Here is a 121247-nt window from a genome sequence, read left to right as displayed (position 1 = left end):
TCCTCCCAAGTGCACTGAAGAAGCTAGAGGAGCTTAAAGAAGTCCCGGGCAGCATTTTGTGTGTGAAAACACCAGGCTCTCTAGTTCCCAGAGAACACGAATGAGCATCAACAGTTCTAGGACACAGTTTCAGAAACGGCTCAAGTGCAATCACCAGCACAATGCATCGCACACAGTAGAAACGTGATGGAAACGCAGAACACAACCATCAGGGGTGGTGAACAAAGCAGACAAATTCTACAGCAAAGATGCAAAACAATTCTAAAACACAAACACATTTAATTCAGAGTTTTTCATACTTCCCTAGATTTTTAACTTAGGATGGGGAGGGGCGGCAGGATGCCCATGTGAGAAACCAAGAAAAGAATAAATAGGAGGGGCTAGGGAAAGCAAATGGGTGTGATCCCAATTTACAAGAAATATTTACATTCAGAATTCAAAAGAACGCCGTCGCTCTATACATATTTATATACAAATATGAGCACAGCACACCATGAAAGGGTGGGTTCTAGGTTTTACCAACACTTAGAAAAGCCTGACCCAAGTAGCATGAGCTGCAGAGGTGGGGGAACTTGTCACTGGAAAAGTACTGCATGTGCATTAGCCAACTGGTTTTGAGGAAGGGGTTTTCTAGCACACAGCGTGCTCCAGGCTGGAGCAGGGAATGCTGTCCCAGGGGCATGGCAATGTTGCGTGCCAGGAAGACCAGATGATGGGCAAGTACCCACCATGACAGCAGAGCTATCTCCGGCCCCAGTGACTCCATCTCATTCTAACTCTAACAGCCCCCTGTGTGAGTTTGTACCCTGTCTGGCCCCTTTCTAAGGAGAGCACCGAGCAATGCTGGCCTCTTAACTTTGCCAAGAAAGGACTCCCACTCTCATCAGTCATTGCTGACTTGCTTCCTTGAACCCCCTGGCTAACATGGGAAGCCCTCCTTTTCACTGCTGTCCATGGTGCTCTGGTCTGCCTCACGTTGTTGATAGCTTTGCATGGAATGAGTGGCTCGGGATGCAGCCAACCTCCACAGACGTAGCTGACGAAAGTGAAAACAAAACATTCACTGCTACAACTTAAATAGGTCTCCTAAGTGCCAACTAACTCAGTAATAAATACACACACACACACACACAACCATAGTGCTTTGGATGCAGATTCTTGCTAATTTATATGTACACCTTAAAAAGATACTGAAAAGTATATCTGCAATTTAGTAACAAAAAGAAAATTATTTAATACATCTCCTTCTTCATCGAAGAATTGTCTAAAGAATATTCTCTTGATGCTCTCGTAAGTTAGTAACAAGGACAGCTAATCTGGGTGACCCAGTAAACTGCAGGGAGAGCCTGTGGCGCGGAGGTTGCCAAAGGAAAGGGGCAGGACGTTCAGGGGCGGCATGGCAGCCCTGGGCGGGAGGGCAGCATAATGGACATGTAAACTCTCCCACACTGACACCGTTTGCAGGCCATGCTGCCTGCTCAGAGCCATATTGCTAAGGCGTGAGAAAAGGCATTGCAGAGACCAAACAGACATGATGGGTTGAACAAGGCTCAGAGCCCATAAAGGTCCCAGGGTACGCGTTCCCTGTTGTGAACACTTGATTTGTGCTAGGATGGGCTCTTGAGTGCTTCTGCTTCCCTGGTGAACCTAGCACTGAAGACTTTTGCAGGGCAGTGTGGACAGGTATCAGGTGTTGGCCTTGGAGACAGGGATATGGCATCTTGGTGCTTTGCTCCACTTGGGCTATCAGATGGCCAGATGCCCAGACTTTGAAAGACCAGAACAAACTTGCACATCAAGATGGCTATTTCAAGAACAAAGATAACTCCATGAATCTTGCTGACGCTGTTAGGAAAGCACCATACCCAGTAAGACAGCCAAAACAGACATCCTGTGTCTGCGCAAGAGCCTTCACGCAGCCTGTTGCCTCAACTCACACTACTGGACCACCAGTTTCGAAGCGGAACTGGGGCCACTGTGAGCAGGGCGCCCACAAGTGCCTGCCGGGATTGGCAGCCCTTCCACACAGGCATGTGGTCACTGCCTGAGATGTACAAGGACTACACTGAGGCTAAAAGTGGCAGCACTGGGCAAAAACATGCCCAGGACCAGGAATTAGTCTCTATTTGCTCTTTTAGGCACTAAGAATCAATAAATCCAAAGAAAACTTAATAGTAAACATAACCAACTGAAACCTAAGAGATTGAAAGCCTCCACCTTTTCAACAGGTTCTAGCTAGCATCCTCAGCACACAGCTCGCCCAATCACTCCTGTCATGCTTCCTATGGGTCGGTTCCTTGCTCACACTTTAGAAGGACGGGCTAAGCAGCTAGAAGGCTGCCTCCATGAGACTGCTTGTGAAAGTCCCCATGAGGGCCTAAACAAGAGTCCACTTCGTTCGTATAACAACTTCTTTATTTAACATCTACAAGATCTGAATATCTTGCAGCTTTGGACCAGGTCTATACAATCTCAATTTAATAGTGCAACCTGTGCAAGCAGAGAGAAAGAGACACAGAGAGATGGGGGAGAGGGAGAGGGAAGGGGGGAGAGGCAGAGGCAGAGAGGGAGGGAGAGAAGAAAAGAGGAAACAAAAAGACCAGTTGTCCCCTCAAATGTTTTTATAAACATCTATTATAGGTGAAACAAAACTTACCCATGTTATAGATAATGTCTATTCACATTTGTACATTACCATTTTTAACAGTTTGAGATAAACTCTACAATGTCTTACACACATTAAACAATATTCAAGTTACTGAGTAACAATAATAATTAACAACAAAAAACCGTACAGCAGAAGCCTCAAGTGTTTCCTCATTGTCTAGTTTACATCTCAAGTACTATTTCCCGTTTCAGTGACAGTCAGATAATGAAGTAAAAAAAGGACTGTTTGCAAGATGGAAGCCAATTGTACTTCTTTCTAAACTATCTTTAAGTTAAAGAAAATGTAATGTTAAGAAAAAAAGGCTTACAGCCATCTTTTCAGCACACATTAGGAATACTATTAACACATTAAAATTAAGTTTAAGAGTATTATCGCACAATTTAAAAAGGGCTTGTACGTATTACTTTGACAAGAAACCGGGAGCCGGGGAGTGGGTTTGAAGCAATACCCAGGTATAAACACGACAAAATGCAATAACCAGTGCTGTACAGTTACGAGATTTTTCTCTCCCATATTGACTTCTGTGTTAATCTTGTTTATGCATGCTCTCAAAGACATGCACTGTCCAAACAAAAACTACAAAAGAACCTGAAGGCATGATATGCAACCTCTCATCTCATGCTTTAATAAACCTATTGTTAAGGTTGAAAAAGAAACCAATCTATATTTCGCTATTTAGACTGGAAACACATGCGTGGGGAACACCCGGCCCGCAGGCGTGGGTGTGCTGCGTGACCCTGAGCACTGAAGAACACAAAGTAAAGCCAGTTGGGGAAGTTCCAAGCATTTTTAAACCATTAACAAATTCAGACAGACAGACACATGCACTTAATTCATACACACGCGTGCGCACATTTGTGTGCGCGGGGACACACACACACACCACACACACACACACACACACACACACCACACACGGACACAGACACATGCACCCATCTCCCTTTGCTCACCGCAACCAAGAGCAGAAGGGTGGCCCAAGGGAAACAAAGGAAAGATGTATATACCACTGCGGCGCTGACTTATGGGTTTTCTATTCCAGGTTTGCCCTTCCTCCCCCAAAATTAACTAGAGAGCACAACTGAAAAAAATATATAATTCTTTGGAAGCTGTCCCTGATTTTTTGCATCTCCAAAGCCGTGTTCTCTAGGCGTTGCTCAGGTTGGCGATGCTTTGCGGGTGGTGCTGCTGCCAGAGCTGCTTTTGCTGCACGGCAAGCTGCTGGGACTGGTCTGAAGTCGACAGGAGATTTACAAGAGGAGACACACAATTTGCCGGAATGATCAAACCTGCAATTAGCAATAGAATCTATAAAGCGGAAAGTGGTAAAAAAACAAAACAAAACACACTGTATTTTACAACTTCAAAGCAGATTCCAAAGAGGCATAAAGGTGAGTGAAGGAATAAGCACTCCTTGCAAGGTTGCTATGATCCACTAAGATGCAACAGAAACCCCAGTGTAAGGCCAGGATCGCGGCTGAGTGGTAGAGTGCTTGCCTAGCATGCATGAACTCCTGGGTTTGATTCCTCAGTAAAACTCACAGAAAAAGCTGGAAAAGGGGGCCAAGAATTTAGCCTAGTGGAAGAGTACTTGCCCAGCATGCACAAAGACCCATTTTGTGTGTGTGTGTATGTGTGTTTTGTTTTTTGGTTGATCTTGGGGCTTGAACTCTGGGCCTAGGTACTGTCCCTGAGCTCTTCAGCTCAAGACTACCATCCTACCCCTTGGGCCACAGCACCACTTCTGGTTTTCCAGTGGTTAACTGGGGATAAGAGTCTCACTAGCTTTAGTGCCTGGACTGGCTTTGAACCAGGATACTCAGATCTCAGCCTCCCCAGTAGCTAGGATTACAGCCACTGAGTCCAGCCAAAGACCAGGGTTCAATTCCTCAGTACCACATACATAGACAAAAGCTGAAAGTGGTGATGTGACTCAAGTGGTAGAGCTGTAGCCTTGAGAAAGCCCAAGGACAGCGCTCAGCCACAGGACTGGCAAAAAAAAAAGTTCATGCAAACTCTGGCCATAAAGTGCCCATGTAGACAGACACTGGGCACTAACTGGCCAGCTGCTAGACACCTGTGGCTGAGCACTGCCATGGCTCCCTGCAGGAGTTGGACTTGTGTCCTGAAACGTCTGGGCCTGCCTGGCTCAGTGCGGAGCCATGAGTAGAAGACTGAGCTAGCTTCACAGCAGGGAGCCCCACCCACTGGCCATAGCAGCAGCAGAGGTGAGGAAGGCCATTTATGCTCACAGGGTAAAAGGGCAGTTTCATACTCACTGCTGGAAGAGAACAAGGTGTTAGGAGAAAACAGGACAGGCTCACATTTTCTCACAACTTCAACAGAAACAAAACCTTTGACTCACCTACAATTCTTTGCCCATCTTCTGTTCTTAGCCGAACTATCTGCATTTTCACATTTGTGCCACTGACAGAAGCAAGAACACCCTCCACTTTAGTCCAGACGCTCAGCACTGAGCCACACAAAACATAGTATGTGCGGCAACGAAGACCTATTTCACATACTAATCCCAAGCTTGCTTTTTTGCAATTGCCGCGCCTAGGAAAGACAGGGGAAAAATGCATGTGCTTACACATTCACATACAAGCTTTGAAAGGTCGAGCAGAGTTTCAAGAGAAAGGGTCTGACACCATTTTCCTTTACTGACTTCTTGAGCTTTCCCTTTCCAATTTAAGGGCTACTACTCATTTCTAAAATTTCCATGCAGCTTGCCCAGCTGTATAAATGAGGACTATTTACTACTGGTAGCATCGGACATCCTCCCCCCCCTATTTCTTTTAATTAATTAATTAATTAATTAATTAATTTGCCAGTCCTGGGCTTGAGCACTGTCCTGGGACTTTCTCAAGGCTAGAGCTCTACCACTTGAGCCTCAGCATCACTTCTGGCTTTTTTCTGTGTATGTGGTACCGAGGAATCAAACCCGGGTTTTCACGCATGCTAGGCAAGCACTTTAACCACTAGGCCAAACTCCCGGACCTTAATTTTTTTTTTTGCCAGTTTTGGGCTTGAGCTCAGGGCCTGAGCACTGTCCTTGGACTTTCTCAAGGTTAGAGCTCTACCACTTGAGCCTCAGCACCACTTCCGGCTTTTTTCTATGTATGTGGTACCAAGGAATCGAACCCGGGCCTTCGTGCATGCTAGGCACTTTAACCACTAGGCCAAACTCCCGGCCCCTTCTTTAATTTTTTTGGGGGGGAAGGGTGTGGAGGGAAAGTGTAGGTCGTGAGACTTGGAACTCTGGACCTGGGTAATGTGCCTGAGCTCTTCAGCTCAAGGCTATAGCCCTACTCCTTGAGTCACAGTGCCACTTCCGGTTTTCTGGTGGTTAATTTTAGTGCATAGGCTGGCTTTGAACCATGATCTTCAGATTACATCTATCTTGTTTTTTTTCTTTTTGCCAGTTATGGAGCTTGAACTTAGGGCCTGAGGACTGTCCTTGGGCATTTTCCTCAAGGCTAGCAATCTGCCACTTGAGCCATAGCACCACTACTGGCTTTTCTATGTATGTGGTACTGAGGAATAAAACCCGGGTCCTTCGTGCATGCTAGGCAAATAATCTATCACTAGGTCAAACTCCTGGCCAACATCTATTTCTTTAACCACCAATAATACCTTGTTGTAAAACAGATTGGTGTCAAGTCCCTAGTAACTAAAAGGTACAGACCATGTATAAATATAAGAAAAATGGGCTGGAGGCACAGCTGAAGCAGCAAGGCCTTGCCCAAGAAAACTCAAGGTCCTGAATTCAAATCTCAATAACAGAGAATGGAGGTGGGAAAAAAGGGGACAGACTGGGTCTATCAATAGCGCCTGGTCTACACATCACAAATACTTAGTAAGGGGCTGGAAGTTTGGCCTAGTGGTAGAGTGCTTGCCTAGCATGCACGAAGACCCAGGTTTTATTCCTCGTTACCATATGCATAGAAAAAAGCTAGAAGTGGTGCTGAGGCTCAAGCCCAGGACTGGCAAAACAAAACAAAACAAAATAAACTACCTCTAATAATACTTAACTTGTTCATTTACACATGGACATATTAGTATGAAGGTATGTTTAAATCCCAACTACATTTTAGAACATGAAAGTACCAACCAGTAAGCGTGCGTACACGTATCTGCTGACGAGTTATACTGATCCAGCCAGTGCACCAGGGCGTCATCTGAGACGACCTGTAAAAATCAAACCCAAATCCCACTGAAACAGAAGCATCTTCACAGAAAACTGGCTGCTGAACTTGCTCTCCAATTAGAGGCAGCCAACTTAATATCATCTCTACCCTCACTAACAGCTAAATTTGGATATGATTCAAAATGCTCTCATGTTTTTCTTCTTATAAAATAATTTTTAAAGGGCAAGCTGAGTAACACTTGTTTTCAAATAAGAGTGTACGGTAATACCCAAAAGTAAGAATTAATAGGAATGTTTGTGGAGAAGTTACTTTGAATTCTCTAGAATCAGGGCAAAGATAAACATTACATTGCTCTCAAAATATTCAAAAGTTGTTGGGAAGGAATTTGCCTCGGCACTGTAAATGGGGGTTGTCACCACATACACTTTCAGATCATACTCTTGATAGTCTATTTATAGTCGGCAACATTAAGACTAGGCAATAACACTCATTATTGTCATGGAAAATTAACCAAATTCAAACTGGAAAAATAATTTTATGTCTGGAAATAGCTCTTAACATTGTTTCACTATTTTATTAAAACAAAAACAACAAAAAAAACTATTGACAGTTTTATGCACAATTATAGAAATTACCTTCTTATACTTTTTTCTTAGATCAGCATAGATTTCTAATTTGAGTTGCTTCCCTGTATTTGGCCGATAAACTAAGAAGAGTTTCTTTTTAGGGTTCACTTCTTTAACTAAGATGGCAGTCTTCTTGTTGTTCCTTATCTTTTAAATACAAAAAGGAGACAATGTGAAGATGTGAGATTTGGTAGCACGGGGTTCAAAACATGCACAGTATTGACCCACCACCAGATGAGTGGTCTATGGGGCGGGGCTCCATCTGCACAACCTCCATCGGAGATAAGAGTCTCATAGGGACTTTTTCTTTTCTTTTTTTGGGAGGGTCATGGTGTTTGAACTCTGAGCCTAGGTGCTGTACAAAATGACCAACACAGCTGGTCGTCACATGTATCTCCAGTTCACCACTCAAAAATTAGAAAGGCTGCTGTGGGCCAAATGATAATAGAGCAAGAGCACAGAGGCAGCTCAGGGACAGCACCCACACTGCTAAGTTCAAGCCCCACAACTGACCAAAAAAAGATCAACACAGAAAATCCCTGACTTTGGCCATGAGTTTGGCCTAGTTGTAGAGTGCTTGCCTAGCATGCACTAAGACCTGGTTTCCTTGGTACTACATACATAGAAAAAAAAGTCTGAAATGGTGCTGTGGCTCAAGTGGTAGAGCTCTAGCCTTGAGAGAGCCCAAGAAAAGTGCTCACACCCTGAGGTCAAGTCCCAGGACAGGCAAAAAAAGAAACAAACAAACTAAAAAAACCCTAAAATTTGTAAATAGTGAACACAAGGGATCTGCACAGGAAAATTTCTTGTCTGAGCCCATGTGTTTTCGTAGTACACGTACACACGTACGTACACACACACACACACACACACACACACACACACACACGTGTGCATGTCTCCAACTGAGGGTCTCACTCAGGGTATAGAGGAGCTGTCCCTAAGCCTTTTATGCTCAAGACTTTACCACATGAACCACAGCTCAACTTTCAGCTTTTTTCATGGATAACTAAAGAAAAGGGAGGGCCGGCCAGTCTTTCCTGCCTGAGCTGGCTTCAATCTGCAATCTGCAGATCTCAGCCTGCTGAGTAGCAAGGATTACAAGGTATGAACCACTGGCACGCAGCTATTAACAAGTCTAAGCTTGCATCTATAACACTTTCTCAAAAGGTACTAGGTAAAAATACACATAAGCGTAATTTTAGCAAATTCTTACACTAAAGTAAAGCTAAATCCACCAGAAGCACGGCACAGAGCCCAGTGACAATTACAATGTGAGCGATGAAGACATTTTATGACATGCTGGTGCACAACTACAATCAGAAAGTTGAGGCAGAGAGGAAAACAGTTTATAGTCAAGGAAGAGAGAGAGGCAGAGGGGAGAGGTGTTATATATCTAAGCAGTCATACTTGCAATGACAAGTAAAAGCCGTCATCTGGTCCTGTCAGATCGGCCCAAATCTTGGTTGCTTCCTCCCAGGACATCCCCCGCTCCACACTAATCTGTAAGGAAACCATAAAGCTTCCATTAAACTCACCTCGGTAAGTGCCCACCCCCAAACACTCAGTGAATGAACACATTTCCAGACTTACTGTGTATAATTCCACATGGCCAGAGGTGGAGTACCCCGGAGTTAGAAATTTCTTCACATCACTTTTCCTCACCTTTTCATCCCCAGAACCAAGATCTATAAAGAGAGAGAGAGAAAACAAAAATAAAATGTAAGACAACACTTGAGACATGAACACACATGACATCTCAAAAAGTCCCCACTAACCTAGTATTCCCATATCGTATCTTCCATTTTTCTTGGCATTTTGAACAACCGCAGTGAGTGTGTCTGCAAAGTACTGGAACAAGGCGTTCTGCTGATGTACCTCCATGCCGAGAATTCTATTTAAGAATTTTCCTATGTTGTTATAATCTGCAATGACAATATGATGCAAACAACTTCTTACATACAGAGTCATCAAAACATCCTTGCAGCTGGGTGGTTGTGGCTCACCCTGTAATCCTAGCTATTCAGGAGGCTGAGACCTAAAGATGGAGGTTCAGAGCCAACCAATTCGCCACAAAAACTGGAAGTGGTGCTATGGCTCAAAGCGGCTGAGTACTAGCTTTAAGCAAAAAGAACTCAGAGATAGTGCCCAGGCCGACTTCAAACCCCACGATGGACATAAAATTATTCACGTAGGCCTACTCTGTGGCCAGCCACACTAACGTGCCTATTTCTACTGCCAGCTACCTCTAGCCAGGAGCACAAGCTCCAGAGATGCTTTATATTTTTTGGGGGGAGGCAAGGTGGGGAGGGTACCATATTGGAACTTGAACTCTGGACCTTCCACGTCTTAGGCAAGTATATTATCACTTGAATTATGCTCACACCCTTTGCTTTAATTTTCCAAACTGATCCTGATGTTCTGGTTAAGGCCAGCCCAGACTGTAATTTTCTACTTCTCACATTGCTGGGATACAGGTAAATTATCACCATACCAAGCAGTCAGTTGAGATGGAAGTCTTTCTTAACCTTTTACCTGGACTGGCCTCAGACGTCAATACTGTTGCTCTGCCTCCAAGTAGTGGACATTACCAGGGATGATCAAGTATATCTAGCTTAACTTTGGTTTTATGCCTATCTCTCTGAATAGCCTGGGTTGGCCTTGAATCCTGAATCTTCCTTGCTCCCATTCCCAACTGCAAGGATTACTTGTGCAAACAAAAATTCCATGTCTAGCCAGTGGTGGCTCACCTAGGTAAGCCTAGCTAGCTACTCAGGAGGCTGAGATCTGAGTATCAAGGTTCAAAGCTAGCCTGGGCAGAAAAGGACCTAAGACTCTCATCTCCAACTAACTTCTAAAAAATGGGAAGTGGGGCTTGGCTCAAGGGTAGGGAGGGAGCCTTGAGCTGAAGAGCTCAGGAACAGCGCCCAGGCCACAGTTTAAGCCCCATGACCCACCAAAAAAGAAAAAAAAATTCATTTCTAGCACAAATAGGTGCCTTTTTTTTTGGGGGGGGGGGGGGGATACCAATCCTGAGACTTGAACTCAAGATATGGGCACTGTCCCAAACTTTTTGCTCACAGCATTCTATCACTTGAGACACAGTTACACTTCTTGCTTTTGTGGTAGTTAACTGCAGATAAAAGGCTCATGGACAGCCAGAGTTCAAGTCCCATGGCCCACACACACAAAAAAAGAATGTTACTTCTCCACATTAACTCCTAAGGTTGTAAATGCTAGCTATGAAAGTAGGTGAATCTCAATCAGGGCTGCCCACTGTAATGCCAGGCAGAGCTGGGTAGTAACATCTGGGCTCCATTACTGGACTGGGAGCTTGAACTCTGGACCTGGGCACTGTCCCTGAGTTTTTCACCTCAAGGTTACGACCCTACCCTTGAGACAAGTCCCACTTTCTGTTTTCTAGAGGTTAACTAGAGATAAGAATCTCAGATGCTTTTGTGCCTGGGCTGGCTTTCAACCTGGATCCTTAGACCTCAGCATCCTGAGGAGCTAGGATTACAGGTGTGAGCCACCTCGCCCAGCTTTCTGGCTTTTTTTTCTATGTATGTGGTACCAAGGAATTGAACCCAGGTATTAATACATGCTAGGTATGCATTCTATCACTAGGTCAGACTCCTGGCCCATAGATCTTTATTTTTTAAAAGCATGGCAGCTAATCCTATTCACAGTCAGATTTACTCTATATTGTAGGATTAAAACTTCTAACTTGAAGCTTCCCTTGTTCACAAAAGCACACTTAACAGCATGAACTTTATTAGCATGTAACAATTAGATGCACTCAAGACATTTATCGTATTACCTTTATCAAGAGTAAGGATTCCTGAGCGATCTTCGACATTGATTAATCCCACTCCTATCAGGCCTTGTCGAACATCTGCAAGAAAGTAATTGCATGTGCAACTTTGTGGAAGGACTCAGCATGGCTCATGTGGTAGAGCACTTGCCTAGCATGCTTCTGAAGCTCTAGGGTCAATCTCCAGGACAGCAAGAAAGAAACAAAATGAAAGAAGTAATACAAATGACTTGGGGGTAAGCTGTTATGTGATTAATCAAACTGAATCAGGTTCTAGCATTAAAATGCAACCTTTATTTGGTTCTACTGTGCCAAGTATGTCAATGAAATGGTGCCCATAATGTACAACCATCTTTGGACACGCTCAATCCTACAATATTTCAGTCTTATTCTAGATTCTGTAACTTCTCTTCTTGGCTTTATTTTTTCCTATAATGGATTGAAACCAGAAGCCCTTTTACAGCTAAGCTATACTCCTAGTTTTTCATTAAAATATGTTAATTTCCAACTGCAATCTTGGACATCCTACATGAAATCCTGTCTGTGCAAACATCACCTATAGATTCTGAAAAACTGCAAGAACTGCAAGATACAATGAATTCCAGGAAATGAAACAAGAGCTAGCTTTCTTTCTTTCTTTCTTTCCTTTTTATTCGTTTGTATGTTTTTGAGAGTGTAAGGGAGGGGGGGAGGACAAAAATATGGTGGGACTAAGAGTAAACACAGAAATGGCACTCACTGGACAAGACGTAGAAAATAAAATATGTAACTTATGAGTGAGGACAGAAGGAAACACTGGGTGAAGAAAGGGGTGATATTGTCCAAAAAGAAATGTATTTCTTGGGCCGGGAGTTTGGCCTAGTGGTTAAAGTGCTTGCCTAGCTGCACGAAGACCCGGGTTCGATTCCTCGGTATCACATATATAGAAAAAAAGCCAGAAGTGGTGCTGAGGCTCAAGTGGTAGAGCTCTAGCCTTGAGAAAGTCCAAGGACAGTGCTCAGGCCCTGAGCTCAAGCCCAGGACTGGCAAGAAAAAAAAAAAAAAAAAAAAAAAAAAGAAATGTATTTCTTACCTTTTGTAACTCTAATCCCTCTGCAGCACATCAATATTATTTAAACAAAGAAACAAAGAATGCCAGGCCCTGGAGGCTCATGTCTGTAATGCTAGCTAGCTACCTAGGAGGCTGAGATCTGAGGATCCAGGTTCAAAAGTCAGCAAGAAGCTTTTTTTTTGTAGGTATTATGTTCATTTTTTTTCTGTTTTTGTTGGTCATGGGGCTTGAACTCTGGGCCTGGGCCTGGGCGCTGGCCCTGAACTCTTCAGCTCAAGGCTCCTGCCCTACCCTTGGAGCCACACCACCACTTGAAACTTTACGTCTGTCCTGGAGCATGAACTTTGGGCCGAGGCACAGTCCCTGAGCTCTTAAGTTCAAGGCTACCACCTAGCCCTGGAGCCTCAGAATCACTTATCTCCAATGGTTAACTGGAGATAATAGTCTCCAGGACTTTAGTGCCCTGACTGGCTTTGAACCACGATCCTCAGATGTCAGTCTCCTGAGTAGCAATAGCTAAAATTACAGGTAAGAACACCTTGCCTGGCACATGAGACTCCAATTAACCACCAGAAAATCAGAAGTGGTGCTTTGGCTCAAAGTGGTAGAGCACTATCCTGGAGCGAAAAGGGCTCTGGGACTGTATGGAGGCCCTGAGTTCAAGCCCTATTGCTAATGAGAAAAAGAAAGGAAAAAAAAAAATAGTAAAATACTGGGACTGGAAGTCAGGTCCAGTAGTAGAGCGTTGCTTGACAACAAGCAAGAGGCCCAGAAGTTCAAATTCTAGCACCTAAAAACAATTAATGTGAAATATTAGCTGACAATATAAGACATAAAGCTTCCGGCCAGATGCAAGTAATGCAAAAGGTAAAAATAATAGCTAAATAGGCAATGTGCCTGAATCATATTACCAACAGAAGAGTTGGTAGAGCTTAAAGAAATATGGAGGGGCCAGGAGTTTGGCCTAGTGGTTAAAGTGCTTGCCTAGCATGCATGAAGACCCGGGTTCGATTCCTCGGTACCACATACATAGAAAAAAGCTGGAAGTGGTGCTGAGGCTCAAGCGGTAGAGCTCTAGCCTTGAGAAAGTCCAAGGACAGTGCTCAGGCCCTGAGCTCAAGCCCAGGACTGGCAAAAAAAAAAAAAAAAAAAAAAAGAAAAGAAATATGGCTCCAGGATATAGCTCGGCTATGAATTGTACACACACACACAGTGCCTCAATCCTAGCACTGCAAAAATACAGAAAACTTCTAATTACCAATGAGTGAATGTGTGAACTGTCAGTACATTATACTTAATGTTAAATTATGCTAGACTGTGATGTAAGTTATACTTAGTTTCTGCAGAATAGAAGGAACTAGAGCCTCATATTCACTAGGAGCCAATCAACAGCTCTATCGATTGAGCTATGCCCTCAGCTATTACAGACTATGTGGCAACAAAAGCCCATTACTGGAGTTGGGCCCCAGTGGCTCAAACCTGTAATCCAACAGAATCACAGTTCAAAGGCAGTCCAATTAACTAACAAAAAGCCACAAGCGGAACTGGAGCTCAAACAGAGCATTAGCCTTGAGGAAAAGAATCTCAGGGACAATGATGTCCAGGCCCTGAGTTCAACCCCAGCATGAGCGAAAAATAATGAATGTAAAATTTTAGTTTCTGTAGCCAGGCACAGTGGCTCATGCCTGTAATGCGAAATACCCAGAAGGCTGAGTTCTGAGGATCATGTTTCAAAGCCAGCCCAGGCACTAAAGAACATGAGACTTGTACCTTTAATTAACCACCAGAAAAGTAGCATTGTGGCTCAAGGCGGCGGAGCAGTAGCCTTGAGATGAAGAGCTCAAGGACAGTGCCCATGCCCAGAGTCCAAGCCCCGTGAATGACAAAAAATAGTTTCTGAATTATTAACTCTGAAGTACATTCCTTAAAGTTGCAAAATTTGATGACATTTATACAGGAAAAAGAAATTAATCACTGTTTAAGTTACCTTTAAAGAACTCTCCAGGGTAGTCTGGAGGTGGTGACACCATCGGAGAATCCAAGTTGACAATGGATTTCATGACAATTTCTAAAGCATTTCTTCCATACTATTAAAAAAAAAAAATCAGAACACAATTGTAACATTCGGAGATACTTCAATTACATTACTGAGGTATGGTTCAAGTGGTAGAGTTCCAAAACAAAAACCATTTACACTCAAAATGTATGAGAAGCATTCTCAATAATCATGTATGTATGTATGTGTGCATGCGTGTGTGTGTGTGTGTGTGTGTGTGTGTTTCTTTTTGGTCAGTCTTGGGACTTGAACTCTGGGCCTGGGTGCTGTCCCTGAGCTCTTCAGCTCAGGGCTACCACCCTACCCCTTGAGCCTCAGCCTCACTTCCCATTTTTTTAGTGGTTAATTGGAGATAAGAGTCTCTCTCAGTCTTTAGTGCCCAGGCTGACTGGCACTGAACCGTGATCCTCAGATCGCAGCCTCCTGAGTAGCAGCTAGGTATACAGGCATGAGCCACCACACACACCTTCTATTTTTTTACACTTCCTACCTCATGCCTTTGTACAATGACATTCAATAAATTAGCAACATTACTTTTGAGAATAGAAACCTGATTCATTTCCATATATTTGTTATTTTTTTCTTTTTCGCCAGTCCGAGGCTTGAACTCAGGGCATGAGCACTGTTCCTAATTTTGTTTTGCTCAAAGTCAGCACTCTACCACTTGAGCCACAGTGCCAATTCCAGCCTTTTCTGTTTATGTGGTACTGAGGAATCAAACCTAATGCATGCTAGGCAAGCAGTCTACCACTAGGCCACACTCTTGGCACCTATATTTTTCTTTTTTGTCATTCCTAGGCCTTGAACTCTTGTGTCTGGGTGATGGCCCTGAGCTCTTCATTCAAGGTTAGCACTCAACCACTTTGAGCCATGGCACCACTTCCACTATGTTTCTTTTTCCAAGCACAAAAAACTGACCATAGGGCCGAGAGTTTGGCCTAGTGGTAGAGTGCTTGCTTAGTATGCATGAGACCTGGGGTTTGATCCATCTGTATCATATACATAGAAGTGGTGCTGTGGCTCAAATGGCAGAGCACTAAACTTGACAAAATCCCAGGCTCAGGCCATGAATTCAAACCTGATTACATTATGGCATGTTCAACAGACATGTAACTTATAAGGAAACCTGTATTACATACGCAAAGCTTAATCACATTAATTTGATTTGTTGTCACTGAATACATATCTCCACGAGATTAAAACACTTAAAGTCAAAATGTACCTTATTATCAAAGTTGAATCTGCTCAGGTCTCTAGATTCTGTAGCTCTTCTATCACCATGTGTAAGCGCCCCCTTGGCAAAACACAAAATTTCTGATTAAGGGTCTAGTCTTTTTTTGACGGGTCATGGAGCTTGAATGTTTTCCCTGAGTTCTTCAGCTCAAGGCTACTGCCGACCTTTCAGCCAAGCCCCCGCTTCCTATTTTTCTAGAGGTTAATTGGAGATAAGTCTCAGGTACTTTTGCACCCGGGCCAACTTTGATCCTCAGATCTCAGCCTCCTGAGTAGCTAAGAATACTGGCATGAGCTACCACTGCACCTAGTGGGTATAGTCCTTTAATCAGCAATCAGGGAACCAATACCCACCTTATATAACCCCAGAACTTACCAAACTCTCAAGTCTTTTAGCAACAATAGATGCAAATCTTTGTTCTCCTGCCAACTCAGAAATCAGAAAGACATATTCGGGTGCAGTAACTTGATTTGATCTATGAGTTCTTCCTGTAAAGAAAATTTTTTAGACCTCACTAATTGCTTTCATTAGGTAAAGACAGTATTTTGAGATCTCACAGGACTGACACCACCTGTTCTAGAAACAACATTCTTTTAAAAAAGAGAGAAGGGTCCGGGAGTTTGACCTAGTGGTAAGAGTGCCTAGCATACACGAGGATCTATCTGGGTTCGATTCCTCGGTACCACATATACATAGAAAAAGCCAGAAATGGTGCTGTGGCTCAAGTGGTAGTAGAGTTCTAGCCTTGAGAATGACCAAGGACAGTGCTCAGGCCCTGAGTTCAAGGCCCAGGACTGGCAAAAATAATAATAATAATAATAAATTTAAAAAAGTAAAAGAGGGAAAACTGGGGATGGGAAGGAATGTGGCTTAGTTGTAGAGTGTTGCCTAGCATGCACAAGGTCCAAAGTTTGATTTCTCAGTACCACATAAACAGAAAAGCAGGAATTGGCACTGTGGCTCAAGTGGTAGAATGCTATCTTGAGCAAAAGAAGGTAAGGGACAGTGCCCAGGCCCTGAGTTCAAGCCTAGAACTGACAAATGGGAGGGTGGGGGGCAGAAGAGAAAATTGGCATGTAATATTTTTCATAGTGCCACAGAAGAACAAAATGAACACCAGTGATGTCTGGTAGCACAGCCACACCCCTCAGAGAGGAATGCAAGAACCTGTGCGGATGGGGCCGGGAGTTTGGCCTAGTGGTTAAAGTGCTTGCCTAGCATGCATGAAGACCCGGGTTCGATTCCCCGGTACCACATACATAGAAAAAAGCCAGAAGTGGTGCTGAGGCTCAAGTGGTAGAGCTCTAGACTTGAGAAAGTCCAAGGACAGTGCTCAGGCCCTGAGCTCAAGCCCAGGACTGGCAAAAAAAAAAAAAAAGAACCTGTGCGGAGCTATGCAATGACAGGGCAAACCTGTTGCCACTACCCCAGTTGGGCTTCATTCGTAACAGCTGGCTGGATTCTCTGAGTAACAGAGAATGCACCTGAACATGACTATCCAAGGTTGAAAGTAGCCACTACTGACACATCCCAAATATAATCAGGATTCTCTCAAGAAGTCTGCTGATAGGCAAAATGCCAGGAGGACCACACAAATCCCATCAGACATTCCTTGCCCCGCCCCGCCCCCCTCCCACCAGTTGTGAGGCTTGAACTCTAGGCCTGGGCACTGTCCCTGAGCTCAACTCAGGGCTACTGCCCTACCCTTAGAGCCGCAGCCCCACTTCTGGTTTGCTAGTGGGTAACTGGAGGTAAGTTTCATGGTTTTTAGTGCCAGGGCTGGCTTTGAATCATGATCCTCAGATCTCAGCCTCCTGAGTAGGTGGGATTATAGGTATGAGCCACTATGCCTGGCCATCTTCCACAGTTTTAAAACAGGTAACAAATAGAACTCATAATGAACTATGTACTATAAAACATTTAAAAAAAAAAAAAACCTCAAATGCAAAATCTAAGATTTTAAGGAAGGTCTCGATTGTTGAACATTGATATGTTCCCTTCCCAGCAGCTCTCAGCAAGCCATCAAATTAAGTCCAGTTTAGGAACATACCAAATTGCTGGATCGCTCTGTCAGCACTCCACGGTAACTCCAAAGTCATATGAACTCTTCGCCTTTGATTCTTTGCTCTCCTATCTGCTTGCAATGAAATTCCTGAGCTGGCAGCTTCTGAGATGATAGCAATATTCTATTTCAGATTTAAGAAGAAAAGAAAAATCATGAATGTACAAGGATAAGCAGGACAATGCCATAAAGAACCTACTTCAGTAGACTTGGTATCCTAATAGCTACTTTCTCGCCCCTTCAGTACAAAGACCATAAACGTCAGTTAGGTACACAGTTCTCCAAAATCAACATAGCTGTCTCATCTCTCTTACTATTGTGTGTGTGCATACAGACTTAAAATATCAAAACTATCTGGACACTCTTAAATTTTATTCCAGATGATTAGATGTCATAACATTGTGTTTTTGTTTTTTGTCAGTCCTGGGCTTGAGCTCAGGGCCTGAGCACTGTCCTTGGACTTTCTCAAGGCTAGAGTTCTACCACTTGAGCCTCAGCACCACTTCCGGCTTTTTTCTATGTATGTGGTACCGAGGAATTGAACCCAGGTCTTCGTGCATGATAGGCAAGCACTGTACCACTAGGCCAAACTCCTCGCCCCAACATTGTGTTTTTATATTGATAAAAAGTTCAAAATTTCTTCAAATGATGCAGAACTACATTCAGGTCTATGCATCATAATGAACTCAAATTATGGTAATATTATAAATTATTCACTGCATTTACTAAAAAATTCACATTTCTTAACAGGAACGTATTATAAGTGTTCTTTTCTGCAGTGCCAGCGATTGAACCCATGACATTAGAAGGAATTCTTTAAAATATATTTCAGAAAACATACCTTATCTCCATCCATAAATCGCTGTTTTTCTGTGATATTTAATATTTCAACAGGCACATCAAGTTCAGATCGTGATTCATAAGAAATGCTTCCATCATCGTTGCTCACTACTCGCCCCTTGCGTCCAGTCATCTGAAACCCGAACAGCAGGACTCAGTTCAAGTACTATACTAAAGTGAAGGAAACCTGGGTGATGAATGTAGCACTAGCTGCACAGCTAGGCATGGTGGCTCCCACATGTAATTCTAGCTACTCAGGAGGCTGAGATCTGAGGACTACAGTTCAAAGCCAGCCTAGGCAAGAAAATGGAAAGTGGGCCTATAGCTCAAGGGGTAGGGCGGCAGCACTGAGCAGAAGAGCTCAGGGACAGCACCAAGACTCAGAGTTCAAGGCCCATGATCCTCAGAAAATCTGAGAAATCTGTGTAGTGGGTAGTGTTTGCCTAGCATGCACGGAAGACTCAGTACCACGTGACATAGAAAAAGCCAGAAATGGTGCTGTGGCTCAAGTGACAGGGCACTAGCCTTAAGAAAAAAAACCCAAGGACAGTGGACAGTGCTCAGGCCCTGAGTTCAAGCCCCAGGACTAGCAAAAAAAAAAAAGAAAAAAAAAAAAAGAAGAAGAAAAAAAGAAAAAAAAAGAAAAGCTCAGGTACAATACCCAGGACCTGAGTTCAAGTCCCTATGACTGACAAAAAGAAAAAAAAAAAAAAGCTGACAAACAGCCATGATCAAAACTAGCACACGACAGGTACAGTCTCCAAAGAGAGGGGCTCACAACATATTCACAAAATATGCTTGAGATGGTAACTCAAAAGTTTCAGAAGGGCCAGGAGTGTGGCCTAGTGGTAGAGTGCTTGCCTAGCATGCACAAAGAGCCAGGTTCGATTCCTCAGTACCACATACATAAAAAAAAGCTGGAAGGGGGGCTGTAGCTCAAGTGATAGAGCTCTAGCCTTGAGAAAGTCCAAGGACAGTGCGCTCAGACCCTGAGGTTCAAGCCCCACAATCGTTTTAAGGATAGTAACTAAAGCACAAATGAGGGCATTAAGAACTACCACAGAAAACTCAACAATTATGTTAGGATACTCAGAACACCATTTATTCTCTAAGTTTAATTAGAGTTTCAAAGTGTCAAAAATATTACCAAGAATAGATAGACCCCAATAGTCAACTTTGTACCTCAGCAACATTCTCAGGGCCACCCAGTTCATCAATAAGTTCATCCAGGGTATTAGGAGGGAGGTCTTCAGCTAGTTTTTCTAGTTTATCAAGCAGGTCTTTCTTCATTTGTTGGGCCCTTTCCACAGCATCCTGACTTGTTATAAGGCTATTGGTACTGTTGGTGTGACTGTTAGCTAAATAAGAATACATGTTAGAAATCAGTACAGATATGAATATCTTGTATCATTCATTTAATGGTACACTTCAAAGATAAAACTTTTTTTACATAGATACCTGGTGCACTGTTAGGAGCAGGTGAGATAACTGGTGTAGATGAAAAACTAGGTCGTTTGGATCCAAGACCTGATGCTAATAAGGCACTTTGAATAGAATCTGGATCTATACTTTTCTTCTTTTTTTTATCTTTGCTTTTTTTGTGGTCTTTTCTGATTAACCAGGGATCTGAAAATGAAGAAGATGTATACCTGTCAATTGTTAAAACACAATGGTCTCAAAATTAACCCTTTATTTTGTTAACTATTTGAAGGGAATCACCAAATTTAGTGGAGAAGTGTGTGTGTGTGTGTATGTGTCCGTCCCTTACCATTTTAACTCTAGGCTGGCACTCTGATATCTGAACAATAATTCCATTTCTGAATTTTTCTGATGGTTAATTGGAGACAAGAATCTTACAGATAGGCTGTGAGTGTGACCCTAGAGGTAGAGTGCTCATGTAGCATGCACGAAGCCATGGGTTCCATTTCTCGGTACCACATACACAAAAAAAGCTAGAAGTGGTGTTGTGGGCTCAAGTAGTAGAGCACTAGGCTTGGAAAAGCTCAAGAACAGTGCCTAAACCCTGAATTCAAGCCCTGGTGTGGCAAAGAAGAAGGAGAAGGAGGAGGAGGAGGAAGAGGAGGAAGAGGAGGAGGGGAGCCTTATATACTTTTCCTGCCAAGGCTGGCTTTGAACTGAGATCCTCAGATTTCAGCCCCACTAAGAAGCTTAAGATTATAGGTGTTAGCCACCATTCCAAGTATGGGAGAAAAATAATTATCCAAAGGGGTTTGAAGCAGGTCAGGAGAGGAATGTTGTGATACTCATGTTCAATTAACCACTGAAACCAAAGTGGAGTTAGGGCTCAAGTAAAAGAGTACATTAGTCTTGAGCACGAAAGCTTAAGGATAGCATCGAAGACCAGAGTTCATGCACCAGGAATGGAAAAATGTAAAAAAAGAACACACACAAGTCTCAAATCTCCCTGAAAGATTAGAATCTGAATGACCATTTATAATACACATGTAAGACGAAAGTTGTTTTTTTTCTTTTGTTTTGCTTTTTTGTTGGTTGTGGATCTTGAACTCTGGGACTGGGAGCTGTCTCTGAGCTCTTTTGCTTAAGACTACCACCCTACCCCTTGAACCATAGAGCCACTTTGATTTTCTGGTGGTGAGTTGGAGATAGGAGACTTTAGTGCCCTGGTTGGCTTTGAACTGAGATCCATAGATCTCAGCCTTCTGAGTAGCGAAGATTACAGGTGTGAACCACCATGCCCAACAAGACAAGTTTTAATACTGGTGCCCCAAGCCAAGGAGCTGGGGGAGCATCACTTTGTATGTGTACAAAATGAAATCCAGAACTCACCATCTTCATCATCTTCACTAGATTCATCTCTAAATGGGTTGAAATCATCATCATCCCCAGAGCTCATGTTTTTAGAGCTCTCATAGTCACTTTCGTCATTGTCAGAGGCGTCGGACTCACTTCCACTGTCATCAGAACTGCTACCAGCAAGGCCACCCATTTTTCGTGCTTTTTTGGCTTCTCGAGTTATTTCTTCACCTATCCTCCCAGACAGGAACAAGAGTCCACCAGGAAACAGGAAGGAAAAGAGAGAGGGAAGGGAAGGAAAAGTAGACATACGTATTTCATGGATTATTTCACATGGGGAATGCAGAAGAAAGTATTTATGTAATAATGAATACAATTCACAAGTAAGGCAATAATCTTTGGACTTTCCTAAGAACTCAGTAAGCACAATTTACTCATAAGAAAAAACTTAAGATATATACTAAGCACATTGCCATCTAGTACACAAGTCTTACAACAAATCAGGACAACAAATTTAAAACAACCTTTGGCCCTATAATTTATGAGATTTTTTTTTTTTTGGGGGGGGGGGGGGGGGGGCTGTGGGGCTTGAACTCTGGGAGCTTTTCCTAAACTCTTCCTCTCAAATGCTAATAATTTACCACTTTGAGCCACAGTGCTACTGCCAATTTTCTGGTGGTTAATTGGTGATAAGAGTCGTGTGTGTGTGTGAGACAGAGACAGAGACAGAGATGGGGCTTGAACTCAGCCTGGACGCTGTCCCTGAGCTCTTTAGCTCAAGGCTACCACCCTACTCTTGAGACAAGCCCTATTTACTGTTTTCTAGAGGTTAACTGGAGATAAGTCTCAGGTCCTTTTGTGCCTGGGCTGGCTTTGAATCTTGATTCTGGTAGCTCGGTCCCCTGATTAGCTAGAATTACAGGTGTGAAATTCGAGAGCTTAGCAGTTCCTTATCTATTAAAAGGTAAACAGACCAAATTTTAGCTCTCACACATTATTGCGTCATTCTTAAGATGTATGAACCTGGAAATGTTCTTGACCTCTTATTCTTTGTATGTTCTACCTTCCTGTGTATAAAACTGAAAAAATAATAACCAATTTCCTAAGGATGTGTAGTTGGTAAAATGATTCAATGTGTAGCTACTACGCGCTTATCCGTAGTGGCCAGTATCAGTGAACTGTGTCAGCACTAATCTAAAACAAGGCCTGGCGTGGTGGCTCAGAGATAGCACTCAGGCCCAGGGGTAGGGTGGTAGCCTTGAGCTGAAGAGCTCAGGGACAGCACCCAAGTGAGTTCAAGCCCCATGAGCCACCAAAAAAAAAAAAAAAAAAGTACAACTCACCTTTCCTCTTCTTTGTTTTATTTTCTTTACAAGGACTATCTCTTGGTGAACTATTGTTGCTTGGAGCTGACAGATCAATTCCTAGCAAACTATATAGTTTTTTCCTGTCTGGAGCAGGGAAATGTTTTTCAATGAGTGACTGAAGCACTCCTCTGTAGGAAGAAAACAGTAACAGTTACTGGTTCACTTGGCAAAACAAAAAAATGATATATAAGAATCTTACTGGGGGGGGGGGGGCGCTGGGAGTTTGGCCTAGTGGTAGAGTGCTTGCCTAGCATCCATGAAGTCCTGGGTTCAATTCCTCAGTACCATATATACAAAAAAAGCAAGAAGTGGTACTATGGCTCAAAAGTTAAGAGTCACTATCCTTAAGAAAGCTCAAGGACAGTCCAAGCCCCAGAACTGACAAGGGAGGAGGAAAAAAAAAAATGCTGGGCACTGGTGGCCTATTATCCTAGCTACTCAGGAGGCTAAGATCTGAAGATCTCAGTGCCTGGGCTGGCTTTGAACCTAGATCTTCAGATCTCAGATCTCTTGCGTAGCTAGGATTACAGGCGTGAGCCAACGTGCCCGGCTTTATTTCACTGTTGAGAAGAGGCCCTTGCAACATGTTTTTGAAGTGGCGCTGTGAGTGAACCTACAGCACTGTATCTACTAGGCAAGCACTTGGTCACTGAACTACACCCAACCCTCTTTGCAAAGTCACCCTAGCTGGCCATGTACTATCCTGCCTCTAACTTGGGCCATTTGCCAATAAGTCCACCACGTTTTGCTCTCTTCCAAAGCAGTTTCTAATTATATAGTTCTTCTGAAGAGTATTTGAAAATATCCCTGAAGTCAAAAGTAGTACGGTGGGATAAAGGCCATGCTGGTAATTTCTCTACTAGAATTCCAATCTTAAACCAGTTGCATTTATACAGTTAGTTATACTGGAACAAACTGGATTACCATTTCTCTAGAAAACGGAACATAAAATATTCCTTCCTGATACACTATCATACAAGAAAGCCGCAAAAACTCAGACAAAAGCTTATCTGCTCAAAGCTGACACTCTACCACTTGATCCACAGCTCTACGTCCAGCTTTTGGTGGTGAAGTGGAGAAAGGCTGTCACGGACTTTCCAGGCTAGGCTGGCTATGAGAGGTAATCCAAAAATCTCAGCCTGTTGAGAAGTTAGCATTATAGGCATGAAACACCAGCATCTGGCCAGAAAAACTAATAAAACAAAACTAAAACCTTACTTGGCAGTTGAAACAAAATCATTGAGTTCTCCTCCACCCTCTTCCAAGGCTTCTAAAGTTCTGGCTTCTCCTGTAGACTGCAGACCAATTACAACACACTGGAGAAGAGAAAACAGGTTGATGGTAAATAAAAATTTAAAAGGAAAGAAAACACATTTCAATTTTTTTTAACCAATTTCAAAGAATGACTAGTTCGTTTAAAATCTTATGTATGCTTCATTTCCTCCATTTATACTATGCAACAACTTAAGACAGGCACAGTTTATAATAAGACACATAATAACTAATGTCCCTACCCTCATAAAGTATTTTTCAGTACATAGATGTGTGTTAAAAGCAGTTTCAGGTCATACAAATACACAGGCCACCAGTGTTGATGGACATAGATTGCCACATTATAATGATGCTGCTTATTATCCTCTAAATGCAGATTCACAACAATTGTTGCTTTCAGAATTTTGAAAACAATGTATTCAAAGTCTTACTACATCATTATGTTTACAATTTGCCCTTCAAAAGGCCAGATTATATAAGAAACACTGCTTCCACAAAAAGCTAAATTCTCTCTCTTTCTCCCTCTTCCTTTCCCTCCCTCTCCCTCTCTGTTGTTGGTTCTGGGGCTTCAACTCTGCCTGGGCCTAGGCACTGTCCTTAGCATTCTACCACTTGAGCCACCATGCCACTTCTGCTACTTCCAGTTTTCTGGTGGTTAATTGAAGATAAAGCATCTCTTGGACTTTTTATGCCTGAGCTGGCTTTGAATCGTGATACTCAGCCTGCCAAGTAGCTAGGATTATAGGTGTGAGCCATTAGCACCTGGCTAAAGAGCTAAATTTTCTTAATGTGTTCTTCCAACTTACTTTTCCATTCTTGATTTCTTCCCGGGCGAGTTGCACAACCCTTTTAACTTTGGATGCTATGCATAAGTACTTGAAAAACCTCTGGTGAGCAGACCAGAACTGTCCCCACATGGATTTCTTCATCCGCTGCTCGGCATCCATCAGATCTGCAGCTTGCTGAAATCGCTCTCTTGCAATGACCCACTGAAGACACAATATCCACATTTTAGGCATTTCATCTCTGTATGTGGTTATTTAGAACTGATCCACTTAATCTATAGTAACTTAGTAATTTTCCATATTCTTACTATCTGATGCAATCAATTTTAGGAAAAAATATATGAATGAAACAAAGGCTAATAGGCTACTGAACAAGAATCACTAACTAGGCAGAGTTGGAGGGTTTGCATACTAAGCCTATTATATTAAACAGCCTATCACATGGTAACTTGGGGTTTCACAGCAAAAATGTATCCTGATGGCTGACAGACATTACAATGGACTAACAGAAACACATTTAGAACATTAAAAACACTAGGAATTTCGAAACATTTCTCACCAGCTTGACTGCTTTGTTATACATTTTAACATAGCTCTGTGAAAGAAGAACTTCCTCAATTTTGAAGGTCACTCCAGTAAAGCTCAGCTGTCGAGCAATGTACATTCCTCTAAGTTTCATGTCCATAGCAACTATTTCCATGGCACCAACACCTCTGAATAAAATTAAAACACACAGTAACTATCAATAAATAAAGTGGGACTTTAACACAAAATGACAGTTTGTAGGATCCTACCTCTTAGACTGCTACAAAGAACAGAGTGCACCATACTCTGCATTACCTGCGCTCCACTGCTTGAATGAAATCACTGAATTCTCTAAACGGAGTTCCTTCACCCCATATTCCAAGACGGTTCATATAGGCCATGTTGCGAGGTTCAGAAGCACCTGAAAAATCCCCCAATATATTATGGCTGTAAAAACAGAACAATCCCCTAATATATTATGGCTATAAAAATAATAAATATGTATCTTTTCATTTAGATAACTAACTCACCAGTGGCACTAGCGTAGACAACTCTGGCCTTTGGCAATTTGTTCTGAAGCTCTAGAACTGCCAACCCTGTCTTGGTTGGTTTTGAAGAACCAACAGGACATAAATTTTTTGCTTTATGACACTCATCAAACACTATCTGTAAGCAAAGAGTTAAGGAGCAAATCTCATCAATGGTATATGCAAACTTAATTGTTTTGTTTTGTTTTGCCAGTCCTCGGGCTTGAACTCTGGGCCTGGGCACTGTCCTTGGGCTTTCTCAAGGCTAATGTTCTACCACTTACGCCATAGCACCACTTCTAGCTTTTTCTATGTGTTACCATGGAATCAAACTCAGGGCTTCCTGCAAGCACTCTTACTAAACTCCTGGCCATAAATGCTAACTTTTTTCTTTTTCTTTTTTTGTGGGTTATGAAGCTTGAACCCAGCCTGGGCGCTGTCTCTGAGCTCTTCAGCTCCAGGTTACTGTCGTACCCTTGAGCCAAGAGCCCCACTTCCCCTTTTCTACAGGTTAACTGGAGATAAGAATCTCAGGTCCTTTTGGGCCCTGGCTGGCTTTGAACCTTGATCCCTCCAGTGTAGCTAGGTTTATAGGTGTGGGCCACAGCACCCGGCCCTCAAGTTATTTCTTATTCTTTAGATCACATACATATTCCTCCTCTCCTCTGTTCTATCTTCCTCCACACTTAGTATCTGAAACACCCACTGAATTTGGTACCTCACTCAAATATTTAGCCTTTAAATAAAATAGAGAAAGAATCCTGCCAAGGGTGGCACTCCACCACTAGCCTCAACTTCACTTTGGGCTTCTTGCTAGAGCTAAGTCTCAAAGACTGTCCTATCCAGGCTGGCTTTGAACTTTGATTCTCAGATCTCAGCTTCCTTAGAAACTGGAATTAGAGACACGAGGTCCTGACACTGACTACTGGATTCTTCAGAACTAATCAATCTGTCTACCTCAAATTATTTTGGTAAATTCTATATACAGTACAAATTTAACCAATACCTGAATGCCAACATGCGGAAAATAATAATCAGGTCTCCTCATAACTGCTAGCATTTTTTTTGTTGTTGTTGGTTGTGGGGCTGGAACTCAAAGCCTAGGTGTTGTCCCTGAGGTCTTTTGCTCAAAGCTAGCATTCTACCACTTTGAGCCACAGCACCACTTCTGCTTTTCTGATGGTTAATCATTAATTGGATAAGAGTCTCATAGAGGGCTGAGAGTTTGGCCTAGTGGTAGAGTGCTTGCCTACCATGCACGAAGACCCAGGTTTGATTCCTCCGTACCACATACATAGAAAAGCTGGAAGTGGCTCAAGTGGTACAGCACTAGCCTTGAGGAAAGCCCAAGGACAGTGCTCAAGCCCTGAGTTCAGGAACCAGGATTGGCGCAAAAAAAAAAAAAAAAAAAAAAAAAAAAAAGTCTCATGGACTTTCCTGCCCAAGTTGACTTTGAACTATGATCCCCAGATCTCAGCCTCCTGAGTAACTAGGATTACAGGCTTGAGCCAACAGCATCCAGCTTGCTAACTTTTTCTAACCCAGGTATTTGACACCATCTATAAACAGAATAAGTTGGGGCCGGGAGCTTGGCCTAGTGGTAGAGTGCTGGCCTTGCATGCACGAATACCCAGGTTCCATTCCTTGGTACCACATATATAGAAAAAAGCCGGAAGTGGTGCTGAGGCTCATGTGGTAGAGTGCTAGCCTTGAGAAAGTCCAAGGACAGTGCTCAGGCCCTGAGCCCAAGCCCAGAACTTGCAAAAAAAAAAAAAAAAAAACAAACCAGAATAAATTATCAGGCCCCTAGAACTCTAATCATTAAAGTGTTCACCCCCAAACAATTAATTTGAACTACAGAATTAAAGTTAAAAAAAAAAAAAGTAACATGGGGTTCAACTCAATGCCAGGAAACTGGCCTGGACAGGTGAAAGACTTAAGGCAACAGAACATATTCTTTTATTAAAGGATACAACTCCATCGAAGTCATCACCACACCAATGTAGAAGTTGTTTCAATCTAGTTTTGTATTTACCACCAGACTGGCTTTCACCAATAAGGGAAGAATAGGTAGCAAAAATAACACCCTTTTTCACACTCCCATTATGTTTGGAAGAAATTTTTCCATATTTAAACTGAAAAAAGAAAAGAGAAGAATCTAGTTAGTATATCTTTCTCAGAAACATTTACCACATCCAAATTTCTGCAGCATGACTTTCTAACTGGGTAGGCTCATGGTAGGTTAGAATAGTGACAATGACTCCCAAGAAGACTGACCATATTTTCAGATATATGTACACACACAGAACCTTGCAGCACAAAGATCCAGCTTTCAAAGTCTCAACAGAAGTTTGTGGGCAAAAAAGTTAAAAATCACCAGGGCATTGATAGTTCATGCCTGTATCCTAGCTATATAGTAAGGCTGAGATCTAAGGATAGTGGTTCAAAGTCAGCCCAACCAGGAAAGTGAATTCTAAATGCAAGCTCGATGCTTTTGACCATAAATTCTTCTTTTTTGTCGGTTGTGGAGTTTGAACTCTGGGCCTGGGATTTGTCCTTGAGCTATTCTGGTCAAGGCTAGCACTCTACCACTTCGAAACAGTGCCACTTCTGGTTGTTCTGGCAGTAAATTGGAGATAGAATTCACAGATTTTCCTGCGTGGGCTGGTTCTGAACCATGATCCTCAGATCTCAGCCTCCTGAGTAGCTAGAATTACAGACGTGAGCTAATGATGCCCACTCATAAAATCCTGTCCTCATTTAAATCACAGAACTTTCTACTAATCCATTAACTAAATACCACCTACATGAAAAAGCCCAATTAGTGCTCTAACACTGAATTTCTGTAGACTGACATAGAAAGCAGATTTACATTCACTTTTTTTTTTTTTTTTTCCCAGTCCTGGGCTTGAGCTCAGGGCCTAATCACTGTCCTTGAACTTTTTCAAAGCTAGAGCTCTACCACTTGAGCCTCAGCACCACTTCCGGCTTTTTTCTATGTATGTGGTACCAAGGAATCAAACCCGGGTCTTTGTGCATGCTAGGCAAGCACTCTACCTCTAGGCCAAACTCCCGGCCCCACATTCACTTATTTTTGAGGGCTAACAGGGAGACATTTAATAGGTGCATAGTATGCCAATAAAGGTTTGCTAAATCAACAAAAAACTACTACTCATAAATTGTTTTAGCCACTTAACTCTCATTTTCTTCCCCTATATAAAACTGTTTTCACGAGACCATCGTAAAGAGTTAAATTTATTAGATAAACAAACACTGGGAACAGTTTCCAAATCACAGTAATTCTACACTGAACAGTATTCAAGTGATCTATAGTGATAGGTCCAATTCTAGAAGGAAAAAAAAAAAAAAAGACAAGGATTGAGAAAGAATTCCATTCTAAGAGGGACACTGCCTATTTGTACTGCCTGGCATGGTATGTGGTACATGTAGTCCACACAGCAAGGAGTAACAAGACCTTGTACTTCCTGTGGAATAACTCACTTAATTCTCACCACAACTACACAGTAGAGACCCTGACTCCATCATGAATACATCAATTTACTCAATGGCCAACTCAACCCAATGCAGCTCATACCTTATTCAATGAATGGACCAAAATGTTTTTTGCTCCAATATCCCTCAAATCTCTCTCAGCATCATACTTTAAGTCATTCGAAACACTAAACCTGTCATAAAAAAAAATATTTTTTTTAATTACATCAATCTACAAAATTCAAGAATAAAGCCAGGTCTGACACTTCAAAAACTATACTCAAGCTGGGTGCAGTTGGCTCACACTGTAATCTTAGCTACTAAGGAGGCTAAGATCTGAGGCTCATGGTTCAAAGCCAGCCTGGGCACTAAAGTCCATGAGACTTTGATCTCCAATTAACAAGTAGAAAACCAGAAATGACATGATGGGTAGGGACAGCACCCAAGCCCAGAGTTCAAGCCCCATGACTCCCCGCCCCCAACCAAAAAAACAAAACAAAAACTCTACACTTAACATTGTACCTCACTAATGAAATTGCAATCTCATTGTAAAACTTCTTAATAACAAAAACAAAACTATGCTTAAATCCATCTCCACATGCTGAGGTAGATATCAAGGAAGGCTTGCACAGGCACTTACCATAGGGCTCTTTTCCTACTCAACAAATAATTTTCATAGATGATTCCCGCTATCGTCCTGCCTTTCCCTACACCAGCACCATCACCTATTAAGAAGCCAGCACGATCTCCATTTGGCAGGAATGTTTCATGTTGCTGAAAAAGGAAAACTGGTTATTAATCCTTCACTTAGATCAATTAATCTTGCATATGCAGTTTTAAGAATCCAACTAATGACCAGGGAATACACTCAGGCCCAGCAGTAGGGAGGTAGCCTTGAGCTGAAGAGCTTAGTGCTGAGGCCCAGGGTGGAAGCCCTGTGACTGTATGGGGGGAGAGGCAGGGCGGGGGGAAATCACAAAATGTTTCATGCAAAGAAGCTATACTTTTGTGTGTGTGTATGGGTGGGGGGGGTCATGGGGCTTGAACTCTGGGCCTGGGCACTGTCCCTGAGCTCTTCGGTTCAAGGCTACCGTCCTACCCTTTGAGCATCGTCCCACATCCCATTTTCTAGTGGTTAACTGGAGATAAGAGTCTCATGGACTTTAGTGTCTGGGCTGGCTTTGAACCATGATCCTCAGATCTCGGCCTCCTGGGAGACGCATGAGCCACCTCAGAAACTTCACTTTGAAACACCTATATTACGTGGACTAAAATGAAGAATCATTAAATGAAATTATGAATTACCTGGGCTGCATATGTAACTGCCTCAAGCTGTAATGCAGATAGCCAGCCATTGTCAATGGTTTCTTCAGAAATAGACGTTTTGTACCACACATCAGGAGGAGTGACACTGGATAAAGAGCTAGTTTCCACTACAGCATCAGGGTGACGCAGGCCAATTTTCACTAAATGAAAAAATTTGAAATGTCCGTTTTAATTATTCTATGAACATTTCCAGTCTTCTAAGATACAGCACATTCACAATGACAGAGAAAACATATTGGAGCTTCCATACAAGTTACTGCTTGTCTAGTTTGATGTAATCTTATATGTAAAACTGAACGTCTGTTGCTGTGCTTTGTAGATCATATATAAAAGCTCTTTGCCAAAACCAGGAAAAAAAAATGTTACTGCTGGAATTTAAAGTGAGCCAGGTGTGGGGGTTCACATGCAGTCCTAACACTAGGGAAAGCAAGGTAGGATTGTGAGAATGAGGCCAGCCTGGGTTATGCTTCTGTCCCTGAGCTTCTTTTGTTCAGAGTAGCACTCTACTAATTCAGCTATGGCTCTACTACTGATTTTGCTGGATAACTGGATATATGAGTCTCTGGAATTTGTCTACCAAGGCTGGCTTCAGACTGTGTTCCTTTTATTGTTTTGTATTTTTTTTTTTTTTTTTTTTTGGTTCGTCCCAATACTTGAACTCTGGAACTGGGTTTTATCTCTGAGCTCTTCAGCTCAAGGATAGCGCTCTACCACTTAACCCACAGTGCCACTTTTGCCTTTCTGGTGGTTGATTGGAGCTAAAACTCTCACAACTTCTGTGCCCATGCTGGCTTTGAATGACAATCCTTAGATCTCAGTCTCCTGAGCAGCTAGGATTACAAGGGTAATAAGCAAGCCCCTCTTATAAAGGGTCAATTGTAAATTGTAAAGAAAACCTTTTTTTTTTTTTTTTTTTCGGGTGGGTCATGGGGCATTAACTCACCTGGACGCTGTCCCTAAGCTTTTCAGCTCAAGGCTACCACCCTACCCCTGGGCCTGGGCGCTGTCCCTGAACTCTTCAGCTCAAGACTACCCTTGAGCCAAGCCCCACTTCCCAATTTTAGAGGTTAATTAGAGATAACAGTCTCAGGTTCTTTTGTGCCTGGGCTGGCTTTGAACTGCAATCCTCAGATCTCAGCCTCCTGAGTAGCTAGGATTACAGGCGTGAGCCACAGCACCTGGCAAGAAAAACTTTTATAAAGTATTCCTATGGCAGTATGTCTAAAATCATCCAAAAAAGCCAAGGGTTATGGCTTTGCGCCAATAAAACTCTAGAATTATTAATTATAATAAATCCAGGGATCTGGATTCCATTTGTTGACATTCAATTTAAAGAAGTTGTGGAGAAAGCTGGGTGCGGTGGCTCATGCCTGTAATGCTAGTTACTTCAGAGGTTGAGATCTCAGGATCTCAGTTCAAAGCCAGCCAGGGCACTTAAGTCTGTGAAGCTCTTCTTATCTCCAATCAACTACCAGCAAACCAGAAGTGGTGCTATAGCTCAAGGGGTAGGACAGTACCCTTGAGCTGAAGAGCTCAGGGACAACACCAAGGCCCAGAGTTCAAGCCCCATTCCAAAAACAAATGAATGATTTGAATGAATGGTTATGGACAGCCTTTCCTATCCAGGCCAGCTTTGAACCTAAATCCTCAGATATTAGCCTCCTGAGGAGGTAGGATTACAGGTATGAGCCACCAATGTTGAGCCCATGAGACTTATCTCCAATTAGCCACCAGAAAACTAGAAGTGGTGCCTCAAAGCACAAGCCTTGAACAAAAAAGAACTCAGGGACAGTACACCAGCCTTGAGTTTATGCCTCATGATCAGGGTGGAGGTGAGGGCGGGGAACTAGAACCATATACAATTTTGGGGTCTGTTGACAAGAGATTTTTTTTCTGCTCGTCCTGGAGCATGAACTCAAGGTGTGGGCACAGTCCTTGAGCTTTCTCAAGGATAGCATGATACCACTTGAGCCACAGCACCTCTTCAAGCCTTTTCTGTGTATGAGGAATCATGCTTCATGCATGCTAGAAAGGCATTCTTCCACTAGGCCACACCCCTAGCCCCCAAGCAGAGATATTTAGTGTAATTTAAATGACATTATTAGTGCATTTTTATGGAAACCAATAAATTACAAATGTACAAAAGGCGGAACTGGTGTTAATTCATTCAAGTTAAGTTATTTAAATCCCAATTTCTTGTATTTTTTTTGTCTGTATGTGTTTTTGTGTGCCTTTTTTTTTTTTGGCCGTGCCTTTTTTTTTTTGGCCAGTCCTGGGGCTTGAACTCAGGGCTTGGATTTTCTCAAGGCTAGCATTCTACCATTTGAGCCACAGCACTACTTCTGGCCTTTTTTCTGTGTGTGGTACCAAGGAATTGAACCCAGAGCTCTGTGCGTGCTAGGTAAGCACTATACCGATAGGTCACAGTCCTGGGCCCAAATTCCAATGTTTTTATGATTTTAAACAAACAGAGCAAACTCTAAGGTTAAGATATGTTATCTGTGCCATTTATTTGGGGGGAGGGGAGGAGGCCTGGGGCTTGAGCTCAGGGCCTGTGCACTGTCCCTGGGCTTTTGTTCAAGGCTACAATCTACCATTGGAGTCATAGTTCCACTTCTGGCTTTCAACTTATGTGGTACTGAGGAATCGAACCCAGGGCTTCATGCATGCTAGGAAAGTACTCTATTAATAAGGCACATTCCAAGCACTTTGCTTTTTATAATCATTAGTTATAAGACCAAAATGAATGTGAAATAATAAAATCTAAGCTTTACTCTTAAAGTCTTAAAAGGACTTCAGTCTAAAACAATATTCTAAAAAGCAAAAGCATACATACATTTTATTGGCATGTACTCTGCATAGGTTTCTGCATGTCCCATTTCTTCTTCATCTTCCTCCTCTGGCTCATCTTCTTCTTTAACAGCAGGAACCTTCTGTAATATAGACAGTGAAATGAACCTCAAGTTCAAGGACAAGGCCTGGTCAGCAGAGATATACTGACCATCTTCAACCTCAGGAACACAAGACACCCGTTTTATATTCCCCCAATGTAGAACCTTGCTTCTCCACTGGTGAGTTCAGAGAATAGCAACTGATCTGTGCCTTTCTGATGTCCACATTCATCTCCACCTCAGTATTCTTCCAAAAGCAGACAGAGCAAGGAGCCTGGGGACAACAGGTGAGGAGCCCAAGCCCAGCCTGGAAAAACCTGTCTCACATTCGTTTGTATTTCATTTTTGTCCTTGCTGGTAGTGGGACTTGAACTTAGAGCCTGGGTGCTGTCCCTGAGCTTTATCACTAGACTAGCGCTCCTTAGTCTTTTCATTCTCCAAATCAAGGCTCAAGGAAGAGCTATTAATGATAGTAGGAAATACAGGAGAACGCACATAATTTCCCTTAAAAATCAAATGGGAACCATAGTTACACATTTCTTTTATTCAACTTTACAGAACTTCACAGTGGTGGCACATGGGGAGGATAAGACGCTAGAGATCCTAAATAGAGGAGTGGAATATAGCTTTGGTATAGCACTTGCCTAACAAGTGCAATGTCCTGAGTTCAATCCCCAGTATGAGAGAGAGACAGAGAGGCTGAACTCCTTTTTTTTTTCTACCAGTAGATCATCAAGGAATTCAACTCCTCAGTACCACAAAAGCAGAGAAAGCCAGCAGTGGCACTATGGCTCCAGTGGTAGAGTGCTAGCCTTAAGCAAAAGAAGCTCAGAAATATTGCCCAGGTCTTGAGTTCAAGCCCCAAGACTGGAAAAAGATTAAAAAATTAAAAAAACAAAAGGAAAGGACAAAGAAAACAGAAAAGACAGAAAGAAACAGTGCACCAAAGAGAAAATGAGGAGGGATTTCTTTTCAACAGTTCCTTGAGACAAAACTAACCGGCACATTGAGGGGAAACAAAACAAAACAAAACAAAACACAAGGACAGTGCTCAGGCACTGGTTAAAAAAAAAAAAAAAAAAAGAACTTACTAGCACAGAGAGGTTGAAAAAATGTAGAATAAGGCAACAACCATTCATTTACTCAACACTGACCCATAGGGTCTTGCAAAGAATCTATAGAACTCTACAGATTTCCTCAGAATTATGCCACTGTGCAAAAGAAAGAACATGGCCATGGCCTCCTCAGAGAGGATGCAAACTGCAGGGCATGGTGGCTCACCCTTGTAATCCAAGGCTGAGATTTGAGGATCCTTGTTCAAAGACGGCCTGGGAACCAAAGCCTGTGAGACTCTTATCTCCAATTAATCACTAGAAAATGGAAGTGGGGCTGTGGCTTAGGGAGTAGGGTGGTAATCTTCAGCTGAAGCTGAGGCCCAGAGTTCAAGGCCCATGATGCAAAGAAAGAAGGAAACAAAGAAAAGGAATGGAGGGAGGGAGGGAGGGAGGGAGAAACTATACAACTTGTAGGAGACTGGAGAGAATGAGGAAAGGGATACAGTCCAAAAAGAAATAAACTTTTTATTTTTTGCCAGTCCTGGTGTATGAACTCAGGCCTGAGCACTGCCCTTGGGCTTTCCTCAAGGCTCGAGTTCTACCACTTGAGCCACAGCACCACTTCCAGCTTGTTTTTTTTCTATGTATGTGGTACTGAGGAATGGAACCCAGGTCGAAAGGCATGCTAGACAAGCACTCTACCACTAGGCCAAACTCCAGCCCCAAGAAATCTATTCTTTACCTGACATACTGTAACCCCTCTGTATATCACCTCTATAACAATTAAACATTTAAAAAAAAATCAAATTCCAGATGCTGCCAAGACATCCACTAAATAAAGTGGATGTTCCAGTACTTATTCTCCAGGTCTATGTTCAAAAATCTCAGGCCTGCCTAACAATCCTTTGGAATTGCTTATATGAGTCTTTTCTCATGCTCCTTTTCTTCATCCTCTTCATTCCGTTCAAATTCACTCTTACAACTATATTAATTTACTTTAGTCCCTTCATACCTCGCTGTTCTGTTAGTACGGAACCACCACCCACCTAGATTCCAACTCATCCATCCTGAATCATGGACGGGCTTTCCTATCCCTACTTCCTTCTACTGGCTCCTCACAGGGACTGTAGCAAGCCAAGTCCAGTAAGGTCAACTCAGAACCTTCCCTCCACAAAATCCAAGTACTGCACCTTCTTCCTGATGCACACCATCATCTAGGCACGATCACCACCTCCTCACTGTGGACCACAGACTCAACCCGAAAACCACAGCCACACTTCCATAAGGTCATCTGCAGGGCCATTCTTTGCAGAAGACTCACCTTTGTCCTAACTCACCTTACTCAACCTGTGTTGTATCACACCACTTCTTCTTAATATACCTTACAATGTTACTTAATACAGGTAGTTATCACATCTGATGTACATTCAAAGAAGACTCATATACTACAATTCTTATTTACAAAACACTATGCTTATTGTGATTCAAGAGAGTTGTTAAATAAATGTATAGAATTGACATAAGCCACATAAAGTTCCAAAACTTTAAAATAACTTTTAAAAAACTAATTACACAATTGAAAAGTATTCTATGGGCCAGGAGTTTGGCCTAATGGTAGAGTGCTTACCTAGCACTCAGTACCACATACATAGAAAAAGTTGCAAAAGGTGATGTGGCTCAAGTAATAGAGCTCTAACTTTGAATAAGGCCAAGGACAGTGCTCAGGCCCTGAGTTCAAGCCCTAGGACTAGCCAAAAAAAAAGTATTCTATAATCTAAGAGCTTACAGCAGGTACCCTACAGGTTCCATATCAACGTTTTTCAGTAAATTTTACATTGTCTCCTTTTCCTGCTAAGATAAGATTTGAAACAAGAACGTATAAGTACTGCATATAACACTACACCACTTCCCATCAAACACGCATGGTTCTTGGTCACTACGTTCAGTGCACTTGTGTAATATTTAAGCTTCATGACACATACCAGCCCCTGTACACAGTCTTATGAAGGTTTCTCAAATCTATTTTGTTCTACTTTAACATTGCTCTATACTAAACAAATCCTTGCTGAAAGTTTGTTTCCTTCAAATGGTTCCACGTAAAGGTTTCATTTAACTTACTGACTTAGGTATAAATATTCCTTCAGTCACCTATCCTTTTATCACCCACCTCAAGTTTCCTAGAAAGGTCTTCAAGTATGCATAGGGTATGTTCGCCCACCATTTCTCTTTTCATCATCTGCCTCATTCATTTTATTTACGACCCTCTATAACATCAAAAAAAGTTTCCTAAAGGTTGCTCTAAAGCACTTTTAGTCAAATTTTATATATTCCATGAACATAAAAATACCGATATACCTGCTGAAAACTCACCATGGTTGGAGAAAAGCTCCTCATTTTCATATCATTTATCCATATTCTTGCTACTTCTTTATTAGAAGAGTCTTTCTTTACTGCACCATTGCTTACATCAGCTAAAGAGAAAAATCAATTAATATCTTATAACAAAAATCTTGGTTTTTCCTGCAGTTTAAAAGTACACTAAATTTGCCCATTTCATAAGCCTAAAGATTTATTTTCAATGCTAAATTAAGTATAAGCATGAAAACATTCAAAGTTGCCTATAATCCTAGTTACTCAGAAAGCTGAGATCTAGGGATCACTGTTTGAAGCAAAATGTCTGAGACAGGTACAGTGGCTCAGTCCTGTAACCCTAGCTACTCAGGAGGCTGAGATCTGAGGATCGCTGTTTAAAGCCAACACGGGCACTAAAGGACCTAAGACTTTTTATCTCCAATTAACCACTAAAAAAAAGCAGAAGTGGCACTGTGCCAAGGGGTAGGGGAATATCCTTGATATAAAGAGATCAGGGACAGTGTCCAGGCCCAGAGTTCAAGCCCCACAACTGATCAAAAAAAAAAGTATGTGAGATTCAGAAGTCAATCACTTTGATATAACATACCATAGGGAAAAAAGTTGGGGCCAGGAGTTTGGCCTAGTGGTTGAGTGCTTGCCTAGCATGCACGAAGACCCAGGTTCGATTCCTTGGTACCACATACATAGAAAAAAGCCAGAAGTGGTGCTGAGGCTCAAGTGGTAGAGCTCTAGCCTTGAGAAAGTCCAAGGTCAGTGCTCAGGCCCTGAGCTCAAGCCCAGGACTGGGGAAAAAAAAAAAAAAAAAAGTTGCTATCATGAAAAATACTTACTAGCTGCTGTTGCAACTGGTGGAGCAATATTAGCAGGTGGTTTCAATTTCATAAGTTCATTAAGACTATTATTTTTTAGTAGATCCTTCAGCTGAACCTGCTCTTTTGAAGATGCAGAGGTCATGGCATTTCGGACTACCGGTGCTGACATTGAAGGGCGTGTGTTTGCAGAAGTCTGGATAAACTTTGTTAAAGTGATGGTTTGTCTATTGGTTGTTACAGGTGGTGTTTTAGTCATTACAATTGTAGATCCTAAGGCTGGAAGCTGATTTATCTGATTCAGCACAAATGTCGTAGTAGATGGAGGCTGCTGCTGGAAAACACAATGAAACATTTTACACACTGAAAAATGCTTTCTTCTCTCATATATACCCAATAAATACAGTAGACCATTTAATAATCTAAAATTAAGTCAATGGTTCATGCTTACAAACCTATGTTCTGAGGAGGCTGAGATCTGAAGACTGCATTTTGAAACCAGCTGAGGAAGAAGACAAATCCAAAAGACACATTTTTTGGGGGAGAGGGGTGGGTGGGTCTTGGGGTTTGAACTTGGCCTGGGTGCCGTCCCTGAGATCTTCAGCTTAAGACTACTTACTGCCCTACCCTTGAGCCAAGCCCCACTTCTCATTTTCTGGAGGTTAATGGAAAATAAAGAGTCTCAGGTTCTTTTGTAACAGGCTGGCTTTGAACAGTGATCCTTAGAATTCAGCCTCCAGAGTAGTTAGGATTACAGCTGTGAGCCACCATACCCACCATAGTTTTTATTTTTTTTTGCCAGGGCTTGAGCTCAGGGTCTGAACATTGTTCCTGGGCTTTTTCTTCAAGACTAGAAGCCTACCACTTGTACCACAGCGTCACTTTTGCCTTTTCTGTGTACGTGGTACTGACACAGCGTCACTTTCACCTTTTCTGTGTATGTGGTACTGAGGAATTGAACCAGGTACTTGTCTCTGTACTTGCTAGGAAAGCACTCTACCTCTAGGCCAAATACCTAGTCCATTAAAATTATTTTGACTTTACTCTTGCTCATTGGCATTTCATTTCCTATTAGTTACAAATTACCAAATTAAAACTTACGACTTGTAAGAAAACGTATAGTAAGCAGGGTGACATTTTATATAATCAAGCATAAAGAAAAGCTAACTATGATTCAGTTATTGAAATAATAAAACTAATTACAGAAAGAACTACCCCAACCTGGCACAGTGGCTCACGCCTGTCATCCTAGCTCCTCAAGGGGCTGAGATCTGAGGATCAAGGCTCAAAGCCAGCCTGGGCACAAAAGGACCTGAGGCTCTTATCTCCAATTAACCTCTAGAAAACTGGAAGTGGGGCTTGGCTCAAGGGTAAAGTGGTAGCCTTGAGCTGAAGAGCTCAGGGACAATGCCCAGGCCTAGAGTCTAAGTCCTACACCAACCCCCCCCACCAAAAAAAAAAAACTACTCTAAGTACATAACCATTAGTAAGTAATTAATCCAATTAGAGGCCTGAGCTCCTCGAAGTCCAATTTTCTGTTTTATATATTGCAAGATTCCTATTCAAGGCCAGGAGTATGGCCTAGTGTTAAGAGTGCATTCATGCACGAAGATCAGGATTCAATTCCTTGGTACTACATACATAGAAAAAAGCCAGAAGTGGTACTGTGGCTCAAGTGATAGAGCTCTAACCTTGAGAAAACTCAAGGACAGTGCTCAGGCCATGAGCTCAAATCCAGGAATGGCAAAAAAAAAAAAAGAAAGAAAGAAAAAAAGAAAGATTCCTGGCTCAATTTGTTGTTTGCCACCAGACAGGTTACACTAAAGTTCAGAACTTAGATTTAAAAAAAAACAAAAAAACATACAAGAGGGTCCAGGAGTTTGGCCTAGTGGTAGAGTGCTTGCCTAGCATGCACAAAGACCTTGGTTTGATTCCTTGCTATCACATACATAGAGAAAGCCTAAATGGTGCTGTGGCTCAAGTGGTAGAGCTCTATCCTTGAGAAAGCCCAAGGATAGCATTCAGGCCCTGAGTTCAAGCACCATTACTGGCAAAAAATTTTTAAAAAGCAAAGGAAAGGGGCCGGGAGTTTGGCCTAGTGGTTAAAGTGCTTGCCTAGCATGCAAGAAGACCCGGGTTCGATTCCTTGGTACCACGTACATAGAAAAAAGCTGAAAGTGGTGCTGAGGCTCAAGTGGTAGAGCTCTAGCCTTGAGAAAGTCCAAGGTCAGTGCTCAGACCCTGAGCTCAAGCCCAGGGCTGGCCAAAAAAAAAAAAAAAAAAGGAAAGGAAAGGAAAAAAAGAAAAATACAACTCTCAGTGATAATATGGGTGCTACTGAGTCAAAAACAAAGCCGTAAGTTAGGTGCGGTAGCTCACACCTGTAATCCTAGCTACTAAGGAGGCTGAATTCTGAGTATCAAGGTTCAAAGCCAGCCTGGGCTCCAATTAACCTCTAGAAAACAGGGAAGTGGGGCTTGGCTCAAGGGAATGGTAGTACCTTGAGCTGAAGAGCTCAGGACAGTGCCCAGGCCACAGTTCAAGCCCAATGAACAACAACAAAAAAAACATGATCCTCATCTCTCAGCTTCCTGGGCCACTTAATAGAATCAAACAGGTATGAGCCACTGGTGCCTGGCTCATAAAGCAATTTTAATTAAAGAGTGAGCTTGAGTAGGAACAAACAAGAGAAAAAAGAAAAAGATTTCTATTTGAATATACCATGTCTGTGACTATTATTAGTGTAACTAAGATAGTCTTTATACATTTCAATGTTCTCTTTCTCTCCTCAAACCACATATTTCTGCAACGCTTCTTCAGTAAGAAGGCCTTTAACTGAGCTCTTTAGCACAAGGTGAATACCTACCACAGCACCACTTTCATTTTTCTCGTGGCTAACTAGAGATAAAAAATAGTGCTTTCCTAGCATGCACTAAGCCCTGGGTTCAGATTTCTCAGTACAACATAAACAGAAAAAGGCGGAAGTAGTACTGTGGCTCAAATGGTAGAGCACTAGCCTTGAGCAAAAGCAGCTCAAGGACAGTGCCCAAGGCCTTGAATTTAAGGCCTTAGGATTGACCCCCCCCCCCAAAAAAAAAAAAAGTTTCATGGTTTCATGGACTTTCCTGCCCAGGCTGGCTTTGAACCAGGATCCTGGATATAGGATTACAGGCATGAGTCACTGGCACCTGGCTCTACTTAGTACTTTTAAATATAAACTCTTAGTAACAATAGCACAAATTATCAAAATTTATACAGTTTTTCTAATAATTTTTATCCCATTAGTTTTCAGTTAATAATTGATCAGTTTTGAAAAGGTCAGAAGAATTCTACCTTCAAAGCACAATTACTATCACATAAACACTATACAGGGGCCGGGAGTTTGGCCTAGTGGTAGAGTGCTTGCCTAGCATGCACGAAGACCGGGGTTTGATTCCTTGGTACCACATACGTAGAAAAAAGCCAAAAGTGGTGCTGAGGCTCAAGTGGTAGAGCTCCAGCCTTGAAAAAGTCCAAGGACAGTGTTCAGGCCCTGCGCTCAAGCCCAGCACTGGCAAAAACCAAAACCAAAACAAACAAAAAAAAAAAAACAAAAAACAAACAAACAAAAAAAAAACTGTACATACCCCCCAAAAGGTAAACATGAAAATAGCAAGATAATGTCTACTTCATCTTTATTTCAAGAATTTTGTGTCAATTTTATGACTTGTAATAAGCTCAACAATTTTTATTCTGTTCCAATTACCTTGAGATCCACTTAATGTTCCAAACGAATGAAATAAAAATGTTTTACTAGTAGGAGACATGGTAGGATACTGACAAAATACAAAAAAAGAGACAAACTTTCACTTTTTTTTTTTTTTTAAAGGTCTTGGGGCTTGAACTCTGGCCTGGATGCTGTTCTTGAGCTCCTCAGCTCAAGGCTACTGCCCTACCCTTAAGCCAAGCCCCACTTTCTATTTTCTGGAGGTTAATGGGAGATAAGAGTCTCATGTTCCTGGGCAGGGAGTTTAGCCTAGTGGTAGACTGCTTGCCTAGCATTCACGAAGGCGCAGGTTTGATTGCTGAGTACCACATGCACAGAAAAATGCTGGAAGTGGTACTGTGGCTCAAGTGATAGAACTCTAGTCTTGAGAAAAGTCCAAGGACAGTACTCAGGCCCTTAGTTCAGGCCCCACAACTGGGCAAAAAAAAAAAAATCTCTAGGTACTTTTGTGCCCAGGCTGGGTTTGAACCTTGATCCTCAGATCACAGCCTCCTTAGTCACTAGGATTACAGGCATGAGCCACTTCCAACCTAGCACAATTTTCACATCTTAAAAGACTACTTTTTGTTACCAACCTAGGCTATTTCAGTAGTAATGGCAAATCTGAATAACTCTTACCCTCACATTTAACAGTGCGGGAGTAGGTACAGCCTCTGGCTCTTGTTTAACAGGAACTGCTGCTTCTGTCTCCAAGCCTAGCTCTAATGGACTAAATGGCACCGACTAGGGAGAAAACAACAGAGAAATAGAGGAAGACAGCAGTAAATTCTGTTTCAAAAACAGGAATAGCAGTATTTCATTTCTTTAAAAAGTAGACAGACAAAAGAAAATAAGACTAGGGTATTGCTCCAGTGGGAGGGTTCTTGCCTAGCATGAACAAAACCAAAAAGGAAAAAAAGGTCAACAATTACATTCAAACTGAATGTAAAATCCCTATGGCAAACAGAACCCAATAATCTTTGTAAGCATAAAATCTCTCCAAAACTACACTGATACTGGTACTGATGGCTCCTGCCTGTAATCCTCATTACTAAGGAGAATGAGATTTGAAGAAAGAAAGTTGACAACCAACAAAACTCAAGTGGTAGAGTGCCAGGAGTGAGCGAAAAAGTTGAAGCAGTGCACAGGCCCTTGAGCTCAAGTCTGTGGACATGTATGCATGCTCACAAAGAAACATGTCTGTCTAAAGTACAAAGACAACTGTAAGAAACTAATGACCTACAAAACTCTATGAACGCTCTTACATTTACATATAATAACGAAGTAGAAAATGATATCGTGATTCTTATTGCAATTACTTCTACCTCACGAATGAAGACAAACAACATAAAAGTAACATTCATAGTTGCATTTTTTTTTTTTTTTGCCAGTCCTGGGGCTTAAAGTCAGGGCCTGGGCACTGTCCTTGGACACTTTTTGCTCAAGGCTAGCACTGACACTTGAGCCACTTCTGGCTTTTTCTAGGTATGTGGTTCTGGGGAATCAAACCCAGGACTTTGTGCATGCTAGGTGAGCACTCTACTACTAGGCCACGATCCCTGCCCCTCATACTTGCTTTTTTTTTTGGTGGGTCATGGGGCTTGAACTTGACCTGGGCATTGCCCCTGAGCTCTTCAGCTCAAGGCTACCACGGTACCCCTTGAGCCACAACACCACTTCCACTTTTTTAGTGATTAAGAGTCTCACAGTGTTTAGTGTCAGGGCTGGCTTTGAACCTTGACCCTCAGATCTCAGTGTCCAGAGTAGCTAGGATTACAGGGGTGAGCTGCCTGACATCATATTCTATTAAGATTTAATAATATGCATTTCCATAAGTGGAAATGTCCCTAATTCTTAATAGAGGGTTTGGAAAGCTCTTACCTGCTGCACTGGTGTGGTAGGTGTTGGAGTTGCAATCCCTGCATCACCACCATCGATATCAAAAAGGTCATTGGGACTGATTCCACTCTCACTCAAAGCAGCAAGTAGTAAATCTTGCCCTGGCTCCACCATCTGGAGAACAGAGTAGTAAATGTGAAGATGGAAACTTGAGGTGAAATAAGTATTTACTCATCTTTATACAGAAACAATCCAATATTTTTTACTAGACATTCATTCAGTATTTCTGTGTCATGGAAAGAGACTAAAGAGAAATGGTCTTAGATTCTAGGAAACCCACACTAAAACAGAAAGGATAGTGAAGTATGTAATTATAACAAGAAGGTATGTCAACAAAACACTATAGGAACACAAAAGAAAAAAGTGAAAAGGCCAGGCACGGTGGCTTACTCCTGTAATCCTAGCTACTCAGGAGGCTGAGATGTTAGGATCAAGGTTCAAAGCCAGCCCGAGCACAAAAGGACCTGAGACTCTTCTCACCAACTAACCTCTAGAAAATGGAAGTGGGACTTGGCTCAAGGGTGGGGCAGTAGCCTTGAGCTAAAGAGCTCAGGGACCATCGGCCACGCCAAACTCAAGCCCCATGACCCACCAAAAAGAAAGAGAGAAAGAGAGAAAGAAAGAGAGAGAGAGAGAGGGAGGGAGGGAGGGAGGGAGAGAGAGAGGGAGAAAAAAGAGAACACTACCTTGGTAGGGAGGTGGCATGTGTGACAATAGAGCTGAGTCCAAAGGAAGAAATCACAAGTAGACAAAAATCTTGTGGACACTGCAATCACATTCAAATCCTTAAGGACTATGATTGGAGCTATCAAAATGGGTGTGAAAGCTCAACGAAGGCTTAAAAAAAAAAGCACTGTGCTCATGACCTGACTTAAAGGATTGTATCCCCTTTAATAACTACATAATAATTAACAACAGTAATAAAGAGGCTGAGGTTGAAGATGGGGACAATCTACCACAGCCTCATCCATCATTCTAGAGCATTTACTTAATCATGTCAAGAACACAGGTTGCTAAAAGTTTTCAAATACAGGACTATTGGACACAGTACATTTGCCAGGAGTTTGGCCTAGTTGTAAAGTGCTTGCCTAGCATGCCCGAAGACCAGGGTTTGATTCTGCAATACCATGTACATAGAAAAGAGCTAGAAGTGGTGCTGTGGCTCAAGCCAGCACTACTTCCACCTTGAGAAATCTCAAGGACAGTGCTCAGCCCTGAGTTCAAGGCCCAGGACTGGAAAAAAAAGAAAAGAAAGATTACTAAACAGTGTGGAAGAATGAAGAGGAGCAGACGAAAATACAGTCATGAATCCAATATCTATCCTACAAAATTAAGAGGCTGGTAATTGTGGCATAGTGGTAGTGTTTACTTAGCATGCATGAAACTCAAGGTTCAATCCCCCAGTACCACAAAACAAAACAGAAAACTAAGAAGAGTGAAGGAAGGGGTGCAGTGAGGAGGGGTGGGAGAAAGTGTTGAAATGGGTTTCATTGATTAGATATATGGTACTCCTAAATTGCTTTCTTAAATGGCAACTCCTTTGTACAACTACTTAAACAAAAATATTAAGGCATTGGGGGGCAGGTTGCTCACATCTATAATCCTAGCTACTCAAGAGGATGAGATCTGAAGATATCAGTTCAAAGTCAGCCTGTGCAGATAAGTCTGTGACTTTTTTTTTTTTTTTTTGGTTGGTGGTGGAACTTGGAACTCTGGACCTGGGTGCTATCTGTAAGCTCTTCAGCTCAAGGCTACTACCCTATCCCTTTGAACCACAACACCACTTCTAGTCTTCTGGTACTTAATTGAGAGCCAGGAACATGGCCTAGTGGTATCTTGCTCGCCTAGCATACATGAAGCCCTGGGTCCTATTATCCTGAACCACATGCACAGAGAAACTGAGAAGTAGCACTGTGGCTCAAGTAGCAAGAGTGCTAGCCTTGAGCAAAAAGTGTCCAAGGACACTGCCCAGGCCCTGAGCTCAATCTCCAAGAGTGGCAAAAAAAAAAAGTGTGCTGAGGCTGGCTTAGAACCATGACCCTCATATCTCAGCCTGCCGAGTAGCTAGGATTACAGGCATGAGCGCGGCTATTTTGTTTTACCACTTGAGCCACAGCACCACTTCAGACTTTGTGCATGTTAGGTAAGCACTCTACCAAGCTCCAAACCGGCTTCATTTGTGATGGTAGTAGTACTGGAGTTTGAGTGCAAGACCTTCAAAGCAAGTGCTCTATCACGGAAGCCATGTCCCCACACATTTGCAATTTAGAAAACAAAAACAAAAAACAATAAAAGAAAACTTCCTAACTGGCACTATGGCTCACACCTGTAATCCTAGCTACTCAGGAGGCTGAGATCTGAGGTTCAAGGTTCAAAGCCAGCCCAGGCACTAAAGACTGAGATTCTTATCTCCAATTAACCTCTAGAAAATGGGAAGTGGGGCTTGGCTCAAGGGTAGGGAGGTAGCCTTGACTTGAAGAGCTCAGGGACAACAACCAGGCCAAGTTCAAGAAGCCTCATGATCCACAAAAGAAATGAAAAGAAAGAAAAAGGAAGAAAGAAGAAAAAAAGTGATGAATGAAAGCTTTTTACAATGCATCTTTACAATGAGAATTAAAAATACACAGGAGCTAGGCACCAATGACTGAGGCCTTCAATTCTAGCTACTCAGGAGGCTGAGATCCAAAAATCCAGTCCAGGCAAAAGGAATGTCCAGGAGATTCTTCCCCACCTCCAATTAACCACCAAAAATCTACAAGTGGAGCTGTGGCTCAAATAATAGAGTGCTTAAGGACAGTATCCAGGCCTTGAGTTCAAGTCTCAGGACTGACACCCAAAAAAAGTAAACAAATAGGGCCAAGAGTTTGGCATGGGGTAGAGTGCTTGCCTAGCATGCAGGAAGGCCTGGGTACAAAATACATAGAAAAGCTGGAAGTGGAGTTGTGGCTCAAGTGGCAGAGCCCTACCCTTGTGGGAAAAGCTCATGAACAGTGAGCGCTTAGGCCCTGAGTTCAAGTTCCAGCACTTGCAAAAAATCAATCAATCAATCAATCAATAATTACTTCCTATTGTAAACATTAAAAAAATAAATCTGGCTGAATTTCAGTGATTCATGCCTATCTTTCTACCTACCTAGAGGCTAAGATAAGGAAGATCTAAACAAAGAAATTTGCCAAATCCCTTCTCAACCAGTTTCTGGACCTGGTAGTACTGTTTATATGGGAGGTTGAGATTGAGAGGATCCGAGTCCCAGATCAAGGGTGTGGTAGCATGTAACTGTTATCCCAGCAATGGCAGGAATCAAAAAACAGGGGACTGTGGGGGAAGCATATATCACAGCAGGATGCAACACACAGTTTCCAAGATAACCAGCATAGTGTAGGGGGTTGGAATGTCTACAATCCTACTGAAGAGGCTGAGACTGAAGAATCACAATTTGAAGCCAGCTTGGATGGACAAATATGACACTTTTATGTCTAATTAAACAGCAAAACGCACAAGCAGTAGAGCTGAGCCTTGAGCAAATAAATATGTGAGCAGGAAAGCAGGAGATCCTGAGAATTTGAGTTTAGGTCCCAGAACTGTCAACAAAGAAAAACAAGTATAACCCCAGTACCACCACACAGACAGTTTCAAAACTGCTTTACAAAAGTAATAATGAGGAAGAAGTCAGAGATAGAGAAAGTGACACACTTTTTTCTCATCCAGTCCTGGGGCTTCAACTCAGGGACTAGAAACTGTTCCTGAGCTTCTTTTGCTCAAGGATATCATTCTACCACTTGAGCTACAGTGCCACTTCCACCCTTTTCTGTTTATGGGGTACTGAGGAATTGAACTCAGGGCTGCATGCATGCTTTAGGCAAACACTCTACCACTATGCCATATTCCCATCCTTGACATACTTTTTTTTTAAGCACTGGAGCTTGAACTCAGGGCCTTAAAAGCTCTACCACTTGAGACATACACATAGTCCTTTAGCTTTTAGTTTTTTTGCTTTGTTTTCAGATAAAATCTCAGGTGTTTGCCTGGAATGGTTTTGGACCATTACAGACATGTACTCTCATATCCAGCTTGAAATTTTGATTTTTTTGGGGGGGGGGAGGGCAGTCCTGGGGCTTGAATTCAAGGCTAACTCAAGGGTTAATCAAGGCTAACACTCTACAAGTTGAGCCACAGCACCACTTGCAGCTTTTTCTGTATATGTGACAGCAAGGAATGGAGCCCAGGGCTTTGTGCATGTTAGGCAAATAATCTATCACTAGGCCATACTCCCCACCCATATTTTTTAAATTAATACTCCACCCAAAAATCAAGACTTGAACTCAGGACCTCACACTTAATTTTCTGTCTAGGCTGGCTTCAAACCTGGATCCTCTAGACCTCCACCACCTCAGTAGCTAGGATTACAGGTGAGCCATGAGCATCCAGCCCCAACTTGTTTTTTGTGAAACAGGGTCTCACAGATCTGGTTATGTCTACCCTGGGATGACACAGGTCTTATTTACTACTCTATATAATTCAGATGGTTTTCTTTTGTACAGGTAAGTATTGGGGTTTGAACTTGGAGCCTCATGCTCTTACCTGGCTTTTATGCTCAAGTCTTGCACTTTACCACTGAACCACATCCCCACTTCTAGCTTTTTGCTTGTTAAGAGATAAAAAGTCTTACTCGCACAGATTTTTCTGAACACTGATTTCAAACTGAAATCCTCAATTCTCAATTCCCCTGAGTAGCTTGGATTACAGGCATGAACCACAGACCCTAAGCCTAAAATGATTTTGTTGTTGTTTTAAATTTAATTTTATTGTGAAGGTCATGAACAGAGGGGTTCCAGTTACATACATAAGGTAACGAGAGGGGCAGAAGCATGGCCTAGTGGTAGAGTGCTCAATTAAAATGCATGAAGTCCTGGGTTCAATTCCTTGGTATAACATACACAGAAAAACACAAAAGTGGAGCTGTGGCTCAAGTGACAGGGAACTAGCCTTCTGTAAAATGTGCCCAAGGACTAGCAAAAAAAAAAAAAAAAAAAGGTAATGAGTACAGGTCTTGCAGCATGTTGTCATTACCCACTCTCCTCAGATGATTTTGATACTTTATGGTCAGATTTCCCTCTTCTTCTTCTTCTTTTTTTTTTTTTTTGTGGCCATGATGGTTCACACCTGTAAACCTAGCTACTCAGGAGGCTGAGATCTGAGGATTGCAGTTCAAAGCCAGCCCGGGCACAAAAGAACCTGAGACTCTTATTTCCAATTAACCACCAGAAAACTGGAAGTGGTGCAGTGGCCCAAGGGGTAGGGCAGTAGCCTTGAACTGAAGAGCTAATAGACAAGAGTCCAGGCTCAGAGTTCAAGTCACACGACCGACCAAAACTAAATAAATGAAATTTCAGTATAAAACAGGAAATTATTGCAAAGCATATACAGAGTGCAAACATTTCGTGAAATTTTATTAGATATGTACGTATATACCACTAAGCCACATGCCCAGCCCAGAAACTACTTTTACACAGGCAAATCAAGGCAACCTAGCCACTCACAGAATGTTAGGTTACTCTTTCTGGAGAGAAGACATCTGAGTGCTCTTCTCAAAGACTAGAAATGATCAAAATACATCTAAGGTTTTAAAGGCCAATGCTCTCCACTCCACCATTCCCTGGCAGTACTGGAGTTTTAACTCAGGGACCTGCAGGTGCTCTACCACTTAAGCCATGCCTCCAACCCTGGAAACTGATCACTTTTAAAAACATGGAAAGGCCAGGAGTTTGGCCTAGTGGTAAGAGTGCTTGCCTAGCAGGCACAAAGACCCAGGTTCGATCTCTCGGTACCACATACACAGAAAAGAGCAGGAAGTGGTGGAGTGCTAGCCTTGAGAAAGTCCAAGGACAGTGCTCAGGCCCTGAGCCAAGCCCAGGACTGGCAAAAAAAAAAAAAACATGGAAAGAGGGCTGGGAGTTTGGTGTAGTGGTAGAGTGCTTCCTTGTGTGCACCAAGACCCGGGTTCAATTCCTTGGAACCACATACATAGAAAAAAAGCTGAAAATGCCAGAAATGGTGCTGTGGCTCAAGCGCTCAGGCCCTGAGTTCAAGCCCCAACACTGGCAAAAAAACAAAAACAAAAACAAATACATGGAAAGGTGAGTCGGGGATGTGGCTTAGTGGTAGAGTGCTTGCCTAGGATGCATGAGGTCCTGGGTTCAATTCCTCTGTACAACAGAAAGAGAAAAATCTGAAGTGCTGTGGCTCAAGTGTTAGTCTTGAGCAAAAGAGGCTTGAACTCAGGGCCCTAGGACAGCCATACTCCCCAGAAAACATAGAAAGGTGAAGCATACCTGTAATCCCAACACTTGAGAAGATAATATTAAGTGCAAGGCCTCTTTGGACTAACTACCCAGCAAAGTCATGTCTCAGGAAAAAAAAAGCAAGGCCTTGAGAAAGCTCAAGAAACAGTGCTCAGGCCCTGAGTCCAAGCCCCAGAACTGACCCCACCCCCCAAAAAAAGCCTTAACATATAACAACATTCAAGTAAGCCACTATTCAGGCTTTCATTTTGAACACTTGTCCAGAAACTAAAGTGAGTTGCACAGAACAAAGTTAAACGGAGAAGTAAGCAAAAGTCAAGGAACTACAGGTGCATCCTTTAGTCACCAAAATAATCTAACATTTTTAGGGGAGGAGGGGAAAAAAATGGGAGACCTAGTATAACTGGGATTTCAGCATTCCCATCTGAAAACAACTTTAAAATAAAAAAAAACACATTTCCTTCCTTTCAAACTTAATGCCCCTCTTGATCGTCAGTATTAAATTCTGCATTTCATCCCAGAAATTCTGTATAAATCTCTTGTGCAATGATGATGATTTTCCCATTGCTTATGAAAAGCAATTCTGATCGCTGGAAAGCACTGGGTAAACAGACTCCTCCTGCACTTTGGTGGCAGAATTGTCTGCAAGTGTAAACTAGGTACAGACAGCATTAGGACATGATGTTTGCTGGACCCCCCCCACCCACTCTCTCCACCCTCAACACTTCAGACATCCTATTCCATCTACTGCTGGTTGTCCGGAGATTATGAAAAGTTTAACTCCGCATAAAGTGCTAACAGTCAACTTTGAAAGGTCAAAGGGGACCAGTTTTTAACCTTCCCTCAACACGTGTTCAGTACAAACTTCCGGGTGCAGTTACAATTGGCTGCCCAATTCAATGGATAAAAACGTTGCTTTGACTCCCATTTTCTTGCCGGTTCTTTCCCACGTTTTTCAACCAGCGCCTCCAAAAAAACAAAAGCCTCCCACAGTAAACGGGGCACGTACATAAAAAGAGCTTCTCTGGGAGAGGATCAAGTTAGTGGTCCGCAAACATTAACTAAACACAAGCACAAAGCCCGGGTGGAAAGGGGAGGAGCTGTCTACCAGGGTCAGGAAAGAAACAATCACCGGGCTCGGCAACATCCGAATCTCTCCGGCGGCTAAACCCACCCCAAGCCACTTCGGGGAAACCACCAGCAGACACTGCTTTGGGGAACTTGGATGCTCGGTGCACCACACACTTGAAAAGTAACAAGCAAACGCCCAACCGCCATTCCCCTGAACGCACGGCTCCCCTTAGGGCTGGGGAGGCGAGCTCGCCGGCTAGCAGCGAAGCTTAGCTGCCACCCGGCAAGGCGTGGAGCTGTCCCCACGTGTCCCCGCACCGTCCCCACCCGCCGAGGAGCCGGGTCGGGGGGACCCCGCCGCCGCCGGCCCTGTCGTCCCCCCCGGCCTCGCTCGCCCGAAGCCGGGCGCCCTGGTCCGGCAGGAGCACTCGGGAAAGATCCCGATCTCACTTTCGCGGCCGGTGCCGGACCCCGCGGCCCCGAGTCGCGGTGGGGAGGAGGAAGCAGCACGGCGACTCGGGGCTGCCGGCGTGCTCCCGGACAGCGCGGCTCTCCGAGCCGGGAGCGAGCCCCACGCGCGGGGACCGCAGGGCCGGCGCTGCCGAGTCGCCCGCGGGACCCCGGCGCTGCGGCTGCGGGGGGCGGCAGAGCCGGGAGGCAGGCCCGAGACCCGGAGGGGAGGGGGCTGCGGGGCGCCCCGCTCGGACCCCGAACGAGGTGGGAGTGGAAGGCTGTCCGGGAGGGCGAGTGTGAAAGGAGAAAAGGGCTGAGGGGAGGACTTACTTTCCCCGCGGGACACGACGCCAGGACAGCTCCTCCCGGGCGGCGAGGGCTTCAGACGCCGGGAGCGACGGGAGAAGAGGCGGAGGCGGCGGAGGCGGAGGCGGCGGCGGCGGCGGTGGCGGTGGCGGCGGTGGTAGCGGTGGCGGCGGCGGCGGCGGCGGCGGCGGCAGCAGCAGCGGCGTCTGGCTCTGCCTACCTCCCCGCCGCCATCTTAACGCCCCTCCCCCGGTCCCCCCACCCTGTGAGGCGGGGACGGGGCGGGGCCACGGCTCCGCGTCGCGCGCACTCCGCGGCCCCACGTGACTTCCTCCCCCCTCGCGGCCCTCTCCTCCACGCCCCGCCTCCTCCGAGCTGAAGGAAGGTGGCTCCCCCCCCCATCCCGACCACCCCAGGCTTTCGCCACCATGAAGAAGGACTCGGCCGGCTCCCGCCGGCGATACCGGTGATTGGATCCAGTGAAATTCCGGAACCCAAACGGTCCATTCCCGCGGCCTAGGGTGGGCGAGGGGGCCGGGTTCCCGCGGAGGGGGAGGGGGAAGGCCAAGGCCGCCTAGGACGGTCACGTGCCCGCTGCTTCCGCCGGCACGCTCCCGCTCTCCTCGCGAGACTTCCGTTACCCCGCCCTCCCCCCCGCGGCCTGTCGGGAAGAAGGTCGGCGCTCTGGGGCGCCCCCGGGAGGTCAGCCGGCGCGCCGCGCGCATGCGTGGGGAGGGACCCCGCTTTCCAAGTCGGACTAGGAGGGGCTGCGGCTGCCTCCCGAGCCCCGTGGTTTTGGGGTGACGACCCCCGCTAAGTGGCCTTATGGCGGGGGTGTGTGTGTGTTTTGTTTCCTTTTCCACTTGGTAGAGCCCTTCCTTGTCTGGGCACCGTAGAAAATCACTCAGTCACGGCTGGCTCAGCGCTTTACCAGACGAGACCCCGCGGGCCCGGAGGGCGCCGCGCCCGCAGCCCGGCCCGCAGCCCGGCCCGCGGCGCTCCCTGCCGCTCTCCTCCGCCCCGGGACGCCGGCGAGGCCCGGACCCGGCGCGGACGGCGGTTGGACTCGGGGCCTCGGGGCTGGCCGGGCCCCGCCCGCGGCCGTTGGGTCGTTGCGACGGTTACTTAGGGGGTCGGGGGGGGGGGGGGGCGGCGCGGCTGGGGCTCCACGAGCTCTCGCCGGTGTCCGTGCACGTTTTTAAATTCCGAAGGACCCCTTGGCTAATCATTTCCATTTTACTTGTTCTGTCTTCCCTTCCTTCCTTTCCTCTTCCAATTTTTTTTAAGTCCCTTGTTTTGCCTTGGCAAAACTTAAAATGTGTGTGTGTATGCATGCCAGTACTAAGGCTCTGTCTTAATGTCTAGCTTTTTTACTCAAGGCTGATACTCCACCACTTGAATTATGCCTGCAATGTCTGCCTTTTTGCTGGTTAATGAAAGGTAAGAGTCTCACAGAGAGACTTCTCTGCCTGGTACGGGCTTCAAACCCACATCCACAAATCTCACCTTCCTGCGATGCTAGGATTAGGGGAGGCATGAGCCACCAAATGATTTCTTCTACTAGTTACACTTTGGGTGTTTTACAATTAAATATGGAACCATTTAGACTTGATTTTTTTTTTTTTTGCCAGTCATGGGCCTTGAACTCAGGGCCTGAGCACTGTCCTTGGGCTTTCTCAAGGTTAGAGCTCTACATTTGAGCCACAGTCACCAGTTTTTGTTTTGTTTTGTTTTTCTATGCATATGGTACAGAAGAATCAAACCTGGGTCTTCTTGCATGCTAGGCAAGCACTCTACCACTAGGCCAAACTCTTGGTCCTAGAGATGATTTTGAAAGACTACAACTCATCACACCTATACTAAAGCCTATAATGACAAAAATAAAGGTATTTCCACAAAACAAGGACTTTATCTTGCACATTGCTATTCATTAGGCTGACAGGATACTGCAGAAGACAAATGGGTACTGCCAAGGTTATGTCTGGGCATCCAAGCTGTCTGCATAATCACCTTGAACCTAACTGAAAGATTAATTCAGTTAGGCCTATAATCCTAGCTAGTCTTGAGGCTGAGATCTGAGGATTACAGTTTAAAGCTAGTCTGAGGGTGGAGAGCATGGCCTAGTGGTAGAGTGCTTGCTTGCCTGGATTCCTCAGTACCAAATATAGTGAAAGCTGGAAGTTGTGCTGTGGCTCAACTGGTAGAGTGCTAGCCTTGAGAAAGCCCAAGGACAGTGCTTAGGCCCTGAGTTCAAGCCCCAGATTGGCTAAATAAATAAAGCTAACCTGGGTAACAAAGTCCATGAGACTGGCAAAAAAAAAAAAAAAAAAAACAACACAAGTAACAGAATTAAAGGGTGAGGGCCAGGAGTTTGGCCTAGTGGTAGAATGCTTGACTAGCATGCATCAAGACCCAGGTTCAGGGCTGGGAGTTTGGCCTAGTGGTAGAGTGCTTACCTAGCATGCACAAAGACCCAGGTTCGATTCCTCGGTACCCCAGATACATAGCAAAAAGCCAGAAGTGGTTCTGAGGCTCAAGTGGTAGAGCTCTAGCCTTGAGAAAGTCCAAGGACAGTGCTCAAGCCCTGAGCTCAAGCCCAGGACTGGCAAAAAAAAAAAAAAAAAAGACCCAGGTTCGATTCTTTGGTACCACATACATAGAAAAAAGCCGGCAGTGGTGCTCAGGCTCAAGCGGTAGAGCTCTAGCCTTGAGAAAATCCAAGGACAGTGTTCAGGCCCTGAGTTCAAGCCCAGGACTGACCAAAAAAAAAAAAAAGAAAGAAAGAAAGAAAGAGGACTTGTTCATCAGGAGTCAACAAAGTAAAAAAAAAAATAGGCTCCAAGTAGTACAGGTTTGAACCTCATTGTATGGGGTAAGCTCAAGCCAAAAAAAAAAAGCAAAGTTGAAGACTCCCATTCTCAACCAATAGCCAGCTGGGTGGTAGTATACACCTTTCATCACATTTATGGATGGAGCACAATGGCTGTGTCATTTCAGCAATGTTTGAAAGCAAAAGTATCAGGACTAAAAGCAAAGCTAGTGGGGTGCTGGTGGCTCACACCTGTAATCCTAGCTACTCAGGAGGCTGAGATCTGAGAATCACAGTTCACCAGCCTAGGTACAAAAGTCCATGAGACTCATCTCCACTTAAGCACCAGAAAACGAAAAATAGTGGTTTGGCTCAGGTGGTAGAGTGATAACATAAGGCAAGATAGGCTAAGATCTGAGTGAAGTTCATGGTTCAAAGCGAGCTGGGCAGACAAATCTGAGAAAAACTGTCTCCAGCAAAAAGTCAAACATGGAGCTGTGGCTCAAGTGGTAGATAACACCAGCCTCAAGTGAAAAAGCTAAAGGACAGCACTGAGACCCTGAGTTCACATCCCATTACTGGCATGCATGTGTACACACACCAACACACACACACACTTGATAGAGTTTGAATTGTATCTCCCAGAAAGTGACACATTGTAATTCTAATCCACAGCACTTTGGATGTAACCGTATTTGGAGATAAGGTTGAATCTAATCAAGTTGAAATGAGGTCATTAGGGGGGGCTCTGAGTCAATGTGACTGTCTTGTTATTAAGAAAAAAAATTAAAAAAGAACAGTGTGGGAAGATTGCAGGAAACTTCTACAAGCCTGGGAACAGGAAGAGATGTCCAGAAACAACTGACCACAGAACAGAAGATGAAGGTGTTTACTCGCGCTAAGTCCTCATAACAAATCCAAGACACCTTTCAGATCAGCCATCTTTCCTAATGTGAGAAATCATAACCAGGCACCTGCTACATGACCTTCCATTCCATTACACATTCTGGAATTTAATTACAGAAACTTTAGAAAATTAATACACCTACTAACAACATCCTTCAAAAGGCTGGTATATTGCCAGGAACCAGTGACTGTGACCTGGAGCTACTCAGGAAAATGAGATCTGAGAATCACAAAGCCAGCCCAAGCAGGAAAATCCAATCTGCGGGACTGATTTCCAATTAACCATCAAAAGATTATGTCTCAGTATGTTGAAAATGAACTATACAACTTGTGATCAGGGACAGGAATGAAAAACTAGGAAAGAGCAAAGGAAGGCATAGGATTTATTATACCAAAAGATAATCATTACCTGGCTTAGGGAACAGTAACCACTCTGTAATAACAAGAAAAGGTAGACATCAAGCCATGTGCTAGTGGCTGACATCTGTAATCCTAGCTAGTCAGGAAACAGAGATGATGCTCGCAGTTGGAAGCCAGCCCAAGCAGAAAATGGGTGGGATTCTTATTTCCACTTAACTACAAAAAAAAAAAAAAAAAAAAAAAAAAGGGCCAGGAGTTTGGCCAGTGATAGGTTGCTTGCCTAGCATGCATGAAGCCCTGGGTTTGATTCCTTGGTATCACACATACAGAAAAAGTTGGAAGTAGAGGCTGGGAGTTTGGCCTAATGGTAGAGTACTTGCATAACATGCATGAAGACCCAAGTTTGACTCCACCATCATTTCCATACCACATACATAGAAAAAATCTGGAAGTGGTGCTGAGGCTCAAGTTGCAGAGTGCTAGCCTTGAGGAAAGCCCAAGGACAGTGCTCAGCCCTGAGTCCAAGTCCCAGGACTGTTAAAAAAAAAAATAGCCAGGTGTGGTGGTTCATGCCTGTAATCCTAGCTTTTCTGGAGGCTGAGATCTGAGGATCAAGGTTCAAAGCCAGCCCAGGCACTAAAGACTGTGAGACCTGTGAGACTCATATCTCCAATTAATCACTAAAAAAGTGGACGTGGGGGCTGGAAGTTTGGCCTAGTGGTTAAAGTGCTTGCCTAGCATGCATGAAGACCCGGGTTCGATTCCTCAGTACCACATACATAGAAAAAAGCCGGAAGTGGTGCTGAGGCTCAAGTGGTAGAGCTCTAGCCTTGAGAAAGTCCAAGGATAGTGCTCAGGCCCTGAGGTCAAGCCCAGGACTGGCAAAAAAAAAAAAAAAGTGGACGTGGGGCTGTGGCTCAAGGGGTAGGGTGGTAGACTTAAGCTGAAGAGCTCAGGGACAGTGCTCAGGTTCAGAGTTCAAGCCCCATGACCCACAAAAAAAAAAAAAAGCCAAAGTGGTGTGAAGGCTCAAGTGATAGAGCACTCACTAGCTTTCAGCACTAAAGCTGAGGAACAGTACCAAGGTTTTGAGTTCAAACTCCAGGAATGGCTACGGCTCAGTCAGACACCAATGGCTCATGCCTTATAATGGAAACTACTCAGGAGACCAAATTCTGAAAATTGTGATTTCAAGACAGTGGCAGGAAATTCCAATGGACCACCAAAACGCTGGAAATGAGCTGTGACTCAAGTAATGACTAGAGTTGAGCTCAGGGATATTGTATAAACCCTGAATTCAAGGCCCATGATTAGTGCAGGTGCACACACACACACACAATTCTCAGAAATAAAATAATGTTCATTTATCCCTTTAAACTCACAAATTGAAAGTCTTCTGGAAACAAAAACAAAGCCTCACTGGAAAGAAAAACCCCATTCTTTGGTCCTTTTCTGGGTGTGTGCTACTATTATAGCTTAAACTTAGGGCTTTGTCCTCTGTTTTTTCACTCAAAGTTGGCATCCTATTACTTGAACTGCACTTCCAATAAAAAATGACATTGAAGGCTGGGAATGTGGCTTAGTGGTAGAGTGCTTGTCTGGCATGCATTAAGCCCTGGGTTAGATTCCTCAGAACCACATACACAGAAAAAGCCAGAAGTGGTGCTGTGGCTCAAGTGGTAGAGTGCTGGTCTTGAGCACAGAGAGGCTCAGGAACAGTGCCCAGTCCCTAGGACTGGGGGGGTGGGGAGGGAAAGCCCGGCCAAGGAAGTAAACCCGGGTCTTCATGCATGCTAGGCAAGCACTCCACCACTAGGCCACACTCCCTGGCGGGGAGCTGGTGTTCACGCCTGTAATGTTAGCTGCTCAGGAGGCTGAGATTCGAGGATCGCAGTTCAAAGCCAGCACCGGCATGAAAGTCCGTGACACTCTTATGTCCAGCTAAACCACCAGAAAACCAAAATGGTGCTGTGGCACAATGGCAGAGCGCTAGCCTTGGAGCTGAAGGGCTCAGGGACAGGTCCCGAGTTCAAGCCCCACGAACGACAAAAAATGAGTTTTTTTTTTTAATAAACCTTGCAAGCCTAGAAAGGAATGATCCACCTTGACTTCTGAGCAAGCAGGGCTTCTCTGATGCCAGGGAAAGGTCGGGAGGGTCAAAGGTCAGGTTCCGGTCAAGCCCTCGGAAAAACCGGAAGTGCCAGATCAGGTTCTCTCAGCCTGAGCCTTCAACAGCGATTCTAAATCACCCGGGCGGAGCTTCAGCATGGAGTGGGCGGGGCTTGCATCTCCCCCAATGGCCGCGCAGGTCTCCTTCAAGCTCAGCCAATCAACGCCGAGGAACGGGCAAATTTAAACCCCCTCCACCTTCCCCGCCGGGACGCGTCCCGCAGGCGTTTGTAAAAGTGTGGCTTGTGGCCCCGCCCCCGGGCGGAGGCGGGGACTGGGGCGGGATCTTCTCGCCAGCCCGCCTATCCTGGCAGCGAACCTGCGGAGGAGCGGGGGACTGCGCCAATCGGGGCGAGCAGCTGCAGCTGCCCCGAGCAGTTGGCTACAGTTGTTTTAACTTTTTTCGAAAGCTCCGTTTCCCGGGAGATCCCCGGTGGTGACAGTGCCGGGCCATGGCTAAAGGTATTTGTCCGGTGTCCCGGCCTGGTGGGTGGGGGTGGACGATGGATAGGGAATTCGCGCTGGAGGGAGCCGGGGTGGCGAGAACAGTGGCGGGTGGAGCGTGGGACCCGGGAGGGCGTCGGGAGGGGGCTGTGCGGAACCTTCCCTTCCGACCCCCAGCTCCCGTGACCCTGCCGTGCCTCGGTTTCCCTTTCCGGAGCGTGGGTGCCCGGTGGCGTTGCCTCTCCACAGTGGATGCGGGTGTCCAAGCTCCAGGGGTACCGAGGCTCCGGGGAATGGCTGTTGGCGGGCAGGGTGGCGTGGGGCTCCGTCCGCTGGGGGCCCTCCTTGGGGCGCAGGTCGGTAACCTACGTCTGGGGGAGCGCGTTGGAGTGAACGCCGCCGCCGGCGCCCTGAGTCAGCTCGGCGCCGCGGGGCGGGGCGGGCTCCGTGGCCCGGTTTGGGGTGGGAAGGGCCCCCGGGCGCCTCCCGGGACCCCGATGGCCCTGCCTGCGGTCCACCTTTGCATACTCAGTTCGCTCTCTGGATCCTGATGATGCCCACGTTACGCGGCAGAGATCTCCGACCGCTGGTCATTCCGGGCCGCCGATTCGCCCTGGCGCCCAGGAGCCGAAAACTTAAGCTTAACAGTTGAGTAAAATGAATATGTTTATTTTGTAGCCCAGACTAGCTTAAGGCTCTGGATCCTCCTGCCTCAACCTCCCTTATGCAGGGATTTTACAGGCAGGAGTCACCCACTTTGTCCTTGGCTTTACAATTTCTTACTTAAAAAAAAAAAAAGTGGGGGGGGGGGCCCTGGAACGTGGCCTAGTGGTGGAGTGTTCACCTGGCATGCATGAAGCTCTGAGTTCGATTCTCAGGTACCACGTACACAGAAAAGGCTGGAAGTGGTGCTGTGGCTGGAGAGAAAACCCGAGGACAGTGCTCAGGCCCTGAGTTCAAGCCCAGAATTGACAAAAAAAAAAAAAAAAGGCTGGGATATGCCAGTTTCCTCGAAATTCCAAGACAACATATTTTAGTAAGAATTTGCTTTACTGCAGTATGCTCTTATAGCAAAAATAATGAAACCATGAAGCATTCAACAGATTCTCATTGGCGCCCCTTGTTTTCAGACCCTGTACTCAATTATCTATTCCCCCATCAGTCTAATAGGGTCTTTGAGGACAAGATTGCCTCAGATTCCTTTTTTTTCTTCTCTCTCTCTCTCTGTCTCTCTCTCTGTCTGCCCCTCTCTCTCTCTGTCTCCTCTGTCTCTCTCTCCCTTCCTCCCTGACTCCCTCCCTCCCCCTCCTCCCCTTCTCTCTTTCATGCCATTCCTGGGACTTGAAGACAGGACCAGGTCACTGTCCCTGAGCTTCTTTTGCTCAAGGCTGGCACTTTACCACTTGATCCACTTCTGGCTTTTCTGCTTATGTGGTACTGAGGAATTGAGCCCAGGGCTTCATGCTTGCTACCAAGCATTCTACTGCTAAGCCACATTCTCAGCCCCTTTTTCTTTCTTTCGTTCTCTCTTTTTTTTTTTTTTTTTGTTAGATCTGGGACTTGAACTCAGGGACCAGACATTGTCCTTGGCCACTTTTTGTTCAAGGCTAGGGTTCTGCCATGTGAGCCACAGCACCACTTCCAGCGTTTTCTGTGATGTGGTACTGAGGAATCAAATCCAGAGTTTCATGCATGCTAGGTGAGCGCTCTACCACTGGGTCATGCTCCCAGCCTTCTTTTTCTTTTGTACCAATATAGGGGCTTAAAGCCAGGGCCTGTGTAGTCCCTTAGATGTTTTGCTCAAGGCTCTGATCTACCACTTCCAACGTTTTTGCTGGTTAATTGGAGAAAAATGTCTCTCATACTTTATTACCCATGCTGGGTTTGAACTGCAGTCCTTAGATCTCAGCTTTCTGAGCAGCTAGGATTACAGATGTGAACCAGTACTTCCTGGCTTTATAGACTCTGATGAAGAAAAAGGCACAGTTACAGTGCTTTGTAACCAAATTAATACACAAAAATAAGACTATTATTGTTTTTTAGACAAGTGATACACATCTACATTACATTTATCTCACTAAGTTATTTGATAAGTCTTGATAAAATTATCATCCCCTGGTTCATTTTTTCCTCTTGCTACACAACTGTTTAAACCACCTATTTCAAAAGTACTGAAGTAAACAAAAGTAAAGCTTGCTTTTATTAATCTATAGGGAGAAAACAAAGCATTTGTCATTAGAATGCTTAAGACCTGGGAAGATATTCATTATCATCAAGGGCCAGGCAGTTTGTTATCTCAGTCTTTGCAATTTTTTATTCCATTTTTCAGAGATGGGAGTTGCTGCCTCTTTGCTTTCCTGCCCACCTCAGCCAAAGCTAAGGAGAACATTCTAGCTTCTACCCTGGCAGGCTTATAAATCTCCATTAAAATGACTGCTTTAGGCTGGGCACAGTGGCTCATGCCTGGAATCCTAGCTACAAAAAAAGAAAGAAAGAAAGAAAAAAGAAAGGAAGAGAGAGAAAGAAAGGAAAGAAGGAAGGAAGAGACTGCTTTAGTAATTTGTAGTGATTTTAACTGTCTTACTTGAACTCAAATTAAGTTACATGTTTCTTTTGTGTGTGTGTGTGTGTGTGTGTGTGTGTGTGTGTGTGTGTGGCTCATGGGGTTTGAACTCTGGGCCTGGGTGTTGTCCCTGAGCTCTTCAGCTCCAGGGTACCGCTCTACCCCTTGAGTCACAGCCCCACTACCCACTTTCTAGTGATTAATTGGAGATAAGAGTTTCACATTCTTCAGTGGCTGGGGTGGCTTTGAACCTTGATCCTCAAATCTCAGCCTCCTGAGTAGCTAGGATTAGAGGCAAGAGCCACAGTGCCCGTAACACATTTCTTTTCTTATCTTTTTCTTTTTCTTTCTTTTTTTTTTTTTTCCAGTCCTGGGCTTTAGCACTGTCCTTGGGTTTTCTCAAAGCTAGAGCTGTACCACTTGAGCCTCAGCACCACTTTGGCTTTTTTCTATGTATGTGGTACTGAGGAAATGAACCCAGGTCATGCTAGGCAAGCACTCTATCTCTAGGCTAAACTCCTGGCTCACATTTCTTATTTCAAATACCGAGTGATTTGCAGTGCATCAAATGAACAGTCAGGCATGTGTGTGTGCATATGTTTTGCTCTCTCTTGGCTATTTTGGTCAAGAGTGATACTGTACTAGTTGAGCCACACCTCCACTTCTGGCTTTTGCTGGTTAGTTGAAGACTAGAGTCTCATGGACTTTTCTTTCTGGGCTGCCTTTGAACTTGAATCCTCAGATCTGAACTTCCTGAGTAACTAGGATTACAGGGGTGAGATATCAGCACCCAGCTGGTCTGGCTTAAAGAGTCCTACTGAGTCATGCAAAGAAATTATTCAGACAATTTCATTTTCATTTTGAAGTCATATAGTCATGTTACTTATCTCACATTATTATTATTTTTATTATTTTATTATTATTAATTTTCTGCTGGTTCTTGAAATTGAACTCAGCCTGCATGCTGACTCTGAGCTTCTTTTGATCAAGGCTAGTGCTCCACCACTTGTGCCATAGTGCCACTTACAGCTCTTTCTGAGTAGTTTATTGGAGATGAGAATCTCACAGGCCTTTCTTACACAGGCAGGCTTCAAAGCAAGATCCTTAGCCTCCTGAATCCTGAATAGCTAGGATTACGGAGCCACTGATAGCTGGCTGGTTAGCTTTTCATTGTTGTTTCAGTTTGGTTTTGTGGCAGAATCTTAGTAATGTAGCCCAGACTAACCTGGAACTCTATGAAAGTCGGTCTTCTGACTTACAGCTTCTGACCTCAACTTTCTGAGGTCTAGAATTGTAGGGGTGCCATCGCCATGCTCAATTTGCAAGCATTTTTTTTTAAAGGAGATTGGTCCATCTTTATCTCTCTACCTTCTCTTCTACCTGTTCCTTCTTCTTCTTCTTCTTCTTCTTCTTCTTCTTCTTCTTCTTCTTCTTCCTCTTCTTCTTCTTCTTCTCTTTCTCCTTCTCCTTCTCCTTCTTCTTCTTTATCTGGAGTTTTCATGACCTCCTTGCAGCTAGAATGGTTCCCAAGTGATCCTCACTACTACTCCCTAACCTTCCCATGGTTCCTAGGGCCAAATCCACCATCACCACTGTCACCCAGGAGGTCTTGCTGACCTCGCCAGGTGGGGAGGGCCTCTCCATTTCCCAGCTCTATGTTCAGGCAGGTCTCTGTCCTAATGAATGAACAGTATGTTAATTATGTTTGTCTCGAAATCATGACATGTAATAAGCATTCCTTATGATAAAGTACATTCAAATTGTCCAGCTGGGTTCATATCCCACAGAGTCCCATCAGTTCCTGATTATAGAGCGCTTATATTAGTGATTTGTCTGTCCTGAGCCTCACTTTCCACATCTGTGAAATAAGAATAACCATAAATTGTTGGAACTCTTAAATAATGCAGTATTATAAGGCCTAGCACATTGTGAACATTTCATAATTGTTCATTTTTGGTAAAAGTGGAATTATGTTTCCGTGAATATTTGATAACATTAATATTAATTCGTATTTCTGGATTTTTTGTTTGAGTGAGACAGGATCACACCATATACCCCAAACTGTCCTCAAACTGTCAGTCCTCCAGCCTCAGCCTGGTGAGTACAGGGATTAGAGGCCTGAACAACGATGTCCAGCTCAGATAGAGTTTTATTTGTTTTGGTGGTGCTGGGATTGAGGTAGGCAATTAGGCAGGTGCTCTACCACTGAGCTACTTCCCCAGGCCTGTATTTCTGTGACAGTGTATAGTGTTACATACATATAAACACCTTTAAGGAAAGGGAGCACTGTTTTGAAACTTATACTGAATGCTTTATCTTAAGTATTCAAGAGAATAAGTCTAAACTTACAATGTACCCCCTGTATTTGGGGAAAGGTATGTCTATGGAGGATGAGCTGAAATGTGAGCTCTGTGACCTGGGCAGGACGTTGTGCTCCAGAGCCATGTTTTCTATAGTAATTTGGCAACAACTGCAACTGTCATCTGCCTTCAGACAGAGGCATTTCCATATGGTCTATCATAAGCATCACAAAGTCACTTTAGAGCCCTGTTGGTACAACATAGTACTCTTTCTTAGGGTTTGAATTCAGGCCTGAGCACTGTCCTTGAGCCTTATTATTATTATTTTTTTTTTGCCAGTCCTGGGCTTGAGCTCAGGGCCTGAGCACTGTCCTTGGACTTTCTCAAGGCTAGAGCTCTACCACTTGAGCCTCAGCACCACTTCCGGCTTTTTTCTATGTATGTGGTACCAAGGAATCGAACCCAGGTCTTCATGCATGCTAGGCAAGCACTTTAACCACTAGGCCACACTCCCGGCCAAGCACTTTAACCACTGGGTCAAACTCCCGGCCCTGTCCTTGAGCTTTCTCAAGAATAGAGCTCAACCAACTGAGCCACAGCACCACTTCTGGCTTTTTCTGTGTATGTGGTACCGAGGAATCGAACCCCGGCCTTCGTGCATGCTAGGCAAGCACTCACCACTAGGCCAAACTCATGGCCAAATAATCTTTTTTTTTTTGCACGTGTGTGTGTGTGTGCCAGTAGTGGTGCTTGAACGCAGGGCCTGGGTGCTGTCCCTGAGTTTTTTCCCTCTTTGGTGGTTAATTGGAGGGAGGAATCGCTCAACTTTCCTTGACCCCAGATGCCAGTCTCCTGAGTAGCTGGGATGGCAGGGAGGAGCCACTGTCCTGGCCTCCGGTGGTTCGGGCCCCGTCCACTGATCTCCCGGAGCTGCTGTGTGGTGGTAGCGGCCGTCTTTGCCTGGAAGCATCGGTTTGGGAGGCGCTGCGGTGGTGGCTCCATCACCTAAACCTGTTTGCTGGACGGAGGGACGGCTACGGCAGCTCTTTACCTGTGGTTGGAAGGTGTCCCGCCATGCTGAGTCTGGGCCGCCCGGGAGCGGTCGGGGCGTGGCTGGGCTCTTGTGAGACCCCGGCCACCTCGCAGGGCCTTAGGTTGGCATCTACGACTTTGCACGAATGCAGGGGCTCCTCGGCTGAGGGTCCTGGCGGCCCCCCCGCCGGCGGCGCCCTCCGCCCGGACCTCCGCCCGTGCCCGGCCCCAGAACCGGACGGGGTCCCGGGGTCCGCGGTCCCGGCCCAGGGGCGGCCTCGCAGGGGCCCCCCAGCACGGCCCGTCGTCCGGCCGACGCGGAGGCCGGGGCGGCGCGCGAGGGGGCGCGCGGGAGCCGGGCTGGGAGGCGGCGGCGCGCGCTCCGCCCCTCCTCCCTCCCCCTCCCTCCCGGAGCCGCGCAGCCGCCCCGCCAGCGCCCTCGCGGGCCGGGAGCCCGGCGGTGGGCGGGCCGGCCGCGGAGGACGCCGCCCGCCTCCCTCCCTCCCTCCCTCCCTCCCTCCCTGCTTCCCTGGCTCGGGCGGCCCGGGAGCCGCGCCGCGCGGGTGCCCGGCCCTGCTCGCAGGCCATGGGGGAAGGGGGCGCCGTGGGGCGCCGCCGGCCCTTCCCCGGGGCGCCGCGGCGGCGCTGGTGGCGGCGGCAGCAGCAGCAGCAGCGGCGGCGGCAGCGCTGGTGGCCCGGTCGCGGCGGCGGCGAGGGCGGCGAGGGCGCGGGGCTGGCCGCCATGGGCCTGGCGGGGCTGCAGGTGGGTGTGTCGGGCCGGGCCGCGCGGGTGGCGGGCGGCGCTCCAGGCCCGGGCGGCGGGGAGGGCGGCGCGGGGGCCCCGCCGGCTCGGCCGGCCGCTCGGCCTCGGCCTCCCCGGGCGCGGGCGCCGCTCCGCCGCCGGCCGGGCCCTCGAGACACGGCTGCGGCGCCCGGGCCGCGCGGCCCCGCTCCCCGCCCCGCCACCCGCGCCCTGAGCGCCCCTCCCCGCTTCCCCCGGGTCCCCCTCTCCAGGCAGGAAGATGTCCAAGCCCCGCGCGGTGGAGGCGGCGGCGGCGGCGGCGGCGGTGGCAGCGACGGCCCCGGGCCCGGAGATGGCGGAGCGGAGGGGCCCGGGGAGGCCCCGCACCGACGGGGTAAGCAGGCACCCTCCGGCCCGGCCGCGCCCCGGCCCGGCTCCGCCCTGACCCCGGCAGGGCTTCACCTCGGGAAAGTTTGACGCGCTTCCCCCCCAGACCCCGCGGCCGGAGCAGGGGCCGGACGGCCGCCGGGCGCCGGGCCCGGGGCGTGCGCGGCCCGGCCAGGGCCCCCCTTCCGAGCCGCCGGCCGGCCGGTTCCGCCCCGGCGAGCCTCCCGCGGCCGGGGCCGGGCCTGGTCTGGGAGTGGCCCGGCCGGGCTCCTGGGAGGAAGGCCTGGGCGGAGGGCTGGCGGCCTCCTCCCCGCGGCGGCGGCGGCGGCCGAGCTGCTCCTCCGCCAGCGTGTGTTGCTGGCCACGTGTCCCCGCGAGCCACGGGAAGCGGGACCTCTGCCCTCGGGCGGGCCGGGCGTCCAGGCTGCCCTGCTCCGGGGATCGGCGCCGGCTGGCCCGGCTCGTCTTTTGTCTTCACCTCCCCTGCCGCGCTGCTGTGCGAGCTGCTTCCTCCGCGAGCGCCTTTCAGAATTCTAATTTGTCTTTGTAGGAGAACGTGTTTGCCGGGCAGTCAAAGATCTATTCCTACATGAGCCCCAGCAAATGCTCTGGAATGCGTTCCCCCCTTCAGGAAGAGAACTCAGTTGCTCACCACAACGAAGCCAAGTGCCAGGGGAAACCATTAGGAATCTACAAGAAGCGAGAAGGTGAGCCGCCACAGGGCCTATTTGGACCAGCTGGTCAGGTGGCCGAAGCCCCTCTTCTCTGTGAGAATGCCTGTGGGTTCCATGTTTTTCTAGCCTTTTCTCCATTCCCACAAGTGCGATTTCGACCTTAGCCTATGTTGCTGCCAGAAAACAAAAACTGGTGAAAAGCATCCTTCATCTCAGGGTGTGGGCCCTGTTGGTCGGACTGGTTCTCCCTGCTTGCACAAGCCTTAGCACATCCTGTAGGCGGCTCTTGCCACGTTGCAAAAGTAGCACACCTGCCCTGCCCTTAGACAGGCTCATAACTGCTAATGCAGAGGTGGAGAGTCCGGGGTGTATGGACAGGCGGTCCCAGTGTGAATGCAAGACATCCACTTCCTTCCCTTTTATGGCAAGTACCCTTGACCCCATTCTACAGTTTCTTTCCATTCAGGTGTTTTGTTATTTTCCGAAGCAGGCTGTACTGTGCTGAGATTTTTAAATTAAAGTATCAAGTGGAGCTGGGGTAGATCTCAGTGGTACTTGCCTAGAAGGCATAAACCCCAGCCCAGTAAGGGGTGGGGGGACCCGCAGCAGGGGTTGAACCAGAAAATTCAGTTACTAAAAATTCTTTCTGGCACTGCAAACAATCTGCCTCCTGTACCTCTCTACCTGTGCCATGCTCTTGTCCAGATACTCACTTTCAAGGCTTCTATGGGGCTGGATGCAGTGGCTCATGCTTGCAATCCCAGCAACGCAGGAGTCTGAGATATAAGGATTATGATTCAAAGCCAGCCCCATCATGAAAGTCCATGAGATTCTTACTTTTAATAAATTACCCTTTAATAAGTTAAAAAGATTGGACCAGGAGTGTGGCTTAGTAGTAGAGTGCTTGCCTAGCGTTCAGGAAGCCCTGAATTTGATTAATCAGTACTGCATATTCAGGAAGAGCTGGAAACAGTGCTGTGGCTCAAGTGGTAGAGTGCTACTAACCTTGAGAAAGCTCAAGTACAGTGCCCAGGCCCTGAGTTCAAGCCCCAGATCCCCCCCCCCCAAAAAAAAATTAGAGATGGAGCTGTGGTTCAAGTGATAGTAGAGCTCTAGCTCTGAGGCTAATGGTTTGAAAGCAGGTTGGGCAGGAAAGCCATTAATTTTTTATTTATTTATTTATTTATTTTTGGCAGTGGCCTTGGACTCTGAGCCTGAGCACTGATCCTGAACTCTTCAGCTCAAGGCTACTGCTCTCTACCCCTTGAGGCACAGCACCACTTCCCATTTTCTAGTGGTTAACTGGAGATAAGAATCTCAAGTTCTTTAGTGCCCAGGCTGTCTTTGAGCCTCCATCCTCAGATCTCAGCCTCCTGAGTAGCTAGGATTACAGGCGTGAGGCCCCCCACCCCCAGCTTACAGCTTGCATGAGACTCTTATCGCCAGTAAGCTCCCCCCCCCAAAACAAAAAAAACAACAACAACAAAAAACAGAAATGAGCCAGGCTCATGCCTGTAATTCTGAGATCTGAGCACCATTGTTGGAAACCCAGCCTGGCAGAGAAAGTCCCTGAGACTCTTTACCTCCAATTAATCTCCAAAATCCAGAAGTGTGGCTCAAATGATAGAAAACTAATTTTGAGCAAAAAGAAGCTTAGGGACAGTGCCAAGGCACTGAGTTCAATCCCCAGGATAGGCACCAAAAAAAAGGGGGAGGGAGCAGGAGTTTGGCCCAGCATGCACAAAGCCCTAGATTCGAGTCTTTAGTTACCACATACACAGAAAATGCTGGAAGTGGTGGTGTGGTACAAGTTGTAGAGTGCTAGCCCTGAGAAAACCCAAGGACAGTGCCTGGGCCCCAAGTTCAAGCCTCAGAACTATCAAAAAAAAAAAAAAATCTGATGTCTGTGGATTACATCTGTAATCCTAGTTACTCAGAAAGCTGAGATTTGAGGATCACGGTTCAAAGCCAGCCCAAGCAGAACAGGTCCCGTGAGAATCATTTCTAGTTAACCATCAGAAGACAAAAGGGACATTGGCTCACGTGGTAGAGTGCTAGCAATGAGCACAGAGAGGGGCTCAGTGACAGTACCCAGGCCCTGAGTTCAAGCCCTTCAACCCACCAAAAAAAAAAAGAGAGAGAAAGCTTCAGGGTGGAACAGGCAGGGGCATGTAGGGGTGAGGGGTCTACCAAGTTACAGTTTGCTGTGTACTTCACTAAAGGCTTGCTTCAAAGTGCAGAGCAGCTCCACCGAGATGTTTCCTCGAAAGGCTTAGTCATGAAGGTTATCTTGGCCTCTGGGTCCAGATCAGACCAGGCTGCAGCCCTGCTTATTCCTAACCCTTCTGGCCCTTAGTACATGGGCCAAAATTATCTCACTTGGTTTCAAAATCTAACCCTAACTACGACTGGGAAAGCAGGGTCTGGGCCAGGCTGCTGCTCTTTTGTGAACCTCAGTTGTCTCTCCTGTAAGTTAGGAGAAAAGGGATTCCTTTCTGAACCACTGGGCCTTTTGAAAGATCCAGTACAGCAGGGATGCAGACGCACTCCCCCTCTACATCCAGGTTCCTTCACCATTTAGGGCACCACCTGCCCCCAGCAACAAGGATAGTCTCTGGAATGTCCACTTCAGACTGGGACAGAATGGATATTCTCCCTAGCTAGTTTCTTGGACTCCTGGTTTTACCACATGGCACAGTTAGAATTTGGGGTCTGTTGTACTTTTGTTCTTACTCCTGACCACCATGGCACAGACTGAGCTCACGTGTGATGGTCCCGGGGGTCACGCCCTGCCACGCACCCACGGCCTATCCCAGCTGCTGCGCCTCCTGGGTCCACCCAAGAAAGAATATGAGCAAGTCAGAATGACCTGAGTGGGTTTTATGTATTTATTTATTTATTTTTACTTATTTTTGTCGGTTGTGTGGCTTGAACTCTGGGCCTGGGCGCTGTTCCTGAGCTCTTCGGCTCAAGGCTTGTGCTCTACCCCTTGAGCCACAGCACCACTTCTGGTTTTTTGGTGATTAATTGGAGATAAGAGTCTCATGGACTGTCTATGCCCGGGCTGGTTTTGAACCGGGATCCTCAGATCTCAGCCTCGTGAGTAGCTTGGATTGATTACACATGTGCACTACCAGCTCCTGGCTTATTTTTCTCTTTTGTTTATTGAGCTCTATAGTTCTCATGTCTTAGTTTATGTTTTGTGATAGGGATCAAACCTAGGGCCTTATGCGTGTTGTGCAAGTGCCCTACCACTGACCTGTCCTGTGCAGCCCGGGTTTATTGGTTTTGTGTGTACAGTGTGCTGGTTCTGGTATATCTCCATTACCACTGTCCAGTTCCACAGCGTGTCATCACCTCCAAAAGCAGCTTGTCTTTTCCCATTTCCTCTCCTCTGCCTTGCCTGCGTGGATGCTCACACAATATGTGGCCTTTTGTGTGGCTCTTTTCCCTTAGCATGGTCATTCTCAAGGCTCTTCTGAGTTGTAGCCTCTGGCAGTGCTTTGTTGGCTCTTGGTGACTGAGTCATAGTCCACTGCGTGGATAGACCAGATTTTGTTCAGCTGTTCATCAGGTTGTGGCCGTTGGCAGTGTTTGCTCTTTTTCCTATTATGATTACTCTGCTGCACTAAGGTACAGAGCTTTGTGGACATGTATTCTTAATTAAATGTCTAGCGTGGAGTAGCTGGCTCCCATTGCTACTATGTTGAACTTCCTTATTTTTTCTCTTTTTTCTTTATGTTTTTTGTCTTGGGGTCATGAGGCTTGAACTCGGCCTGGGCGTTGACCTTGAGCTCTTCAGCTCAAGGCTACCACGCTACCAGCCTACCCTTGAGCCAAGCTCCCTTTCCCCCTTTCTAGAGGTTAATTGGAGATATATCTAAGATTCTTTTGTGCCCCTGCTGGCTTTGAACTTGGATCCTCAGACCTCAGCCTCCTGGGTAGCTGGGACGACAGGTGTGAGCCACCGCGCCCGCCCATATATTCTGCCAGTGGTTTTATTATTTACTTATTTTAAAGGGAAAATTGTTTATTTTTTTTAAAAAGTTGACAGCCTCCAGTTGCTGATGCCTGTAATCCTAGGTATTCAGGGGCTGAGATCTGAAGATCATGGTTCAAAGCCATGTTCTGTGAGACTCTTTTATCTTCAATTAATCACCAGAAAACCAGAAGTAGCCCTGTGTCTCGAGTGGTAGATCTCTAGCCTTAAGCTGAAGAACTCAGGACAGTGGCCAGGCCCAGAGTTCGAGCCCCACAACCACCACCACCAACAGAAAAGTTGAAAAAGTTGACACGCTCTGATGTACTAGGCTGTCCGTACTGCTGTTTGCAGTGTGACTCATGATCTGCCGATATTACTCTGAGAACCCAGGAGCGCCAGCCCCTTCCTACTAGAAGGAGACTTCATTCAGCGAAGACTCCAACACGGTTGCTGAGGACTAGTGGCTCACACCGGTGTATCCACTGCCCAGGAGGCTGAAATCTGACATTTGTGACCGAAAGGCAACCCAGGCCGTAAAAGTCTGTGTGAATCACCTCCAGTTAAGTTACCAAAAGGCTGGAAATGGAGGTGTGACTCAAGTGGTAGAATACCAGCCTCTAGTGAAAAAGCCAAATGAGAATGTGAGGTCCTGAGTTCAAGCCCTCTGTACTAGCACACACACAAAAACAATATGACAGGAAGCTTACTGGATAGCCCTTAGGGAAGCGTCCACTGTGTCCCTTGCTCCGACTGGCCCATGCTTTGGGAATTGGGTCTATTCTCGTTGTTCTGTGGTCCCACTTCCTGAAAGCAGCCAGTTGAGCATTCGTGGCTGTAAAGGCTCTGCCCCATGTCCAGAGGTGAAGTACAAGTCCTCTTCCCCATTCTTCAGTCAAAGAACTAGACCCTGGCTGGGTGCTGATGGCTCACGCCTGTAATCCGAACTATTCAGGAGACTGAGATCTGAGGATCGTGATTCGAAGCCAGTCTAGGCAGAAAAAGCCATGATTTTCCAATGAGTCACCAGAAGAAAACCGGAAGTAGAGCTGTGGCTTAGAGTGGTAGAGTGCTAGCCTTGAGCAAAGAAAGCTCAGGGACAGCATGCAGGTTATGAATAAAAAAGAACTAGAGGAGCGGGAGTGTGGCCTAGGGGTGGAGTGTTTGCCTAACATGCACAAAGACCTGGGTTCTATTCCTCAGCACCACCTATATAAAAAAAGCCAGAAATGGTGTTGTGGCTCAAGTGGTAGAGGTCTACCCTTGAGAAAGCCCAAGGACAGGCCCTGAGTTCAAGTTCCCGGATTGTTGTCACATTAGGCTATGTAGGCTATGCAGGCCCTGGGCACTGCACCCTGATACTCACTGCCCTTCTCTGCCAGATGATATCTAGACATTGGGAGCCAGAAAGCTGGGTACTGGTGGCTCACGCCTGTAATCCTAACTACTCAGGAGGCTGAGATCTGAGGATCATGATTCAAAGTCAGCCCGGGCAGAAAAGTCTGTGAGACTCTTATCTCTGATTAACCACCCCAAAACTAGAGATAGAGCTGTGGCCCAAAGTGTGAGAGCATTAATCTTAAACACAAAAGAACAGCACCCAATCCCCAAGATCTACCAAAATAAAAAGAGAGGAATTGAGGGCCAGAGTATAGAATAAGCCTCTGTCTTCCTCACCTCCTGCTGCAGAGAAAAGAAATGCTGGGAACGTGATACGAAGCACCATGAAATCAGAGGAACAGAAGATCAAAGACGCCAGGAGAGGTCCCCTGGCACCTTTTCCAAACCAAAAATCTGAAGCAGCAGAATCTCCAAAAACGTCACCCTCTTCCTGTGATACTACCAATGTAGCTGTTGCCAAGCAAGCCCTGAAAAAGGCTCTCAAAGGCAAGACAGCTCCTCGGAAAAAGTAAGTTGCCTGGAGCTGGGAGTTTGGCCTAATGGTAGATTGCTTGCCTAAGCATGCACGAAGACCCGGTTCGATTCCTTGGTACATAGGGAAAAAAAAGCCGTCAGTGGTCCAGAGGCTCAAGTGGTAGAGCTCTAGCCTTGAGAAAGTCTGAGGACAGTGCTCAGGCCCTGAGCTCAAGGCCAGGACTGGCAAAAAAAAAAAAAGTTGCCTGGGCTCCCCTCCTAACAGCAGCTGGGCTTGTGTGGCTGCTGAACCTGCTCGGGCCCCCCGGGACTAGGCCCTTGCTTCTCAGCCTCCCTTCCAGCTACGGCTCAGATCCCCCGAGTCATCCTGATGCCATTATTAGTCTGTATCTCACTACAGCATAGTCAGAGTTCAAGGCCAACCTTCCCTGCCCCTCCCAACGGGAGACTGAGCAGCCTGGCCTTGAATGTGAGCTCCCCCCACCCCGAGGTAGCTGCGCTCACCTGCAGTGAGGCTCCAGTGGGGGACAGGTGCTTAAGTGACATGTTTACCTGAGTCCCTCCTGGGGACTCAGGTACCCCTGGGTACGAATTTGGCTTCAGTCTTAAACTTCCTCTTCCTTTCTCATCCAGAGCTCAAGGAAAACCACAACAGAACCGAAAACTCACAGACTTCTACCCTGTTCGAAGGAGCTCGAGGAAGAGCAAAGCTGAGCTGCAGGTAGTCCTGGTTCACCTCAGAGCTTGGCACAGCCCCCAAACCTGCTTTCTGTTATCTTGGGGGGAAGAGAGTCTGCCCCCCTGAGTCTGCTTGGTGTCACCTTGGGAGGTGGGAGGGTGTGTACTCCAAGCCTGCTCCGTGTCATCTTGGGGCAAGCCTCTCGGCCGCCGCTGTGGCCTGGTTTCCTCTTCACTCCACAGTGGTTGTCACAAAGCTTGCTCTGTCTTCTTAGGAATCACCAGGAGGCTTGCTTAATTTAGACGCCTCTGTGAAGGAGCCTTGTAATCTGGAGCTTGGAATCAAAGCCAAGTGCTGTTGTAACCATGGCTTTTCCAGGATGTGTTAGTGGTGCCATTTGGAGTCTGGGACTGCCCAGGCCTGGAGGGAAGGCTGCCTGTTCTTGTTGGGTTTGTCTTACTGGAAATCTGGGAGTTTCCATATGTCTGAGAGCCACTTTCTGCTAGTACAGGCTCAGGTTGACCCTCTGCGTACCGGGCTTCCGAGCTCCTGAGTAAAATGGGAATATGAGTGGAGTTGCAAGGATTCCAGTAAGTGGGTGAAGCAGGAGGATCAAGAGTTTGAGGCCAGCCTGGGCTACATAGACCCTGTCTCAAAAAAACAAGAAAGGTGGGCTGGGAGTTTGGCCTAGTGGTAGAGTGCTTGCCTAGCATGCACCAAGGTCCGTGTTCAATTCCTTGGTACCACATACATAGAAAAAGCCAGAAGTGGTGCTGTGGCTCAAGTGGTGGAGCTCTAGCCTTAAGAAAACCCAAGGAGGGACCAGGAGTTTGGCCTAGTGGTAGAATGCTTGCCTAGCATGCTCGAGGACCCAGATTCGATTCCTCTGTACCACATACATAGGGGGGAAAAGAAGCCAGAGGTGGTGCTGTGGCTCAAGTGGTTCTACCCTTGAGAAAGTCCAAGGACAATGCTCAGGCCCTGAGCTCAAAGCCCAGGACTGGCAAAAAAAAAAAAAAAAAAAAGAAAAGAAAAGAAAAAGAAAACCCCAAGGACAGTGCTTAGGCCCTGAGTTCAAGGCCCAGGATTGGAAAACAAAAAGGCGGGGGAGGGGAGGGGTGTGCTGGGTGCTGGTGGCCTAGAAGTCCCATGAGACTCTTACCTCTAATTAGCCACGAGAAAACCAGAAGTGGCACTGTGACTCAAGTGGTAGCCCAGCTGTGGCCTTGAATAAAAGAGCTCAGAGACAGTGCCCAGGCCCAGAGCCCCACCCCCATAACAGACAAAAAAAGAAGAAAAAAGAATGGGTACTGGTGGCTCACACCTGTAATCCTCAATACTCATGATGCTGAGATACGAAGATTGTGGTTCAAAGCCAGCCTGGGCAGGAAAGTCTGTGAAACTTAGGACGTGGCTTTGTGCTATGGCACAAAGTAGTAGACCATTAGACTGGAGCAAAATCGCTCAGAGTTGGCTGGGAGTTTGGCGTAGTGGTAAAGTGCTTATGTAGCATTCATGAAGACCTGGGTTTGATTCCTCAGTACCACATACTTAGAAAAAGCTGGCAGAAGGCCCGGGAGTGTGGCCTAGTGGTTAAAGTGCTTGCCTAGCATGCACGAAGACCTGGGTTCGATTCCTTGGTACCACATACTTAGAAAAAAGCTGGAAGTGGTGCTGAGGCTCAAGTGGTAGAGCTCTAGCCTTGAGAAAGTCCAAGGACAGGGCTCAGGCCCCGAGTTCAAGACCTAGGACTGGAAAAAAAAAAATTTTTTAAAGGCACTCAGGGATAGCGCCCAGGCTGAGTTCAAGCCCCCACGCCCAACAACAACAACAACAACAACAAATATATATTTTTAAAAAAATCAAAAGGAAGAGAAGGCTTCATAGGTGTAGGACACAAAGACCAGCGCCTGGCACGTGGTGGCCGTCACTGTCTCCCAGTGCCGTCGCTCCTGCCATCCCGTCCCTGTCTGTTCACAGCTGGGAATGTGCAGAGGCCGGGAGGGAAGGCTGGCGGCCGGCGGACAGCCTGTCCTGCAGCCCCTGGAGGTGGCCAGGCTCTTGTTGGTCAGCCACCAGCCAAGCCGGGGCCCTCGGGACCACTCTCCCACTGGACATAGCAGGACCCGACCCTGGGCAGATTTAGCATTTCCACTGTCAGTTTCAGCCCTACTGTGGTGAGCCTTCAGTTGCAAAGTATTTCTGTTTCCTGTAATTGACAAGATTGTAGAGAGAACAAAAATGGGGTTCATTTTCTTTCCCAATCAGCTACCTCAGCTTTATTTCCAGAAAAAGGCCGATTCTTTAAGCCAAGAGCGGGCTGTTAGAAAACGCTGCTGACGGTGGCAAACCCTGCTGTCTCACTCAGTGGCAGCACTGCAGCGGGAGGTGGTGCCAGGCCACAGGACCCAGAACTCCTCCTGGCCAGCCTGTTGGAGCATGGCAGGCGGGAGCGGGCGAATTTGCCTCATTAATGGAATGCTAGGCTCTTGGCTGGGAGGAGGAGAGGCTGCAGTGCAGGCCTGCCAAGTGTTGAAGCAGTGACCCGGGAACAGCCGCTGCACAGCCTGCCTGCAGGCTCTGAGCCCTTGCCCTGTTACCACCCCGGCCCCCACTATGTGTGTTCTCGCTACGCAGTGCACTCTGGCTGGGATGTTGTCTGGGCCTGAGTGCTGCACTTCTGTTAGTCCTGGCTTAGTAACCTTCTGCCCAAGTGAGGGGCCAGAGAAGCGGAGGTGGAAATGCTGGACTGTCAAGGGACCTGGCTGTGTGTGGAGACAGAGCAGATGGGAGAGGGCCCCGCCCAGGACCAGGTCCAGGGCAAGGAGGGAGCAATCTGGGCCTCAAGATTTGAACCCAGCATGGGCTTGAAAAGATGCCCACGCTTCCTTGACACTCGGTGCTCCATGTCTGGCTGGCTGTGAGTGCCATGTCTAGCCCATCCCGGCTCAGTTTGGCCCCTGTCAGCCCTGTCCAGTCCCTCTAGTTGCCTCACTGGGTGTTTCCACATCTTGTCCCGTTTATACATCCACTATGCTCCATGGATAATTGTGCAGCCAGCATGCACTGCGCCTGCTGCCTTCCAGGGTCACCTGTGTCACCATCTCCATTCCTAAAGGTAGAGTTGTTTGGTAGATTGGTGAGGTCTTGGCTCACAGAGCCTCAGTAGTCAGGGAGGAGAGAAAGTGGCTTTGACCAAGTCCTGAGGAAAGGGGGAAAGGCCACCTACGACAGAGGCAACACCAGACTCTGCTTTGTGGGGAGCTGGCTGTGGAGGTGGGGCATGTGTAAGGGATTGCACGGGCTGGGAGGTGGGCCGTTTTCTACCTGAGGTCATCGGGTAGCAGAAAGTTTGGATTTTACCTCCAAAGCAGTGGACATCTTTTGTTGTTTGTTTTTGAACTCAAGGCCTGGGCACTCAGTTCCTGAGTTCTTTCATTCACGGCTAGTCCTCTGCCACATTGAGCCACAGTGCCACTTCTGGTTTTCTCGTGGTTAATTGGAGATGAGTCTCTTGGATTTCTTGCCTGGGTTGGATTTGAACTGCGAACCTCAGATCTCAACCTCCTGAGTGGCTAGGATTACAGGCATGAACCACCAGTGCCCAGCTGTCTTTGGAGTTTTATTTTCATAATTTGATTTATGGAGAATATATGAAGACAGTTATGTCTCATAGATCTGGTCCCCATCCTCTTCCATCACCATCATCTTACGTTACCCTACCCACAAGTAGGTGCTGGTGGCTCACACCTCTAACCCAGCTACTCAGGAAGCTGAGATCTGAGGATCCTGCTTCATTGCCAGCCTCAAACACTCAAAACCAAGAACCAGGGGTTTGGCCTAAGTAGTAGAATGAATGCAAGCTGGTTAGGAAAAAGCAAAGCTCTCACTTGGCTTTTCTAGCAAGGCTGGTTCTTTACCACTTGAGTCACACTTCCACTTCTGGCTTTGTGCTGGTTAAGTAGAGATAAGGATTTCTCAGATTTGTCTGCCCGGGCTGGCTTCAAACCTTGATGCTCAGATCTCAGTCTCCCGAGTCCCTAGGATTTATAGGTGTGAGCCACTGGCACCTCGCTGGAGGCTGAGGTTTGAGAACTGAGGCTACTAATGGGTCACACAGCACATCTAAGGGCCAAGTGTTGGCTGGGAGTGTGGCTTAGTGGTAGAGTGCTTGCCTCGAATGCATGAAGCCCTGGGTTCAATTCCTCAGTACTGCATACCCAGAGAAAGCCAGAAGTGGTGCTTTGGCTCAATTGGCAGAGCTCTAGCCTTGAGCAAAACATGTCCAAGGTCAGTGCCCAGGCCCTGAGTTCATGCCCCAGGACGGCAAAAAAAATAAGAAAATAAAGGCCAAGTGTTAGCTTTTCATCCCTGTCACTGATCCCTGACAAAACAGCTTTTCTAAAGAGGAGTGGCTTTTTTGTTGTTGTTGAGTTTTGAGGCTCCAGTCCATTCTCTGTTGGCCACTATTGCTTTGGGTAAGGCAGGTCATGGCTGGGGAGCAAGAGAGAGGAAGAGGCTGAGGTTCTGCTGGCCCCTTCAAGGGCCATCCGAATGATCACGCAGTAGGCTTCCCCTCCTGAAGGTTCTCCTGTCTCCCACATAGGGGAATGCCGAGGGCTTTGGGGATGCTGAGGATCCAGACAAAGGACTAGTGCAGGAGTAGTCCACGGAGTAGAGCACCTGCCGGGTGATCACAAGGCCCAGAGTTCAACCCTCAGTGCCACCAGGTCCAAAATCCCAGAAGCTGGGAAGCCCAGACAGGAGAGTTTAAGGCCAGCCTAGGCTACACAGTCAGATCCTGTCTCAAAACCCAAAGCAAAGCTGGGTAGGTGGTGGCTCACACTGTAATCCTAGATGCTCAGGAGGCTGAGATCTGAGGATCAAGGTTCAAAGCCAGCCAGGCACAAAAGAACCTGAGACTCTTATCTCCAATTAACCTCTAGAAAAGGGGAAGTGGGGCTTGGCTCAAGGACAGGGTGGTAGCCTTGAGTTGAAGAGCTCAAGGACAGCGCCCAGTCTGAGTTCAAGCTCCATGACCCACAAAAATAAACAAATAACCCAAAGCAAACAAAAGACCCACATTATAGCAGGCCTCCGACCCCTGGCTGGGCACCCCTGCCCTTGCTGGTGGAAGGGGTCTGCATGACAGATGACCAGCCAGGTCCTCGAGGAGAAGGACACTTAGGACTTCAGTGCCACTGGGAAATAGCATTGTGGAGGTTTTTTGATTTTTGATTTTTTTTTTTTTTTTTTTGGCCAGTCCTGGGCTCAAGCTCAGGGCCTGAGCACTGTCCTTGGACTTTCTCAAGGCTAGAGCTCTACCACTTGAGCCTCAGCACCACTTCCGGCTTTTTTCTATGTATGTGGTACCAAGGAATCAAACCCGGGTCTTCGTGCATGCTAGGCAAGCACTCTACCACTAGGCCAAACTCCCGGCCCAGCACTGTAGAGCTTGTGTCACTTTCAGTGTGGTGAGAGCAAAGACTGACACTGCACCCTCTTTCCCCTCCCTTTCCACCCAGTCAGAAGAAAGGAGGAGGATAGACGAGCTCATTGACAGCGGGAAGGAGGAGGGCATGAAGGTAAGGACAGCCGCCCCTCTGCCAGCATCCGCTCTCACTGCAGCCCGCAGCTGGAGGAGGCCGCCACCCCGTTCTGACCTCTTCTGCTCACTGTAGGGCAGACAAACTGGCTTGCAAAGTGCTCATGCCTTACCATTCTGGAAGTATGCACTCCAGTGACATTGAGAGCCGTCGTCCCTCCCCAGCAAGCGGCTCCCCCCCCAGGAATACACACTGCACCTCCCTGCTGTGCACGCACAGCCCAGCCCCTGGTGTGCATGGCGCAGCCCTGGGTGGCAGGCCTCTGCCGAGGGCCAGGGCTGCCATAATAGGATGAAGGAGCAGGGCAAAAATGGGACACGACTGTCTGGTCACCTCCTTACAGATTGACCTTATTGACGGCAAAGGCAGAGGTGTCATCGCCACCAGGCGGTTCTCCCGTGGCGACTTCGTGGTGGAGTACCACGGGGACCTCATCGAGATCACTGACGCCAAGAAGAGAGAGGCGCTGTACGCACAGGACCCCTCCACCGGCTGCTACATGTACTACTTCCAGTACCTGAGCAAAACCTACTGGTGAGCGCGCTGCCCCCGCTGGTGGGAGCACTGGTGGGAGCGGAGCCCCTTGGGGCTCTGTCCGCTCAGTCCCCTCCCTTTCTCCTTCCCTCCCTCCCTCCCTCCTGCAGCGTGGACGCCACTCGAGAGACAAATCGCCTGGGAAGACTGATCAATCACAGCAAGTGTGGGAACTGCCAGACCAAGCTGCACGACATTGCCGGCGTGCCTCACCTCATCCTTGTGGCCTCCCGAGACATCGAGGCGGGGGAGGAGCTGCTGTACGACTATGGCGACCGCAGCAAAGCCTCCATTGAGGCCTACCCGTGGCTCAAGCATTGACCGCAACACCCTCCTGCCAGGACTAAGTGCCCTCAAAGGGAAGGGATTTTTTTTACACATTTAATCTTAGCAGATTACTTCAGATGTTTTTTAAAAAAAAAAAAAAGTATATTAAGATGCCTTCTCACTGTAGTATTTAATATCTGTTACAGGTTCCCGAGTGGACTTGAACAGATGGCCTTATATTACCAAAACTTTTATATTCTAGTTGTTTTGTACTTTTTTTGCATACAAGTGGAACGTTTGTGCTTCCCGTGCATGCAGTCCAGGACTCAGCACAGGTTTTAGAAGGAAGAGTCAGACATGAACTAGGAAGCTGGGCGTGCGTGCCCCACCCCTGTCCCGGAACAGGCAAGGGCCCTGCGCCCGAAACTGGCCTGGACGGGACGTCTCCAAGCTCTTGTTCTCGTGTCTCGGCAGGCACACATTGAAGTAGGAATGTTTTTTCAAAAGGTTTCACAGTAAGCTAGTCTTCCCCTCTGCTTTCTCAAGCTTTCTGACCGGCGCTGGCTGGCAAGAAGCATGGCTGGCCCCAAAGCGCCTCCCCAGAGGCCACTGCTCCAGGCCCTGGCCTCGGAGCGTCAGGGTGGAGGCCCCGGGGAAAGGCACTGCTCCACACCCCGGCAGGCCTTCCTGAAACGGGGCTCTTTATAGAAATGTGAACACTGAGTTTATTTTAAAGAAATAATAATAAAAGCTGAAAAAAATTCAAAAATCCACAGAAAACAACTTCCATGTATATAGGTCTTGCAGTGAGTGAAGTGGCTGCGGTTTTTTGTTTCATTTGGGGTCTTCTTTTTTTGGTTTGGTTTGGTTTTGTTTTTGTAGAAGAGAATGAGATGGTACTCTATTCTAATCAACAATAACGTTTTGTAGTGGGACCAGAAATTACTTAGCCATGCCCCACCCGCCCGCTTGAGCTGGGTTGGAGTTCCCGGCCTGCTGTGGAGCCTTCTGCCTGTCAGAAGCCTGGTGTCCTGTGAACACAGCCAGGAAATGAAGCGGGACCCGAGGACTCCCGCCCTGGCTACCACCACCAGCCATGGCCCGGGACGGAGGGTAAGCTCAGGTGTTCACGGAGTGTGACAGGTGACAGCAGGCAGCGGAGGCTGCCTCCTCCCCTGCCAGTGGGGACCAGTTCTCAAACTGCTCAACTCCAGGCCAGGGCTCCTGCCTGCCCTGCGCCAAGGTAAATGTGAATAGAGACAGGTATGAGGAGTGGCCCTGTCCTCGATCCCCCACCCTGGACCTCACCACGGTGCTACCTAAGAAAGTCTTCCCCCGTAACCCCGCGAGCCTGGTCAGTGATCGTCAGACTGGAGGAGGATCCGACAAGGGTGTGTAAATGAGATGAAATGGCTTGATTGTACCCATTTGTGGTTTAACTTTGTACTTAAGCAAATGAAAAAGGAAATAAAACTTGAAAATGATTTGTCATCATAAAAATGAAAAAAAATTAAAATATTTATTGCCAGGCAAGGCCACCTATGTGTCTCTGTTTAAGGCGGTGGGAGGAACAAGGTATGGGGAGTGCCTTGTGATGCCATGACCTAAGCCCAGGGCCCTAAGCATGCGACCCCAGCCCTTCAAAAGTAGGGCTTGCATTCTCTTTTTCTGGTTCTTGCCCTGGCCTAGGTACTATCCCTGAGCTGCCTTTTGCTCAAAGTTTGTGCTCTGAGTGGAGATAAGAAGTTCACAGACTCTCTGCCCAGGCTGGAAATGAATCATGTTCCTCGGTTTTCAACCTCCTGGGCAGTTAAGATTGTAGACCAGAGCCGCCCTCATCCAGCCTTTTCCATCCCTTTTGATCACAGCACCATGCGGCTGAGTTGAGAACTGTCCTGCAGAGCTAGGAGTCTGTGTTTTGGACCATGTTCCCAGAACACAGAGCTCCTTGTTTTTCTTTACATTTATTTACTTTTAATGTTTACTTTGTAGATAAGATTGCAGGCAGGAGTCACTGGTACCCAGCCTGGCCTACAACTCTGGGTCTACCGAGTCTATAGGCATATACCCAAACCCCAGCCACGCTGGCTGCCTCTAAAAGTATAAAAGTCATTCTGCTTTAATACAAAACAATGTAAGGAGAGTCAGGTGAACACATCTTCACTGACATCAGTGGAGCCACCACTGGAAAGTCCACGGAGCTTCCTGGCGCTCTGAAGACCAGGCTCAGCTGTGGCCACGTCAATGTGCACGTGAGGCCTCTGCAGGCAGGCAAGGCCGGAGGAAGCCCCCGAAGGTTCTTTGTTCTGTTCTGCAGCCCAGGAGCCAGGGAGCCCAGCTCCTTCCTCCTGGGAGACACATGTGCAAGCCTGATGTGGCTACATGGAACAGAGATGGTTCTGGAAGTTGCCTTGGTGATTGTCTTCTCAAGCTGGAGGGCCACTGCGTTGCTCATGTCCATCGATTTAGGTCTGCTTCCCTGACCGGAAAGAAAAACTGGAAAGAGGAGACAGAATGTAAGGTGACCTTGCAGGCAGGAGGTCAAGAATCACTTGATGGGATTGAGGGAGGGAAAGGGGGACAAAACCACATAAGGGGAGCTGGGCATGGTGGCTCCCGCCTGTAATCCTAGCTACTCAGGAGGCTGAAATCTGAGCATCAAGGTTCAAAACCAGCTGGGGCACAAAAGGACCTGAGACTCTTATCTCCAATTAATCTCTAGAAAATGTGAAGTGGGGCTTGGCTTAGGGTAGGACAGCAGCCTTGAGCTGAAGGGCTCAGGGACAGTGCCCAGGCTGAGTTCAAGCCCCATGACCCGCAAACACCCAAACACACACAGGAGGGGTATCAATGTGTGAAAAGTAACGTACCACTACCTGACAAATGTAACTACCCTGACAATAAAATAAAATAATAATAATTAAAAAATCGCTTGATGGGGCCAGGAGTTTGGCCTAGTGCTTACCTAGCATGCTTACCAGATTCGATTCTCTGATACCACATACATGTGGCTCTGTAGCTTAAGCGGTAGAGCCCTAGCCTTGAGAAAAGCGCAAGGACAGTGTCTAGACCCTGAGTTCAAGCCCCAGGTCTGGCAAAAAATAAATCGCTTCGTGTGTTTGATGAGGCAGATGCTATTCTAGAAATTTCCATCTTTGGCTCATTTATTCACTTGCGCAGTCAGCAACATTAAAACCCCTATTTTTCAGATGAATAAAGAGCTTCAGCACGGTAAAGGATCAGGCCCCAGTCATACACAGCGGCACTGGGACCGCAGGGCCTCCCCTCAGCACCTCACCCCAGCCTCTGTCAGCTGTCATCGAGGTGACTCACAGCTTCCTCATGACCGTTCTCTCCTTCACACCACCGGCACCGTTGGGCCTGTTAACCACACCGTCTTTTTCTCTTCCTCCTGGAGCTTCTCTTGGGGGGAGCAGGCCACTGGGAAAGAGAAACGAATGTTTTTTTGTTTTGGTTTTGTTTTTTGCCAGTTTTGGGCTTGAGCTCAGGGCCTGAGCACTGTCCTTGGACTTTCTCAAGGCTAGAGCTCTACCACTTGAGCCACAGCACCACTTCTGGCTTTTACTATGTATGTGGTACTGAGGAATCGAACCTGGGTCTTTGTGCATGCTAGGCAAGCACTCTATCACTAGGTCAATCTCCCGGCCATGAATGTGGTTTTGTTTTTTTGTTTTTTTTGTGTGGGTCATGGGGCTTGTACTAGGCCTGGGTGTTGTCCCTGAGCTCTTCAGCTCGAGGATACCACCCTACCCTTGAGCCAAACCCCACTTTTCTAGAGGTTAATTGGAGATAGGAGTCTCAGGTCCTTTTGAGCCCAGGCTGATTTTGAACCTTGATCCTCAGATGTTAGCCTCCTGAGTAGCTAGGATTACAGGCGTGAGCCACCGTGCCCGGCTATGAATGTGGTTTTGAGCTCCTAATACTAGGGCCTGAGTGCAGGTCTGGGCACTGTCCCTTAGCTTTTTCAGGGCTGGTGCTCTACTTTGGGCTTTTTATTGTTAATTGGAGATATTAATCAAACTTTTCTATCCAGGCAGCCTTTGAACCACAGTCTTTTAGACCTTGGTCTCCTGGGTAGCTAGGATTACAGGCATGAGTCAGTGGCAACTGGATGACAAGAAGTCTTGCTGGCCTGGAACCTTGATCCTTCGCTAGAGTAGGACCCCACCCTGCTGACTGGAAACTACTATATCACCTGCCTTAGATCAGGGATTTCTGTCCTCACATTGTCTGTCTGAGTTTGGACCTGCAAGTGAATGTAGTGCTAAGAACACATCGTGGCTGTGCCACCTTCACCAGAGGCTGAGGAGGAACCTGCTTCTGCTTGCCCAGGCCTCAACCCCAGCACTCACGGTTTCTCTGTAACTACCGGGTGCCTGACTACTTGTTAAAAGGAATGAAGGCAGGCCGGTCCACGAATCAGGTTCCCAGCAGGAAAACGAGAAATTCCTGGGGAGGGGAGTTTGGCCTAGTGGTAGAGTGCTTGCCTAGCATGCACGAAGTTCTGTGTTCGATTCCTCGGTACCACATACATAGAAAAAAGTCAGAAGTGGTGCCATGGCTCAAGTGGTGGAGCTCTAGCCTTGAGAAAGTCCACGGACAGTGCTCAGGCCCTGAGCTCAAGCCCAGGACTGGCAAAAAAAAAAAAAAAGAGAAATTGCTCTCCACTGTAGGCTGCGCGCCTTCCTCCCTTCCTGCCCTCCTCCCACTCCTGCTTTCCTGCCTTCCTCTTTTGCTGTGGTGTAGACTCACAGCCTTGTCCTCACACCTAGGCGGGTGCTCTACCACTTGAGCCATGCCTTTTTTGCATTAATTGTATACTATGGAAAGGGAGCCAGACTTGGACCCCAATCTTCTATCTACATCTCCTGAATAACTGGGATTATGATGTGTGCCAGTATAGCTCAGCTCCTTTATGTATTACTTGTAGTACTGTGTCTTGCTCATGGCTGACACATCTCACTTGAGTCACACCTCCTGTTTAACTTTTTGCTGGTAATTGGAGATAGGCTGGCTTCAAACTGATCTGAGCCTCCTGAGTAGCTCAGATTACGATGCCTCATTTAATGACTGAGATGGGGTATGCTAAATTTGCCCAAGCTGGCTTCAAACCGTCACCCTCCTGCTTACTCCTTTTTGAGCATGAGATTACAGCCCTGTGCCACCCACTCGAGTGGCACTTCCTTCTCTTTTTTTTTTTTTTTTGCCAGTCCTGGGCTTGAGCTCAGGGTCTGAGTACTGTCCTTGGACTTTCTCAAGGCTAGAGCTCCACCACTTGAGCCTCAGCACCACTTCCGGCTTTTTTCTATGTATGTGGTACCGAGGAATTGAACCCGGGTCTTCATGCATGCTAGGCAAGCACTTTAACCACTAGGCCAAACTCCCGGCCCCGGCACTTCCTTCTTGATAACACGCCTCTCCTACAAGACTGTGGATGGTCACTATCTATTGCTGTCCCCATGGGGTCTGGTACCAGGCAGTAAAGACAAGTGCTGTGTGCAGCCCTGAGCCCACCTCCGATAGCACTGCAGCTCTTCCTGCAGCAGCAGCAGCTGCGACTTGAGCTGGTTCCGCTCCTGCAGCACGTCCCTCAGCTCTTGCAGGGTGAAGCGGGGCCGGTTGGGATCTGTCAGGTCCACCACTAATTTTTCTGGTCCCAGGTTCACCTGGAAGAAAAGATGTTATGGAGGCCAGGAGTTTGGCCTAGTGGTAGAGTGTTTGCCTAACATGCAAAAAGACCCGGGTTCTATTCTTTGGTACCACATACATAGAAAAAAGTTTAGGGATGGTGCCCAGGCCCAGAGTTCAAGCCCCACCACAGACTAAAAAAAAACAAAACAAAACAGCAACAACAACAACAAAAAAAACTCAACTCTCAACTCCCCAGCATAGAGAACACAAACAAACAAATTCTCCAAGAAAAAAAACCCAGGATCCTTGGAATCAAAGGCAGGATTGTCAGTGGCACACTTACTTCACGCTCCACTCCCACTCGTTATTTTGGTGATTCTAGGGTTTTAACTCAGGATCTCACTTTTGCTAGGCAGGTATATTACTACTTAAGCCATGTGTATCTGTGTGTGTGTGTGTGTGTGTGTGTACTATGGCTTGAATTCAGGGTCTTCAAGCTTTCACTTGTTTTTCTTGCTCACAGCAGGCCTCACTTGGTTTGTCTTGCTCAGAGCAGGCACTCTACCATTCGAGCCGTGCCTCTAGTCCAGCAGTGTGCTTGTTTGTTGGAGATAGACTTTTCTGCCCTAGCTGGCTTTGAACCTTGATCATCTAGGTTTCAGAGTAAGGTCTTGTGACCTTTCTGCTCAGGCTGGCCTGTGGCCAGGACCTTTCCAGTCTCGTCCTCCCATGTCACTGGGAAGACAGCCATGAGCCACCACACCAACTGAGGGCTGTGGTCAGGAGGAAATGTGCCATGTCATCTGCCTGATGCCACTGTCCGACGTTAGGCCTGCTCCACACAGGAAGTCAGCAAGGTCCTACACAGTGCACCACTCTCCCATATGATGGGTCTCCCCGACCCAGAGCTTGTGATCATACTGAAAATAACCCAGATGGGGCAAGGGCTTCGAGGGCAGCAGGGAACTTCATCTCCAAACCGCAGGCAGGCCCCTCGCGAATCAGCTGTCTCCGTGACTCAGGAGGAAGTGATGTTGAGACAGGCGGGAGAGGGAGCGCTCCACCACAGAGCAGCTGCTTATCGGGCCTCAGGCACCGCAACAACAGCAAAGAATTTGTTTCTGTTTTTTCTTTTGGTCAGTCATGGGACTTGAACAGCCTGGGTGCTGTCCCTGAGCTCTTCAGCTCAAGGCTACTGCCCTATCACCGCACCACTTCTGGCTTTCTGGTAGTTCATTGGAGATAAGAGTCTCCTGGGGGGCCGGGAGTTTGGCCTAGTGTTTAAAGTGCTCGCCTAGCATGCACGAAGACCCGGGTTCGATTCCTCGGTACCACATACATAGGGGGAAAAAAAAAAAAAAAAAAGCCAGAAGTGGTGCTGAGGCTCAAGTGGTAGAGCTCTAACCTTGAGAAAAGTCCAAGGACAGTGCTCAGGCCCTGAGCCCAAGCCCAAGACTGGCACAAAAAAAAAAAAAAAAAGAGTCTCCTGGACTTTAGTGCCTGGGCTGGCTTTGAACCGTGATCCTCAGATCTCAGCCTCCTGTGAAGCCAGCCAGGTAGGAAAGTCCGTGAAACTCTTATCTCCATAAATTACTTAAAAAAAAAAAAAAAGAAAGTAATAAAAGCAGGAAGGACACCGTGAGTAGCACTGGAATGCTAGCCTTGAGCAAAAGAAGCTCAGGGATAAGTGACAAAGCCCAGAGAATTCAAGTCTTCAAGCCCCAAGCCCTGAAAAGCAAAAGTCTCAAGAACTTTCCCGTGCGGGCTGGCTTTGAACCACGATCCTCAGATCTCAGCCTCCTGAGGAGCTAGGAGGACAGGCGGGAGCCAGCAGCTCCTGGCTCTGTGAGACTCCGATTACCCCAGAAAACCATTCGTGGTGCAGTGACTCAAGGTGCTCAGTTTCCAGGACCAGTGCTCGCCCGACACAGCCGGAAGCAAGTCTGCCCGCGCACCGTGCGTCCGGGCAGCCACGGGAAAGGCCGCTCCGCGGGGAGCGCTCGCGTGCGCGGCGTGACTTGTCCCGGGGCCCCGCGGCACTCACTCACCGCGCCGCCGCCGCCGCCGCCGGCCGGGCGCCCGGCGCGCAGCCCCTCCACCTCGCGCCGCAGGCTGTCCCGCTCCAGGCGCAGCGCCTCGGCCGCCAGGCCGCCCTCCGTCACCAGCGCCTCCAGCATCTCCAGCACGCGGACGATCTTGAACTGCAGCTGCGCCACCCGCGGGTCGCCGCCCAGGGCCATCAGCTCGCGGCCCACCACGTAGGAGATGTCGTACACGTCCTCGGCGGTCAGCTGGAACGGGCTCTTGCCCAGGGCGCCCTCGGGGCCCGCCGCGTCCCCCTCCTCCTCCTCCGGCTCCTCCTCCTCCTCTTCCTCTCGGAGCGGGGGCTCCTCCATGAGTCTCGCAGGGTGGAACTTCCCCCCCAGGCCCCGAAGAGTTGCCGCCGCGCAGCGTCCCCCAGGACGAGGTCGGGACCGAGAAGAAGGACGCGGAGAAGGGGGTCCCGGGGCGCTGGGGGGCCGCGGCCTGGGAGCCGTGGGGGGCCGGGGTGGGGCCCGGCGAGCCCCGCCCCGCCCCGCCCCGCGGGCGCGTTTCCATGGGGACGGAGGCGGGTCTCCGGGGGTCCGGGACGCGCAGGCCGCGCGCCTTCCGGCTCGAGGCTCCCCGCGTGGCGCTCGCCTTCCGCCCGGGCTCCTGACCGCTCAGGAGGCCGAGCTCTCAGCGTGGCGGTTCGAAACCCGCCCGGCCAGGAAAGCCGACACACTACCCGAGGGAGCTGGCAGTGAAGCGGGCCCGAGGGCAAGAGCGCCCGCCTGGAGGAGCGCTCAGGCCACACACACAGAGGCGCAGGAGCGCCTGCGCGGCGCGGGGCTCGCCCGGCACAGCCACCGGAGGCGGGGGTCTCACAAGGCGGGCGGCCATGAGACGCACGACAGTCGCCTGTGGAGCTGTGGCCTGAGAGGTGGAGCGCTTGCCTTGAGTAAAAAGGCTAAGCACTCAGGCTTAGTACAGGCCCTACAACTGACAGCCCCCCACCGTACTCCCCCCAGCCCTGGGCTTGAGCTCAGGGCCTGAGCGCCGTCCGTGGACCATCTCAACTGACAGCCCCCCATGGCACTCCCCCCAGCCCTGGGCTTGAGCTCAGGGCCTGAGCACTGTCCTTGGACTTTCTCAAGGCCAGAGCTCCACCACTTGAGCCTCAGCACCGCTGCTGGCTTTTTCTATATGTGGTACCGAGGAATCGAACCCCGGTCTTCGTGCATGCGAGGCAAGCACTCTACCACTAGGCCAAACTGCTGCCCCAAATTCTCATCTTTATATAATTATTTTGGAACAAGAACAAGAAAAGACAAATTGACTGAGTCATCCACATAGAAACACACACAAGTTGGGTATAGTGATGTACAGAAGATAGAGGCAGGAGGATCCTTAAATTCTAGGACAGACTGGGATACATAGGACACTATCTCAAAGACAAAAACGAAAACAAAACATATGCATAGAATGTTTACCACTAAACTCTAAAGAATAAAAATCCCAATGATACATCATTACCCTTAAGTTTAAAAAAATAATTTCAAGGGGTCAGGAGTTTAGCCTAGTGGTAGAGTGCTTGTCTACCATGCACAAATACCCAGGTTCAATTCCTCAGTCCCACATACATAGAAAAAGCTAGAAGTGGTGCTGTGGCTCAAATGGTAGAGTTCTAGCCTTGAGAAAGCCCAGGGACTGGCAAAAAATAATAATTTCAAAAGGACTATTCCACTGAGTTAAGACATGTAAGAAGCACAGTGGAAACCAAAGTAGGTGGGTAAGTGAACACCTAAAATAGAAGTGTAAATGTTTGGGGGCATGGCAGAGCGGAAAGTTCCACTTGGTGCTGTGTGGCACCGGAAGGGGGTGGGGGTGTTATGCTTCCCTTATCATCAGCATAACAGGTTGGCCGTGGGGATTTTCCTCCCATCTTTTACATTATTTTCAGGTCATGTTACCCTTCCACACATAGAAAAACAGAAAGGATTATGGTTTTCCAGTCTGGTAGCTCAAGTCTGAAATCCTAGCTACTTAGCAGGCTGAGATGTGAGGATCACAGCTTGAAGCCAGCCTTTCCCCAAGGGACTCTGACTTCAACTATACAAAACAACAACAACAAAAAAAACCAGAAATGGCTCTGCAGTGGTAGAGTGCACCCCTTGAACACAGACAGTGCCTGGACTCTGGGTTCAAGCCGTACAACAACAAAAGTTGCTATCCTGCTTTGAGGATCTCATTTTTTGTAAACTCTCAAAGAAATGGTTGCAGGAAGCCTTGTTTGTATGAGTGAATACTTAAAAAAAAAAAAAACAAAAAAAGGAACAAACAACAAAAACAAATCTCAGGCCGGGAGTTTGGCCTAGTGGTTAAAGTGATTGCCTAGCATGCGTGAAGACCCGGGTTCAATTCCTTGGTACCACATACATAGAAAAAAGCCGGAAGTGGTGCTGAGGCTCAAGTGGTAGAGCTCTAGCCTTGAGAAAGGCCAAGGACAGTGCTCAGGCCCTGAGCTCAAGCCCAGGACTGGCAAAACAAAAACAAAAACAAAAACAAAAACAAATCTTCGCAGATAGGTTTATTCAGGGGCCTGGTTGGAGGAGTAGGGGTATGATATGAGAGCCAAACCTTCCCACCTGGAGAGGAGTCACCACTAAAGTGACTGAAATGCAGCCACCCTCTCTAGCCTTCTGAGCTGTGGATAGCATGTACCTGTGGAGAGGTCACGCCTGGAAGTCAGCCTTCAGGTTGAGATTCCATTGGAGTGCAACTAATACATACACATCCGCTTTCCCTGAGGCCAATCAGACCTCACGCTCTGTGTAATGTTTTGTTTTTGTGTGCCTCCACTAGGGTTTGAATTCAGGGCCTGGGTGCTTCCCTCAGAGCTGATGCTGCACCACTTGGAGCACAGCTCCAACTTTTTGATGATTAATTAAAGAAGAGTTTCATGGAGTTTCCTGCGGGAAGGGGAGGAGCAGGAAGGGAGGCTGGCTTGAAACCCCAATCATCAGATCTGTCTCCTGAGTAGCTGGGATTGCAGGGGTGAACCACCAGCACCAGGCCCTCAAAAGGTTGTTTTTTTTTTTTGCTGTTGTTGTTTTTCAGTACTCAAAAGGTTTTGATCTAGCTGCTTTCCTTTCTTTTTAATGATTTGGGTTTGACAAATCAGTTAAAAAAGGAAGAAATGAGAAATTCTTTCCTGTTCACTATGCAGGAATGAACAGTTAAAGACCCAAACTTCGAATATATTTTAGTTTTAATTGACACACAAGAATTTACATATTTGGCTGGGCAGGGTGGCTCACACCTGTAATCCTAGCTACTCAGGAGGCTGAGATCTGAGGATCTTGGTTTGAAGCCAGCACAGGCAGGAAAGTCTGTCAGACTCTTATCTCCAATAAACAACTCAAAAAAAAAAAAAAAAGTCAGAAGTGGCGCTGTGCCTCGCGTAGCAGAGCGCCAGCCTGGAGCGCAGAGAGGCCCGGGGCCGGTTAAAACAGTTTTCAACCTGTCTGCTACGTCTTCCACCGTGCTTGAAAAACGCTCATTTGGAAATGTGAAAACACTCAAATTAGCAGGGAGTTGCTGGTGTGTCTTTCACTTTGGTCGGTGGTGGGGCCCGAAGTCTGGGCCCGGGCGCCGTCCCCGAGCTCCCCAGACCTGAGAGCCCGGGCTGGCTGCGCACCGCGCTCCGCAGACCTCAGCCTCCGGAGAGGCCACCGCGCGCGGCCCGCCACGGGGACGAGCGCCCAAGCCGACTCAGAAGCACTCTTCTGTGTGTCTGCCAGGCGAGCCCGTGGCGCGGGGCCTCCCGCCGTGGCGCGGCGCCTGCCCGCGGCCGAGAACGGCCCGCTGCGGACCAGGCAGTCACGCCGCATCCCCGGGGGAGCGAGCCGCAGATTCGCCGGCGCCGAGCCGTCGTTCACCCGCCTGGAAAACGAAGCAGAGACGCGAAGAAGTTCAAACCCGTGCACCCCGGGCGCTCGTGCCGGCGGGCGGGTCCCCTAAAAGTCACCAGGAAACCACGTCTGCGGCGAATCTGCGGCGGCCGCCGCGGCGCTCGGCGAAGCCGCCCCGGGGACGCTTCCGCTCCGCCTTCCGCCCCGCCTTCCGCCCCGCCTTCCGCCCCGCCTCCGCCCGCCTTCCGCTCCACCTTCCGCCCCGGGGAGGGAAGCCGTCGCCGAGGTGAGTGCCAGCGCCGCGGGGGGCAGGGGGAGCGGCGGGAGGGCCGCCGCCATGTTGAGGCCTGGCAGTGGGTGGCGGGGACCCAGGACGAGCGATGGGTCGCTCGCAGGACCGGGGAGGTGGCTGGCCGAAGGAGCCGACCTCCAAGGGCCGGAACCACGGCCATGGCCGCGGCTGGACCGGGCGGGACGGCGAGAGCCGCAACACCGTCCTGACTTCCGGCTCCGCCGCCACGGCGCCTGCGCAGACTCCGCTCCCCCGCGGCGCCTGCGCAGTCTCCGCTCCCCGCGGCGCCAGGCTCCGGCCAGGCTTCGAAGTACAGGTGAGAGCAGAACTTGACTTGTACAGGGAATTGTGAGTGCAGCGTGCATCATAGATGCACAGACATTGACCACACAGAACCCCAGCGGCGTGTCATTGACTTTTACAGGTAAGAATCACAGAACTTGAAATGTAAAAGGTTTATATTGTCAACAAAACAGGAGAACTAGGTATTTCCTTCCCAGCCCCCCCCCCCTTTTTTTTTTTTTTGCCAGTCCTGGGCTCGAGCTCAGGGCCTGAGCACTGTCCGTGGACTTTCTCAAGGCTAGAGCTCTACCACTTGAGCCTCAGCACCACTTCTGGCTTTTTCTAAGTATGGGGTACCAAGGAATTGAACTGGGTCTTCATGCATGCTAGACAGGCACTCTACCACTAGGCCAAACTCCCGGCCCCCCAGTCCATTTTCTGCATTTTTTTTTTTGGCCTTTGCTGGTTAACTGTCACAACCTTGTCATTCTTTTGTTATTTTTTTTCTTTTGATGGTCGTGGGCCTTGAACTCACAGCCTGAGCACTGTCTCTGAGCTCTTTTGCTCAAGGCTGGCGCTCTACAGCCTTGAGTCGCAGCTCCACTTTTTGGTGGTTAATTGGAGAGAAGCGGATCATGAACTTTCCTGCCCTCTCTGGCTTTGAATTGTGATCCTCAGATCTCAGCCTCCTGAGTAGCTAGGATTGCAGGCATGTGCCACCCACCAGTGCCCCCCAGCCGTCATTCTTTGATCTCTGAAATCTCATCCCAGCCCTTATGAGACAATGAGCTGAATGTACAGTCCTAAAGACATTGTTATAGGAAATCTCATTATGCTATAGCATTGGAGAAAATGAACCTAAGAAGATAAGTGAGAAAAGGCAAAAGCATGCAGAGAACAAAACTCATGCTATAATCCTTTGTAATGCTTAGATTTAGTTATTTCAGTACTGGAGTTGGGATTCAACCTGTTTCTAGCTTGAGCAACAAACTCCAGCCTTGCTGTTTTTGGTGTCTCAGTACTGTTGGAGCTTAGACTCAGGGTCTAGAACTTTCACTTGAGTATTTCTTTTTTGCAAGGCTGACACTCTTCCACTTGAGCTATACCTCTGCTTTTGGTTTTGTCATAGTTAACAGGAGATAAGTGTCTCACAGAGTTTCCTGCCTGATCTGGCTTCAACCTAGATTCTCCACAATAGCTAGATGATAGGTGATGAGCTGTAGCACTTAGCAGATAATGAAGTATTTATTTTATTTTTATGTTTGTAGTGAGTGCTGAGACTTGAATACAGAGTTCCACTAGTAACTTGGCAAGGGGTTTTCCACTGAGCTACACCCTCAGATCCCAGTGGTCATTACAAAGCTCTGAAAGGCACTCTGGAGTTGGAACCATACTGCTGCTTACTACCTGGGCAGCCTGAACCCCCCCCCCGTCATATTAAGGGGAGCAAAGGAGCTGAGGGGGTGATACATACCTGTAATCCCAGCACTCTGGAGGTTGAAGCAAGAGGATTACAGTTTGAGGCCAACCTGGGCTATAGAGAGAATTCCAGGACGGCCTAAGGCTACATAGCAAGACTTGTTCTCCTAAAAAAAAAAAGTGGAGGACTTGGGATGGTGGTGAGTGGGGAATGAGGATCTTGCAGCAGAGTGGTGTCCCTGATTCCTGCTGCTTTTCTAGAACATGAATGATTGGATGCCCATTGCCAAGGAGTATGACCCACTTAAAGCTGGCAGCATTGATGGGACGGATGAAGACCCCCACGACCGCGCCGTGTGGAGGGCTATGTTGGCCCGGTATGTCCCCAACAAAGGTGTCACTGGAGACCCGCTCCTCACCCTGTTTGTGGCCAGGCTAAATTTGCAGACCAAGGAGGATAAGTTAAAAGAAGTCTTCTCCCGCTATGGCGACATCCGGCGGCTACGGCTGGTGAGGGACTTGGTGACTGGCTTTTCCAAGGGCTACGCCTTCATCGAGTACAAAGAGGAGCGGGCTCTGCTGAAGGCCTACCGCGATGCCGATGGCCTGGTGATTGACCAGCATGAGATATTTGTGGACTACGAGCTGGAGCGGACTCTCAGAGGCTGGATCCCCAGGCGGCTGGGCGGTGGGCTGGGTGGGAAAAAGGAATCGGGACAGCTGAGATTTGGGGGCAGGGATCGGCCTTTCCGAAAGCCTATCAACTTGCCGGTTGTTAAGAGTGACCTCTACCGGGAGGGAAAGAGGGAGAGGAGGGAGCGATCCCGGTCCAGGGAAAGACACTGGGACTACAGGGCACGGGACCGAGACCATGACAGGGGCCGAGAGAAGAGGTGGCAAGAAAGAGAGACAGCCAGGGTGTGGCCTGAAAATGACTGGGACAGGGAGAGGGACCTGCGGGAGGACAGGGGCAAGGGGAGGGAGAAGAGGGACAGGAGCAAGTAGCTGCAGAAGGATCCTACAGGAGACTTGCCTATGTGCTGTGTCCCCATTGGTTCAATAAAATAAGGATGGGCTGGGAGGTGGGCTTGCCTATCTGCCTCCCAGCTTCAAGCAAGTATTATGGGTTGTTATCTCCACAGTCCATAGTATATGTTTTTGTTGTCTGCAGGGCTGGGGATTAAATGCAAAGCTGTGTACATGTTAGGCAAAAGCTTTGCCTAACATCTCCAACCAGGCCATGTTACTTTGTGGTTACTGCAGCTGCATAGAGCTACCATGCTCATGCATGCTAATTTCACTTAGCAGAAGAGAATTCGTCTTGATTTTGTCCCCTCTACCTGAAATGCATGCCAACCAGGCAATGTTCGGAAGCCCGAACCTCCAAAGCCCTGGGGACCCAGCTGTGGTTAGAACAAATGGTATCTCTTCCTTCTTCACCCACAGCCTCAGGGCTTGTTGAAATGAAACAGGATAGAAAAGTGCATCTAAGCTGAGCATGGGTGGCTTAGGCCTGTAAGCCTACTACTTAGGAGGCTGAGATCTGAGGATGATGGTTCAGCCAGCTTGGGCACAAAAGTCCATGAGATTCTTATTTCCAAGAAATCTTCTGGAACTGGAAGTAGTGCTGTGGATCAAAGCAATAGGCTACCTTGAGCAAAAAAGCTCAAGGACAGCACACAAGCCCTGAGTTCAAGAGACAAAAAAAAAAAAAAATGGTCCTGTCTGTGTGACCTAATGGTAGTGTTTGCCTAGCATACAGGGAGACCCAGGTTCGGTTCTTCTGTACCCAATACATGGAAAAAGCCAGAAGTGGTGCTATGCCTCAAGTGTTAGAGTGCTAGCCTTGAAAAAGGCCAAGAACAGTCAGTGCTCAGGCCCTGAGCTTATGTCCCAGGACTGACCAAAAAAAAAAAAGCATCTAATGAGACTGTCCAGAGAGTTCAGAGAGTTGTCTAGGTCAGTCAGCAGCCAGAGCGCCTCTTCAACAAATGCAGTCACACACGTGCAAAATGCTGCTGACTGTCTTTTGCTTTGTTGCTAGCGTTTAAGAAGAAAAGGCAGTGTTGCAGGACTGTGATTTGTGGCAGACTTCCAGCCCTCTAAAAAGATAAATCTCACAGAAGCGGGAGTGAAATGAGAACAGAAGGGGTCAACACCACAGACAGGGCCACAGCTTGTTCTCATGGCACTTGTTTTTTTTTTTTTTTTTTTTTTTTGCCAGTCCTGGGCTTGAGCTCAGGGCCTGAGCACTGTCCTTGGACTTTCTCAAGGCTAGCACTCTACCACTTGAGCCTCAGCATCACTTCCGGCTTTTTTCTATGTATGTGGTACCGAGGAATCGAACCTAGGTCTTCATGAATGCTAGGCAAGCACTTTAACCACTAGGCCAAACTCCTGGCCCGGCACTTGTTCTTAATATCTGCCTGCTGCTCACTTCTATGCATCTGGGTAAGGCCTGAGACCAACGACAGGATGCTTTTGTTTCTCATTGCAGGCATACTAGGCAAGCATTTTGCCAACACTTACTGCTAGATTTTTCATTGGGATATCAATCAACTGGGGAGCAGTGGGTGGCTCAAGCCTGTAATCCCAACTAGAGAGAGGTAAAGATTGGGAGGACCTCAGGTTCAAGGCCAGCTTGGGCAGAAAGTTAGCAAGACTCCATCTCAACAAAGAAGCTGGGTGTGGGGGGGTATGATCGCATCTCAGCTAGGCTTAGGTCAAAGACTGAGGCTGGCCCTGGGCAAAACCGACAGGCCCTGTAATCCATTAGTCTCCTCAGCCTGGGTGAAGTGGGCAAGCTGGGTAACTCTAGATGCAGCTCTGTAAGTTTAGCAGCGTCCATGACCTTTACCCAAGTGGCCTACCTTCTGTTCAGCATGCCTCTGTGTGTGTGTGTGTGTGTGTGTGTGTGTGTGTGTGTGTGTGTGTGCATTCTCTGTGTGTATACTGTACTATTATCTTCCTGGTGAAGGGTACACATGTGCTTGTGTTGCATCAGCGCATCATAAATATCAGGAAGGGTCTCAAGAAACTGACAACACTGGGTAGCTGTTGGGAGGACAGGTAGAGGTGGCTAGGAGTTGGAATATATAACTCAGTGCAGACTGCTTACCTAGAATGGGTTAAATCCTGGGTTCAATTCCCAGGGCTGGTGTGGTTTTCCTTAGTGGACATGCATCTGCATTTTATTTCAGTATTGGTACTTGAACTTGGGGCCTTGGCTAGCTCTGTGTGTGTGTGTGTGTGTGTGTGTGTGTGTGTGTGTGTGTGTGTGTGTGTGTGTACGTGTACTTACTGGTCCTGAGGCTTGAACTTGGGGCCTAGGCACTGTCCCTGAGCTCTTTTGCTCCCAGCTAGCACTCTACCACTCTAAGCCTCAGTGCCACTTCCAGTTTTCCGGTGACTAATTGGAGATAAGAGTCTCATGGCCTTTCCTGCCCAGGATGGCTTCCTCCTGAGGATTACAGGCGTGAGCCACTAGCACCTGGCTGTTTTGGGGGGTTGTTTTAGGACAAGGCCTCTGAAGCTCGGCCTCCCGAGGTCTGAGCATATATGTGGTTGTGTACTGCAACATCTGGCCTCACCTGGTTTCTTAGCAAAGTAATAGAATGCCTAGACCAAGGCCCCGTCCTGCACCCTGGCTTTTTGTTGTTGTTGTTGTTTGCCAGTCTTGGGCTTGAGCTCAGGGCCTGAGCACCGTCCTTGTGTTTTTCTCAAGATAAGAGCTCTACCACTTGGGCCACAGCACCACTTCTGGCTTTTTCCTGTGTAGGTGCTGCCGAGGAATGGAATTGGGTTTTGTGGATAGAAAGTGTTACAGTCCCCCAACTGGTAGACATGTCTTCTCTGCATGGGACTCCGAGGAATGGAATTGGGTTTTGTGGATAGAAAGTGTTACAGTCCCCCAACTGGTAGACATGTCTTCTCTGCATGGGACTAAGTATTTCATGGGAATGCTCCGTGGAAAGAAAAATGCCAGGAAAAGAAAACTGCACACAAATGTTGCAACATGTCCTCCTCAGCAACTTTGTTTGGTTAGTGCTAACTCAAAGCAGATTCCAAGGCACACTGCCTCATCCAGGGCTCCCTGCTCCAGCCTGCTCAGGAGCAGCGGCTGCCTCTTGCAGGGTTGTCTCCAGTCTGAGTGGGAGGACTCTCGTGCTGCCCACGTATGTGGGAGTTGCAGTTGCTCTTCCTGTGTCCAGTTGATCCATCCTGGGCAACGCTATCTCCCCAGCAATTTTGTGATCATAAAAAGCTGCCATTTCCCAGCCTCCCGCTCAAGTATGACAAAGGTGCAAATAAAACCTCTACACATAAAACTATTACAAAACAAGTCAAATAGCAGTTAGAACGTTGAGGGATATATTTGGCCAGAAGAAGCTGGTTACTAAAGTTAATGCAACATCTGTCTTCGGTTCACAGGACTATTAAATATATATCCTAGGGGTCAGAGGCATCTACTATAAACGGTGATAGCCCTAGGCATAAATAAACTTTTCTTTAGAGTTTGGCATCCGTTTTCCAATGTTCATCCTCAAAGCAGACAGTTTGTTTGAGGGGTCCATTTTGAGGGTGTGCCTGCCCCCCAGAGGCCTGAGGCAGTAAGCCCACATGGGCTGAGGGCACTTCTGGGTCCAAGGTCACAGGTCACAGGTGCTGCAGGGCTTCCTGCCCTTGCTCCGTGTACCCGTCGTCTCGGTGGCTATTTGCCCACTGGCCAAAGGACTCGTGGATGTGAGAGTTTCTCTGCGTGTTAGCCAGGCGCTTCTTGTCCCGGGAGAAGAAGCTAAACCTTTCAGAATGGAAAAGAGAGAAATGAGAGCCTTCCCTGGGCTGTGCAGATCCCCCTTTTTTTTTTCTTTCTTTCTTGCAATGCCAGTAACATAGCAGCGGGCTAAGAGCAAATCAGTTCACCACAAGGGAGTTGGGGATGATGTAGGTCACAGGAGGGGCTTCCTGCCCCGTGGCTTTTAGTCTCAGCACCTGGGAGGTCACATGAGCAGGGCACGGTAGGTCTGTGGAGGTTCCACCTGCCTGCTACTTGGGGTCCTCGAGATCTGTGGGAGTACAAAGCCATAGGACATCAATATGGCTTTCCTGTTCTGCAGTGCTGGGTTTGCAGCTCCGGGCCTCGAACGTGCTGAAGCCCTTACGATACGTCATCATAACTGGCCAAGGTGGCAAGGGCAAGCCAAGTGCAGGAGGGAAGTTCTCCCTGGCCCCTGACTCAGTGCTATGGGGTATGTGCCTGCAGTCGGGGAATTAGCTGGCCCCAAGCAGCAGCCACGTATGTTAGGTTTTGCTTCTGCCTGGCTGAAATAAGCAGGAAAGCCAGTTAGCGCTCCCGACAAGGAGATGGCAGACCCCGGCTCCCCACTGCCCACTGCAATGGACCCACAGCTGACCACTGGTAACCACTGGTAGACCAGGCAGTTTAGAAAGCTCCGAGCATGGCATAGGCATGGAAAACTCAGTGTTAGTGCCACTCGGGACCAGGGCGTGGATTACTGACCCGTCACTTATAGAACCTTCTTTACTGGATCATGGGCAAGGTGGTTTTTAGAAGGGAAACAGAAGAAACAAAAAGAATTATTGGTGACCGTGCTGAGAATTCCACTCGTGTAGGTCAAGCACAACCAGAGGCATCTGCAGTCACACCCGACACCACTTGAGATGCCAACACTTGAGATGCCAACACGCAGATGGCCGACTGCCATGCAGCCCCAGCGGCAGCCTCACACACTCCCCGGCACAGCTCACCAGAAAGCCCAAACCACACAGTGCCTACAAGGGAAACGAGTCTCCAGGCAGGCTGCAGCGCAGGGTCATCTACAATCAGTCCAGCTGCCACCATGGGCAAGATGGCTGTAAAGATCCTGGTCCCGAAGTCCAGAGAGACACAGAAGACAAAAACAGACGTGGCGTGACCAGGAAGCCCAGCTGAGGGCGCACTGCAGGGTGACCTGTGCCCCTCTCCCCGTGCCCTCAGCACCTCTGCCTATGACTGGAGGGGTAGCAGGGCCTCTCAGAAAGTGGCCACAGCAGAGCATGCCCCAGTCTGCGGCATCCTTCTTTATAAATGGGGAATCTGGATACAGACATGCCCACAGGGACAATGGTGTGGTGACCGGCAGGGATGGATGACGTTCCCTTCCCACAGCCAGCAAACCCCCAAAGAGCAGAGCTCCCAAACTGGTTCCCCTGCACGCAGCCTTGATCTTGGTGTCCAGAGCCAGGATGTATGAATACATTACATTGCTTAAGCCCATGGGTGATGTCCAAGATGGTTGTCCCCCAAGGAAGCACAGAGCTCGGGACAGCCCTGCGGGAGTGGGCCGGGCATGGGGACTGGGGAGCCCAGCACACTCTAGGAGCTCCATGGTGACCCCCGGCTCCCCTCCACATCTCCACACCCCCAAAGCAGGGGTGACAGCCAGGTGAGGACATGGGGCAGACAGGACAAAGACCGAAGCAGAGAAGCTGTGTCCCTGACCCTCTGAATGAGGGTCAGCACTAACTGGTCACCTGACCCTGTGCTGGGCGCAGGGCTGAACAGACGCTAGCCAGGCACCAGAGCTCACAGTGAAAAGCTGTCTTGCTGTTTGCCAGGCACAGGTGGTTTGCCAGGGGCTCTAAGTCCCCCTTTTCTGTATCCACCTGTGCTAAGACACCTGTCCTGCCTGGCAGCAGCCTCAGACACTGTGTGAAGAGATAACCTGCTCCCCCTGGCACTGCTGGGCTTGGCTTGGGGCCTGGTTAGGGGCCAGATTTGTCACCTAGAGTGTCCCAGCCAAGTGACAAATGTGCGTCCCACATGGCTCCCCAAAGGCAGTCCCTTCCCTGAACAGCCACAGGTGCCACCACAGAGGGACGGCCACTTCCCTTCCGTGATTGTGGGGGGGCCAAGCATTCGTGTTCTGGATGTGGTGTCGCTCGTTTTAACTTCTCCCTCCCCACCCAGTATTTCTGGAAGCTGCAAACCAAGTGAAGTTCTAGCAAGTGGCATTCCAAAAGAGTCAGGGGCGGTGTGAGAAGCTATTTCCTGCTGGCTGGAGGAGGGGCAGCGGGGAGGAGGAGAATAGAGACAGAAGGCACTGTGGCTGCAACCATTTGGGGGCAGCTGCCTACACCAAAGCCATGCTTTCTGGTTTTTAAGTCCAGGTCTGAGCTAAGCCTCCCCGCCCCCACACTGCCCCTCACACAGCAGCCTCGCTCCCATGTGTCCCTATCAGCCACAGCCTCCACCCCTGCCTGGCAGCAGCCACTGTGGGGGGGAGGGGGGAGGGGATTGTGAGGCCAAAACCACAAGGGGGAGGGGGTGCTGCCAGTCCCTGGGGACAAGGTGAAGTCACTTAGTGCTCCCGCATGACCCTCCCTGGGCAGTGCCAGTCCATTCTCTTTGGCCAGCAGCTGCAGGGTCACCGCTATTCTTGGATTATCTTTAGGCACACTGGTGACTGGCAGCAGGAGAGCAGGAGTTTCTGGTTCCCTGTGTTCAGCTTAGAAATGTCGGCTGTGACGTTTCTGGCTTGGGGTGCTTTTTTTTTTTGGCCTATCCTGGGGCTTGAACTCAGGGCCAGAGCACTGCCCTTGGGCTTTCCTCAAGGCTAGCACCCTACCACTGGAGCCACAGCACCACTTCCGGCTTTTCTATGTATGTGGTATTGAGGAATCAAACCCAGGTCTTCGTGCATGCCAGGCAAGCACTCTACCACTAGGCCAAACTCCCAGCCCGAGTGTGGTGCTTTTGAGAGATAAGGAACCCAAGCAGCAGCCACAACTGGAGACTTGGGAGGCAAGTAAGGAAAAACGGAGGAGGGAGGAGAGATGCCTGACCTTGAGCCTTCCCAACAGGACAGCCCTAGTCTAAGTGAAGTCTAGGGGCTGCCTGGGACTCAGTTTCTTCATCTGAGAAGTTGGGATGCTGCCCCACTCAAGTGCTCATGCTGATGAGGCCTTCAGTCCTCCGTGGTGATTGTTAATAATTTCTGCGGGATGAGACAGTGGGGGAAAAACCCTACGAGGGGCACAAAGCCGAGCTGGCACTGCCTGAAGGATTGGCAGAAGAGACCAAATGGACTAGATGGGTGCAGGGGAGGACAGTGCGCTTAGCGTCACCTCAGAACTTCCGTCCATGCCCTGGGATCCTCCTAGCATAAGAGGTCACAGACCTTGGTGCCCAGGCAGCAGCCAAGGACAAAGGCAGCCAGTGTCCTGACAGTGCTGTCAAAAGCCTTTTGTGTGGGCTGGCTCCCCCCAGCAATCTAGAAGGCCAGGCTGCCACGAGATTGACCACCTGCACCCATGGACAGGAAGTGCTGGCCTCCTGCTCTTTCTCCTTGTCGGTGTCTGTCTCTCTGGGGCTCATTCCTTCCATCTGCTGCCCATGCCAGGCTTAGCGCACTGGCCAGGACAGGCTAGGGGGGAGAAGGGCTCTGCAAATACCATCTGGAAAAGCAGGGAGACATTGTAGCCTATTCTAGTGTAGACAGAATTCTACCTGTGGGCTAATTCTGATGACTTTTTTCTAGATTTCACCCAAGTCTAGACTGACAAGACCCAACTCTTTTTTTTTTTTTTTCTCAGTTGTAGGACTTGAATTCTGGGCCTGGGTGCTGTCCCTGAGCTCTTCAGCTCAAGGGTACCACCCTACCCCTTGAGCTACATCACCAGTTCTGGTTTTCTGGTGGTTAACTGGAGATAAGAGTCTCACAGACTTTAATGCCTGAGCTGGCTTTGAAAAACCTCGATCCTCGGATCTCAGCCTCCTGAGTAACTAGGATTACGGGCGTGAGCCACTGCACCCGGCCCCAACTCTTAAGTATCTTATTAAAAAGTAAGGGTGCTGGAATAGACTTTAAGTCCAAGAAGCCCAGTTTTGGAAACAATTACTGTTTTACTGCACTAAGGCTGCTGGGGCCTTCACTCCGCTCAGATGAAGCTGCCGAGGACCAGCTGTCTGTCTAGCACTCAGATCAACAGGACCGACTTCAGCCCATGGGAATGCCGTGAACTCAGAAGTCATGCTAGCCAGGGTTGGTGGCTCATGGCTATAATCCTAGCTACTTAGGAGGCTGAGATTTGAAGATCATGGTTTGAAGACAGCCCAGGCAAGAGAGTCCTTGAGACTCTTATCTCTAATAAACTACTGAAAAATAGGGAAAAAAAAAAAGCCAGAGTGGCACTGTGTATCAAGGGTAGAGGACTTGCCTTGAGCAAAAGCAGCTTAGGGACAGCACCCAGGCCTATAGTTCGAGCCCTAGGACCAGCAAATAAATAAATAGTTATTCTAAGCTTCAGGAATGAGAACACAGACATAAACCTAACTGGTTTAGGGCTGATCCTATGAGATTTGACTACTTTCTGTGGATCTGATTAGGGGGCGGGGAGACAGAATCTGAACTACAGTTTCAGATACAATAGAACTGGCTACTAGCTGGGCGACAGTAGCTCAGGCCTATAATCCTAGCTACTCAGGAGGCTGAGATCTGAGGACTGTAGTTCAAAGCCAGCCGGGGAACAGAAGTCCCTGAGACTCTTACCTCCAATTAACTTCTAGAAAACTGGAAAAGACTCCTGAGCTGACATTTTGCCACACCGCTGCCCCAGGTCTGGGAGCGCTTGAATGAGAATGGAGCCCACCGAAAAGAAACCAAGTCATGAATAGAGGAAACAAGATCTGAATGTGACTGAGCTTCAAGCTGGACCAAACAAACTGGGACGGTAGGTTCCCTGAGTCTCCACTGCCAGGGGAGGTCTGGGGAGCAGAACGCTGGTGGCTTCCACCTTGCCAACATAGCTACTCAAATGGCTCAGATCTGACGAGTGGGGTTCAAAGCCAGCCTGAACAACAAAATCAGTGAGCCTCTTACCTCCAATTAAGCACCACCAAAAAAGGGGGGGGGGCGGAAGTGGAAATGATGGCTCAAGTGGTAGAGCTTTGAGCACAAAAGCTCAGAACCAGCACACATGAAAGAATGGTCTGGGGAAGCCTGGTATGGTGGCTCCCGCCTGTCATCCTAGCTCCTCAGGAGGCTGAGATCTGAGGATCAAGGCTTAAAGCCAGCCAGGGCACAAAAGGACCTGAGATTCTTATCTCCAATTAACCTCTAAAAAATGCCAAGCAGGACTTGGCTCAAGAGTAGGGTGATGGCCTTGAGCTGAAGAGCTTCGAGATAGCGCCCAGGCTGAGTTCAAGCCCTATGACCTACACACACACAAAAAAAAAAAAGAAAAGAAAAAGGAAAAAAAGAAAGGTCTGGGGAATGGGAACAATGTTTTCTGGCACCAGGCTTCATCCCTAAGGAATGTTCATCTCTAGCCAGAACTGGGGTCCACTCACACCTCCAAACCATTAAGAACCTAGGGCCAAGTTACAGGCAATGTGAAGCAGGCAAGACACGCAGGGTCCCTGGGAACAGGTACCCCGGAGCTACAGTCAGAAGATGCGTAAACCACAGGGTCAAGCCAAGTGCAAAGAGAACCAACCACGTGCCCTGTGCTGGAAGTGTCACTTACAGTCGCTTGATCCCAGATTCTGGCTGGGGGGACATTCTCAGGTGTGCCATGGGTGGAGGTGGGGGTATTCGATTTTCCTCTTCTAATTCTTCACTGGAAGAGTTAAGAGATATGAGACAAATCGGTCAAAACTTCTGTGCGAGTTGAACATTCCAAAAGGGGACAGCTTAATGAAGAGGCATACTGTGGAGGAATCCCAGGAGGTGAAGTGGCCTCTGCCTGGATGCCTGCCTCCGGCCTGGCCTCCCCGTACTAGTCTCCCATCAGAGGGAGGATCAGCCTTTTGACCCAGTGAGCAAAGCTTTAATGGGATGTGTTGAAGATCCCAAAGGCTGGAGAAGAGACTCTTACCAGGTTTCCTAGGTGGGCTGGCTCTACACCAGAATCCTCCGGTCTCAGCCTCCTGGGTAGTGAGGATTGCAGGTGCGAGTCATCAATGCCTGGTATTTAAATCTGTGTTTTGTTTTACCAGTCCTGGGGCTTGAACTCAGGGCTTTGGCACTGTCCCTGAGCTTTTTTGTTTCTACCACTTGAGCCACAGCTCTACTTTAAGAGTCTCACAAGCCAGGCACGGTGGCACATGCCTGTAATCCTAGTTACTCAGGAGGCTGAAGCTGAGATCTGAGGATCTCAGTTCAAAGCCAGCCCAGGCACTAAAGTGTATGAGACTCCAATTAATCAACAGAACATTGGAAGTGGCACTGTGGCTTCAGGGGTAGGGTGGTAGCCTTGAGTTGAAGAGCTCAGGGACAACTCCCAGGCCCAGAGTTCAAGCCCCATGACTACCACCACCACCAACAACAAAAAGAATCTCACCGACTTTCCTGCCCAGGCTGGCTTTGAAACATGATCCTCATATCTCAGCCTCATAAGTTGTTAGGATTACAGACTTGAAGCACTAGCACGCAGCTCTTTTTATTATTTTAAACTGTCTTATTTATTATTTATTAAATTGCATCATGGTGAATTCAGCCCCATACTTGCTCTATAAGTACTCTCATACCCACCCCCCCTTTTCTTGATTGAGTTTATTTTTCAGATTGGATTTTAAGCTTTTAAGATGTTGGGTCGGGCCTGGCCCAGGATCTTCCTGCCTCTGCCTCCCAGAGCTGGGACTGACTGGAGAAGCACACCACACCCAGCCCGGGACTCTCACCTCTTATAGTAGGCTAGTTCCTCCTGCAGCAAGAATACCTTGGACTTGAGCTCATTCCTCTCGTGCAGCACGTCCCGTAGCTCCTGCAGCGTGAACCGGGGGCGGTTGGGGTCCTTGAGATCCAGAGCCGCCTTCTCAGCATCTGAGACGCCCTCCTCTCCACTGGGCTCCATCTGGAGGGGGCAAAGATGTTACTAATAAATTCCTGGCGGGCCGGGTGCTAGCGCCCACTCTGCATCCTGATGGAGCTCACATCGTCCACCCCCAGGGCGTGGGCAGCTTGCTCAGGGCCCTGCTTTATTTTAAGCCCTTGCAGATAGCCTGAGTCTCCTGAGGAGGGGGTGTCAGCAGCCAGCTGCTACAGCAGGCCTGCATCTCCGGCCCTGCACTGAGGCTGAGAAGCACCCACTTCTAATCCCCGCCCTCGAAACCTGCCCCTCTCCCTCTCCACTAGTGCTAGTGTGACTCAAGGGGGTGGAACACAGCCCCCAGACAAATCTCAGCTCCTTCTCATCTGAAATGAAGTCACACTCAGTCACTTCCCCCGGGGGCTTCTCCCGCCCACCCCCAACACACACAGACACCCCAACATCATGCGGGGCCGCCAGCCGACCCAGCCTCCTCCCTGCTTCTGTCAGAACAGGGACCTTTTTAGACAACAAGAGAAAAAGACATGTAACCAAGTTTATCTGTGGTGTGTGTGTGTGTGTGTTTGTGTGTGTGAGTAAGAGAGAGAGAGAGACATAGACAGAGAGACAGAGACAGAGAGAGACAGGGAGAGAGACACAGAGAGATATGCCAGTCCTGGGTCTAGAACTTAGGATCTCAGCTTTTTCCCTCCAGGCTGGCACTTTGCCACTTGAGCCACAGCTCCATTTCTAGATTTTTTGCTTGTTCATTGGAGATAAGAATCTCACAGACTTGACTGCCAGGCTGGCTTTGAACTAAGCTCCTCGCTCCTCAGACCTCTGTTTCCTGAGCAGGTGTGAGTCACCTTTCAGTAAGGGCGGTTTTGCAAGCTGCCCCCAAGTCAGCCAGCCGCTGGCCCTCTGGTTTCCAGTGGTCCACAGTCTATAACAGACAAAGGCTAGGCCAGCTCTAGGAAAGTTCTGGAATGAGGGCAAGAGGGATGGGAGTAGCTATGTCATCCACCCTCGGTCTCACAGAGGCAGGGGAGGCGGGAACTGCAGCCAGGACAGGAGTGATGCCAAGGCTGAGGCCTCTGGAGAGAGTCCAGGCCCCACTGGCCTAGGCAGGAGGACAGACTGTTCTGAGAAGGGGCACTTGAAAGGCGACACCTGGAGCCAGGCAGATCAGGTGACAGCAAAGTCACTGGGCAGGTCTTGGGGAGGGAGCTAGCCTCAGAATCTGGTCATCTTAGTGGGCAGAAGAAAGGTGGCCTGTGGTCGCCCTGCTCTCCAGCTTCACACTGGGCACCTCCTTGGGCATCTGAGATCTACCGCCCCGCTAATGCTGGCCCACCCCTGTGCCTACAACCCCCAGGGTAACACAGGACCCCAGGGGCTGGACCCCTGCTGCCCAGACGGGTCAGCCAGGCACAGGAACCTGCCTCTCCCCGCAGGGCCACCTCACAGGGGTCCCCACACTTCAGGGAGGGGCAGAGCCTTTCAGGTTCCCATACCCTTATCTCAAAGAGGCTCCTTCGGGACCTTCCCTCCCCCTCCATAATCCTCCCTCCCTTATTGGCTCTCTCCATTCCACAAGGTCTTGCTATGCAGCCCAGGCTGGCTCTGAAGTAGCAATCATACCACCTGTCTGTCTCCTGAGGCAGTGCCACCATGCCCAGCCACCCAGCGGTACTTCTAAGGGCACTCTGTATAACATCCAAGGTCCTCGCTCTGAACCCCTCTCCCCACGCCCACTGTGATGCATACCCACCCAGACACACAGGCCCCCTGTCCTTTCCTCTAGGAATAGATGGCTCTGATCCCCAAAGTCTGTGGAGTTCTAGCCAGGCATGGGGCTGCCCTGACTCCGGGCACTACCGTCCCAAATGTAAGGAGAGGAAAGCCTGGGGCTCCACCAGGACAGTGGGCAGCGCAGGCCTGGCCTGAGAGCTGAGCCTGTTCCCTAGGTGGCAGCAAGGCTGGGCAGTGGCCCTTCTAGGCCCTTCCAGGAGGACTAAGGTGGCTCGGGTCAGCTCTGACAAGCCAGGCCTCTGCCCTTGTTTGTTGGTCCCCGGAGCCTGTCTGGGCACAGCCAGGGTATCAGAGATACGGTAATGCCCAGGAGGCGGGCTGACAAGCTGTCCAGAGGCCACAGACAGCAACAGCCTGGGACCCCGGCCTCCGCTCTGAGACTCAGCCTCCTGGCCAGCAGGCTCACATTAGTGCCCGGCACAGGGGACCACCGCGCTCTGGTCACACGTGGGACTTTTCAGGCCCACAGGCAGAACCTAAGCCTGAGTTCTATCCTGTCCAGACAGGTGTCCAGGCCGGTCTGGCTCTGTGACACCTTTGAGTCTGAACTGCATCTTAGAGAATGCAGATGCAGCTGAGCAGGGAAGCCCCCCTGTCATCCCTGCTGGTCGGAGGCTAAGCAGGAAAGATCATGGTTCAAAGCCAGCCCGGGCAGAAAAGTTCATGAGACACCATCTCAACCAATAAAAAGCTGAAGAGGACTCGGAGTTTGGCCTAGTGGTAGAGTGCTTGCCTGGCATGCACGAGGACATGGGTTCGATTCCTTGGTACCACACGCACAGAAAAAGCCAGAAGTGGTGCTGAGGCTCAAGTAGTAGAGCTCCAGCCTTGAGAAAGTCCAAGGACAGTGCCCAGGTCCTGAGTTCAAGCCCCAGGACTGGAAAAAAAAAAAATAAAGCTGAGTGCTGGCGGCTCCTGTCTGCCATCCCAGCTTCAGTGGGATGTATCAATAGGAAGATGAGCAGAGTGAAGCCTGTGCCAGCACAGGATCAAGGAGGGCAGGTGGTGTGGAAATTTACTGACTACGCCCCACCCTCGTCCCAATCCTCGGATCTCAGCATCCCGCGTAGCTCGGATTACAAGTTTGCCAGAAGCGCCCGGCTCACCTCGAGTCAAGCAATGCTGCTGTGGCCATCTCTACACTTTCAAATGTCTTGGGTATGTGTCTAGGACTAGGGCCACGTGCCACCCCATGGCCAGTGACTCATGCAGTGGCCCAGCTCTGGCTTCCCACTCACCTCAGGCTCCTCCTCTCCATTCGGCCTCAGCTCCCCCTGCAGCCGCTCTCGAAGCTTCCCCAGCTCTGCCCGCAGGCTGCCCATCTCCTGCTCCTTGGTCTGTAGATCTGCCTCCAGCTCCACCTTCTGCTCGATCAGAGCCTTCCCCTGAGCTTCCACCACAGTGACCCTGTGCCGAAGGTCGTGGTTGATCTTCATTAGCCGTGTCTGCTGCTGTTGCAGCTGCAGGGAGAAGGGGCCATTGTGCAGGGCCAGAAACAGTTACTCGGGGTGCATACTGAGAACCTTTGGGTGGACCCTGCTGGAAATCTATTTACATTTTAGGGACTGTTTGACATCAGAGATGGACAATTATATAATCACTAAGGTATCATTATGGCAGATGGGACCTAAGGATCTTGTTAGGGTTAATACACCAGGACAAATTTCCCAATGGGCAGTCGCAGGCCTTGAGAAGGAATGTTATTCTAACTCAGGCTTGAATTCCAAAGGCACAAAGGGTGGGGCCAGGGGTTTGTTTCCAGGCTGAGGCTTCCAAGGGTGGGCAGTAGAGGAAGTGGAGGAGGCTGGAAGGGGAGGCACCACTCACCGCCTCCACATCCTCGTTTTTCAGGCCCAGCTCCCGATCCTTGGCACGGATCTCGTCCCGCTGCTTGTCCACCACCTCCTTCAGCTTCTTCATCACCTGTCGCTCCCGCTCTGACATGCCTAGGGATGTTGAGACAGGGAACTGGGATCTGGGGTCAGCTCTTCCCAGGGCCCTGGCACAGAAACCATTCTCAGGGTGTCCTTTGAGAATCTGAACCCTGCCACCAAGGCCCCTGTGGCAAGGTGCACACTGGCTCAGGCCCTGCCTAGGTTCAGTGCCACTCAGTGGCCTCCTGGCAATTCCAAGACACAGCCCTATTGAAAAGAGGGTCTTTGCAGGGGTAATTAATTTAGGGCTGGGCCCTAAATCCAGTGATTGATGCCTTTCTAGGTCCTAGGGCTTGAAATCTGGGCCTGGGCTTCTTCTATCACTTAGGCTTTTTCTGAATAGTTTATTGGAGACAGGTATCTCACACACTTTCCTGCCTGGGGAGGCTTAAAAGCATGATTCTCAGATCCCAGCCTCCTGAATAGCTAGGATTCCAGGCCCAAGCCACTGATACTTAGCTTCCTTCTATTGTGTGCTGGTATTTGAGTTTAGGGCCTCCCAATCTGTCTCAGCATGTTTGCTACAGGCTAATGCTCCAGTCTGGGTTTTTTGCTAGTTAACTGGAGATAAGAACCTCTTGGATTTATTTGCCTAGGCTGGCTTTAAACTGTGATCCTCAGATCTCAGCCTCCTAAATAGCTGGGATTATAGGCATGAGCCATGAGTACCTGTTCTTTTTATTTTTATTTTCTAACAACAACAACAACAACAAAAGCCTACATTAGCCAGGCACGGTGGGTGAGGTGGCTCACGTCTGTAATCCTAGCTACTCAGGAGGCTGAGATCTGAGGATCAAGGTTCAAAGCCAGCCTGGTTCAAAGCCAGCCTAGGCACTAAAAAAAAAAAAAAATCCATGAGACTCTTATCTCCAATTAATCTCTAGAAAATGGGAAGTGGGGCTTGGCTCAAGGATAGAGTGGTAGCCTTGAGCTGAAGAGCTCAGGAACAGCGCCCAGCCCCAGAGTTCAAGTTCCATGACACCCCCCCCACCAAAAAAAAGCCCAAATTCCTTCCATTTTGTCCTACAGCATTCTGTCTTACAGCATGAGGGCCTGGGGCTGGCTGCCCTCCAGGCTTGGATGTTTTAAGTCCTTTGAGCATCTCTTTGTACCCCACTTGCCTGTTCGGATCCTGTGCACACCTCTGATTCCCCTGCCCCAGCTAACAAGTGGTATCTGTTGGGTGCCTGCCAGTTCACATGATAGTTCTAAAACCAGGGGACAGGGCAGTGATTTGTAATCTGGAAGCTTCCAGAAGCGGCAAGAGGGGGCTGAGTCCATGCCCATGACTGCCAGGAGAGGCCTGCAAACATGTTCCACTCCTACACCAGGAGTCAGGCCCCCAAATCCTCAGACCAGTCCTAGCCTCTGCCCTGCACTTGCCCCACCAACCCGGGCTCATTTCTCTAGCAGAACGAGAGATGCTTTGTCCTTGTGTTCCCAGTTTGCATGCAAAATAAAAATAACCAAGCAGGCATGCTTGGCATCCAGCGGCCTCAACATCCAGCGGGGCTGCAGCAGGGACCAGCTGGAGAGGCTGCCCAGGCTATCCCTGGGGAGCCGGCTGGACCCCACTGAAGGGCACTCAAGAGGGTGTCAACACGCATGTGTGGGCTGCTGCCCGGCAAGCCCAGCAATCAAGGAGAAAGCTGGGGAGCAACGCAAGCTCAGGCCTCGGAGGTAGCTGTGTGGACGTGAGGAGGCGGCTGAGAGTTGCGCTTCTAACCACCATAGCTCAGGGGCCAAGGGCTCCTCGGGTCACTTCCAGAAGCCCCTGTGTGCCCTGTAATCCTAGCTACCAGAAACTGAGACCTGGAGAACTAAGGTACAAAGGCAGCCTGGGCAAAAAAGTCTGGAGGACTCCATTTCCAATGAACCAGCAAAATGCTAGGCATGGCTTAAGTGCCCCAGCCATGAGAAAGAGCAAGAAACCTGAGTTTAAGCCCCACTACTGACACATGTTTGTGCGTGTGTGTGCAGGCACGCACGCACACAGACACAGATTCTCAACCAAGTTCAGCCTGTTTCTCCCATGACCCAGCAGGTACATTTTCAGTCCACGACTCAGACAGTGAAGGTATTTTCACAGTGCAGATAGATGTTCGCTGCTCACTCCATACGACTCACAGCCGGGAAAGACAAACCAGTATAGCCGTGGCTGTGATCAGCCCTGTGGAATCAAGTAAACACTGCCAGACCAAACCCGGAGAAAGTTCAAACACACTGTGCCAAGGCAGAGAAGCCAGACACCAAAGGCCCCACACTGGAAGGCACCGCACCTCAAAACCCCCAGGAAAGGCAGGGGCACAGGGACAGAAAGTGGACTGGGGGATGCTTGAGCCAGTGCAAGGCAGGGCAGGGTTGCCATAGCTGGAAGGTGTCGAGGTGCCTCCCCTCCTTCCCGATCTTCTTCCTTTGTTCTTTTATAAATCTATGTAGCCCAGGTTGGCCTCAAACTCAAGATCCTCCTGCCTCAGCCTCCTAAGTGCCGAGTGCTGGGATTACAGGTATGTGCCCCACCATGCCTTCCACTGTTTGGCTTTTTTGTTTGTTTTGAGTGATGAAAACCTTCCAAACCTGTGGTATTGGGGGGCAACTCTGAATGTACTAGAGACGGGCTACTCGAATTGGGCAGCAGGTACAGCCATAGGACTGTTGTAAAACAGGTGACAGCAAGGTTCCCCCAGTGTTTCCCAAAAGCCGAGCCAGCACATGCTCCCTCACCAACCCTGCCTGGTGATACCCACATTTCAGGCAAGGCTACAGACTCAGAAAAGTAATAAGCTGGCCAAGGCAGTAATTCAGTCAGGCTGAGACACAGGCCGCCCAGTTAGACATGTGCCTTTTTTCTTCTTTTTTTAAGATAGGGTTTCTGGGCCAGGAGTGTGGCCTAGTGGTAGAGTGCTTACCTAGCATACATGAAGTCCTGGGTTTGATTCCTTGGTACCACATACACATAAAAAAGTTAGAAGTGGTGTGATGGCACAAGTGGTAGAGCATTAGTCTTGGGAAAGCTCAAGGAGAGCGCCCAGGCCCCAAATTCAAGCCCCAAGATTAAGGGGGGGGGACAAAAGAAAAGAGAAAGGAGAGTCTCTGGTTAGCCTTGGCCAATTCTGAAGTTGTGAGATCATTCTCAAGTGCATGAATTATAGACATGTACTACTTACTGCATCCAGCTTTGAGCATTTAAAAAAAATTTCTCTCTCCTTTTTTTTTTTCTTCCCCATCCTGACTTTGAACTCGGGCCTGAGCACTGTCCTTGTGCTTTCTCAAGGCTAGATCTCTACCACTAGAGACACAACAAGACTTCCAGCTTTTTCTACATATGTGGTATCGAGGAATCAAACCCTGGGTCTTCGTGCATGCTAGGCAAGCACTCTACCCCTAGGCCAAATTCCTGGTCCTATTTTTTTTTTTTTGGTGGTAGTGGGGCTTGAACTCAGGGCCTGGGTATTGTCCCTGAGCTTTCTTGCTCAAGGCTAACACTCTACCACTTGGAACTACAGTGCTATTTTCAGTTTTCCAGTGGTTAATTGGAGATAAGAGTCTCATGGACTTTTTAGTGCCTGGGCTGGCTTTGAACCTTTAAACCGAGATCTTCAGTTCTCAGCCTCCTGAGTAGCTAGGATTACAGGTGTGAGCCACTGCACCCGGTGCAAAATTTTATTTCTAAGGTTCTGTGTGTGTGTGTGCTGGTCATGGAGCTTGAACTCAGGGCCTCAGCACTGTCTATAACTATTTTTGATCAAGGCTAGCACTCTGCACTCTACACTTGAGCCATACATACCTCCACTTCAAGCTTTTTGTGGTACTTAATTGGAGGTAAGAGCCTCACAAACTTTCCTGCTCATGGCTGGCTTTGAACTGTGATTCTCAGATCTCAGTCTCCTGAAAAGCTGGGATTACAGGGTGAGCACTAGTTCCTGGCTTTGTATTTGCTTCTTACCCAAGGTTCTTGCAGGGCTCACTGTGTCGGCTGGCGAGGGCTGCGCTGAGACCTTAGTACCAGATGCAGCACCAGCCGTGCCCTGGGCCTTGCCTCGGCTCTTCGATCTGCTGACCATTTGTGCCCTGCCGTACATTTATCAGTTCACACACTGATCCCCGACACGCAAGCCCGAGCCTCAGGAGATCAGGCTGTGAGCCCGGTCCCGGGGAGGGGAGGCTGTTGGGGCTGGGATCATCTGTAAACAGAGACCAGACTCCTCCTGTCTGGTACAGTTAGGGTGCAAACCCACAGACTCACAGGAGCCCCAGGCTTCCGCAGTGACCAAGCAGGAGGATCGAGCCAGCCTTACCTTCGTGCTTCTGGAACTCATCCTCGGAAAGGCCCACGTCCTTGTGGTTGAGGTTGGTCATGAGTTGCTTGTTCTCCTCCTGAAGCTGAGCGATCTGTGAGAGGAGGTCCTGGGCTTCCCCGCGCCACACGTCCTCCACCAGCTCCAGCTCCTGCCAGGGACAGCATGGGTCACAACCTGCCCAGCACAGTGGCTTCCCCTGCTGGCCCATCTGGAGCAAGGCCAGGCCCTTCCTCATGAGACGCAGGGCCTGCAATCCCAGTGACTCAGGAGGCTGAGATGGTAAGGATCATGATTTGAAGCCAGCTGGAGCAAGAATATCTGAGACGCTTCTCTCCAGTTAACCACCAAAAACCTAGACGTGGAGCTATGGCTCAAGTGGTAGAGCAGCAGCCGTGAGCACCAAAGCTCAGGGTCAGCACCCAAGCCCTAAGTTCAAGACAGGCCATCAGCAACAGACAAGCAAAGCAAATAGTTCTGGTAACCTGGAAGCCTGCAGCCTGTCTATCCTCCCTGAGTCCCGTCCCTGCTCACCACTCACGAGCCAGTCAATAGCCGAAGAGCAGCCCCCAATGGGACTGGGTGAGTGATTCAACCTTTCCTGTCCCAGAAGAGAGGAAGCCATGGAGCCTCCTCCTCTAAGGGCGGCTCAGGGAACCAGACAATTACTCTATACCAAGGTTTGAAACAGTGCCCAGCATCCAGAAGGTGCCCAGGCATGTCCACTGAGCCTGGCTCTTCCCACAAGCTGACAGGTGGCCGGACATCCAGTGTGGCCTGCACTCACTTTCTAAAGAACTTTCCAAACATCCTCTCTGCCAGGTGGCCTGCGGCGGGGGGAATTCTTGGGAGGAGTGATAATTCATTGTTCAAGTCCTGCTCCAAGGTCACCATGACAGGGGACAACAAGATGACAACTTGTGGAATAAGGGCTAGGTCATGTGCTGCTTCCCCCCCATACCCCTTACTGCTTCCAGCTGGCCAGCTCCAACATCATATATATATATATATATATAATTTTACTATTACTATTTTACTTTGGGGGAGTAGGAGAATCTGAACTCAGGGCCTCACCTGAGGCAGGTCTGTTGTTGTTTTTGTTGGTCATGGGCTTGAAGTCAGGATTTCTAGCTCTCATTTAGTTTTGTCACTCAAGACTGGTAATCTAAGGCCAGGCGCAGTGGCTCATGCCCATAATCCTAACTACTCAGGAGCTTGAGATCTGAGGACCTTGGTTCAAAGCCAGGCCGGGCACGAAAGACCATGAGACTCTTTGGGTTTTTTTTTTTTTTTTGTTGTTGTTGTTGTTCATGGGGCTTGAACGCTGGGCCTGGGCACTGTCCCTAAGCTCTTTAGCTCAAAGCTGCCTCACTTCCTGTTTTCTAGTGATTAATTGAAGATAAGAGTCTCCCGTTCTTTAGTTTTTTAGTGCCTCGGCTTGCTTTGAACGTTGATCCTCAGATCTCAGCCTCCAGAGTAACTAGGATTACAGGTGTGAGCCACCCCACCCAGCAAGACAATGAGATTCTTTTCTCCAACTGACCACTAGAAAACAGGAAGTGACAGCACCCAGGCCAGAGTTCACGCCCATGACCGACTCCCCAAAAAAGAAAAAAATGTATATATATATATACATATATATACATATATACATATATACATATATATACATATATATACATATATACATATATATATGTATATATACATATACATATATGTATATATATATATTATATCTAGACTGGCACTCTACCATGTAAGCCACATCTCCACTTGTGGTTTTTGTGGTAGAGAACTGGAGATCTGATTTTCACAGATTTTCCTGTTTGGCGTCCTGAGGAGCTAGGATTACAGACATGAAACATGGGTACCAGCAGATAATCGGAATAAAAGTCTCCCTCCTCAGGCTCTCCGGTCCAAGTCCTGTCTGACTGTGGAGCACAGTCAGGGTTCAAGGTGGCTGGATGGGAGCACAGGGCCAGGGAAGTACAGGTTGGATCGTTAAGACATGGTTAAGAAAAACAAGTATAAAACATCTAAGTTCCTGTCCAGTGGCCTGAACCACGCTGGGGATCTAGCTGCTGCTGAGAAGTGCATCTGAGGGCCTGCTTAGCCCTGCCTGGCCTCCCACGCCACGTACAGGCGCTAAGGACGCTCGCTGCCTGTTACCCATCAAGGGATTCACCCTGTACCCCTTGCAGCTGCACTAGAGCCCATCACAGGGATGCAGACTGAGGAAGAAGGCTGCAGCCAGGGCTGAGTGCCTGTCTAGCCTCTTCACCCTCCCGGCTGCCTTCCTGGTTGCCTCTTTCTCAGAGCAGCAGGTGTAGCTGTCTGGACAATCACCAGACCTCAGGCCTAGTGAGCAAGGGTGCTGCTGGATGGGGACAGGGCATGGGGGGATGGCCAGACCCCAATCCTCACTACTTCCCAGCAAGGCAGGGCCTAAGATTAGCCTGTTTACAGCTAGGAGACTGAGGAACAGAGAGGCCACACACAGCCAGCAAGTCAGGAAACCCAACCATAGGCCTCAGCTGCCCCTGCTCCTAGAACAGGCTGTGTGACCTGGGAAATGCTTTGGAGCAGAGCTTCCTTCCTGACTCCAGAGCCGGACTCAGAGGTCAATACACTGAGCCCTGTCAGTTAGCATTCAGGTTAAAGGCAGCACACCCAAGCTTGGGCCAATTTCCTTATCCATCCAGGTAACCAATAGGGGATGGCCTGCCAGGAAGGCTCAGAGAGGCCACCTGAATTTCCTAAAGCCACACAGCAAGTTGGGGCCTGCTCCAGTTCCCCAAGGACAGAGATTTCCTCCCATTCTCAGTCTGAAGGGTTGGACGACGGGAGCAGGGCTGAGGCTGGGGCAGGAAACCGCATTTCCACTTCCTTCTGCCCAGGAGCCTCTGCTCTCTCCAAGTGGCGAGGCCAGGATTCCCAAAGACTTCAGCTCCAGGTGGATACTGGCCTTAAAGCTGTCCCCTAGCGGGGCTGGGGGACACACAAACTACCTCCCCTGGGGCCGGGGCCGTCTCCCCTAGCATTTAGGACCGATTCTACTCATAATCTTTCCCTTTCCTCCACTGTGGCTCCCAGAATTCCAGGAGACAGAAGGAAGGCGCGGAGTGCTTTTCCTCAGGATACAGGTTTACACAGGGGGTCCTGGGGAGAAAGTTGGGAAGGTGAACTCGGAGAATGGGTGGCTCACTGGTGGAAGGCACCCGGTCGCTCTAGGTGGGGGTTCAGGGGTGGGATGACCTCCTGGGCCTGGTGTGGCTCCAGTCACACTTTCTGAGACGTTTCTTCACTTCCGGAGGATCACTACCTAGATCACCCGTCCCCCCACGCCCCATTCTCCGCTGATGGATGCCATCGCGATTACAGTCGTGAATACCGCAGGACGCACACAGGGCCAGGGACTCAGCCCTGGGGCCCGCCGCCCCGCCCGGGGTCCCGGCCCCCGCCCGCCCGCCCACCTTCTGGTGCTTGCGCTCCTTCTCGATGCGATCCATGCGCTCCAGGCGCAGGCGGTCGAGCTCCAGGCGCAGCTCGTCCAGCTCCGGCGCGACGTGGTGGCGGCTGACCAGCACCTCCAGGATCTCCAGGACCCGCACGACCTTGGGCATGAGGCGCGCGATGGCCTCGCAGCCGTGCTGGTCGATGACCCGCTCGAACTCGTGGCCCACGAGCGACGCGATGTCGTACACGTCCATGACGGTCAGCTCGGCCACGTTCTTCTCCAGCGCCGACTCGGCCGCCAGGGCCGACCCCCGCTCCTCCTCCATGGCGGGCTCCCGGCCTCGCCACCCCGACAACTAGTGCAACTGCCAAACTTGGGGCGGCCGAGGCCGCGCCGGCCAGGCCCACCCCGGGCTCGGCGATCCGCGCTCCCGGAGCCCCGGGGGGCGCGCGGGGCGGGGGCGCGCGGGGCGGGCGCGCGCGCGGGCCCGGGTCCCCTGCGGCCCAGGCCACTGGAGCGGGAGCGGGACCGGGCGGGGGCGCGGGGCGGGCGCGCGCGCGGGGACCGTCCCGCTCCGCCCAGGCCGCTCCGGAGGGGGTGGGGAAGGCGGGGGGGCGCGGGGGGCGCGGGGGGCGGGGCGGGCGCGCGTGCGCAGCCCCGCGGCGCCTCCCGAGCTGGGAATCCGAGCGGAGCCGGAGGCCCGACTGCAGCGGGGTGCTTCGCCCCGGAGCTCGGGCGATGGCGGCGGGGGGGACGGTCACCGCGTCGTCTCCCCTGCGGGGACGCCGAGCACCCCGCCCGGCGAGGGGCGCGCCGCCTCTCTCCGCCGGGTCCCGAGCCCCGCCCGTCGCCCCGGCACCCCGCCTCCGCTCTCGGGACCGGCGGCCCGATGCGGGGCCCCCTGCCCGGCCTGCCCCGCAGGAGTCGGGTGTGGCTCGGCAGAGACGCGCCGGGGGCGCCGCCCGTCTGGTGCGGTGACCGCCTTGGGGGCAGAGCTCGGGAGGGGGCTCTGGAGGGGCTTCTCTGCGGGGGAGGGGGGACCCCGGCCCGCAGCCGGGACCCAGAGGCGGAGAGGGCGAAGGGTCCTCGGTGTCCGAAGCCGCAGCGCCACCACCCCTGCGGCCCCTGGCAAACAACGCCGTGGAGGGACCCCCGCGACCCCGGCCGCGCCCCACAGGCCCCCCCCCCCCGTGGTAAAGCGCGGGCCTGGCATCCCCAGCTATGAAAAGAAAAAGTACTATTGAGTATTTGTTTTCAAATTAACTAGAAATGAATGTGGGGGCCAGCTGGGCGTGGGGGTGCCTGTCTGCAAGTAATCCCAGCGCCCGGCGGGCGGGCGCGCAGGCGGGCAGGCAGGCAGGCGGGCGGGCGCATTCTGAGTTGGAGGCTAGCCTGAACTACACGGGAAAACTCTGCCTGAAGGGGAAAAAAATTACAGTACTGAGCCAAGTATGAGGCTCACACCTGTAATCTTAGCTACTCAAAAGGCTGAGATCTGAGGATTGAGGTTCAAAACCAGCCCAGGCAGGCAGATCTGGGAAGGGTTTTTTTTTTGTTTTGTTTTGTGTTTTTCCCTTTTTTTTTGTGGGTCATGGAGCTAGAACTTGGCCTGGGCACTGTCCCTGAACTCTTCAGCTCAAGGCTACCGCCCTACCCTTGAGCTGTTATGCCCAAGTCTCAGGACCACCACCAAGAGACCACCCAGAGTCAGACATTCCGAAATGCAAAAGCAAGGCTTTATTCAGGTGGGCTAGCTCTGGGTTTTGTCCTACACTCCCATACAGCCGGCGCCTAGGAGAAGCCCTGAACAGCTTTTCTACAGGGCTTTTAAAGGTAAAGACTACAAATTTACATTAACACAGCAGTCAGCTATTGGAATGAAATAAGGTAGGGGTTAGGGACAATTCAGGGCAGTTGGAGCTAAAGGGGATTCCTATACCAGCAGAGTCCTAATTAGCTGTCTACGGGTAGTTTTATGGTTTTAGAAAACAAATGCCATCCCTTGAATTTACCCGAGTTCTGGTTAATTTTAACACAGACAGGTCAGTTCCTGGGACTTAATGGCACCACAATTCTGTTTCTTTAATTTAGGTGCACTTTTGGGTCACTCACAGTTTACATAAACAACAAGACATTTGCTGCTTCAGAATGGGGGTGCTTTTTTAGCTCTTTCAGAGCCACACCCCCACTTCCCATTTTTCTAGAGGTTATTTGGAGATGTCTCAGGTTCTTTAGTTCCCCGGGCTGGCTTTGAACCTTGATCCTGAGATCTCACCCTCCTGAGGCGGCACCCACCTCCCCTAGCTAGGTAGGAAGTTCTTGATCTTCCAATTAATAAGCTACCAAAGCTGGAAGTGGAGTTAGGGCTCAAATGGTAGAGGGCTAGCCTTGAGCAAAAAAGGCTGAGAATGAGAAGCCACACGTTCAAGTCCCAGTACTAGCAGCAAAGTAAATGATGGTTTTGGTGATGATGGCTATCCTGCTTCTGACATGACAAACTTGAAGGAGGGCCTAGGATGGCTTACTTCTTCTGGTCACAGGTTAAAGAAGAGATTTGCTGACACCAGCAGTAGACATGGATAGAGAATAATCCAGGGGAAAGAGCTGGGAGGAGATCCTGGGGAGCTCCTGCGAGGAGGAAGAATCTCAGGGGAACAGATGACAGATACTTCCTCACCTTGACAGCCTCTGGGGCTGGCACAGGGCCAGAGCAGCAGTGATTCTATGGAAGGAGAAGTCACTGTCTCCGGGAAAAATCAGGCCACTGGGGTCTGAGAAACTACACCAGAGCCTGGAAGGCAACTGTAGACTCCAGTGTGCTTTGCCTCTGCTCTTTCCTGAGCACCAGCAGCCTGCAGGAATCTGAACGGCCATGATCATAACTGCAACTCCTCCTGCCCTGCCAGGTCCTTTTGGCTGAACCCCAGGGCTGAAACCCATGTCATCCTCTGCCATGACTGCCGCTGTAGCTTTGCATCTTTTCCTTCCCCTTCTCTAATTTGATACAGCACAGGTGGTTGTGGATTATTTGCTTGTTTGTTGGTGGTACCCGAGCTTGAACTCAGGACTTTGTATTTGCTAGGCAAGGGATTTACTACTTACACCATGTCCCCAGTCCTTTTGCTTTAAATTTGTTCAGATCCCTTGTGCTTTGCCCAGGCCATTTTCTAACCTCAGTCCGCTACTTCTGCCTTTTGAATAGCTAAGATTATGTGTATCAGTTTTCTAGCTTGTTTTTTGAAATTGGGTCTCATTAACTTTTTGCCCAGGCTGGCCTTGAATTATAATCTTCCTATTTCTGCCTGCTGAGTAGCTGAGATTATACATGTGAGCCACTGCTCCTAGGTCCTCAGAGATTTTTTTTTTCTTTTTGAGTCATGGGGCTTGAACTCAGGGCCTGGACATTATCCTTGAGCTCTTTTGCTAAAGGCTAGTACTCTACCACTTCTAGCCATAGCTTCACTTCTGGTTTTTTGGTGGTTAATTGGAGATAAGAGTCTCACGGACTTTCTTGCCAGCCTTGGTTTTGAATGGTGATCTTCAGATCTCAGCCCCTTGAGTAGCTAGGATTACAGGCCACTGGCCCCTGTCTCATGGAAGGATCATTTTGATGTCATTATTTCATCATTCTACACCAGAAATGTCACTCTTCACATGGGTGAGTGCCAGCCTAGCGAGCAAGCAAGGTGAATGTGAGTCCCTAAGTTCAAATCCCAAAAACAACAAAAAAAGTAAACAAACAAAAAAAACCCACTGTATCCTTTTAGCTTAACTAAAGAGTAAAAATAAAACAGTATGGAAGTGGCATTGTGCAAAAGAAAAGCAAAAAGTATACTTCAGCTCGGCCTGGTGGCTCATGTCTGTAATCCTAGTTACTCAGGAGGCTGAGATCTGAGGATCGGGTTCAAAGCCAGCCTGGGCGCCAAAAATTGAGAGAATCTTATCTCCAGTTAATCACTAGAAAAGGAGAAATGGGGCTGTGGTTCAAGGGGTAGGGCAGTAGCCTTGAGCTGAAGGGCTCAGGGATAGTGCCCAGGCCTCCAGAGTTCAAGCCCCATGACAATAATAATAATAATAATAAAATAAAGTACCGGGCAGGGAGTTTGGCTTAGTGGTAGAGTGCCTGCCTAGCATGCACGAAGACCTGGGTTCAATTCCTTGGTATCACATTCATAGAAAAAAGCCGGAACTGGTACTAAGGCTCAAGTGGTAGAGCTCTGGCCTTGAGAAAGTCCGAGGACAGTGCTCAGGCCCTAAGCCTAAGCCTAGGACTGGCAAAAATAAAATAAAATGAAATAATAAAGATAAAATAAGGTACCTGGAAAGTATCTGTGTTTTTCTTCCATTTAGTTCTAAGTATTTAGACATTCCTTATTCCAAATACTTCCAGATTTTCCCTTCATAAGTAATTGATTAGTTTAATTATGGTTGGTACTGTTTCTGTGACTTATTAATTTTTATAAAGGACTTCATTTTCACCAGCAGCAAACACTATCAGTCGTGGGGCTTGACATAGGGCCAATACACTGCGCCTCACTGCCCCTGAGCTTGTTTCTTTTTCTTTCTTTCTTTTTATTTTTGTGGGTCATGGGGCTTGAACTTTGGGCCTGGGCGCTGTCCCTGAGCTCTTCAGCTCCAGGCTACCTTCCTACCCCTTGAGCCTCAGCCCCACTTCCCATTTTCTAGTGATTACTTGGAGATAAGAGTCTTAGGGACTTTAGTGTCTGGGCTGGCTTTGAACCTTGATCCTCAAATCTCACCCTTCTGAATAGCTAGGATTACAGGCATGAACCATTGCACCCAGCTCTGAGCTTTTTTCCCTCAAGGCTAGACCTCTATCACTTGAGAAACAGAGCTACTGCCATTTGTTCATTTGTTTTGGTGGTTATAAGGATCTTATGGGGGGCCGGGAGTTTGGGCTAGTGGTAGAGTGCTTGCCTAGCATGCACGAAGACCTGGGTTCAATTCCTCAGTACCACATACATAGAAAAAAGCTGGAAGTGGTGCTGAGGCTCAAGTGGTAGAGCTCTAGCCTTGAGAAAGCCCAAGGACAGTACTCAGGCCCTGAGCTCAAGCCCAAGATTGGCCAAAAAAAAAAAAAAAAAGAAAAAAAAAATAAGGATCTCATGAGCTGGGCGCGTGGCACTACTCAGGAGGCTGAGATCTGAGGATCATGGCTCAAAGCCAGCCCAGACACTAAAGACCATGGTTCAAAAGCCAGCTTGGGCACTAAATACGGGGAGACTGTTATCTCCAATTAATCACTAGAAAATGGGAAGTGGGGCTGTGGCTCAAGGGGTGGGGTGGTGGCCTTGAGCTGAAGAGCTCAGGGACAACACCCAGGCCTAGAGTTCAAGCCCCATGACCCACACACAAAAAAAGTCTCATGGACTTACCTGCCCAGGCTGGCTTTGAACTGCAGTTCTCAGATCTCAGCCTTCTGAGTAGCTAGAATTACAGGTCCAACCCATCAGTGCCTAGTGGCAAATACCTTCTAAATAGAACTCAAGGTTCCTGGCTCAATCCTTGGGTAGGAGTTGGCCAATCAGAGCT

The 121247-nt window shown here is 48.3% G+C and overlaps 5 protein-coding genes and 1 long non-coding RNA gene across 15 annotated transcripts; 3 read left to right on the top strand and 3 right to left on the bottom strand.

The window, feature by feature from the left end:
- Nucleotides 1-2397: 2397 nt before the first annotated feature.
- Sbno1 (strawberry notch homolog 1) lies at nucleotides 2398-51607 on the bottom strand. 4 transcript variants are annotated; one of them, XM_090319898.1, is made up of 32 exons: nucleotides 51500-51607; nucleotides 43326-43457; nucleotides 42084-42188; nucleotides 37721-38033; nucleotides 36888-36988; nucleotides 33408-33504; nucleotides 30551-30711; nucleotides 29886-30019; nucleotides 29349-29439; nucleotides 27727-27888; nucleotides 25757-25892; nucleotides 25542-25647; nucleotides 25261-25414; nucleotides 24723-24905; nucleotides 23863-23960; nucleotides 22621-22772; nucleotides 21311-21508; nucleotides 19961-20128; nucleotides 19685-19860; nucleotides 18504-18635; nucleotides 17651-17786; nucleotides 15976-16088; nucleotides 15589-15660; nucleotides 14298-14397; nucleotides 11266-11340; nucleotides 9224-9370; nucleotides 9039-9133; nucleotides 8856-8948; nucleotides 7455-7592; nucleotides 6783-6859; nucleotides 5034-5227; nucleotides 2398-3957 (listed from the first exon to the last, which is right to left on the bottom strand). In XM_090319898.1, exons 2-32 carry the CDS (start codon nucleotides 43455-43457, stop codon nucleotides 3815-3817), a joined length of 4182 nt encoding a protein of 1393 aa, XP_090176024.1. In that variant the 5' UTR covers nucleotides 51500-51607; the 3' UTR covers nucleotides 2398-3814. The 4 variants fall into 4 exon arrangements, with proteins under 4 accessions (XP_090176024.1, XP_090176025.1, XP_090176026.1 ...); XM_090319899.1 differs by having other exon boundaries at nucleotides 37721-38030; XM_090319900.1 differs by lacking the exon at nucleotides 42084-42188.
- Nucleotides 51608-58106: 6499 nt separating this feature from the next.
- Kmt5a (lysine methyltransferase 5A) lies at nucleotides 58107-80317 on the top strand. 4 transcript variants are annotated; one of them, XM_090319893.1, is made up of 8 exons: nucleotides 58107-58181; nucleotides 65073-65194; nucleotides 65738-65894; nucleotides 71530-71749; nucleotides 72349-72436; nucleotides 77920-77979; nucleotides 78344-78534; nucleotides 78645-80317. In XM_090319893.1, the coding sequence occupies exons 1-8, from the start codon at nucleotides 58172-58174 to the stop codon at nucleotides 78853-78855; spliced, it is 1059 nt and encodes a 352-aa protein (XP_090176019.1). In that variant the 5' UTR covers nucleotides 58107-58171; the 3' UTR covers nucleotides 78856-80317. The 4 variants fall into 4 exon arrangements, with proteins under 4 accessions (XP_090176019.1, XP_090176021.1, XP_090176018.1 ...); XM_090319895.1 differs by lacking the exon at nucleotides 65073-65194 and having other exon boundaries at nucleotides 58163-58181; XM_090319892.1 differs by lacking the exons at nucleotides 58107-58181; nucleotides 65073-65194 and adding an exon at nucleotides 64624-64821.
- On the bottom strand, nucleotides 79660-87010 carry Rilpl2 (Rab interacting lysosomal protein like 2). 2 transcript variants are annotated; one of them, XM_090319897.1, is made up of 4 exons: nucleotides 86502-87010; nucleotides 84337-84488; nucleotides 82100-82242; nucleotides 79660-81297 (listed from the first exon to the last, which is right to left on the bottom strand). In XM_090319897.1, exons 1-3 carry the CDS (start codon nucleotides 86847-86849, stop codon nucleotides 82131-82133), a joined length of 612 nt encoding a protein of 203 aa, XP_090176023.1. In that variant the 5' UTR covers nucleotides 86850-87010; the 3' UTR covers nucleotides 79660-81297; nucleotides 82100-82130. The 2 variants fall into 2 exon arrangements, with proteins under 2 accessions (XP_090176023.1, XP_090176022.1); XM_090319896.1 differs by having other exon boundaries at nucleotides 82135-82242.
- A 3619-nt stretch (nucleotides 87011-90629) lies between these two features.
- Nucleotides 90630-93497, top strand: Snrnp35 (small nuclear ribonucleoprotein U11/U12 subunit 35). Of its 3 annotated transcripts, none has more exons than XM_090320021.1 (2): nucleotides 90630-90672; nucleotides 92641-93497. In XM_090320021.1, exon 2 carries the CDS (start codon nucleotides 92644-92646, stop codon nucleotides 93382-93384), a length of 741 nt encoding a protein of 246 aa, XP_090176147.1. In that variant the 5' UTR covers nucleotides 90630-90672; nucleotides 92641-92643; the 3' UTR covers nucleotides 93385-93497. The 3 variants fall into 3 exon arrangements, with proteins under 3 accessions (XP_090176147.1, XP_090176145.1, XP_090176146.1); XM_090320019.1 differs by lacking the exon at nucleotides 90630-90672 and adding an exon at nucleotides 90933-90994; XM_090320020.1 differs by lacking the exon at nucleotides 90630-90672 and adding an exon at nucleotides 90938-91102.
- A 3232-nt stretch (nucleotides 93498-96729) lies between these two features.
- On the bottom strand, nucleotides 96730-116156 carry Rilpl1 (Rab interacting lysosomal protein like 1). The gene is made up of 7 exons (XM_090319890.1): nucleotides 115711-116156; nucleotides 112235-112385; nucleotides 107830-107948; nucleotides 107241-107462; nucleotides 104063-104235; nucleotides 102907-102999; nucleotides 96730-97180 (listed from the first exon to the last, which is right to left on the bottom strand). Exons 1-7 carry the CDS (start codon nucleotides 116017-116019, stop codon nucleotides 97036-97038), a joined length of 1212 nt encoding a protein of 403 aa, XP_090176016.1. The 5' UTR covers nucleotides 116020-116156; the 3' UTR covers nucleotides 96730-97035.
- Nucleotides 99741-104124, top strand: LOC150044953 (uncharacterized). The gene is made up of 3 exons (XR_016532907.1): nucleotides 99741-100183; nucleotides 101948-102111; nucleotides 103946-104124. It is a non-coding gene; the product is annotated as an uncharacterized LOC150044953 (long non-coding RNA).
- Nucleotides 116157-121247: the final 5091 nt, after the last annotated feature.

The sequence above is a fragment of the Megascapheus bottae genome, chromosome 28, assembly GCF_031878675.1.
Source record: "Megascapheus bottae isolate mThoBot1 chromosome 28, mThoBot2.hap1, whole genome shotgun sequence".
Lineage (NCBI taxonomy): Eukaryota > Metazoa > Chordata > Mammalia > Rodentia > Geomyidae > Megascapheus > Megascapheus bottae.
This window is presented reverse-complemented; position numbering and strand designations above follow the sequence as displayed.

What these genes read in the sequence shown, in the direction of transcription:
- Rilpl2 (XM_090319896.1), bottom strand. Translation starts at nt 86,849, where the DNA reads ATGGAGGAGCCCCCGCTCCGAGAGGAAGAGGAGGAGGAGGAGCCGGAG. An exon ending in GCGGCGGCGGCGGCGGCGCG is followed by an intron (nt 84,489 to 86,501) that starts GTGAGTGAGTGC and finishes CTTTTCTTCCAG; the next exon opens with GTGAACCTGGGACCAGAAAA. An exon ending in GAGCTGCAGTGCTATCGGAG is followed by an intron (nt 82,243 to 84,336) that starts GTGGGCTCAGGG and finishes TCTCTTTCCCAG; the next exon opens with TGGCCTGCTCCCCCCAAGAG.
- Rilpl1 (XM_090319890.1), bottom strand. Translation starts at nt 116,019, where the DNA reads ATGGAGGAGGAGCGGGGGTCGGCCCTGGCGGCCGAGTCGGCGCTGGAG. An exon ending in AGGAGCGCAAGCACCAGAAG is followed by an intron (nt 112,386 to 115,710) that starts GTGGGCGGGCGG and finishes TGTCCCTGGCAG; the next exon opens with GAGCTGGAGCTGGTGGAGGA. An exon ending in AAAACGAGGATGTGGAGGCG is followed by an intron (nt 107,463 to 107,829) that starts GTGAGTGGTGCC and finishes TTCTCCCTGCAG; the next exon opens with CTGCAACAGCAGCAGACACG.
- Kmt5a (XM_090319892.1), top strand. Translation starts at nt 64,645, where the DNA reads ATGGGGGAAGGGGGCGCCGTGGGGCGCCGCCGGCCCTTCCCCGGGGCG. An exon ending in AAGACAGCTCCTCGGAAAAA is followed by an intron (nt 71,750 to 72,348) that starts GTAAGTTGCCTG and finishes TTTCTCATCCAG; the next exon opens with AGCTCAAGGAAAACCACAAC. An exon ending in GGAAGGAGGAGGGCATGAAG is followed by an intron (nt 77,980 to 78,343) that starts GTAAGGACAGCC and finishes ACCTCCTTACAG; the next exon opens with ATTGACCTTATTGACGGCAA.
- Sbno1 (XM_090319898.1), bottom strand. Translation starts at nt 43,457, where the DNA reads ATGGTGGAGCCAGGGCAAGATTTACTACTTGCTGCTTTGAGTGAGAGT. An exon ending in AAGAAATCAAGAATGGAAAA is followed by an intron (nt 23,961 to 24,722) that starts GTAAGTTGGAAG and finishes TCTCTTCTCCAG; the next exon opens with TGTGTTGTAATTGGTCTGCA. An exon ending in ACGTGTACGCACGCTTACTG is followed by an intron (nt 5,228 to 6,782) that starts GTTGGTACTTTC and finishes TGTCTTTCCTAG; the next exon opens with GCGCGGCAATTGCAAAAAAG.
- Snrnp35 (XM_090320021.1), top strand. Translation starts at nt 92,644, where the DNA reads ATGAATGATTGGATGCCCATTGCCAAGGAGTATGACCCACTTAAAGCT.